Raw genomic sequence first — 144,179 nt, forward strand, 5'->3', positions numbered from 1 at the left:
CCAGATCATTCCCCTCCCCTTTTTTGCTTCACTACTTATTTTGTTAGGATACTTTGTAAAGTTATTTTTGAGAAACAGAGCCTTGTTATATAATTTTTAAGTCATTGCATTCCTGAAAATATACTTGTTTCCTTCAAATAGTTCTTTACCGGACATAGAACTCTAAAATGAAGGTTATTTTCTATCAGGGGACAATAAGATTATCTTCTAACATTCAGTGTTTGGGTTGAAACGTTTGTTTTCATTCCTTTAGTAATTTTTTTCCTCTGGAAACTTCATATATGCTCTTTTCTGTTTTGAAGTTTTTAACGTGTTTAGGAATGACTCTTTTCCCATTCTGTTTCCTTTGAACCACATTTTTCAGTCAGTTCTGGGAGGTTTTCTTGTATTATTTCTTTGACAATTTCCTCTTTTCTATTTTCTTTCTGTGGTAATACTCTTGGTTGGATTTGAATATATTAAATTGATCAAAGGTAATTTCTTTGTGAAAAATTTCTTTTGGGTTTTCTTCCTTTCTTTCTTGGGGGTATTAATTATGCATATGTGGGTTTTTTTGGGGGGTGGTACTGGGGTTCCTGGAAGCCCTTTTACCTCCAGGCAACACTCCCAGACCTATTTTATACTTTTTTATTTTTGGAAACAGGGTCTCTTAAACCAGCGGGGCTGGCTTCGAACCAGCACGATCCTCCTGTCTCCACCTCCCAAGCACGGGGATTACAAGCGTGTGCCACTATGCCCGGCTGCATATGTGTTTTCAGATCTTTGTGTCGGAAAATATTTTGGCACTATTTAAATATTAGAAAGTTCTATTTCCTCTAATTATTGTTTTGTGATTTTCTGAAGGCAAAATCTTTTGAATGTCCCTGAGGATACTCATTATACATTTGCTGAAGCTATTTTTCTTCTCTGATAAATCTGTGTCTCCTGTGATTGTTTTCTTTGTTTTTCTTTCAATAAAGATTTTTAATTTTGTGCTGAAGGATTTCATCATGTTTCTGTTTATGTCTCCATTCACCATGGCTATTAGCTGAAAACAGAAAAAAATACTAATTCTCAGCTTAAAGGCAGTGTTCATCAACTGCTACACTCCACTTAGGCACTTAATCAGGGAACTGCCATTTGTAACGAAGGCCAGTTCTCCTAAATGTCAGTGTGTAAGGACTTTACCGTATTTATGTCAACCCCATATAAGAAACTCAAATCTTCAAATAACTTGTACTTTCCACTCATGTAACATATGACTATACATTTTTATGCTCTTCTGACTATTTGGTATCTTTATGTACTTTGCCTATGTCTAGGGAATTTCTGCTTTATAAAGATCCTTTATTTTCCCAAGCTTCCTGGCTGTCTGCATGTAGAGTATAAATTATGCTATACCGATCAGAGGCATTTGTGACAGATTTTTGGTGAGAAGTATAAGGCATGAAGAACAGATAAGCTCCCAGAAACTCAGGGGTACAATAGTAGGTGGCTTGGAATGAGCGGGGCTATCTTCTCCAGAGCAATTCTACATGGGATTTGGGCTGTGGTTCTTGGCTCTGTGTTTCTCTAGCTGGTTCTCTGACTCACTAAGGTTCTCTGAGCTACCCAATAGTCTTCAATAGATTATTTTGCCACTAAGACTAGTCAGTGTTCATTTCAGCTATTTGTTGGCCATTCTCCTGGCACAGGGAGCTAGATTTGGCTCTTGTGATTTACTTATGATGAAATTAGAGAAGCCAGAGATCACATGCATCAAAATGCCTTTTCTTTTTAGCCCCGCCGTAGCCTCCTGCTCTTCACCATTTAGAACATCTCCAGGGTTGTTTTGTTGATGGTGGCCTCTTTCCCATGTATACCAGGTGGTTACTTCTTTCATTCTACTTCATTCATCTTCACATCTAAAGTAAAAGAATTAGTTTATTTCTTTCTTTTGCTGCTGGTCTTCCTATCATTCTCCTTGTTGTAATGGGTTGATGTAATTTACTACAATTCTAAGGATGTCTCAGGAGGAAGAGAAAATCAATTGGTTCAGTTTACCATCTTCAATCTGATGTTCCATTGCATTTTATTTATATTGGCATTACAGTATTTTGTCATGTAAAAAATTATAAAATAATGTTATTTCTTAATGTAAATTATGATTTAATGTTAGTTTTATTTCTAGTACCTTGCACAGTAACTTACATATATTATATATTTGGTACGTATTTATTTATTTACTTATTTATTGTAATACTAGGATTGAACCCAGGGGCATTCTACCTCCGAGCTATACCCCCAGCCCCACTTTTTATTGTTTATTTTGAAAAATAGGGTCTCACTGAGTTGCAGAGGACTATACTAAGTAGCCGAGGCTGGCCATGAACCTGCAATCCTCCTTTCTCGGCCTCCCAAATGCTGGGATTACAAGCGTGAGCCACCACATCTGGCTATTTGGTACTTATTTAAATGAGTCAGTTGCTGTGTAGGTTGGGATGTCTACTCTGACTCAGCCTGGTTGACTTTATGGCACTGAGGTCTATGAATCACAGCTTATCTTTCTGCATTGATTTAGGAATTAACTTGTCAAGATCACATCATTAGAGTCACGTCAGGAGTTAAAGCACTTGAAATCATGTTTATGAAGGAGGATGGAAAAAGTTTTTAATTTAAAAAATCATTTAAATCTTTAATAGCAAATTGATGGGAATAACATGAGCAGTTACTATCCTAAGTGAAAAAATAAAAGTAAACACAAAATTTCTAGAATAAAATAAGCTACAGTTATTTTGTTAAATTTTTGACACTTGAAGAAATAGTGTTTTTATTTGTGTTTAAGTAAAATGCTTAAATGTTGTTAGTTAAATGAAAGATAGATGTCTTTCCAACAGAGAGTAAATGAAAAATAAACTTCATGGCAGATTGGGCTAATTGCATTTATTCATCAAAGCAACAATATTGTCAGAGTTGCCTTTCTTACTCATAAACTCTTCTACAAGCCCAGAGACTTGAGATCATCAGAACAAGTTGTAAATAATTTTCTTTCTTGTCTAATTACTTGCTCAAAAACTGGTTGAGACTATTCTGTTTTATGTTTAAGTAGATTTGATAAATTAAAAACAATCTAGTAATCCTTCGCAATAGAAATTAGAGTCTGATTCTCCTCTGAAAACCCATAATAGGATCATTTAGTAGAATATGAACTTTTGATTTGTTTTTTAAGGTTCATAATAATAACTGAGGATTTAATGATATTTTTAATAAGCTTTCTGTGTCTGGTGTATTATACCAACTGGATTGCTACTGGCAGTTTCAGAAGTTTTAGATATATAGTTTAGGCTATGGATGAGTCTTTGTATACTTTGTAAAGGTTTCCTCAGATACTTGTATATTTCAATATTGTTTTATTTTCTCTATATAAATTCCAAAATGGCTCATGAAAGTGTTATTTTTTTTAGAAAAAGCATGGGAGTGGGTATTATCTACATTAATTGATTTAACAAATATTTATAAGTACCTGCTTTGTTCCAGAGAATATATTAAAGTATTCTTTTAAAAAATATTCTCTTTTTCTAATATGGGTGGGAAACATTTCATGCATTCCTTTTGGGTTCTTGTTAAATTTATTTATTTGTTTATTTTTATATATTTAGCGCAAGCCAAAAAGATTTATTGCAAAAGTGAAAGAAAAAAACCCAGCAGTTTCTGAAAAAACTGCAGCACCTGAGTGTAACACTCTTCCACTTTTGATCTTAAATAGGGTCTTCTTCATTTAATGTGGCACATTTTAATTTTTTATTTATTTTTATGATTTATTGGTGCATTATAGTCTCACATCTCAATGTAAACCATCTTGACAATGACATACATGCATACAGAACTTGGTACTATCCACCCCCGACTCCCCATTTACCTCCCTCCCAATACAAAGTACCCAGGTTGACAATCGTATATTCACATAGTCGATAGTATTATTTACACTTATGAACCTCAGTCTTCCTCTTACCCTACCCTTCCTCCCTGGCTCCACTGAGATTTCTCCTGCATTATCTGGAGTCCCTCTGGTATCCCAAATACTCCCTAGCTCAAACATACTAGATAAAACATATTCCCCTTCACTTTCTGTGCTTGGCTAATCTCATTGAACATAATGTCCTCCAGGCCCTTCCATCTTCTTGCAAATGAGTAGAATTCCATTGTGTGTTTTCCCATAATTTTGTATTCCATTCATCTGTTGATGGACACCTAAGTTGGTTCCATAGTTTGGCTGTTGTGAATTGTGCTGCCATGAACATAGGTATGCATATATTACTGTAGTTCTCTGGTTTAAACCCCTTTGGAAAGATACCCAGTAGTGGTATAGCCACATCATATGGTGGACCCATTTTCAGTACTACAACGTATAGGCACAACAATCTCCACACTGACCACCATAGGGGCTGAACTACTTTTCACTCCTACCAACAGTGTAGAAGAGTTCCTATTTCTTCACATCCTTGCCAACATTTATTGTAATTTGACGTAATTATGATTGTCATTCTGATTGGGGTTAGATGGCATCTCAGTATAGTTTTGATTTTCATCTCTATAATTGCTAATGATGTTGAACATTTTTTCATGTATTGGTTATTTATATCTCTTGTGAAGATCTGTTCAATTCAGTTGCCCATTTATTGATTGTGTTATTTGTTTTTCTAGTGTAAAGTCTTTTAAGTTTTTGTATATTTTGAATATTAGCTCTCTATCAGAGGAATAGCCAGTTAAGATCTTCTGTAGGCTTTCTCTTTAGTCTCTTGATAATTTCCTTTGATTAGAAGAAACTATACTTTGATGCCATCACACTTGTTCTTATTTTAACTTCCTGAGCTTTGGAGGTCTTATTGAGGAAGTTTCTACCTGTGCCTCTATGTTGTAGTGCTGAACCTATGCCCTCCTCTAACAGCTTCACCATCTTGGGTCTAAGTTCCAAGTCTTTGATCCATCTCGAGTTGATTCCTGTGGAGGGTCCCAGCACCATTTGTTGAAAAAGCTGTTTTTTCCAGGGTATGTATCCGGCCCCTTTGTTGAAGATCAATTGACTATAAGTGAGTGGATTTGTTTCTTTATCTTGTATTCTGTTCCATTAGGTTTGTGTGCCTTTTTTTGTGCCAATACCATACTGTTTTTAATTACTATAGCTCTGTAGTATAAATTGCCTCCTGCATCTAAGTTCTAACTGCTAAAAATTGCTTTGGCTATTCTGGATCTTTTGTTTCTCCATATGAAATTTATGACTGATATTTCTAGGTCTATGAAGAATGACACTGGTATTTTGATAGATATTGCATTGATCTGTAGATCACTTTTGGTAAAATGGCCATTTTGATGATATTTATTCTCCTTGTCCAAGAGCAAGGGAAGTCTTTCCATCTTTCAAGGTCTTCTTCAATTTCTTTAGTGTTTTATAATTTTCATTTTAGAAATCTTTACCTCTTTGGTTAAGTTTATTCTTAGGTATTTTATTGGCTTTGAGGTTATTGTGAATGGAATTGTTTTCTGTATTTCTTTCTCCATGGATTCATGGTTGGCATTTGAAAAACTACTGATTTCTTTAGGTTGATTTTGTATCCCACTACTTTGCTGAATTGGTTAATCAGCTTCAGTATTCTTTTGGTTGAGTTTTTTTTGTCTTCTAGATATAGGATCATGTAATTTACAAACAAAGATAATTTTAATTCTTTTCCCATTTGATTTTTTTTATATCCTTCTCTTGTCTTATTGCTCTGGCAAGAGTCTCAAGGACGATATTGAAAAGGAGTGGTTATAGTGGGCATTCTTGTCTTGTTCCTGATTTTATAGGGAATTCTTGCAGTTTTTCCCTGTTCAATATGATGTTGGCTTTGGGTTTATTTTATATTGCCTTAATGATTTTGAGATATGTTCTTTCTATTCCATATTTCTGTAGTGTTTTGTTTTTAACATGAATGGTTGTTGGGTTTTGTCAAATGACTTTTTAGCATTTGTTAAAAATCATATGATTTTTGTTCTCAGTTCTATTTATGTTGTGAATAATAGGTTTTTGTTTTGCACACATTGAGCCAGCCTTGCTTTTCTGGGATGAAACCAACTTGGTTGTGGTTTACAATTTTCTTGAAGTGGTTTTAATGCTTAATAGCTAGTATTTTGTTTAGAATTTTCGTATCTCTGTTCATCAATGATATTGATCTGGAATTTTCTTTTCTTGAGGTATCTTATTTGGTTTTGGTATTAGTGTGATAGTGGCCTCATAGAAGGAGTTTGGGAAAAATTTATCTCTTTTAATTTCACAGAACAAGTTGTAGAGTATTGGGTTTAGTTCTCTAAAAGTTTTGTAGAATTCAGCTGAAAGCCCAGCTGGACCCAGGATTTTTCTTGATGGCAGAATTTTTTATTGCTGTTTCTATTTCTTTGCTTGCTATTGGTTGGTTTAGATGTTCTGTGTTTTCTTGGTTCAATTTAGGTAGGTTATATGTGCTTAGAAGTCAGTTGATTTATTTCATGTTCTCCAGTTTATTGGAATATAAATTATGAAAATAATTTCTGATGATCCTCTGAATTTCCCTACTGTCTATGGTGATGTCTCCTTTTTCATTTCTGATTTTAATAATTTGGATTGATTCATTCTCTCTCTCTCTCTCTCTCTCTCTCTCTCTCTCTCTTGGTTAGGTTGGCTGGGGGTTTGCCAATAGTGTTAATTTTTTCAAAGAACCAGCTTTTTATTTTGTTAATCTTTTGTATTTTTAAAAATTCTCTATTTCTGCTCTGATTTTAATTATTTCCTGCCTTCTGCTGGCTTTGGTATTAGACTGTTCTTGTTTTTCAAGACCTTGAGGTGTGTGATTAGGTTGGCTATTTGGCGACTTTCCATTCTTATTATGTGGATGATCAGTGCTATAATTTTTTCTCTTAACACTACTTTCAAAGTGTTCCATAGATTTTTGGTATGTCATGTCTTTATTTTTGTTTAATTCTAGGAGTTTTTTTTTTAATTTCTCCCCTTATTTCTGATCTGATCTACTCCTCATTACAGAGTGTATTATTCAGTCTCCATGTATTTATGAATTTTTTTTGGTCTTCCTGTTGCTGATTTATACTTTCATTCCATTGTGATCTGAAAAGATGCAGGGGGTTATATTACATATTTTGAATTTGCTGGTGCTTGTTTTGTGGCCCAGGATGTGGTCTGTTTTGAGGAGGTTCCATGGACAGCTGAAAAGAATGTGTATTCAACTGTTGCTGTTGAAATATTCTGTATATGTTTATTAGGTCCATTTGGTTTATAGTTTCTTTAGGTCTGAAGAGTCTTTACTCATCATTAGCCTTGAACATCGCGTTAGTGGTGTGAGTGGTGTGTTGAACTCTCCCAATATTATTATATTTCAGTCTGTATAAGATCTGATGTTCCAAAGAGTTTGTTTTACAAATGTGGGTGTACCCACATTTGGGGCATAAATGTTTACTATCATTATATTTCTTCTTGCTAGATTATTTATTTTATTAATAAGAAGCACCCTACTTTATCTCTTCTAATGTGTTTTAGTTCAAAGCGTTTTATTAGATATCGGTGTAGAACACCATTAAGAGGTGTGTGATTGTTTTTCATCTCCATTTGCATGATATATCTTTTTCGTCCTTTCACCTCTAGCCTATGGATATCTTTAGCTGTAAAGTTAGTTTCTTGCAAGCAATGTTATAGTTGGATTATATTTTTAAATTCACATTGCTAGTCTATGTCTTTTAATTGAGAAGTGAAGCCCTTTAACATTCAGTGTTATTATTAAAATATAATTTTTGTTTCCTGTAATTTTGATTTCTACATTCTGTTTTTAATTTATTTCTTTAAGTATTTTCTCTAGTACTAGTTTAGTAACCACAATTTTTTTAAGCTTCTGATTATCTTGGAATGTTGTTATTTTCTCCCTCAATATTGAATGATATCTTTGCTGATTATAGCAGTCTTGGTTGGGAAGTTGTTTTCTTTCAGGGTCAGGAGTACTTCATACTAGTTCATCCTGGCTTTCTTGACTTGAGTTGTGAAGTCTGGTGTAATTTTTATTGTTTCGCCCCTGAATGCCACTTTTTCTTTTATTCTAGCTGCTTTTAAGATTCTTTCCTTGACATCTATGTTAGTCATTTTGATTTTTATGTAGATGGGGAGGTCCTTCTTTGATGTTGTCTTAACAGTGTTCTGTAATGTCTCCTGAACCTGGATGTCCAAGTTATATTTTTATGTTTGGTAAATTCTCTGAAATTATTTCTTTGAAGACATTACAGATACCCTTGGTTTGTGCTTCTATCCATTCTTCAGTGTTTTTTATCCATAAGTCAGGACTTTTCTTAATGTTCTTTAATTGTTGGGTGTTTAGGTTCTGATGTTGCAATGTTTTTTTCATTTTAGCTTAATTATCATTTTATTTATTTTATTTTTTTGCTTTTATTGGTACATTATAGTCTCACATCATAATGTTAATCATGTTGACAATGACATACATGCACACAGTAGTAATGTCTTCTGTATTTTGTTGAATGTGCTTTCAGTTTGAATGAACTGTCCTCTAAGAGTGATATTCTGTTTTTCATTTCATCTAGCTTGCCAGAGTTGTTTTCTATTGCTGTCTTCAGCAATAGAAATTTATTTATTGACTACTTCATTTTAATCAATGACTCTGTCTGATGCTTTTTTAAAATCTCAATTTCCACTTACATTTTCTGTACACTTATTATGAGGCCTTTGATAATTTTGAAGATCAGAATTTGGAATTCTCCTTTTTGCATTTTTGTTGATCAGTATTAGTGATCTCCCTTGTTGAGTTGTAGGAATTTATTTTTTCTCACTGTTCCTCATTCTCATATTTTCAGAGTTCTCAGGTTTGTGCTTATGTTTCTTTCACATCTTATTTTTCTTTGTGTATGAGTCATTGTTGATAGGTGTTGCTCTAGATCACTGCAAGAGATGGGTTCAGATGCCAGTCACACTTTGCTCCTATCCTTGAAGACTGTCTACTATCACCCACTGTTGTTCTACCTATAAGTCATCAATACTGGGTTGCTGTTACTCTACTCTGTGATTCCTTCTGCCTGCTGCTATGGTGACATTGATGGGTTTCAGGTATTAAGGTCAGGTATTCTATCATCACCTTTATAGAGAGTCAGCTCAGAGTGGTCAGCAGAAAGTTTGTGACCTATGTTTTCAAACCTCAATGTGTGAATTCTTTGGCATTTCCTTTTTATCAGCTGTGGTTAGTTTATTCTTAGTGTCTGGAAGTCTTTTGTTTCACCTCTCTGGTCCAATCATAGCCATAGGGATTCAGAGGTGTCAGCAGGTATAGACAAGAGGAAGTTATGTTTTATTCATTGGTGAAGTTTGCATGAGTGGGGAGGACCTGGAGTGATGAGTACAGGAATAGGGTAAAAATAGAGGATTATTTTTTCTAAAAAGTAGGGATATAGGTTAAATATTATTAAGCTGTTTTCTTTTAATATAGATACTGGGGATTGAACTCTGCTGCATTCTACCTCTGAGCTAATTCCACCCCTTTTTATTTTAAAATTTCAGACAGGATCTCTCTAAGTTGCTGAGGGTCTTGCTAAGTTGCTTTGAACTATCAACATAGAATGACTTCTACTCTTATCTGAATTTTTGTATCACTACAAATTCATTTGTTGAAGTCTAATAACTAAAGATGTGGGGATTTTTAGAAGATGTTAGGTCATGAGGGTGACTTCATCATTAATGGGATTTGTGTCTTTATGAAAAGCCTAAAGAAGCTTGTCCACCCTTTGTTGTAAGGACAAGAAGAAGAAGGCACCATCTGTGAGGAATGGGCCTTCTCCAGACACCCAGTCTGTAGGTCTTGATCATGAATGTCCCACCTTCATAAATGTGAGAAATACATTTCTGTTGTTTATAAGCCACTCAGTTCATGATATTTCATTATAGCAACTGGAACAAACTAACACAATTACATTGCAGGGCAATGTTAAACAGTATTATCTCAAACTTTTTATAGGTTGGTGTCTGTTTAATGACTCAATTTATGGAGCTATACTTAGGGAAGATTGCCTAAGAAATGTGTATAGCATCTATTTATCTACATGAAAAACTCTCAATATGAGAGCTTTGCATAAATTTCAGAGAGTTTATTAATACCTTTAAATTATAAGCTCTACTTTTGGGTACATGTACTTCTCTTCCTGGCAGTTATTATATCGCTCTCACCAAATTCTGAGTGAAGTCCATGTTCTAAAAATGTACAAGAATCACTATTTATATTGCACCTCTTGGTATCAATATCGATCATCAAAAATCTCTATATGGATGGTATTAGAATGCCTATGATCATCCTGTCTGTCTCCCAAGTACTGGGATTACAAGTGTGTACTATCATACCCAGCTAAGATGCTTCTTTTAAAGATTGGTTTCATTTGGTTTTGTCTTGGTGTGATGCCACCAGCATATAGTTGAGGATATTTCAAGAAGAGCCATTTCCTTTTACTCAATGATTCACTCTTTTATTAATTCACCCAGGTAATACCTATAAGAGACCTTCTAAGTGAGAGTCAGGCATATATTTGTGAAAGATATAGTGATGAAAAAAACAGTAAAAATTTCCCTTGATTTAGTAAAGTTTACATTCTAGTGGGGGAAAACAAATGATAAAGAAGAAAATAATACCTTTTAAGTTAGTGTTAAGAAAAATTTTAAGCAAAATCAGTAAATGTGAGAATTTTGGTGGTGAAGATGATGAAATCTCAGATGGGATGGCCGGGCAAGTCTCCTCTTTCTGTTGTGGGAGTGTTGTGGTTGATGAGGCCAAATAGTCAGTAGAGATCCAAGGCCTCAGAGTTTTATCTGGAACTTTGACTTTTACTCTGAGCGAAAGAAGAACACATTCATGTTTTGAGAAAGAGAGGCATGATCTGATCTCTGTGTTAACATGATACTCTACTGTGTTGAGAATAGACTGAGTGGGAACAAAGGCAAAAGTAGGGAGATCAGGTAAGATCCTATGCTGGTAGTCAAAGATAGAGATAATGGACTTGGAATACTATATTGGTGGTGGAGGGGATGGGAAATTATTGAATTTTGAAATTCCTATGAAACTATGGTACTGTTATCTATTATGTTATAAAGTTAATCAGGAAAAATGGCTTACTGTTTTTAGTATCAGGAATATTTTCATTTTCTCTCTAAGGTATTAGCTTTATTGTAAATATTTTGTAATTTACTTGACCATAAGAATGTTTAGAGCAAATTAGGGTTCATACTTAGCAAGCACATTCAAATTAATGGTGTTTGGCATTAGCTTTACTTTGGTTACCCTACCATTAGTTTTCCATTTGCTTAATTTTTTTTCTCATGGTTTAAATTTTTTTGTCATTTTTATCTGTATTGTTGATGTTTTTGCAAACATCCACAGATTCCTTTTGTATTTAGGGTGCATACACATATTTCTCTCATTGAATTTATATGAGATGCCACCTTTCGTAGTCTTTTCAAGGTTGTGTCTGTGTTACACTTGTGATTTTTCTTTGTTACAAACAATGCAACCTGACTGTAAGAATCAAACCATCAGACTAGTTTCATTTTGTATAGAACATTAAATAAAGGTATAGTTCTTTTATGTAAGGAAAACTGGATCTTTTTGGACACATAATGGATCAGTTGAGTTAAATGTGAGTCAAATCAATTTTTGGACCAAAGTATAGGTTTCAACAAATGCAGCCCAGTATAATGTTGTATTTATGATACATCCTCATTATAAAACTTGCTCTTAGGTTTATTTTATGAGAAGAGTTTTTATTAAAACCAGGTAAGACACAAAAAAGAGGGAGGAATTTTCAGGTATTGATATGATTAGGTCATGAGGACTCTAAGCACTGAATTGACTTCTAGAGATCCTAAAGAAATGTTGTGATGTCAATATATAAAGAACCAAAATTGTGATGAAAAGCTAGTAGTCTCAAAAACATATATACCAGGCTACCAATTGTTATGCTGATCCATTGTCTTCCCAAAAGTACATAGATTGTCAAATAAATAATCAAACACACGTTTTTGTTAATCACATGATGCCATTCCTCAGATATGCATTACAAGACATTTATTTTGTAATATCTATAATGTTTATTATAGTAAAGATGTGATTTCTGTTTAAAATTAAATTTCTAAGAATCATAGGCAGCTCTGCAAGGGATTATAGAGGTTATCCAACAGTCTTATTTGTAGATGAGGAATCAGGGGTCAACAGAGTTGAAATCCCGAGTCCTACAGCTTTTTAGTAGAGGAGCCTAGAGCAGCACACAAGGCTGACACAATATGGTTATTGTTTTTAACTTCAGACTCTATCTGTGTAGTGAACTGAATGTTCAATTTGAGATATTGAAAAAACATTTGAAACATCAATATCACACAGGGTTTCATTGAAAATCCAATATACTAATATACTAACTTTTTACTACGTTTTTTATTCATGATGTAGTAGTACAAATAATCATAGTTGTAATGTATTTCAAATTGGGTAGAATTCATGAGAAAGCTTATTTTCTAATGCATACCCTAACAATTGGATATATTAGGTCATGAGACTTCCCTAAATTAACTGATAATTTTTCAATGTAAATATTAACTTGTTTCCAAATGAATAATAGGTATCCAAAAATTTTTAGAAAGTTTTTCTTCTTTATTGGAAGTAAATATAAATCAGTACTTATACTATAACCATTTGACTTAGTGGTATCTAGTAAATATAAAGGCTTTAGAAAAAAGGGAGACTTAAGTACTTAACATAAAAATCCATAAAAATGATCATTATAATGGTGTTATTTGCTGTTGTATATTTAATTGAATTGCAATACTTTAGTTAAAAATTTATTCTTATTCTGATACTTGTTACATTTTAGCTATGTTAGACAACATGCAAATAGCAATTAATGTATAACATAATAAATGAGGAATACTTCTCTGATATTAATTCAGAGTATCATAGAAGAATTCTATGGACTTATTTATAATCCTTTTCCTATAATATTTTCTATATTATAATATATGTACATGTATTCTATATATAATATTTTCCTATAATATTGTCTACAGATAGCTTGTATATTGTGTTTTATTTTATATGTTTCTTTTAGATTTACTGTTTTTCAGGCATATGTCTCTGAAGTAAGATGACTTGTCAAAAGTTCTGTGTGGTGTTACTACATTTGGGTAAGGAAATTACTTGCTGTGTTTATACCCTTGTATAAAGTAGAGCTTTTGCTCTTAGAGATGCTGTTTATTTTAATGACTAACAAAATTTTCTTTTTCCAGTTAGGAATTCTCATGCATGCTCATGATTAAAAATGCAAACCAAACACAAGTAAAAATGTGAAAATGAAAACCCTCCCCAACCTCCTGAAAACAACTCGATGGTGTATCCTTCCAGATTTTCACACACACACACACACACACACACACACACACACACACACACATGCTCATATCTATAGTTGCAAAAGTAGAATTTATCTCAACAATCTTACTTTCCATGTTTTTTTCCATTTAACAAGTTTTACATTTATCATGACAATTTTTCTTAAGATTATTTACTAATATGTTAATGGTCATGTGATAGTATATTACATGAATGTATCTTAAATTATTAATTTATTTGGCCAATTTTAGATTGGTAAACATTTTTTCTGTAGTAAATAAAACGCTGAGCCAGGTGTGGTGGCATATTCCTATAATTCCAGTACTTGGGAGGCTGACACAAGAAGATCACAGGTTTGAAGTCAACATCAGCAACTTAGGCCGTATTTAAAAATAAATAAATAAAAAAACATTGGGAGTGTATTTTGGAGATAAAATGTCCCTCAATTTAATCCCCAGCCCTCCCCAAATGACCCCAAATAATGCAGCATTGAATATTCATATATACATCTTTGTATACTTGGAAAAATATCTTTATAGATTAATTCCTAAAGAAAAATTTTTGAGTGTTAAATTTTGTGCACATTTTTGAATTTGATAGTATAAAATCTCCACAAAGCTTTGTCTTTTGCTCTCCCAACATGTATTTATAAAAGTACTGTGCCATTGCATATCCATCAAAGATAAATCTTACCATTATTTTACTTTTTGCCTTACCAGATAAGCAAATACTGCTATCCCATCTCAACTTTATTTATTTGATGATTTGTGAGGTTCAGTTTATTGACTATTTATATTTCTTATTTTTCTAGTTTATATACTTGGATCAATTTGTTGAGTTTTATTCATCCTAGTTGAATTTTAAAAATTTCTAAAATGCAAGAGATATTTACCTCTATATTAGGGCTCTTCAGGGAAGCAGAGCCAATCAATTATGTGTGTGTGTTCATGCATGTGCACGTGCAGATCTGTTTTTAAGGACATTTGTTATAAGGAATTGGGGCATGCACTTATGAAGGCTGGAAAGTCCTATGATATAATTACCAAACAGGTGAGCGAGTGTTGCAATTCAAGACCAAAGGCCTGAAAACCAGGAGAGCTGATGGTGGAAGTTCTAGCCTGCATGTCAGCAGGCTTGAGGCCCAAGGACAGCTGATATTTAAGTTCTGGTCCAAAGTCAGGAAAAGATCACTGTTCCAGCTTGAAGTAATCAGGCGGCAGTTCTCTCTCACTGAGACTTTTTGTTCTATTTGGGAATTTAATTGATTGAGGCCCATTCATGTTGGGGACAGCAGTCTGTTTAATGAATTTGCCAATTCAAGTGTTAATCTCATCCAAAATCAACTTCACAGACATACCTAGAATAATATTTGGCCAAATATTTGGGCATCATTGGGCCCAGTCAGGCTCACACATAGAACAAACATATTTGTTATATATTTGCAAATATTTTATTACTTCCCAGCCTTTTCATTTTACTTTCTTTCATAGTACAGACCATATATATATATATATCTCACATATATATACACACATATATACTACACATATACACATTACATAAATATGTGCAATATATATATATTAATACCAATGTATACATTCTTAGAGAAAATATAACACTTAAATATTTTCTTATTTAGCAAATATAATTTATATCAACCATAATGGATATTTTTTCAAGGAAATATATATATATATATATATATATATATATATATATATATATATGTTGGGAAACTGCCACCTTAAGTGCCACTTCAAAAAATTAAATACACACTACCTTTCTTATACTCATTGCAGGATTGTCCTCCAGAGAAAGCATCAGAAAATCTTTTATTGCCTTTTGCTTTTAACTGCTGCAAACCATAGTAGTCTTCTGTGTTAGATTAGTCACACATTACTGATAACTTTAAACATGAAGACCTAGTTTATTTTGTGTTTATTTTTGTTTCCAGTTTATTCAAATTTATATTTTTTAAATTAGCATTAAAAGTTTCTCTTTAAAGATAGTTTTTTTAAACTTTAGGTCTGTTTTATATAAGTATCTAATATAATATTGGCTATTCCTGGTCACTTTGGCTTTCATTTTCATGGAATATCGTTTTCTATTCCTTTACTTTCAGTCACTGTGTGTTCCTACAGGTAAGGTGAGTCTTTGGTAGGGAGCCTATACTTATGTTTCACTGCTTTATCTATTAAGCAACTCTGGCTTTTTGTTTTTATTTTTACCATTTGCATTCAAAGTAATTATTGAAAGGAAAAAGCTTAGTAATGCCACTTCATTTTTTTAGTTGTTTTGTAGATCATTTATTCTTTTTTCTTTGTGATCAAGTCATTTTTATCTAGTAGTGTTTTAGATGCCTTGATTTATTATTTTAGCAAGGTTTTATTCCCTCTAGTTACATGGAGGCTTATAGAAAACAGTTTATTCTGTGATGCTAACAACTGAATTTTGGTAGCCAAAGACACATGTATTTTTACTCTACTCTTGATGCTACATTTTGACTTTTTGCTTTACATATTTTTGGTTGCTTATCTTTTGCCAAATTATTGTGGTTATATTTTAATAATTTTGTCTTTTAATCTTTTCCTTAAAGATATAAGTAATTTACATACCACCATTACAGTATTGAAGTATTTTGAGTTTCACCAGTGAGTTTTACACTAGCATTATATTTTTTAGCTTGAAGAACTCCATTTAGCATTATCTATATGATAGGTCTGGTGATGACAAGCTCCTCCAACTTATGTTTGTATGGGAGAATCTTTATCCTTCATTTCTAAGAACAGCTTTGCTATGTACAAAGTTCTCAATTGGCAATTTTTCTTCCTTCCACATTTTTTTTTTTTTTGGCTGTACTGGGAATGGAACCCAGGGGCATTGCACCTCCAAGCTACACCCCAGCTCTATTTTTTAGTCTCTTTATTTTTGAAACAGGATCTCACTAAGTTGCGAAGGGCCTTGCTAATTAGCTGAGGCTGTCCACGAACTGTGATCCTCTGGTCTCCACCTCCCAAATGCTGGGATTACAAGTGTGTGCCACCATGCCCGGCTTCCTTCCACATTTTGAATAAGTGATTCCACTCCCTTTTGGCCTGTTACTTTTCTATAGAAAGATTGCTACTTGGTGTATTGGAATTATTTTGTAAATTATTTGATTCTTTAGATATTTTAAGGATCTTCTCTTTGTCTTTGAGCTTTGACAGTTTGATTATATCTTGGGTTGTCTTAATTGAGTTGAATCTGATTTATGACCTTTGACCTTTTTGTACTAGTGTGTGTGTGTATACATACATACATATATATATATATATATATATATATATATATATACACATACATACATATAATATCTTTCTCCAGGTGTGGAAAATTTTCCGCTGTTATTTCTTTAAATAAGCTTCCTACTCCTTTTTTGTTTTCTACTTCCTCTTGAACCCCAGTTACTAAAACAATTTGCCCTTTTGATACTGTCCCATACATCCCATAAGCTATTTTATTCTTTTTCATTCTCTTCTCTCTCCTCCGGTTGTTTATTTTCAATTAACCCTAGAGTTCGTAGATTCTTCTGTTTTATTAATTCTGTTATTGATGCTCTTTATTCATTTTTTGTTTTATTTATTCTATATTTAGGCTCCAGGATTTGTTTCATTTTTATTTTCACATGTTTATTGGTACATTGCAATTATACATCATAGTGAGGTTCAAGTGACACAAACATACATGCACACGGCCCTTGGTTTTTTCCCTTTGTATCCCACCTTGCCCCTCTCCCATACATGTCAGTGAGATTGGTAGTGATGCCTTTACTTGTGAACATAATATTATTTATAGTCTTTTCTTCATCATTTTTCTTTTTTCTTTTACTTACCTCTCTCACACAATTTCTTTCCACTAGCCTATTGGTCTCTCTCATTTTTCTAAAACCCATTTTGTTTCTCGTTTTTGGTATAGCTTCCACATATTGGAGAAAACATATAACCCTTGATTTTCTGAGACTGGTCGATCTCAGCATAATATTCTCCAGTTCCATCTATTTTTCTGCAAACAACATCATTTTCTTCTTTCTTATGGCTGACTAAAATTTCACTGTGCATATATATCATGTTTTCTTTATTCATTTATCTGTTGATGGACATCAAGGTTGGTTCCATCATCTTGCTATTGTGAATTGTGCTTCTATAAACATGGATATACAGGTAACACGATAGTATTCTGACTTTAATTCTTTTGGAAAGATACTGAGTAGTATAACTGGGTCATATATAGGAATGGTTCCTAGTTTTTTGAGGAACCTCCACACTGATTTCCATAGTGGTTATACTAGTTTATAATCCCACCAACAATGTATACAGTTTCCTATTTTTCTACATCCTTGGCATCATTTATTATTGCTTGTGTTCTTGATGATTGCCATTCTAAATGGAATTAGATGGAATCTCAATGTAGTTCTGATTTTCAATTGCTAGTGATGTTCAGCATTTTCTTTATATGTATTGGCTGTTTGTAAAAGTATCTATAAAGAACATATTAAAACAGAAAAAAGAAATTGAAGATTGATCTTAGAAGATAGACCTCTCATGTTCTTGATAGGCAGAATAAATATTGTCAAAGTGACCATACTACCAAAAGCAACCAACAGATTCAATGCAATCCCCATCAGAATTCCAGAGTCATTCTTCATAAAGCTAGAAAAACTCCTAAAGTTCATATGGATAAACAAAAGACCCAGAATCGCAAAAGCAATTCTGAGCAATAAGAACCACACTAGAGGTGTCACAATACTTGATTTCAAATTATATTACAGAGTAATAGTATAAAAACAGCATAGTATTGGCACAAAAACAGACACATAGCTGGACATGGTGATACATACCTATAATTACTATACTTAGAAGGCTAAGGCAGGAGAATCAAAGGCTCACAGCCAGCCGTAGCAATTTGGGAGACTATCAGCAACCTAGTGAAACCTTATTTCAAAACAAAAATAAATTCAGCAGGGGGTATAGCTCAGAGGTAGAATGCCCCTGGGTTCAACATCCAGAACCAAAAGAAAAAACAAAAACACACACACAAAAAAATAAACAAAATAGAAGATATTGAAACAAATCCCTACACTTATCGCCAGTTGATTTTCAGTAAATGAGCTAAAACATATGCTACACAAAAGACAAACTTCAAATGATGCTAGGAAAACTGGATATCTATATGTAGAAGAATGATGAAATTAGACCCCAGTCTTTCATACTGTACACGAATCAACTCAAGATCAGAAACTTTGTAATTACTAGAAGAGGGCATAAGACTGGCTCTCTGACATAGGCACTGGGAGATACTTCCTTAGCAACAGCACTAAAGCTCAGGAAATAAAATTGAGTCAAGCTAAATTCTTTCCAAAAGCACTCAGTGAAAGCAGTGTTAACATTTTGGTGTTACTCTCTTTAATAAATATTAAAAGAGCACATTAACGTTTGTTTATATAATTGCCCATTCAACTATTTCTCATTTATGCTGGAAGTTAGAATAATTTTATTATAGAAAAGGAAAATTATACAGTTAGTGTTAGTTTTCCTTTCATTAAATATAAATATAGAACTTATATTAATGATGAAAAAATGTGTTAATATCCAGACAAAGTACCAGATAGTGGGAGTTACTTAAATAAGTGAACCATCTATGTATTAGGTACTGATTGAACACTTTGAAAGCTAAATAATTATTGCTGGGAACTATATGGTTTAATTTCAGATACTTTCTACTTGTCTCTTAATCAAAATGGTTACTTGTTCTCTGTGTTTTTTTTTTTTAACAGAATTTCTTCATGTGATAACTGCATTTAACCTGGCATATGGGATTACTCCCTGGAGATTTACATTGTCTTGCATGCCACACAATGCCACCAACGACCATTTTCTTTTGCCTGCTGGGATGTCAAAGAACACTTCAAGTTTGAACGAACGTCATGAGGCAGCTGTTGAAGCTAGACTTAACTCAAGTGGTACCTACATTTCTAACGTATCTCAACCAACTTTACACTGTTGTTTTTGGCGGGAGCAAGATGACAACTGCTCTGTACATACAGACAGCATTGAAGGAAAGACATTTGTTTCAACAGTAAATTCTTTAGTTTTTCAACAACTAGGTTAGTATTTTAATATTCTAAGCATTGACTGTTATGTTTTATCTGCATTGAACCAAGTGTTTTAATTCCCTCAAACCTGAATGAATCATATCTTATGAGTATGATTTTTATCATATATTATCATTTTGTATAAGAAATAAAATTAGGATTCATCATGTGACCAAACTAATACGTGTGCCCCAAATTATTTTATAAAATATCCTATAAACCGGTGCTGGGGCCAGTGCGGCCGGCATCGGAGTCTGCTGTGAGGCGAGGCCAGCATCGGAGCCTGCCGTGAGACATGGCCAGTGCTGGGGCCTCCTAGGCCGGGAACGGAACCTGCTGAGGGGTTAGGCTGGTGCTGGAGCCAACGAGGCCGGCATTGGAGCCTGCCGTAAGGCTAGGCCGGTGCTGGGGCCTCCGAGGCCAGGATTGGAATCCTGCCAAGGGGTTAGGCCGGTGCAAGGGCCAGTGGCCAGCATCGGAGCCTGGCGTGAGGCAAGTTCACTCCTGCGGCCTCCAACCCGGGACCAAAGCCAGCTTAGGGGTTAGACCGGTGCAGGGGCCAGCGAGACCAGAACTGGGGCCTTCCATGAGGCAAGGCTGCTGCTTGAGCCAGCGAGGTCTGGATCAGTCCACTGAGTAGCCAGGCCACTACTGGGACCATCAAGAGTGGGATCGGTACTTGCAACGCGGCATGCACAGAGAAATATCGCAGAAAATATAAATCAGACGCTTCTCTTAATCAGCAATAACTAGGAGGAAAAGGGCAACAGGAAGAGGTTGAGCTATAGAAAGGGCCCTATAGTGAAGCAACTAATGTGACCAATCAGAGGGTATGTAATACTGGAGGACGGAGCCTCTTTAAAACGCAGGAGGTACATAAACAAATGTATCAAAGTAAATCACCAAAGAAGCGTGGGATGGAGGGAGGGGGAGGGAATGGGATGGGGGCTGGAGGAGGGCTAATTGGATGATGTGTGCTTGTATATTCTCTCAAGTCTTGTACTCCATTGTGGTTGATATATGACTACAATGCACCAATTTAAAAAATAAATTAAAAAAAAATCCTATAAAAATGCAATAAGGGAATTATTTCTTACCTTTAAGTACATTCCTTATAATCCTCTAAATTTTCTTTGAAACACATGATATTAGATGTGCTAAAGAGATAATATATCAAGTTACTAATAATATTATTGAATTAGTTAAATGTTAAAATGTTCAGCTGGGCGTGGTGGGGAATGCTTGTAATCCCAGCATTCGGGAGGCAGAGACCAGAGGATCGTGATTCACAGATAGCCTCAACTCAGTGAGACCCTGTTTCAAAAAATATAAAGACTAAAACAATAGGACTGAGGGTGTAGCTGGGAGGTAGAATGCCCCTGGATTTCATCCCCAGTGTCACACACACAAAAAAATGTTAAAATGTTCATGAATAATAATGATTTTTTCAGGCAAGGAATCTCAAAACAATATGGTTTTTGTTTTTAAGTATAAATAGCTAAGCCGGGCGTGGTGGCACACGCTTGTAATCCCCAAGCTTGGGAAGCAGAGACAGGAGGATTACGCAGGTTCGAAGCCAGCCGCGTGGGCTGGCTTAAGAGACCCTGTTTCCAAATTTTAAAAAAATGTAAAAATAGGTCTGGGAGAGTAGCCCGGAGGTAGAAGGGCTTCCAGGAACCCCAGTACCACCACCCCCACAAAAAAAGTATAAATAGCTATATTTAGTATGTAGTAAATATAGTTGGTGTTGTTAATAATTTTGCATCTGAAAACATAAACAACAGAGTTAAATTATTTCCAAGTTTTCTGAAAAAGCCAAATAGTCAATTGACTCATCCATAGGAAGGAAACTAAAATATTAAAATATAGGTGCACATAAGCAAGATACTCTCATTTAGGGCTAATTAGGTTTTCCCAATTGATACTATTGACATTTTGGTCCAGATAATTCTTGTGTTTTTTGGGGGGTGGAGTGGGGGCTGACCTGCATCTTGTGGAATGCAAAGCAGCAGCCTTGGCTTCTATCCAATAGATGCTAGTGGCATTCCTTCCTCAACTTTACTACTACTACTACTACTACTACTACTACTGCTACTATAGACTCTAGATATTGTAGATATTTCCTGAAGTACAATATTAACTCTAGTTCATTACCATTGATAAAGTAGAAGAAACACTAGTATGCTGAAATCAGTTTAGGAATAAGAATGAATCATAAATATGTAATAAAACCAGATTTAAAAAAAATAAGATAATAGTAATAATTCGCAGTGTCTCCCATTTCGTTTGTAGCTATTAACTTCATTTTATTTTTTAAATTTTATTTAAAAATATTAAAATTGGATTTAACAGTGAATTTACAGTGATATACATTGCACTTAACATTACCTGTCTCTTCCTTTCCCCTTCTATTCCCATTTCTTCTTTCTTCCCTTCCTTGATTCTAATTTCATTAAATGATACACTTTTTAAGATTTATAAGGAACTTAGCCAACCAATAAGTGAACATTCTAAGAATGAACTTAAGCTAGTGTCCTAGTGATGCGTCTTGAAATGATAAAAAGGTTTTGCACTTTCTTCAGTTATGATGGGTAATGATTACAATGCTATATATTTAAATTTTATAAATAAGAGATAATAACTAGTTTTTAAAAATTTGATGCATTGTACTTTTGTATCATCTTGGGGTACAGAGTGTCAGAAAAATACATGCACACAACTCTTGTAGCCCTCCCCACCCGGTCCATCTCCTCTTCTCTCCTCCTCCCCTGCATGCCTTTGAGATTGGAACTGGTCATTTTTTATACATACATAGCATTCTATTGCATTTCTTATGACTTCATCTTCTCTCCTAACTTTCTTTCCTAATCCCCTTCAGCCACTCCCCTGAAATCTCTGCTCATCTATCTGATGTTGCTTTTATTTCTGAATATCTCTCTAGCTTTCACATAGAAGAACGAACATACATCTACTCACCTTTTTTTTTGGGGGGGGGAGGGTCTGGGGATGGAACCCAGGGGCATTTGACCTCCAAGCTGCATCCCTGCCCTTTTTTTATTCTTTATTTTGAAACAGGGTCTCACTAAGTTGCGGAGGGCCTAAGTAGCTGAGGCTGTCCCTGAACCAAGATCCTCAGGTCTCAGCCTCCCAAATGCTGGGATTACAAGCGAGTGCCACCACGCCTGGCTCATCTATTCCCCTTCTGAGACTGGCTATACTCAGTCTCATATTCTCAAGTTTTATTCATTTTCCTTCAAAGGGTGTAATTTTGTTCTTCCTTATGGCTGAGTAAAATTCCATTGTGTGTATATACCAAAGTTTTGTGATCCATTCATCCAGTCATCAAGAACACAAGTAATAACTAGTTACCTTTAAGTAAGATTACATTACATAACTAAAATGATTAGGTTGAGTAGTGTTTACTGAGGATTTCAATTTATTATTGTCCTAAGTAGACTGTTTCCTTTATAAGGCTCAACAATATTACAAAGTCCCTAGTACCTGAAAATCCTAGTTTGGGAGCACTTTTAGTATTGTCTTTAGTTAGTTGTACTTTGTCTTTAGTTAGTCATGATTTTCAATTGTTATTGCCCTTGTCTTCTAAATTACAAGTTTCACATAATTTACCTTCATCAATATCAGGTGATTTTTTTCAATGTGTAGTGAAATATGCTTTTGTCAATTGTATTTGGGGCCCATGATATTATAATAACAAAAATTTAAGACATGGATTATACTTTAGATTGACTCATTGACCTTTATTTGCTAAAGCAGGTTCATAAATATCTTTCTAGATTTGCTTGTAATTTGATTATTTTTTTCTGTTGAAAAGTGAGAATGAATTGAACTAGGTACATTTTGAGATCTTTTATCCTACATTATTTGAGATTAAAAACAAGATTGAAAAGAAATAATTGAGTTGAATTCTCTTCACAAAAAAGAAACTGAGGCTTAAAGATACTAAATGACTTGGGAAAACATTTGATTAGTTAAAGCTTGTTCTTTTTATCTGAGAATGGCCAGTGGCAGTTGTATCAGAACATGGGTAAATTAAATTTATCTCTTCTCTTTCAACGAGTTGTTCAAAATGTTTTTTCAGATTTAATGTAGTTTATTATTAATTCAGGTGCAAACTGGAACATACAGTGCTGGATGAAAGGGGACTTGAAATTATTCATCTGTTATATGGAACCATTATTTAAGAATCCTTCCAAGAATTATGACCTGAAGGTTCATCTTTCCTATGTTCTGTAAGTACCAAAAAGTTAATTTGTCTATTTCTACTACACAATGTGTTTCGAAATACAAAAGCTCCCAAATACAAAAGTGAATTATGAAACTTCCCAATCCCTACATTTACTTTAGTATCTAAACATTCTTCTCCATTATTTCCCTCACTTCTCTTCCTGTTGATGCAGGTAGCAAAAATAATACAGATACAGATGGGCATATAGTCTAAAAGAAGTATGAGCTCAATTCAGAGGTTCTGGATATGTGAGTTAAAAGGGAGGAACTTAATTTGTTTTCCCCTTTATATTTTGTCTTTTTAATAACTTAAAAATACAAATACTTATATTTATTTGAACTACACGGAGAGCCAAAATGGTGAGGTTTTTAATTCTAATGTTTTTATTTTTGTTTTGTTTAATTGATCTCAAGAAAGGAAAGAAATCCAAGTTTATAAAAAAAACTTACATGGATTTTTATTTTATTACATACAAAACCTTACATACAATTGATATAATAGTAAATAAACATGTTGAATATTTGCAGGTCATTCAGATAGTACCCTGTACATATACATAAATAAATAATAAAATATTGGCTACATGAAACTATGTGTATACATGTGAATATAACATTGTTAACTTGGACACTCCTTCCTGGCTTCACTGAGGTTTCTCCTCCATTATCTGGAGTCCCTTTGGTATTTCAAATACTTCCTAGCTGGAACATATTTGAGAAAACATGTCCCTTCTCTTTCTGTGCTTGGCTAATCTCACTTAACATAACGCTCTCCAGGTCTTTCCATCTTATGAATGACCTAATTTTGTTCTTTATTGCTGAGTAGAAGTCCATTGTGTGTATTTCCCATAATTTTGTAATCCATTCATCTGTTGATGGACACCTAGGTTGATTCCAAATTTTGGCTATTGTGAATTGTGCTGCTATGAACACAGGTATGCATATGTTACTGTAATTCTCTGATTTCAGCTCCTTTGGAAAAGATACTCAATAGTGGTATAGCTGGATCATATGGTGGATTCATTCCTAGTTTTCTAAGGAATCTCCACACTGATCTTCTAACTTTTAAAAAACTTAACGCTAATCATTAGGAGTTTTGATCCAGTCCAACAATACTGGTTCAATAAACCATCAACCTGAGGCAAAACAAACAAAAACTAAGCAAAGTCACCTTTTTAGCTTTTAAAATTGAGCTGGGCATGGTGGTGTTTTGATGGAGAAACAAAAGTGTTTCAAGACAAGCAGAATCTCAAAAAATTCATGAATACCACACCAACACTAGAGGAAATACTTAAAGAAATAAACCACAAAGAAGACAAAAGAAGCAAATTTCAGAAGCAGAGAAGAGATGAAATTGACCAGTGGGGCAACTAAGCAAAGAAGAAATAACACTATATCAAGCAGAAGATAGAACACAAAACAAAATGGCAAGAAACAAAAGTCATATTTCAATAATAATCTTTAATGTCAAAGGACTTAACTCACCAATTAAAAGACATAGACTGGCAACATGGATTAAAACACAATCCAAATATATGTTGCTTGCCAGAAACTCACCTTACAGCCAAAGACATCCATAGGCTGAAAGTGAAAGAATGGAAAAAGAAAATATCATGCTAATAGAGACCAAAAATAGGCATAGGTAGCAATGCTGATATCCAACAAAACAGACTTTAAGCTAAAACACATCAGAAGGGTCAAAGCAGGGCACATCCTTTTATTAAAAGAACAATCCACCAAGAAGATATAATGATACTAAATGTTTATGCCCCAAAATGCGGGTGCACCCACATTTGTAAAACAAACCCTTCAGGACATCAGGTCTCAAATAGATCCAAATACAATATTATTTGCAGACTTCAACAAACCACTCAGGCCACTGGATCAATCTTCAAAGCAAAAGATGAGTAAAGAGTCTTCAGAACTAAAGAAAACTATAAACCAAATGGACCTAGTAGACATATATAGAATATTTCAACCAGCAACAGCAGAATATACACTCTTCTCAGCAGCCCATGGAACCTTCTCCAAAATAGATCACATCCTGAGCCACAAAGCTAGCACCAGCAAATTCAAAAGATGTAATATAATTCCCTGCATCTTTTCAGACCACAGTGAATTGAAAGTAGAAATCAACAAGAAGATAAAAAATACTATTTAAATACATGGAGATTGAATGACACACTATTGAATGATGAGTGGGTAAGATCAGAAATAAAGGGGAAAATAAATTCCTGGAATTAAATAAAAATAGAGACAAAACTACCAAAATCTATGGAACACTCTGAAGGCAGTGTTAAGAGGAAGGTTTATAACATTGAATACCCACATAAGCAGAACAGAGAGTCACCAAGTAAACATCCTAATGACACATCTTAAGAACCTAGAAATACTGCAACAGTCTAATCCCAAAGCCATCAGAAGGCAGGAAATAATTAAAATCAGAGTAGAAATACATGAAATAGAAAATAAAAAAACAGTTCAAAGAATCAACAAAACATAAGGCTGGTTCTTTGAAAAGATTAATAAGATTGACAAACTCCTGGCCAACCTAACCAAAAGAAAGAATCCATTAAAATCAGAAATGAAAAGGGGACATCACCACAGACAGAGGGAAATTTAAAGTATTATCAGAAACTATTTTGAAAATTTATACTCCAATAGACTGGAAAACATAGAAGAAATCAATAGATTTTTAAGCACATATAACCTACCTAAATTGAACCAAGAGGACATAGCAATCCTAAACCAACCAATATCAAGCAAAGAAATAGAAACAGCAATAAAAATTCTGCCATCAAAGAACAGCCCCTGACAGATTTCCAGCTGAATTCTACATAACCTTCAGTGAAGAATTAATCCCAATACTTCACAACTTGTTCTGGGAAATTGAAAGAGATGAAATTCTTCCACATTCCTTGTATGAGGCCAGTATCACATTAATACCAACACAAAATAAAGATACCTCAAGGAATGAAAATTATAGGCCAGTATCCTTGATGAATATAGATGCAGAAATTCTAAACAAAATACTAGCTATTCACATTTAAAACCACAACAAGATAATTGCATACCATAGCCAAGTTTGTTTCATCCCAGAAAACCAAGGCTAGTTCAACATACACAAATTGATACACATTATTCACCACATAAATAGAGCTGGGAACAAAAACTGCATGATAATATCAATAGATGCTAAAAAAGCACTTGACAAAATTCAATACCCATTCATGTTAAAAACACTGCAGAAAATTGGAATAGAAGGAACATATTTAAACATCATTAAGGGAACAAATAACAAACCCAAAGTCAACATCATATTTAATGGGGAAAAACTTCAAGAATTTCCTCTAAATTCACGAACAAGACAAGGATGTCCACTATCACTACTTCTTTCCAATATATTCCTCAAGACTCTTGTCACAGCAATAAGACAAGAGAAAAATATCAAAGGAATTCAAATAGGAAAAGAGGAATTAAAATGATCCTTGTTTGCAGATGACTTTATTTTTTATCTAGAAGATCCAAATAACCAAAAGACTACTGGAGCTGATTAACCAATTCAGCAAAGTTGCAGGATATAAAATCAACCTAAAGAAATCAGTTGCATTTCTTTATGCTAACAGTGAATCAAAAATGAAAGAAACAAAACAATTCTATTCACAATAACCTCAAGATCAATAAAATACCTAGGAATAAAACTAACCAAAGATGTAAAAGACCTTTACAAAGAAAACTATAAAACATTAAAGAAAGAAATTGCAAACCTTGGAAGATGGAAAGATCTCCGGTGCTCATTGATAAGCAGAATAAATATAATCAAAATGGCCATTCTGCCAAACGTGATCTACAGATTAAGTGCAATTCCTATCAAAATATTAATGACATTCTTCATTGACTTAGAAAAGTCAGTCATGAATTTTTTTTTTTTTTTTTTTTTTTTTTTGGTGGTACTGGGGTTCCTGGAAGCCCTTCTATATCCGGGCTACACTCCCAGACCTATTTTGCAAACAGGGTCTCCTAAGCCAGTGCGGCTGGCTTCAAACCTACGCGATCCTCCTGTCTCTGCCTCCCAAGCACGGGGATTACAAGCGTGCGCCACCACGCCCAGCGTCAGTCATAAATTTTATATGGAGAAAGAAATGACCCAAAATAGCCAAAGCAATTCTCAGCAATAAGAAACATGCAGGAAACATCACAATCCCTGACTTCAAATTATACTACACAGCAACAGTAGTAAAAACAGCATGGTATTGGCACAGTAACAGGAAGACAGATCAATGGAACAGAATGGAAGATACAGAAACAAACCCACACACCTATGATCTTTGACAAAGGGGCCAAAGTCATTTGCTGGAAACTCATACCTTTTTAACAAATGGTACTGGGAGAACTGGCTATCCATTTTTAGAAAAATGGAACTACTTACCTCTCACTGTGCACAGGAATCAACTCCATATGAATCAAAGACTTGGAAATTAGAACAGAGACTGTGAAGCTATTAGAGGAGGGCATAGGCTCAATACTCCAACATATAGGCACAGGCAGTAACTTTCTCAGCAAGACCTCCAAAGCATAGACAATTAAAGCAAGAATTAACAAGCGGGCTGGCATCAAACTAAAAAGTTTCTGCTCATCAAAACAAACCATCAAGAACCTAAAGAGAAAGCCTACAGAGTGAGAGAAGATCTTTACCAGCCACCAGTCAGATAGAGGGCTAATATCCAGAATATACAAAGAGCTCAAAAGACTCTACACTAGTAAAACAAATAACCTAATCAGGAAATGGGCCACTGAACTGGAGAGACACTTCACAAAAGAAGAAATACAAATGGCCAATAGGTACAGGAAAAGGTGTTCAACATCTTTGGCCATCAGGGAAATGCAAATAAAAAATATGCTGAGATTCTTTCTAACCCCAGAGTGGCGAGCATAAAGAAATCAAATAACAACAAATGCTGGGAAGGATGTGGGGAAAGAGGAACTCTTTTACACTGTTGGTGGGAGTCCAAACTAGTTCAGCTGCTATGGAGATCAGTGTGGAGATTCCTTAGAAAACTGGGAATGGATTCACCATATGATACGGCTATATCACTCTTGGGTATCTTTCCAAAGGGTTTGAAATCAAAGAACTACAGTAACATATGCATACCCATGTTCATAGCAGCATGATTTGTAATAGCCAAAATATGGAACCAACCTATGTCTCCATCAACAGATGAATGGATTGCAAAATTATGGGAAATACACACAATGGGATTCTACCCAGCAATAAAGAAGAACAAAATCATGTCATTTGCAAGAAGATGGAAAGTCCTGGAGAACATTATATTAAGTGAGATTAGCCAAGAACAGAAAGAGAAGGAGCATATTTTTTCTCTAATATGCTGAAACTAGGGAGTATTAGGGATACCAGAGGGACTCTAGATAATGGAGGGGAAACCTCAGCAGAGCTAGGTTATGTTATGTTATGTTTTGTCTTGAGTTCTTAATTTCTGAAAAAGATATACGTGTATATCAAGCATTAAAAGTTTGAATCATAGTGTATGTATAGATCTGTGAATTTTAACCAGTTGTTTCAACTGAGGAGTTATTAATTTATTATCAAAATGGCAGAACCTAGGATAATGAGAAAATTGTGATATAGTATTTTTTAAAAACTTTCTTATGTAATCTTTGCTTAACAGATTTTCCCCTAATATTATTTTGAGCTTGGGTTTCTAAAAATTATTAGTATCATAAACCCAATCACATTGCTGAGTGTTGGAGAAACATTCTCTCACTTTTCTCTGTCATACTTCTGTATACTTTGGTCAATATGTTCATTATACAAATTGCCACATGCTATTTCTGCCTTGAATTCTGTTTTTGTGCACCTCATTAGAATATAATCTCCAAATAATTTAGCCTCTTCAGATCAAATGGAAGAGTGGGACAGTGTAACAGATGAGATTTCCATGGAAGAGTATATCTATCATGGTTATTACGATAGAGGTTTTTAACTAAAATTACTATTTGTTGGGCATCAGAGAATTCATGAGGGTAACCTTTTAGGGCTCTGAGTAAAAAAAAAGTATTTTTTTGAAGGAACTAAAACCTAATGTTTTTAAGGGATTTATTTAGATCCCTGTAAATATGTCTTTTCAGGGAAAGCATTGTTTGAGCTCTGATATTAATGTTTGTCAGAGAATCTGAAGGAGAAATACCCTAGATAATGTGATATTTTGAAAGTGCTTCAGGGATTTTATCTTAAACCTAGAAAGGGAATATTGTTCTTCTTTTATGAGGTGCCTACTATGTGTAGCAGGCACTATCCTGAGTGTAGGGAACAACGCTCAACCCCATAGGCTCTGCACTTGCCCTCAGAGAGCTAACAGTTGGTTGTTAAAGCAGAAAACCTATCAGCCAAGTTTGACTGTGGTGTAATAAATATAGGGACTTGTGGAAACATTGCTAAGAATATCTTGCCCAGATTAAGAAGAGGCAGAAGAGAGTGAGCCTGAGAGAGTGAAGAGCTTTCTCAGAGGGTGCAATCGCTTAGATCAGGTTTGGAGAGTGGGGATGTTGGCTGTGGTTTGGCAGGCAAGCTGGGAAATGAAGCGAGCCCAGGGCAGAGGAATGAGCAAGGGCCAGATCCTGAGGAGCCCTGCAGGTCATGCTGGCAACCACTAGCACTAGGGTACTTGGTCTCTTTGACTTGCTCTGTTAGCATTCTTGGAGATTTCAACATCTTCATGGACAATCTTCAGTTCCTTGAATGCTTCTGGTTTTCTTGTTCATTTCACCTCACCTAGTTTTAGTTTGCCCATTTTATTGGACTTACTGTAGACCTTGATAAGCTTGCTCTTTCTGTGATCTCAATTTCAAGACTCACTCTTTGGTTCGTTCTCTCTCTCTCTCTCTCTCTCTCTCTCTCTCTCTCTCTCTCTGCATCCCATGTTACTGTTTCCTCTTTGCATCCCATGTTATTGTTTCCTTTATTACCTCACTTCAGGAACAGTTCTCCACAGTTCTGAGCTTTACCCTTTGGGTACTATGAAAGGTAGCCTGTTCTGCTGTTGACAAGTTTTCTCAGCAGGCCTCCTACCAGCATAGTTTTTGGGGAACCCAGTGGCCCTCCCATTTTGTTTCTATCTCTTTTTGTGTTCATATTAGCAGTACTTCTGCTAATCCTATTCTCTCCCAGACCCACATGAACCTCCTGTGAAACTGAATGCAATTCACTCCGTTAGATAAAAGCCCACAAATCTCCCAGAAATAAGCCCTTCTTCACTGTCTCCTTTCAGTATTTGCTCAGAAGCCATTTCTTAATTTTAACACATGTGTTATGTGGAGAGGAAGTCCTGGTTCCTTTTATTTAAGGGCCCTTTCCTCAGCGTCTATTTCCTCTTACAGCAAGAAAAATCCAGGTGAAAATTTTGATACTTGCCTGGAAATCTCCTTTGATAGATGGCTGTGATCAGGAGGCACGTTCTGGGCTTTCCACATAATCACAGGGGGAGGCAGTGTTACTCAGCTTTCTGCCTTCACACAAGAAAGACCCCCTTACTTCCCATGTCCTGTCACATGTTCCTTATGTCCTTGGTGCCTTCACTGATGGTGTCCTTGAAGCCTAGATTTCTAATAACAGTCTCTTCAAGGCCATTTGGGCTGTTTTTATTCTGCTTATTCAAATCCTTCTAGCCTCTGTTGCCTGGTTCCAAAGCTCCTCCTATATTTTTAGTTTGTTATGGAAGTGCCCCACTTCTAGGTTTGAATATACACATTAGTGACCTGAGGTTATATAATAAATGTCACCCAAATTTTGTGGCTTAAAGCAACATTTATTAGCTTGCTGGGATAAGATACAGGAACAGCTTAGTTGGTGCATCTGCCTGGAGGTCTCTCGGAAGCCTGCAGTACCAGGTGTTGGTGCTGGGACCATGGGCATTGCAGGGAGCCTTCTCTGGAGGAGAAGTTCTCTTGGATGTTGTGCTGAGGGCATCCTCTCCTTTTTGGCTGGAGACTGTAATTCCTCCTGTAATTCCTTGTCAAGTAGATCTCTCCATAGGGCTGCTTATACATTAGGGCCAACTTCCCCAAGATTGAGTCAGAGAGACTCATTGATGACTTTGCCTTTTATTTTTGCCAAAAACAGAAGTCGGTGGAGGCTAAAATCACTGTTCTCACCCAAGGTTTCCAGGCTGCCCATGTCAGTGCCCATGCCGCTGCCTTCCTTCTGTTATTGTGAGTGAAATCTCTGGGTTCCATCCAAGGGTACCCGCCTTGTGTACATTGCTGAGTGTAGGGAATGGCTAACCTATGCCACTGTGAAAAACAATCTTATCAAATAGAGTACAGTACCATTTATACTCATTTTGTCTTTACTAAGGCTAAAGGTGGCATGATCACAATATTGTGTTCCAGACATAATCAGGATAGGTTTTTCCCTCACCTCCATGTGGTTATATTATTAACCTGACTGACATGATGGTCCATTTGTTTGTGTTTGCATTCCTTTTTCTTTTTTTTTCCTTCCATCTTTTCTTCTTTGTTGGTTTTTCATTTATTTGGTAGTATCTTACATGAAAGAGTACCTTGTATTTTACAAAATGCTCCTTAAGCTTACCTCCTTGCAAAGATTTATCTAGGCCAGTACCTCTCAACTGCTACATATTATGTAGGTCTGGGGTAGAGCTAGATTGTTTGAATTTATTATTATTTATTAAATCCTATACCTGGGATTGCAGGTTCATGGCCAGCCACAGCAACTTTGTGAGGCCCTCTGCAACTTAGTGAGACCCTGTTTTAAAACAAAAAATAAAATAGGGCCAGGGGTGTAGCTCAGGGGTAGAATGCCCCTGGTTTTAATCCCCACTGCCACAAAAGGAAACAAACACCACCACCACCACAACAAAAATCCCTCCGAATCCTTAGCCCCAAACTACTGAATTCCTTAGGGAAGATCTTGGAATCAATTTTAATATGTGTTCCAGCTGATTCTAATAATGAGACTTCTTTGAGACACTAAACTAGCCTATAAATCATTTGGAATTAGCAAAGTAAATTGGGACAAATTTTGATAGATTACCAGTCTGTGGTTTAGAATAAGTGACTTGATTAAATAACTTACAAAGCTAATACTAAATATTTTAGTTCCTCTTTGTTGCTTTTTGCCCATTGCATTTTGCTCTCGGGTATGGAACAATCAGGAACTTGGGCAGCATGCCTTTGGTATTATCCCTATAATAACTTAGCATAGATTATTGTTTATGAACATTTTAACATATTTCTTGAGAAATTTTGTGGGAAAAAAACTAGACTGAAAGAATGGCCTTTCTATAATCCATGTACTAAAAATGAAACTTAAGTACTAAACACTTAGTTTTCTAACTTTGGTGTAGAAAATTTCCTTAAAAGGTAAAATTTCAAAAAAGCCAAACTTAAGATTCATTTGATAAATGTTTTTATACAGTTTTCACTTCCAAGTAAGGCTTCTTCATATGTGAAGGGATAAAATAAATCATGACACTTGTGTGTGGATGTGTGTTGGAAAGGCATAAAATATTTTGCTGTCAGCAAAACTTCCAAGAATTTTAGAAATTCTTAAGATTTTGTGCTTTTAAGCCAAGATGATCTCCTCCTTATTTTAAAAATTTGGTGATTTTTTTGTGCTTGGGTTTTAAAATTACCAAAATTGTTAAATTAGTGTTTAATATTCATGGAGACTTAACAATTTAAAAGTTATGTCTGTATGACTTTGGACCTCAGTATTATATATAATTACAATGTGTCAATAGAAGTATAAGAAAGGTCATTTAGAAGGTACACTTTCTTAAATTCTTATTCTGACTTTAGTATGTAACAAGGGTGGTTCCAGATCTCACACAAAACTACAAGAATTCTCATAAACATGAGAAATATCTAACATTTATCCTCACAGAAAAGTGAAACAATTATATAATTCTATGATATTCTGATAGAAACATTAACATGATTCAGGTTATGATAATTCTTTTTCATGGTGCTCATATCTTATTAATCCCTAAATAAAGTGGCAGGGATAACAGTGAAATTTACTGTGTGATAATAAGATACATTGGATGTAATGAAGCGAACATGAACCACGGAAGTGCAGGACTTGAGTTCCAAGTCGGCTTGCCAAGCCTCAGTTTGTTTCCCTGTAAAGTAGACAATATTACTTATTTCAAAAGGTGGTTTGACCTTGAATTAGATAATGTTCCTAAGAGTGTTTCATGTAAATTGTAATAATGAAATTTGTTGATATATTTTGTATGTTTTCTCTATTTTTGTTTCCTTTGCCCATCAAGTATCTACCAGCTGGGAGTATGAAATGTCTGTGGCCTTCATCAAGGATGGGATATTTTTTTTCTTTTTTATATTCAACATGATATTTAATAGTTTGAAATTTTTTGAACAAAAATATTTTTCTTAAAGGGCCAGGCAGTGAATGTTTTGGTCTTTGCAGACCTTACTGTGTCTGTCACAATTATTTGACTCTTTTCTGGTAGTGTACAAGCAGCCATAGTTAAATTGTAAATGAATGGGCATGCCTACATTTCTGGGTACTAAAATTTCAACTTCATATAATTTTTATACATTACAAAATATTCTTCCTCTTTTTCAATCTATAGAGTAAAGCATTCTTTATTTTTGTTCACAGGCAGTACAAAATTAGGCAGAAGATCATGTTTAGCTTTTGGGCTGTAGTTTGCTGACCCCTACCTGAGAAATTAATTTTATTTTTGTCTTAAGAAAGAAAAATATGACTTAACTCATTTGAAAGTTTGCAGTGATGGGCAAAGTATTGCTTACAAAATTTTTCTCAATTTTCTTTTTGTCTATTATTGTAAGTAGCTTTACTGAGATACAACTAATGTGATAAATGGTACATACGTAAAGTATACGTTTGAAAAGTTTTGACCTGTGTGATCACTCATAAATCTATATTCAACAACTTAAGAAATTGCAAGCTGTTTTTAAAAGTGATATTTTTTTTCCTTATGGCTACATCATTTTATTTATTTTAATACTTTTATTGGTACATTATAATCTTTACATTTCCACCAATGGTGTATGAGAGTTTCAATTTCTCCAGTGTAATAAAGAAAACGAATATATCATCAATTACGTTTCTTCCTGCTCCTTTGCTCCCTCATGGTCTTACCCTACCCATCTCTGATGGCCCCCACCCTGGATCCTCAGGAAATGACTGATGTGATTTCTTTTTTTTTTCTTTCTTTCTTTTTTTTGGTGGTACTGGGGTTCCTGGAAGCCCTTCTACCGCCGGGCTACACCCCCAGACCTATTTTTTTATACTTTTTATTTGGAAACAGGGTCTCTTAAGCCAGCGCTGCTGGCTTAAAGCCTGCGTGATCCCCCTGTCTCTGCCTCTCAAGCATGGGGATTACAAGGGTGCACCACCACGCCCGGCGACTGATGTGATTTCTATTCCAATAGGTTACTTTACATTTTCTAGAATCTTATATAAATGCAAATAAATACTTTACCTTTTTTTTTTTTTTTTTTGGTGGTACTGGGAATGGAACCCAGAGGCTTTCTACCTCCGGGCTATACTCCTAGACCTATTTTATATTTTATTTGGAAACAGGGTCTCACTAAGTTGCTGAGAGCCTCACTAAGTAGCTGAGGCTGGCTTCGAACCCGTGCGATCCTCCTGTCTCAGCCTCCCAAGTGCTGGGATTACAAGCCTGCGCCACCACGCTTGTAATACTTTACCATGTTTTGTATGACATGATTATTCTGAAATTCCTTAATGTTGTATATGAATATTTCATTGCTAAGTAGTTTTCCATTCCATGGATATATACCACAATTGGTTTATCCATTCACTTGCCGATGAACATGTGAATCACTTATAGCTTTTGGCTATTACAAATAAAGCTGCTCTAAGTCTTTTAATTAATATGTGCTTTAAGTTTTCTCGGAAGTATGATCTGGGAGTAGAATGAATATATTGATGTAGCAGGTGTATGTTTAACATCTTAGGAGCTTGCAAACTGTTTTCTAAAGTGGTATCATTTACATTCCCACCAACAATGTATTAGGGTTCCAACTCCTCGACATCTTTGTCAATACTTACTATGGTTAGTCTGTCATTTTAGCCATTCTAATGTGTGAGTAGTGATTCCTCATTGTAGTTTTATCTTGTGTTTCTGAAATGACTGATGGTGAGCATTGACTCATATCCTTGTCATTTCTGTAATTCCCGTGACAAAGTGGCTGTTGAAATCTTTGCCTGTTTTTAATTGGGTTTTATTATTATTATTATTATTATTATTATTATTTTCATCATCATAATCATAATCAATGTTATTATTACTAGGTTTTGAATATTATAAATATTTTATGAATACAGTGAAGCCTTTATCAGATAAATGATTGGCAAATATATTCTCTTGGCAAATATATTCTCTTCATCCATGGCTTGCCTTTTTGTATTCATAGTGCCTTTCAAAGAACAGAATTTTGATGAAGTTTATCTTATCATTTTGTCCTATTGTTGATTAAAAAGGTTTGGTCATATATTTAAAATTTTTTTAACTAATCAAACATCACAAAATTTTCCATGTTTTATTCTAGAAGTTTCATAGCTTTATATTTTTTACATTTAAGTTTATAATTCATTGGGATTATTTTTTTTGTATCTGGTGCCAGGTATCCATTGAAGTTCTTTTTTTCTCTTTTTTTTCTTACATATAGATATTTCTTCATTGTAAAGATTATTCATCCTCCACAGAATTTTTTTCTGATTTGTGATAAAACCATTTTCCATATAGATATAGATATTTGTTTGTTTTTGGTTTTTGTTTCATTAATCTATTTTTATACAAATACCTTATTGGTTTTATTATTATAGCTTTATAATATTTTTTGAAGTAAGCTGTTGCTATTACTCAAATAGATCCTTCATTTTCAAAGTTGTTTTCACTATTCTAGATCCTTTGAGTTTTCATCTGGATTTTAGGTACATCTTGTCAGTTTGTATAAAATAGACTGCCGGGATTTGATTTGCACTGAATTGAATCTTTAGATAAATTTTGATAGAGTTGACATGGTATTGAGTGTTCTAATGAATAAGCACAGTAAGTTTCTTATTTTAGTTAGGTTTTAGTAATTTTCATGAACAATACACCTTTCAAGGATCTTAGCCATCTTTTGGCAGATGTATTACAAGTATTTCTACTTTTGATTGTTTTTGTACTTGGGATTGAATCCAGGATTATTCTAAATCTGATTTCTTCCTGCCCTTTTTATTTATTTTTAAATTTTCAAATAGTGTCTCATTACATTGCTGAAGGTTTTGCTAAGTTGCTGAGGCTGGCCTGTGATTCGATAGTCTCAGCCTTACAAGTATTGGGATTGTAGGCATGTACCATCACTCCTTACTTTTTGACTTCTTGCAGTTTGCATTTTAAGATGATTTGAATTTGCTAGGTGTGGTGGTGCACACATGTAATCTCAGTACTTGAGAGACTGAGACAAGGGGATCGCAGGTTCGAGGGCAATCTCAACAAGTAGTGAGACTTCCTTAACCAAGTGAGACCCTCTTCCCAAATAAAAAATACAATAGGGCTGAGTGTGTAGCTCAGAAGTAGAATGCCCCTGAGTTCAATCCCCAGTGCCACAAAAATGATAATAATTTGAATTTAATTAATCAATTCCCAAATGTATATTCAGTGGCATAAAATTGCTCAATAACTATTCCTTAGAGGTCGTGTTTGTTAGGGACTATTCCCCTATTATTCCTTTAATTAATCTGTAGGATATATAGTAATATTACCTGTCTCATTTTTCATGGTATCAATTTGTATCATCTATAGTATTTTTGTTCAGTGTATCTGACCATTCATCTCTTCTTTTAGACTTGGTTAGCTTTAGTTTTCTTAATCTTGGTCTATTATTTTCTGTTGTCTCTTTTATTCTAATCTGATATTTATTATTTCATAGATTTTGTTTATTTAAATTTAATCTGCCCCCCCTCATTTTTTTAAGGTGAACCTGAGGTCATTGTTTTGAGAACTTTCTTATTTTCTTACATGAGAACTTAGTTCCTATCTTTAGTGTCATAAATTTCACAGAAACTTTTGCTTTTTTGTGTGGTGCTGGGGAAAGAATCTAGTGGCATTCTACCTCCAAGCTATACCCCCAGCCCTATTTTTTTTTTTTTATCCTTTATTTTGAAACAGGGTTGCAAAGAACCTAAGTAGCTGAGGCTGGCTGTGAACCCAGATCCTCCTTTCTCAGCCTCCAAGTACTGGAAGCATGTACCACCATGCCTGGCTGAAACTTTCTTTAAGCATCATCTCACAGCTAAATAATGTCTAGTGTGTTTTTTTATTTAAATGAAAATTTCTTCTTTAACTCATGAGTTATTTAGAAGTGTCAAGTTTTCAAATACTTAAAGCTTTTCCAGATATCTTTCTGTTATTGATTTCTTTCATTAATTATATTTTTGTGTGACTTGAATCTTTTTATATTTATTGAGACTTGTTTTATGACCTAGAATATGGGATGCTTTGATAAATTTGCTTGCTCTTGAAAAATATGTGCATCTGCTATTTTTATAAGGATAGATCTTGAAATGTTTACTGGGTCAGGTTGCTTGATGGTGTTGTTCAAAATTTTATTCTTAATGACTTCTGTCTACTTGTTATATTAGTTATTGAGAGAATTATTGACATTTATATCAGTAATTGTGCAAAAGTTTATTTCTTCCTGTGGTTCTCTCAATCTCTTACTTTGTGTATTTTGGTGGTACTGGGGTTCCTGGAAACCCTCCTACCGCCGGGCTACACTCCCAGACCTATTTTTATATTTTTATTTGGAAACAGGGTCTCTTAAGCCAGAGCAAGCGGCTGGCTTCGAACCTGCATGATCCTCCTGTCTCCACCTCCCAAGGGTGGGGATTACAAGCGTGCACCACCACGCCTGGCTACTTTGTGTATTTTGAAACTCTGTTATTAGTACATTATTGTTTGGATTGTCATGTTCTGTTGGTGATACCTTTATCATTGTTAAAGGATATATTCTTTACCTTGATAATTTTCATTGTTTTGAAATCTACTTTATCTTATCAAACATAGACATTTCAACTTGCTTTTGGCTTATAACAGTGCAGCTTTTTTGTCCAGTTTCTTCTGTTTACTTGTATTTTATAGTTAAATTGATTTCTTGTATGCAGTTTATAAGTAGTTCTTGCTCTTTCATACAATTTGAAAATCATTACATTTTAATTGGAATGTTTAAGGCATTTATATTTAATATGATTAGTGGGGTGTTTAGGATTAAGTCATTTTATTTCTTTTTTCCCTGTTTCCCTTTTTTAAATCCATTCTTTGAGATTGAGTATTTTTATGACTTCATTTAATCTCTTTTGTTTCTTATTAGCCATACCTTCTTGACTTATTATTTTAGTGGTTGCTTTAGGATTTATATGTCTTAATTTATAATATCTAAGTATATATTTTATTATTATATCATAATTTATAGTCAACATCTTTAAATGATATCATACCACTTTATGTGTGATATAAGAACATTGTAGCTGTATACTTGCATCTCTCCCCTCTCAAGCTTGGTACTAATGTCATATATGCTTGCCTCCTACCTATGTTATAAACCCTGCAGTATATAGCTGTTACTTAAAACAGTCAATAAATAATTATTCTTTTAATGAAATTAATTTCTTTGTGTAGAATCATATTTCCATCTGCTATCATTTTCTTCTTGCTGTAATTACCTCTTTTCGTACTTTTACTAAAGCAGATATGATGATGATGAAATTTTTAAGCTTTGGTATGTCTAATAAAGCCTTTATTTTATATTCTAAGAGCTACTTTTTGCTGGGCATAGAATTTTAGTATTGAAGCTTTTCTAATATAATCTATAATTTTTTCCCCAGAAACTATAAACTGGGTATTGGTAATAGCTTACTTCAATTTGAATTTAGTGTCCTTCTTCTAAAATTGTTCTAGTACTTCCAGATCTAAGTTAACATTTAGTTCTTTTTAAACTATAGGCCAGAAAGGATAGAAGATTTGCCTGTGACCCCCCAGAAAGATGGCTTTCAGATTGTCCACTGCAACTGCAATGCCCATGAGTGTTGTGAATGTCATGTGCCTGTGCCAACAGATAAACTCAATGGTACTCTTCTTATGTATTTGAAAATCACATCTGGTGGAGTAATTTTTCAGTCACCTCTAATGTCAGTTCAGCCCATAAATGTCGGTAAGTGTGCATTAAAATGATAATAAACCTAAACATCAGTCTTACGAACCTTAAAAATTGCTTAGACTTTTTCCACTGGCTTATGTCTCTTTACTTAACAGTGTGATAAGTAAATGTAATGTGAATATGTATTACATTTAGAGCAGCTCTATTTATATTAAAGCAACTTCTACAGTAGTGTAGATATCTCTGTAATTGTTACTCAAATTATTTTTATTATTATTATTATTTTTTGTGGTACTGGGGTTCCTGGAAGCCCTTCTACCTCCGGGCTACACTCCCACACCTATTTTGTATACTTTTTTATTTGGAAACAGGGTCTCTTAAGCCAGCACGGCTGGCTTCGAACCTGCGCGATCCTCCTGCCTCCACCTCCCAAGTGTGGTGTGTGTGTGCCACCACTCCCGGCTCACATTATTTTTAAAAACCAGCTTGAGTTTTTAAATTCTGGATCTGTCTAACAGAAATGTATTGTTTGGTTATCACCTTTTCATATCTCAGATAATAATAATAATAAATATAATATTAATATAATAATATTATTATTATATATTATATATAATGATGATGATGATGATGATGATGATAATAATAATAATAATAATAATAATAATAATAATAATAATAATACTGTTGTTGTTTTGCAGTACTGGAGATAGAACCCTACTTCTGAGCGACACTCCCAGCCCTATTTTATTATTTATTTTGAAACAGGCTCTCACTGAGTGGCGGAGAGCATGACTATATAGCTGAGGCTGTTCATGAACCACGATCCTCCTGTCTCAGCCTCCCAAATGCTGGGATTTTTTTTTTTTCTTGGTGGTACTGGGGTTCCTGGAAGCCCTTCTACTTCCGGGCTACACTCCCAGACCTATTTTTTATATATTTTTTTGGAAACAGGGTCTCTTAAGCCAGCAAGGCTGGCTTTGAACCTGCACGATCCTCCTGTCTCCGCCTCCCAAGTGCGGGGATTACAAGCGTGTGCCACCATGCCCGGCCAAATGCTGGGATTATAAGCATGTGCCACCATGCCTGGCTCTAATTTTTTTTTTATTTTAGTTTTCATTATTTTATTTTAAATTTTTTAACAATTTTTATTGAACATAAGTGGTATACATTTACACTATATTTGGTGCCCTCTCCCCCCCCCCGTTTTCTCCCCCCCCCCCCACCAATGGTTGTCCAGGTTAACCATGTCTTATTCATAATTTTACACATGTTCAGGAATATTCTAAATCTGATTTCTTCCTGCCCTTTTTATTTATTTTAAATTTTTCAAATAGTGTCTCATTACATTGCTGAAGGTTTTGCTAAATTGCTGAGGCTGGCCTGTGATTCGATAGTCTCAGCCTTACAAGTATTGGGATTGTAGGCATTGTACCATCACTCAAAACAATGACCTCTGGTTCACCTTAAAAAAATGAGGGGGGCAGATTAAATTTAAATAAACAAAATATATGAAATAATAAATATCAGATTAGAATAAAAGAGACAACAGAAAATAATAGACCAAGATTAAGAAAACTAAAGCTAAACAAGTCTAAAAAAACAGATGAATGGTCAGATACACTGAACAAAAATACTATAGATGATACAAATTGATACATGAAAAATGAGACAGGTAATATTACTATATATCCTTCAGATTAATTAAAGGAATAATAGGGGAATAGTCCCTAACAAACACGACCTCTAAGGAATAGTTATTGAGCAATTTTATGCCACTGAATATACATTTGGGAATTGATTAATTAAATTCAAATTATTATCATTTTTGTGGCACTGGGGATTGAACTCAGGGCATTCTACTTCTGAGCTACACACTCAGCCTTATTGTATTTTTTATTTGGGAAGAGGGTCTCACTTGGTTAAGGAAGTCTCACTACTTGTTGAGATTGCCCTCGAACCTGCGATCCCCTTGTCTCAGTCTCTCAAGTACTGAGATTACATGTGTGTACCACCACACCTAGCAAATTCAAATCATCTTAAAATGCAAACTGCAAGAAGTCAATATTATTTTTCTTCCCCAAACCAGTTCTACCTAGTGTCTACTTTCAAAATAAAGTAGTTAAGGGAAAGTGCTATGATAGAATTTATAAGAACTTGGAAAACTTTCTCAATTTTGTCTTTATGCAGAGATGATTTTATGGAAAAACATATTTTCTTATATTTGGGCACATATGATAATATCCAACAGTTTTTAGTACTATGAAAGAAATGAAACGAATGGTGTGATGGTGCTGGGGTAGACACCATTATTTCTGCTGTGGAGGTTAAAGAAGACCTCTTTTAGGACATAGTATTTAAAACGATAAAGAAGAAACATTTGCATGCAAAATTCAGAGCAAAGGATGCCCCAAGCAGTAAGAACACATTCACAGAAACCCTGGGATGGAATGAATTTGGTAATTTGAGAAACCGAAGAGAAGGCCCTTGTGCTTAGAATGTGTGGGATATAAGCCTATTAGGAAATGAGGTCTGAGTTGTTTGACCAGTCTTAGAAAAGTGGATTTTATTCCAGTAGCAATGATCAACTTTTGAGCTAGGGGCGGAATCGGACCAGATGCACATTGTGTGTTTAAAATTTACAGTAGTTGTGGAGAATGAAGTTTATAAGTTTGGGAATGAAGGATAATTGGAAGCGTGAAGGGAGAACTCAGATAGGAGGTTTCTGGGAAAGGCCAGTTGTTTAGGGTTGTAGCTATGAAGAAATGAAGAGCTGATAAGATTTTAGTCTATTTGAAAGATGGTACTGAATGGAATTTTTAGTGGATTGAGTTGTTGTGTGTAAAAGACAGAGAGGAATCCAGGATCACCCTTAGACTAGGATCTGAGCATCTGGGTAAAAGGTAATACTGGCTACTGAGATAGAGAAACAGGACCAGATGCCTGCACAGAAACTAAGGGCTCTATTTGGAACACATTGTGTTTGAGAGTTTTTTAGAAACTCAAGAGCCCATAAATAGGCAGTTGGGTATCTGCGTGTAAGTTCAGGGGAGTTGGTAGCATGTGGTATTGTATGAGAACACCCCTTTAGCATTCAGAAAGAGAGAATGAAGGGTGATGAATAAGAACCAAGAAGTAAAGGAGTGTGTTGTCCTAGAAGTCAAGTGTTTCAAGTAGGAGGGTGTGGGTAGCTGTGGGGAACCTTGCTGAGAGGCAGACAGAGATGAATTGGTAGTTGGCATTGGAGTTGGTAAAGGGCAGTTGCTGTGATAAGGGCAGATTCAGTGTGTTGATGCGGGGGATCTGAGCAGAGTGGACTGAAAAAAAACACGAGATACAAAGTGGAGGGTTAGTAATACCTGCTCTTCTGAGGAATGTTGCTCTGAACTTTCAGGTTCTTAGGTGGGAGTAAATCTGGAATTTCATACATAGGGAATCCAGAGAAAATTAATTCTCATATTTCTAATATTGATACACATAAATATACAGCTAGGAAATGTACAATATTTTGTAATTTTATTAGTTCATTTCACTTTGGTGTCTTAGTTTTTGGCATAGGAATACAGTAAAATTCACCTATTGCTTCCAAATGTTAGTGTTTAGTAATTCCCACTTTAAAAGAACTTAAAATTGTAATATGGCACATGAAAAAAACCTCAGCAATTTGGCTAAAGAAAAGAGAACTATGTCTAACTTCTCAAAACTGTGAGAAAGAGCTGGGTGTTGTGGCACACACTTATAATTCCAGTGCTTGGGAGGCTGAGACAGGAGGATCGTGCAGGTTTGAAGCCAGCCTCAGCTATTCAGTGAGGCTCTCAGCAACTTAGTGAGACCCTGTTTCCAAATAAAATATAAAAATAGGTCTGGGAGTGTAGCAAAAAAAAAAAAGAAAAAAAACCAACAAAAACAAAAACAAAAAAACCTGGGAAAATATCTTATGACATTTTATTTACTGAAAATAAAAATTAAAGCAAGTTACTGTTACAATGTAGTGATGATTTCTATCTATATGATCAATTCCTATTAATTATAAAAACCTTGCAAATAGAGAATTGTACAAAGAAGAAAATACACCATGTTTTTTTCTATCTTGAGAATTTTCTGATTTTTAACATATATTTGTACATGTTTATTCTTTTTATTTTTAACTAAAACAAATTAAGAATTCAAGTATAAATATACAATGAGCTTTTAAAATTTAACAACTGTAAACATCTTTGATATTATTCTGTGCAATGACTTGGTAGAGGTAGAGATTTCCATTATGATATGAACTATAATTTATTCAAATCATATTTTATTATAAGATTTAAAATTTTTTCCTTAAATATTTTAAAGATTTTCTTGTTTAAAACTATGTACAGACAAGCCAGGCATGGTGGTGTACACTTGTAATCCCAGTACTTGGGAGGCTGAGACAGGAGGATCTGGGTTTGCGGTCAGCTTCAGCTACTTAGTGAGGTCCTCTGCAACTTAGTAAGACCCTATTTCAAAAATAAAGAATAAAAAATTGGGCAGGGGGAGTAGCTCAGAGGTAGAATGCCCCTGGGTTCAATCTCCAGCAACACACACACACACACACTTGCATGCACACACACACACAAACTATATATACACTTGCATAGAAAATATTTATGTCTACATATACATACACACACACACACACACACACACACACACACACACATATATATATATATATATATATATATATATATTTTTTTTTTTTTTTTTTTTTTGGTGGTACTGGGGTTCCTGGAAGCCCTTCTACCTCCAGGCTACACTCCCAGACCTATTTTTACATTTTTATTTGGAAACAGGGTCTCCTAAGCCAGTGTGTGCGCTGGCTTCGAACCTGCGTGATCCTCCTGTCTCTACCTCCCAAGTGCGGGGATTACAAGTGTGCGCTACCATGCCCGGCTATACACATATATTTGAATTCAGAAATCATTTATCTAATAGAACTCTCCATTAAGCTATGAAACTTCATCCCTCTTTCTGGTGACAGCAAGGGCCTGCTGATAGAACATTTTTACATGGGAATATTTATGCTTTGGGATATTTGAGAAGGGTGTTTGGATTGCTGTGATTTAAAAAAACATGCTGAATTTTGTATAGAGCTACACATTTTCCAAATACTGTTATATGTAAAGTGCTTTCTCCCCCCCACTTCCACATTATCAACTAAAACAAGTAATGTGGGTGGGGTTAGGGAGAGACTTCAAATAAGTTTGAGAAATGCTGGGTTAAATAAAGTAAAACAGACCTTTTATAGTAGGAAATCACATTTATCATAATAATCACATTACTGATTTACAGTCTTTACCACTTTGTGGGGAAGGAAATGAAGATGTGTGGACTGCTGTGATAAGGTACAAAGAAAAAACTCAAATTATAGCTTTGTTTTGGTTCTGTAACTAGCCCTTGAACGAAGGTACCTTTTAAGTACTTGAAAGGCAGGATGTGCTGAAAATTTATGTTGACTTCATTTTGTTTGGATAATGGTTGTCATAAAAGTTGTTTGACTTAAAAGTCTTGTCTTTTTTTCCTTAAGTGAAGCCTGATCCACCTTTAGGTTTGCATATGGGAATCACAGATGATGGTAATTTAAGGATTTCATGGTACAGCTCAACCTTGGTACCATTTCCACTTCAATATCAAGTGAAATATTCAGAGAATTCTACGACAGTTATGAGAGAAGTAAGTATATTTTAGTAAACAAAGTGAAAACCTGAGCAGCAACTTAAGGCTTCTCTAAAATCACACAGAAATTTTCCTCTGTGTGCTAAATATTCATGCTCCTTCTAGAACAGAATGAATCAAATACTGTACATTACACACCCACCACTATAGGAAGTCCAGTTATAGAAACTTTATTTCATAATTATAAGAATTTTTCACCTAGGGACTATTGATTTTCTCTTCATCCTTTTTATTGCTTAATATCTTTGTTGACACATAGTGTGTTATAATTTTTACTGTAAGATCTTCCAAAACCTTTCCCGCCATTCATTCCATAAGCATTTATTGAGCACTGCTTGATGCTAGGAGCTGTTCTATGTGCTGCAGGATGTGGTGGAGCAGTAGGACAGGATCAGAGGAGTTAGGCTGTGCCACATTTAGAAGGTGACGTCTGAACAGGGATTTGGAGGAGAGGGCCCTGTAATCATCTGGAGGAGTAGGTTCTGAGTGGGGAAGCTGCGGTACAGTGTGTCCAGGGGTGAGGGAAGGCCATAGGAGGAGTGGATGATGTATGTTCTAGGCAGCTACAGGTGGGGAGGTCGAGGAGCCGTGTTTGTTTTCTTGAATCATGTGAATACTTTGGCCACTACTCTATGAGCAAAGCATTGCATAATTTGGAAGTAAAAATTAGTCTCTTTTTGCCGGGCGTGGTGGCGCACGCTTGTAATCCCCGCGCTTGGAAGGCGGAGACAGGAGGATCTTGCAGGTTTGAAGCCAACCGTGCTGGCTTAAGAGACCCTGTTTCCAAATAAAAATATAAAAAATAGGTCTGGGAGTGTATGCCAGAGGTAGAAGGGCTTCGAGGAACCCCAGTTCCACCAAAAAAAAAAAAAAAAAAAATCAGTCTCTTTTGATCTGAACTACTTTTTGAAGGTTTTATCTTCACAAAGAGTAGGTTGTTAAGTAGAGTATAGGCTTCTTTGGACTTCTGCTTTCTTATGTGTAAACTGGAGACAATAAGATTTTAAATATGATTTTAAATTTTAAATCTGATATTTATATTTAAATTTTATTATTTAAATTATATTTAATTAAATATTTATTTAAATATATTTAAATCTGAATTTTATTTTATTATTATTTTTTTTTGGTGGTACTGGGGTTCCTGGAAGCCCTTCTACCTCCGGGCTATACTCCCAGACCTATTTTTACATTTTTATTTGGAAACAGGGTCTCCTAAACCATCGTGTGCGCTGGCTTTGAACCTGCACGATCCTCCTGTCTCTGCCTCTCAAGCGCGGGGATTACAAGCAGTGTGCCACCACGCCCAGCTAAATCTGAATTTTAAATCTGATAGCGTGTCCTGCATTTCTGATGCATTTCATTACTTTTAGTCTATGACCTCCCCCCAGTCTTAAGGGGCCAGAAAGCTTAATGAGTTTAGAGAACATTATTAGAAAACCGAATTTAGGCATGAAGCAGGTTGTTTTAGGCAGAGTTCGGTGTCAGATGCTTTCCTTGGATTTATAAACTGTGCTTTGATTCTTGCACTACAGTGTCTCTTCTGGCTCAGGTTGCTAAAATTGTTCATGTCCTCCTTCTGCGCAGCTCTCCTCTAGGAAGCCCATAGCTCCCTCTCCACTTCCCCCATTGTTTTCTACCAGGTATATTATAGAAGGCAGCAGTGGCTTGAAGCTCTCCACTGCCTGTAGGTGCCTTTCTCAGAATCTTAAAGGTGATACATTCATTATCATTCAGTAACAATATTTGCCTATTGCCATGAAGATATTTTGGACCCATGGACTATTAAAATATACCAACTAATGTGTAAACATTTGTTATTTGGTCACTGACTTCTGCTTTAATTCCACTGTGGTCAGAAAACTCCTCTGTAAGATGTTAATTCTTTGAAGTGTGTTGAGACTTGCTTGCAATCAATTTTGGTGAAGGATTTCATATCAACTTGAAGCTCTGATGTGCTATAATGATGTTTAACAGGCTGATGAGATCGTCTCAGCTACAGCCCTGCTCATAGACACAGTGCTTCCTGGGTCCTCATATGAGGTTCAGGTGAGGAGCAGAAGACTGGATGGCCCCGGGGTCTGGAGTGAGTGGAGTGGCCCTCATGTCTTTACCACCCAAGGTAGGTGCTGCAGTAACTTCTATGAAGAGGGAAATATTCTTCCAGAATTTGCCTTTAGTGTATTGCAAGCGTCTTAAGTTTTATGGCTCTAAAACAAAAGGGAATGATGATGGGTCCAGCCTGTCAGCGGTGGGGCTGAGAGGGAAGGTTGAGTGCCGACGGCTCCGAACAGCAACACACAGAGCTGGGAGCTGAGTCAAGCAGGAGCTTGTTTAGTCTTCTTCAAGCAACATATATATAGCACAAAACCACAAGGGGAATTTCCAATGAGGAAATAGCCTAGCCTATCGGGATAAAGGTCACCTTTTCACAGACCCAGCATGTAGCTTGCAGCCAATCCCAGGCCAGTACACAAGCCATTCATGTGTGCGGAAGCTCCTTTAAAGGTAAAAAGAAACTACTCAGTCTCCCCACCCATAACAAATGGGGAAATCACGCCTTCGTAACTTCCTCCAGGCACTGTCCTTAGCCCCTTTCCTGCGGAAGTTCTTAAACTTTACCTAAAGCTTAGCCTGCAGGCCGCTCAGGCTGAGGGAGGCTGCATCCCTTTAGGCACTGTATACACACACCCCAACAAGGGAAGATACAATATTAGTTTTAAATTTAAATTTTGAATGGGCTAATTTGTTAATTAAAATTGTGTCAGAGCTTTTGTGTTTAGGTACACCTATAACAAAATCTTATTGACTTTTCTTATTAAAAAGTTAATATAAAAGTCCCAAATTAACAAATTCAGGACATGCCTGTATTAATTTCTCAAGTTACTTTTGAAAACCAAGTGCATGTGAACATAAGTTTAAAATGTTATAATTTTATTTTAATATATTTTACATAATACCTGAAGTTTTTACTGCAAATGCGTTTTAAAGTTTATGATGTAAGTTTTTCTAGTTTTAAAGTTTCATTTATACGCTGGGCGTGGTGGCACATGCTTATAATCCCCATGCTTGGGAGGCGGAGACAGGAGGATCATGCAGGTTTGAAGCCAGCCACGCTGGCTTAAGAGAGACCCTGTTTCCAAATTTAAAAAGTATATAAAATAGGTCTGGGAATGTAACCCTAAGGTAGAAGGGCTTCCAGGAACCCCAATACCACAAAATAAATAATAAATAAATTAAGTTTCATTTATTTTTGTATGCTCTTATTGATGCACTGTAACCTGCATTTAATTGAGGTTCAGTGTGATAGAAACATATATATTTAAAACACTCATTGTATTTGCAGTGCTAGGATTGAACTCAGGGCCTTGTGCGTGCTTGGCAAGTACTCTACCACAGATTTACCCTCAGTGCCTGAGGATAAATGTTTCACATCAGAACAAGTGTAATTTTTACCAATTCTTCATGAAGATGGGATGCAATATTTTACATATGGACATAGATATCCTTGCATAGTCCCTAACACTGCCACCTGCTGAATTATGATTATAGGAAGACACTTAATGGCCCTTTTACTGTCTGTATGATCTGTTGAAAGGGAAAATTTTTCTTTTTAAAATTTATTCAGGTCGATTATGGATATATATAAATAACAAGTGTTATGCAAAATTCTAAGCAAATATTCAACCCATTTTACTCAAATTTATCACTTACTACTTAAAAAGCATTAATTGTCACCAGGTGTGGTGGTGCATGCTTGTAATCCCTGTGCTTGGGAAGTGGAGACAGGAGGATTGCACAGGTTCGAAGCCAGCCTCGCTTGTTTAAGAGGCCCTGTTTTCAAATGAAATATAAAATAAGTCTGGGAGTGTAGCCCGGAGGCAGAAGGGTTCCATCCACAGTACCACCAAAAAAAAAAAAAAATCATTAATTGTCAAAAAGCAAGTAGCAATAGTGATTTTAAAGCAGAGGTCTTGAAGTCTGATAATCTATAGAAGTACCTGCCTCACTACTTATTTGGAAAGTTTCTTAGCCTTTCTGTGTTTCAATTTCCTTGTCTATAAAATAGGGATTTTTTTTCTGATGCTGAGGATTGAACCTAGAGATTGAACCCAGAGATATTTTACCTCTGAGCTATACCTCTAGCCATTTTTATTTTTTAATTTTGAAACAGGTTCTCACTAGGTTGCTGAAGGTCTTGTTAAGTTGCTGAGGTTGGCTGTACACCTACTCTCCTCCTATCTCAGCCTCCCAAGTACTGGGATTACAGGCATACACGACCACACCTGGCAATAGAGATTTTTTTTTGTGTGTGGTACTGGGGTTCCTGGAAGCCCTTCTACCTCCGGGCTACACTCCCAGACCTATTTTATCATTTTTTTAAAATTTGGAAACAGGGTCCCTTAAGCCAGTGCGGCTGGCTTTGAACCTGTATGATCCTCCTGTCTCCGCCTCCCAAGTGCAGGGATTACAAATGTGCACCACCACACCTGGCTAATAGAGATGTTTTTATGTAGATAAAGTATGTAAAGTGGTTAACAAAGCACTTAACACTTAGTAAGTACCAAATGCAAATTAGATGCCATTATAGTTTATGAATCTACAAACTGTGTATTCAAAATCTCAAACTCTACAGAGGGTAAGAGATGGACATTATGTGTAACTAGTTGCTCAGCAACAAGATTATGAGATGAGACGAGCTAAACAAAATGAGCAATGGGAGAGATTCTGGCTGAAGAGTCGAGGGCTTCGGGTGAATGGATTTAGATATAACTGCTTAAAAAATTACTGACTACCACAATGGGCATAATATGATGTTGATAGTTTAGCTTTGGGGATTTTTCAAAGAAGGCTAGATCTTCTATTTTCAAATATATCTATTTGGTTAATAGATCCTAATCACTAGCTATGCTCTACATAGAGGGGAATGGATTAATGCATCAAATGTCAAAGGTTGGCCACGTGGACATTTTTTCCGGTGCCCAGGTTAGGTGGGAAAGAGGGAAGCTGTGCAAAGAAAGTAGCAGCCTATCACTCCTGCCTCCACTGAGCCTGGGGCTGGCCCTCTGCACCTCATCTCCTAGTGAAACAGAATGGCCCCATTCTTAGCTATTTGGCTTCATAATTAGAACTGAAGACCTCCCCTCTCTGAAAGAGACAGAAATTCTGAAATAATCCATTTTGCTTTCAAAGTTTGCTAGGATTGGTGCATTAACTTCTTTCTAGAAGAATTCTTAGCAATATTATTGTTATACTTGTTCCAATATGGCTTAAATGTTTCTGTGTCACATTTTGCTGAAGATTTTGTGCCATGCAACTTAGGATTTTAGTTTTTTGGATAGACAAATTTCTAGTTCTATTTTACTTTATGAAAAAAGCCCTTCTGTAATATGTATCAGTATGTGTAGGATTAAACTGGCTTGGTGTCTTTATAGGTTGGTTCTTACATAATCAGATTTATGAGTTTATACTATAAAGCACACACACACAACTTTACCAATTTATCTTGTACAGTATCTAACGGTGTGACCTTTAACAACTGGGTTTTAATTTTTTGATCACTTGGTTATCTCTTTAGTGACTTCAGGCATCCTAAACAGAAAGATCTGAAAATAAATGAAAAATCCAGATAACAAGGAAAGAGCTGCCCCCCCTCCCAGGACAGAATTTGTTGATTTAGCAATGAGAATAAATTTAAGCTTACTAATTTAACAAACTTACTCAATGGTAGTTTAGCTGCCATTGACTGTTAAGTGAAAGACAGAAACTTAACAAGTACAGAGACTAGAGACATCCACATCAGTAGCTCCCAAGAACTTGTCTAGAATACAGCACCATTTACTGTAATGATGTAATGATATGGTAATGTATTCTAAATCACAAGTAAAAACAGGTTGAGGTTTCCCTACTGATTAACACTAGTTGATAGGTATGAAATGCTTCCTGTATTTCAGACAATGTCCTAATTGTTTTCCATATATGAATAGCTACAGTTATTTCTCTTTTAGTTATAAAGAAATTGAGGCTTAGAAAAGTTAAGCAACTTGTAAAAAATGTTCACCTAGTTATAAAGTAGTAGAACATGCTGTCTAACATGAATGTCCATGTTTGTAAACACGCATGCGGCAGTCCTATATTCTGATGCAGGATTTTAAGTGACAATAAAATTGATCCTCAAAGCTCCTAAGCCTCATTATGTACAACATAATTTCCTTTACCACACCGGGAAGTGAAGTTTGAATGCTGCTTAGGGTTTCTTTGAATTATCTTTGCAGCAGTTCTACACTTCCTCGCACTTAACCACCTTTGAGCCTGTCTTCTGAATGATGCAACAGCAGAGTATGTTTCTCCAAACTTGGGAACATCCTATTCTTTGCAAAAATTACCGTTAAGACCAGGTTAACATTACTATGTTATTTTCTATTGTTCATTGATAGATGCCATAATAAAATTCATCAATCAGAAACATCCTATAATATCAAATCATAAATTTATTTACAAGTGAATTAGCATACCTGCTTTGTTATTTGCCAACACCAGGTTTTATTGGAAATTTTAAAAATCTAGCTTGTCTTTTGTATTCCTGTCATAACAAACAAAATACATATGATCAGTACTTTTATAGCTACTTTTTATTCATTGATATAATTGGACCCACTATGTACACAACTAAATGAAGCACTGACTATTCCTAATCAAGGAAATCAGATGGATTCTTTTAAGGTGGATTGGCTAGGTTCTTTATATTTAGCTCTTGGAAGTCTTGTCTGTTAGAGGAAAACCTAAGTCTTTTGCCAGAACTGCTGAAACCTAGGAATATTGCAGTTAGGTTATGCAACTTATTGAAAACAACCGTAGAAATGCTGAATTCTTGTAATACTTTTATTAAATGCCTTTTTTTGTTATCAAAGAAAAGAAGAAGCAGATATGAGGGAATTTCCATACTTCACAGTCGGCATCTCTCATAACTGGTTAGAGAAAATGTTTTCTCCTTAAAAAGAAATATTCGCATCTACTCTAAGAATAAAAAATGTCTATTTTCTGAAGCTGAAGCTAAAATAAACATATATTATGATTTATATTCTTTTGAGTAATTTATAATACTAATATTTACCAATATAATTTCTTCCTTTAATAAAGTTTTTTCTTTAATAAATTTCACTCCGGTAGATCTCAAGAAAGTCATCATTATTTTTTAGTTCACAAACTGAGAAAATATTATTTTATGCAGACATTATTCTACATAATGTCTCTATGAGAAAATTTTTGTTATTTTGCAAATTAAATATTTAGCATCGTACCTCATAGCAATTTCAGTAAATCTGCTTAGTGTAAATTTTACAAAATGCCAGGTTTTTATTAGCTGTTTTTCTGTTTTTAAGCTTATCTTTATGCATTTGATCGTGCCAAAACACTGCAGCTTTAATCTTATGTTTCAATTAAGCCTACTAGATGCGTTTGATTTTGAAGTGAAATGCTTTGTTTTAAAAATTATCATTAAAACTAAAGGCTTCAATTTAAATTATGAAAGCTCATTTGTACTTTGAAAAAATAAGAATTATCCTGAGACTTTTGAGGCAGTTTAGCGATGAGGTTGTAGAGTATACTGAAGGTAGTTAATGACCTGTGCTAGGTACTTGTTTGAAAAAGTAATGTCCAATTGAATCCATGGCCATACTCACTCATGCACATAGTTGAATGGTCTGGCTTCTGTCTATCAACTTCATGCTACTAAGGTTTTTCCTGTCTCTATTTGACCATAAACATAAAAAACACAAATGTCTTCTGTGAATTGTGAATACAAAGGCATTTGTTTATCATGCTATTACAGATCAGATAAAATGCGAAACCCAAAGAAGTTTTTCCCCTTTTTTTAGGGATAATCCAGAAGATCTGTATGAAAATGGTGTATCTTAAACGGTGCAATTAAAATATACTGGTTCCTTAAATGGTACAATTGAAATACACTGATATTTTTGTGATAACTATGGCAGAAGTAATTTTTCCATGTAACTATTGTCTAATTTTATCTTGTTCCTTATCAAAAATAACGGGTAAAGTATGTTTCCAACAATAGAGGACAGAAAACAGTGTATGGAATAGTGTGTTTGGAGGGTTTTTTTGTTTGTTTTTTTGGTGGTACTGGGGGGTAGAACCCAGAGGCTTTCTACCCCTGGGCTATACTCCAAGACCTATTTTTTACTTTATTTGGAAACAGGGTCTCACTAAGTTGCTGAGAGCCTCACTAAGTAGCTGAGGCTGGCTTTGAACCTGTGCGATCCTCCTGTCTCAGCCTCCCAAGCACTGGGGTTACAAGCGTGCACCACCATTCCGGGCATGTGTTTGGAGTTTTAAAAAAAATGCATTTTAGAAAACTACTGGTACCTTCTTGTATTCAGTCACAAAATACTGGCATTAAATAACTTAAAATGGTATCAAATACCAGCATTTACAGTTTTTCCTGTTTCATATATTGGTGAAATATTTATATTACATTTTCTAATTTTCTTGTTTTTACCCTATTTCTCTCCATCACCTGTTTATTGTTGTTGTTGTTATTATTAGTACTATTACTATTTAGGATTTTGTCTTGTGATTTTTCTAAGAATCACCCTAGGTTTCACTGATGCTTCAGGCAGATTTTAATGGAAAATATGTCATTGTGGGAATCAAACTATATTTAATTTTAGTTTCCTGCCTATCAGTTAGCAAGTGACAATTACTGAATAAGCCATACTTTGCGATGAATAAGCGTCTGTATTTAGAGAAGAGCAAAGACATTCCTGGAAGCTCAGTTCACTTGAGAGAGGAATTTCTTGAATCCTAGACAGCCCTCCATGAACAGGAAATTACAGTCAGATGGCTTTACTTGCTTTATTTTGGGCAGCGTGACCTGGAATCTGTTGTGAAGCTTTCTTACTTGATAAAAGTCGTTTGCACGGTGTTCTCTGTCTTCATCTGATCTGTCTTTCCCTTTGTTACAGATGTCATATACTTTCCACCTAAAGTTCTAACAAGTGTGGGGTCTAATGTTTCTTTTCACTGCATCTATAAAAATGAAAACAAGATTGTTTCCTCCAAAAGGATTGTTTGGTGGATGAATTTAGCTGAGAAAATTCCTCACAGCCAGTATAGCATTGTGAGTGACCACGTTAGTCAAGTTACTTTTCCCAATTTGAAAGCAACCAGACCTCGAGGCAAGTTTACCTATGACGCAGTGTACTGCTGCAATGAACACCAATGCCACCATCGCTACGCGGAGTTATATGTGATTGGTAAGAATCTGGGGGTTTGTTTATTTCATTATGAACCTAAATTAGAATCCTGTTAAAGATGTAGGGAAGCCAGGCATGGTGGTACATGCTTGTAATCCCAGCATTTGGGAGGCTAAGACAAGAGGATTGCGATTTGCAGACAGCCTCAGCTACTTAGTGAGGCTCATTGCAACTCAGTGAGACCCTGTTTCAAAATAAAGCATAAAATATAGGGCTGAGGGTGTGGGTCAGAGGTAGAATGCCCTTGTGTTCCATCCCCAGTACCGCAAAAAAAAAAAAAAAAGTAGGGACATTTCTTTTTTTTTCATTAAAATGTTTTGGTGTTTTTGCTTTATATTAATATTTTAATGTGTTTTAAATAGATGTCAATATCAATATATCATGTGAAACTGATGGGTACTTAACTAAAATGACTTGCAGATGGTCAACCAATACAGTTCAATCACTTGTGGGAAGCACTTGGCACTTGAGGTACCATAGGTATGTATTATTTTGGCTGCTTAATTTTTCTATGGGTATGGTGAGATAAAATTTTTCATAGGAATACCACGACAATTGTATTATAGACTTTCTGATGGAAGATGGCAACATTTATAGGAAAAAATTCAAAGGAGTAAATAAATTTATAAAAATATTCGCACCTAACGTTAAAAAATTGTAATTTGTTTTTACTTTGAATTATCTTCTGACAACCAGTTTACTATAATTGCATTTTAACTTTTGACTGATTTTTTTTATCTTTGAAGGAGCAGCCTTTATTGTTCTGATAGTCCATCTGTCCAATCCATATCTGAACCAAAAGATTGCCATTTGCAGAGGGATGGTTTTTATGAATGTGTTTTCCAGCCAATCTTTCTATTATCTGGCTATACAATGTGGATTAGGATCGATCACTCTTTAGGTTCACTGGACTCTAAACCAACATGTGTCCTTCCTGACTCTGTAGGTATGTCAAACTGTGTTGTGTATTGGTATTTTTTGTTCTTGTAATGCTAGGGAATGAACTCTGGGCCTTGTTTATGCTAAGCAGTGCTGCCTGCATTTTTATTAGAAGATTTAGATGCAGATTGATTCAGAGATAATAGTGTGTTTTGTCATTTTCTGATGACACTAGCTTTAGAAAACAAAATTTCTGTTTACAACAGAATTGAGAAGATGATTTGTCTTAGAAAGATTTATGGTTTCTAGCTGATTTTGAATAATTTATTGTATACTTATTTGGCCATGGAAATATTTCTAGCACACCACTTGATAAATTACATGGATCATGTGAATGAAATTTAGTGATGTTTTTCTAAATAATACACTATTTTATATGCTTTGCTCCCAGTGTAGTTATGAAAACATCTGATTTTGTAATCTAAAAGTTTAACTTGGATGATATTAGTGTCTTTATAATCTAACTTGTCATAATACAAAGCTTTAATTTGTGAGGGTGTGTTGTAGAACAATCAAAATATCTAAAGTGATGACATTCTTCAGGATGGTTAAAACATTCTTTTCCAAAGGCATTTTATTTCAAAGGATTTAGAGAGCCCTTGGAAAATTTTCCTTCAATATTATTGTGAAATCTTTGACAAATGATTTATTTAGGATTATACAACACAAGAAAAATTATCTTTTGATGCTCTATACTACTTTGTTGGGAAGTTATATCAAAAGCCAATGTTGATTCATTATTTTTAAGTTAATCAGTACACATTTGAACGAAAATCCACATTTTATTAGATACAGGATGAACTTGTTTTAATTATTAGATTTCTTTTTTAATGTAAAGCCCCAATCAGTTGATTCTCTCCTCATTATGTAATTCCATTTTAAGGACTTTAATTAATAGTGATATTTTTCTGGTACTAAATATCTCAGGACAGGAAGGCGCCCCACACCATCAGCACACACAGATAACACATTCACATGTAATAATGAGAAATGAAACATGGGTTTAGCATGTTATTTATGTTATCTGAATACCTTTGACATTTTGCTTTTCAAAGTTAAATGTTTAAATCTGACTTATATTACCTTAGTATTGGAAAGCAATGTGGAAATTTAACTTTTGGACCCAAATGCCAGTTTCATTTTATACTATATTTGTAAACTTGGAGTAGGTACATATACCTTCTCTATTTTATCATAAAATGTAGGCAGCTCTTTTTTTCTAGTATGGGCATTATTATGGGCATAATATAAACTTTTCCATTTTAAAGCATACTTCCTGTAAACTGGCTATTCACTGAATATATTTGTATGATTCAATCAATGACAATCTCAAATTTAACTTTTTATGGTCTCTCAAACATTGATACTTTCTTTTCTTAAGATAAATTCTTTAAGAAAGGAAGTATTTATAATTTTATGAGTTGGTGAAGAATATCTTCTTGAGTATGAAGATTTGAATAATCATGAAAAATCTTACTAATGAAAAAGTTGAGGTGTTTGGCACCAACAGTCTAAAAGTATTAGTGTTAATTACTTTAATGTTATTTTAAAATATTGCATGAGCCAGGCGTGGTGGCACATGCTTGTAATCCCAGCACTTGGGAGGACGAGACAGAGGATCACACAAGATTCGAAGCCAGCCTCAGCTACTTAGTGATGCTCTCGGCAGCTTAGTGAGACCCTTTTCCCCAAAAGTATAAAAAAAATTAGGTCTGGGAGTATAACCAGGAGGTAGAAAAGCCCCTGGGTTCCACCCCAGTATCAACACACACACACACACACACACACACACACACACACACACAATATATATATATATATTTTTTTTTTAAAAAATATATACATATATGTATGTTTTTATACATATATATGTTTTTATACATATATATGTTTTTATACATACATACATACACACACACACACATATATATATATATACATATATATATACATATACATATATATATATGTATATGTATATATATATGTGTATATATATATATATATATATATATATATATATATATATATATATGTATGTATATTACACACACACAATGGACCATGATTCTCCCAAGTGGTTGTTTTTAGAAAGTGAGATTTGGAGGAAATGATAGAAAACACACATATTGTACCCACTCAGGTATATATTTGTTCCCTATGAATCATAACCATCTTAAGACTCATAATTCTTGAGGAAAGAAACAAATCAAGAAGGCAGACCCAAGAATCTCTACTGTCACTTCTCTGTTTTTCAACATAGATTGTCTACATTTGGCCTAAGTTTTTGTTTGATTTATTTAGTGTTGTTGGTAGATTGGTTAGCTTCTTTTCATTAGCCTCTTGGCTTTACTCTCTACCACTGAAGTTCTTTCCTTTATACTCCAACCAAGCACCAGCTCTCACTTTGGGATAGTCCATTGTAGAAGGTGACCTTCAAAATTACTACTAAGAAAAGGGCACCGTAGCCACAATTTTGGAGGCCTATGCTATAGCAGGCATTTACCCATTCGATGCTGGGTCCTGGGCAGATGTGGCAGGATCCACTGTGAGCTGAGCTGGTTTGGTAGGGGATGTTTTTGGGAGAACAATGTGGAAGTAGTAGAGTAAGTTTTTACCAACCCGTGTGATTCCTGACTCTCTCAGTCAACATTCTCACTGATAAAATCCAAAATAGCTGACCACACAACTTAGAGGATGATTTATTTGCTCACAGTTTTGAAGACTTGGGGTTCAATTTCTGTGAGGCCAGAGTCTACAGATCTTAGAGCGTGGTGCAGGAAACGCAGAGAGGGAGAGCATAGGCTTTGCTCTCACATCATGGAGGCTGGAAGCAAGAGAGCAAAGGAGCAAGAGCATTCAAAAACAACATCACAGTCCTCAAGGCCACATTCCCAGGAACCCACATTCTCCTGCCACACCCTACCTGCCTAAGTTACCACCCAGTAAATCCATTAAAATGGATTTATTTACTGATGGGATCATAACCCTTGTGACTTAATTGCATCACCTCTGAAAATTAATAAATGAACTCTTCAGGAGACATTACATATCTAACCATAACACCAATTGAACCTATACCTTTTGCATAGAATCCTGTAGTCTCTGGGCAGATAATAAAGATGTGACTATGTAGGTCTAAGTGGCACTGTAAAGTTGATCCTGGAGTTATGACAAGAAGCTCCAAGGCTCTGTGCTATGTCCGGGCTTCCAGGCTTTTAGTTTCAAGTAGGCTGAACTTTCATATTGTCTTTTATTGTTAGAAAGGGTAGCACTCAAAGTAAAAATAATTAAGAATGTAGAGAAAATTTATGTAGTTTGTATAAGCCTATGTTTTGACTTTAGCTCTAACTTTAGCAAAATTAAAAGGTTGTAAGAAAACAAGATAACTTTTTTCATTGCTTTTCTTTTTTTTTCTATTATACCATTAAGCATATTTTTCCTATATATATATTTTAAAGCTGTTTTCAAAAAGTACTTGCCATTCAGGTTATCTTTGCCTCTGTTTTCCCTCAAATTATAGAAAAACCAAGATTTTACTCTGGGAGACTATTTCTTGATCTTAACCTAAAAATAATAATAGACACTAGAGAAGAGTTTGAAATGCATATATGCAGAAATTGGTGATTTTCTGCCTTCAATTAAAGTTTCATATAGAACAAATTTTGCTGTTGATACTTAGCCTGTGTTGAGTATGGTACCTTTTGCACATCGAGCCAATGGCACAATTTCTAATCAGGTATTACTGTTAACTTACAAAATGGCTTGGATAATGTATTGATTTATTTTTAAATCAATATAGTGATTATCAAAACAAAGATAGTTTCTTTATGTGTCACATAAAGTTATAAGGAATCAGATAAAGTAATTGATATGAGAATTTTGAAAGAGATATCGCTTTATAAGTGGGAGGCATGAAAAATAAAAAATGTTTTTAAATACTGTTCTTTTTACATAAATTACTATTACATATTATCATTTTAAAATTTCTAGTGAAACCATTGCCTCCATCTAGTGTGAAGGCAGAGATTACTGTAAACATTGGATTATTGAAAATATCTTGGGAAAAGCCAGTCTTTCCAGAGAATAATCTTCAGTTCCAGATTCGATATGGCTTAAGTGGGAAAGAAATTCAATGGAAGGTACCTTTTACTTAGAAATTTCTTTGGCTTGTTTCACTAAATGCTATTTCTTATAATGTTTAAGAGTTTTATTGGAAAAGATTAATTTTTTTTGGCATGAAAACATATTCTACGGCTATTTTCATTAATTAGACTGATCAAAATTTAACCTTTTGGGGAACAAAATTTCCTGATCCATCATTTCTTAAAGCATGTTTTACAGAACATTGGTCCCATGAAAAATTCCTTGAAAAACAATATACATGACAAATTAAGTTTAGAAAGACCTGCCACACTGTATCTTTATAGAGTGGAATTACACATATTCAAAGTTTGCAGAAGTCCTCCATTAGGAAGTATTTGTGAATGCATTTCATCTTATGTTTCCCAAACCCACGTTTCCAAGGAACTCTTTTTTCTCAGATATCTCTTAATATCCTTCAATATATACATATTCAATCCAATACATTTTTAGATAAGCTGCTTTTATTAAATGGCTAGAATCTTATCAATAGTCACATGCATGCAGGTCAGTTTTGTGAAGGCAGTTTATGAAGACCTAGCAGTATCAGAAGCCCTAATTATGTTCTTAGTGTGTAGTGATTTCAATTAAAATAAATGTAACAGGTTTCTGCTCACTCAGGGAGACTAAACATCACAGATTCTCTATAGACAGCCTATGTAACCACCAAGTTAAAACTCTTAACAGTCTTTGTGGGTAGAGGATTAGAGGACAAGGATTGGTAGTAGGGTAAGAGAGTGTTTGGAAAAAAGATTGTAAGTGAACTGGCCCCAAATCTTGTCATCAGTTAGTGGGATACATAGGGAAATCTTTGACCTGAAGGCATTCACAATCCAAGCTTTACGTGTATATATCTGAATTTAGAAAACCACGAAATCAGTTCCCTTTTAATTTCAGAATAGTGTTAAAGTTTAAAATAAAATTCACTCACGGCCCTTTTGATGCATATGTGTTAGCAGTGATCAGTCTGATGCTTGATTTGTTTTACAGATGCATGAAGTATCTGATGCAAAGTCAAAATCGGCCAGTCTTCCAGTGGCCGACCTGTGTGCAGTCTACGTGGTTCAGGTGCGCTGCAGGAGGTTAGATGGACTGGGATACTGGAGTAACTGGAGCAGTCCGGCCTACACAGTTGTCATGGATGTAAAAGGTCTGCAAAAATTTTGCAAATGTGTCTTGAAAGTGCCTAAGTGCTCGCTTCAAATATGACTAAAAGTATTCCTTCCGAAAACACATGTCTAACTTGAGCTCCTTGTCATGTTGCAGTTCCTGTCAGAGGACCTGAATTTTGGAGAATAATTAGTGGAGATATTAATAAAAGAGAGAGAAATGTCACATTACTTTGGAAGGTATTCCTGCTTTTGATATGGTTCTTACATTTTATTTTTATACCCTTAAAATATATACTCGGTTGCTCATAATCCTGCCATTGTTAGTCTGTAAAATGATGTATGGTTGTTGGAGCATCAACATAAAGTTAGAATTCTTTCATTCTCATCTCAGTTTATCATGTTATTATTATGTCATTATTATTTTGCCAAGACACTTAGACTCTGGGCCTTAAATTTTTCCTCATCTGTAAAAATGTGATATTAAAACACATGATATTTAATGTTCCTTTGAGTCAAAACACTTTATTCACACTTATTTTTGAAGAACATCTGAAATATGAAGTAATGCTATTTATATGATGGCATATAAATAATGAATAGTTTCATAAACAATGGTTACTCTACCTAGACATTTAAAAGCATTCTCTCTTTCAAACAGACTGATTTCTATCCCAAGTGAATAGATTATTTGATCAGTAAATGCCAAATTAAGACTGATTTGGGAATGAAACACATGGAATAAAATAGTGTTTGTGTCACACTACATGCGAGTTTAAGTTCAGTCCCCATGGTTTTTTTTTTTTTTTTTTTTTGGATTTAAAGAAGTTTATTAAAAAGATAGAAATACAGAAGACAGTTAAAGCCCCATGCCATTCAGAAATGGCACAGGGGGGCAATTCGAGCGAATTCACCAAACACATGTTTTAAAAATCATTTTCCAATCTAAGATCAATCCCTATGAAGAAAATGGGTATATAACATTTATATACATTTAATTTATAAATCCAATTACTTTATAAATTTATTTAGTTAATAAGAAATGTAATTTTCAAACTGTTTTTCATTTCATTATTTCTAATTTAAAGTTAGCTTTCAGAACTGACAGTGACATTCATTAAGCATGTACTTAATTTAAATTTAAATAGCTACAAGTGGCTAGTGGCTGTCATATCGTACAGCACAGCTCTGTGGGTTGATTTAAGGGAAGGAGACAGCATCCTTACTAATCTACCATCTTTCAAGAACTTGAATGCTCTCTCCTTTGGTGCGTTGTATTTATACATTTGATGAAGTTCAGGGTGATAGAGGCATACATGCACACTGTACCCCTGTTCCCACCCCACTCCCTTTCCCTTCCCACTTTCCTGTTCTCATCACAGTGTTGGGTTTGATAAGTTTGAGTACGTGCATCATGCCTATTGAAGTATTGCCCTGTTTCATCTTCCTTCCCCTCCCATCTCCCTCACTCCACTAAGGTTTTTCCTTTATTGACTGGAGTCCCTTCTATGTCCCAGTGTCTCTCTAGCTTCTGCCTCTGAGGGACAACACCTGACCTTCCACTCTTTGTGACTGACTAATCTCACTTAGCATAACATTCTCCGGTTTCATTCATTTCCCTGCAAATGACCTAATTTTGTTCTTTATGACTGAATAGAATTCCATCATGTATATATCCTATCATTTTGTAGTCCATTCGTCTGTTGATGGACATCTCAGTCTTTTTTAAGCTTAAATTTTTGTCTCTTATTTACTTCTTTATTTTTTTGCCTTTTTGATATTGTACTTTATCACTGAGCTACATCCCAGCCTTTGATGCCTTTTATGTGATGAATTATCTTTTATTAACTTAGCTTTTGTTTTGCATCATTTTGTTTCGGTTTCCTAAACCGAGGCAATAGTTTAGTGATTATGGTTTTTACATTAGTTACTTTTCTATCAGTGACAAAATATCATGATAAACAACTAATAGGAAGGAAAGTTCAGAGGTTTTAGTCTGTGGGTGGTTGGCTCCATTCTTGTGGGGCTTGTGGGGTAGAACACCATGTTGGGAGCAGTGGAAACTGCTCGCCTCTTGGTGGCAGAAACAAAGGGAGGGAAAGAAGAAAGGGTGGGGTCCCCCAAACTCTTCAAGGTCATATCTCCAATGACCTATCTTCCCTCCACTAAGCTCCAGCTCTTAAAGATTCTACCATCTTCCAAAGATTTTACCACAGGCTGGTGACCAAGCCATTAACACATACACCTTTGAGTGACATTTAATATCTAAACAATAGCAGTTACCCAAACCAGGGGAAGATTTGCCCAAGGGATAATGGATAAGCCACAAGGCCACAGAATAGGAATGGTGCTTTAAACAATTAAGAAGACAAACAAACAAATGAAAAAAATCATTTATCTGGCATTTTTAAAGATAAAGGTCTTGATTTCAGGGCACTTTTGTATTTTTATATTTTTATAAAAATAGAAAAGATAATACAGAGAATTTCCATATGCCTCAAATCAGGTTTTCTCTATTAATAACATCTTACACTCACAGGATGCCCTTGTTATATTTAATTAAGTAGTATTGAGATGTTATTATAGTTTATAATTTATTTAAAACTCAAATTTGCTTAGTTTTTAGCTTTTTCTGGTTTAGGACCCCTTTCAAGATAGCACATCATATTTAGTAGTCAATCCTCTTATACTCTTTCTGGTTGTAAAAGTTTCTTAGACCTGTTCTTTTTTTTTTTTCTTGATGGACTGGATGTATTTAAGAAGTACATGGTATTTTTGAGTCAGGTATTTTGTAAATGCCTTGCAAATGGATTTCGTCTGAAGTTTTCTCATGACTAGATTATGGTTATGGGTATTTGGTAGAAAGATACAGAGGTAAAGCACCATTTTTAGCACATCCTATTACGACTACATCCTATGGACATGACTTAACAGAGTTGATGTTAGCCTTGCTCATCTGCCTCAGGTAGTTATCGGTTTCTTACTGTAGCTACCCACCCCTTTCCACATTGTACTTTCTGGAATGAAGTTATTAAGTGCAGCCTTTGCTTGAAGAATGTTATGTTTCACCTCCTTGAGAGTGGATGATCCAGCTAAATTATTCACAATTCTCCTGCATGGGGGATTCATCTATACTCTATTTACATTATTTTTTATTTATTTATTATTTATTCATTCACTTATTTGATCATTTATACCAGTACGGACTACATATTTATGCTATAGTTTGGGCCTTTGAGACAACATAGGTTGAGTATTCCTTATCCAAAATGTTTGGATGAGACCAGAAATGGTTCAGGTTTTGGAGTTTTCCACAACTTTGGTATATTTGCATATGCTTTACCACTTAAGCACCCCTAATCCCAAAATCTGAAATCCCAAACTTTCTGAGCACTGACACGACACTCAAAAAGTTTCAGATTTTGAAGCATTTTGGTTTCAGGTTTGGGGGTCAGGGATGCTCATCCTTCACAACTTTGTTTCTTGCTCTTGTTTTTCCTGTTTTTGTTATCAGGAGCTCTTTTCTACCAACTCACATTCCTTTAAAATGCTCTCTTCATGGCAAAGTTTTTTTTTTTTTTTTAAATTAAGTACTAAGTTGGACCTAATTAAAATAAAAACTTCTGCTTGGTAAAGACTAAAACAAAAAGATAACGCATGAAGTGATGAAAATATTTGCTCTACCATTATGACCATATTGTGAAATGTAACAATGAAGTGAATGAAGGTCAGAATGGAGGACATGGGGTTTTCACTGTTGCACTGAAAGGCTGTAGGCAAGCAAGGGGAGGGGGCGAGAGGACCCATGTGTTTATGGGTTAGAATTGGAAACATCAATATGGACTCACATTTAGCTTAACAGAGATGGATGCTTATGGAGGGATTTAGAGATGTGTGTATACAGGAGTGAGTACTCATGCACATTTCTTTGATTTGTAAGGCATGAGAGCCTGCAAGTCATGACAAGGCCTGCCCTGATTTAACTCCTGCCTCTTAACAGGAAATGTGGAGTAAGAGCTCCGTAAGCTCAATTAGTACAAAAAGCACTGTCGTTTGGAAACTAATCAATTTTCATGTTTACTATAGCCCCTGATGAAACATGACTCACTGTGCAGTGTGAGGCGATATGTGGTAAAGCATCGGACTTCCCACAATGGGTCATGGTCAGAAGATGTGGGAAATCACACCAGATCCACGTTTCTGTGGACAGAGCAAACGCATACGGTGACTGTGCTGGCCATCAACTCACTTGGCGCTTCCTCTGCCAGTGTCAATCTAACACTCTCCTGGCCCACAAGCAAAGGTGAGGAGAGATGCAGGGAGGTGGCCCATTTCCCCTTCACTAGTAACCTTTGCACAGTGCTCCCTTCCCAAATCATTTTCTGAGTAGCCTGTGGCTCCCTGTCATTCTTTATCTCTTCTTTTTCTGAAAAAAGAAAACAAAAACAAAACAAAACAGCAGAATACAATTATATTTATATGGTAGAATATTATTAAAATAGCATTATAATAAATGAGAATATTCTAGTAAATCTGATGCTTCAGGAGCAACGGAGGTTGCACGTCAATGCCGTCTCACCACATGTTTGTGTGTGTATAAAAGGAAATTGAGGCCGGGCGTGGTGGCGCACGCTTGTCATCCCCGCGCTTGGGAGGCGGAGACAGGAGGATCGCGCAGGTTCGAAGCCAGCCGCGCTGGCTTAAGAGACCCTGTTTCCAAATATATAAAATAGGTCTGGGAGTGTAGCCCGGAATTTAGAAGGGCTTCTAGGAACCCCAGTACCACCAAAAAAAAAAGTAAATTGATATAGTTTTTATTTATAAGTATTTATTATATAGTATAGTATATATATACTGAATATATTTATATAAGTAGGTAGTATATTTATATATAGCATTTATTCATTTATAGTATTTATATATATACTACTATATATATGTAGTAATAGTATAGCATGTTATATGGATGAGGTTTAATTGCTGAGGTTGAGAATTACTGTAGGCTTCATTTAATGTGAGTAATAAGGCTGGTTTTTTATTAATTTTGATACACCTGATTAATCATAGAATTGAAAACTACTGTGGGAATTGGGTAAAGGCTAATTGGGTGATGTGTGCATGTATGTCTCCACAATCTTGTACCCCAATATGATGTAGGACTAAAATGCACCAATAAAAAATTAAAAGAGAGAGCTACTTTAAATAGGAGTTTCTAACTGGGATTATATGTTCAAAGTATAAATTTTTAATGGAAAGTGCAAATTTTGTAAGTTTCTACCAATCTATAAAAGACCTTTTTCCAAGTGTTACTTCTACAAAGTCTTAGCTTATAACTGAGTATAGCTTATCCTGTCTTTAAATCTCAGAGCACTTTCTATGTTTCTCATGACATTTTGTATCAATCTTGTTCTATATAATTTCCTTTTAAATTATAGTGTAAAGTACTTGGAAATTTCACAGCACCCAGGACACTATTTTACATTAAAAAAAAATTTTTTTTTCTTTTGGTGCTACTGGGGTTCCTGGAAGCCCTTCTACCTCTGGGCTACACTCCCAGACCTACTTTATACTTTTTTTATTTGGAAACAGGGTCTCTTAAGCCAGTGCGGCTGGCTTTGAACCTGCGCGATCCTCCTGTCTCTGCCTCCCAAGCGCGGGGATTACAAGCGTGCGCCACCGCGCCCAGCACATTTAATTTTTTAAATAAATGTGCTCCAGAACTATTTGTTGAGTGCTTCATTGTGCTCAGTGGTAGAAATTTCAATATCAGAAAAACTATACTGGGTACATATTCAAAGTCTAATAGATGAAACAGATAGGAATCAATAATTATATAAGAGAATGTCTATTTACAAGCTGAGGTAAATGTCTTCAGAAAGGGAATATAATTTTAGAAAAGGAAAGAGAAAAGAACCTGACTTGGCCTTGAGAATCACAGACAGTATCTTGAAGAAATTGTTTTGAACTAAAATCTAAAGTGTGAATTATAATCAAATTCCCCTAAATGTTTGGGAGCAGGGTGAAGAGCACTGTTTCCCGTAGAGGAGCAGCCTGATTAAAAGCCTTTTGGCACAGTATAGGAAATCCAGGAAGGCCAGGGTGGCTTTAGTGAGGGAAAACTGTAAAAATCAGAGAGGAAGGCTGAGACTTGGCCTCTGAGCCTCAAAGGCATGATAGGAATGTTCTCCTCAGATGTGGAAATCCACCAGAGGCTTTTAAGTGGGACTCTGCAGAGGGTGTTAAAATGAACAGATTCCTGCTTTGGAAGCATCATTGTCAGTGGGAGAGAGGAGTTGGAGGGAATCAGGGAGTACGACTAATAGGCTTGTGCAGGATTCCAGCTGAGAACAATTTGTCTATATGAGGAAATTCCTTTTTTTCTTTAGATTTTCGGCAGAATCTTTTTTTTCTCTTCCGTGCCTTTCATATCTATCACTCTGCTTAAATGACTCCCATGATACAAAAATAATTGCTGCAAATTAAATTTATATAAATTGTTTACCTTCTCTTTCTTCTCCCCTCCATCCAGTAGGTTTTAAGCTCCTCCAGGGGATTAGTAAATTTTCATTAATTTTGAATTTAAAAATGAATTTCCTTCTTTTCCCCTCAGTAAATACCGTGCAGTCACTCAGTGCTTATCCTTTAAACAGCAGTTGTGTGATTCTTTCCTGGATGCTCTTACCCAGTGATTACAGTCTAATGTACTTTATTATTGAATGGAAAAATCTTAACGAAGATGATGAGATTAAATGGCTCAGGATCCCCTCGACTGTTAAGAAGTATTATATCCATGGTAAGTTTACATTAAAGAGTAGTTTTCCTGCTGTGGTGCTGGGGATCTCACCCAGAGCCTTGCACATGCTAGGCAAGCTTTTTGTTTTTATCACTGAGCTACATTCATTTCACTCATAGATTAGTATGTCTCTATAAAAAAATCAATTCAAAGAATGTAGCCAGTTAAGGAAAACTTCAAAAATAGATCAGTAGATAGGATCTCAATACTTGAAATCCCATCACCTTATGAAAACATTTCATCCTATTTCCTTTGGCCCTTTTTAATTTTAATAGTTTACACAGTTGTAATCTTTTATCATATATATTTTCTTCCTAATCTTTTTTGCCATTATTTTTAATGATCATATAATATTTTATTCCAAAAATTTGCTTAAACTATTTATTTATTTGAGATAACAATTTATTTTTTTTTAGAAAACTGTTTTAAATGGCTTCTGATAACTACTACCAGATTATTCTTCCAAACTGTGTACTCACTTATAATGCCACTAGCAATGACTGGGGGTGCTAGGCCCCAAATCTGAGGATCTAACACATGGTGACCTAGGTCAGCGTAATCTCTGAAGGTAGAACCACAAAGTATAAATGGGAATGAGGATTAAGGGAAGCTAAGTAGGTAAGTGAAGGAGGCCCATGCTCTTATTATACAGTATCATCCAAAGAATACACATTTTCATTTCATTCAGATACTTAGAATTTAGCCATCAGGGTAAGTTTTTGATGAGGAATTGAGTTTATTACCACTGTTGTCTAAGTAATAATATTGTTATTCTTTATGCCATAGAATATAGAATTTAGGCTTTAAGGAAATCTACATCTTCTGGAATAATATTTATATATTATTAGCATCTTAAAAATCCTTGATCGCTCAATTATGAGCTTTGTCATGGGGATGGTCATTCTCCATGTGTCTAGACCCCAAGATACTGTGAATTTGCCTGCTCTTAATTCCATTCTCTTTTCATAGGACTTAATAAAACATAGGATTTAATAAAACTTTACTTTCCCAGCTATTTTGAATTGGAAAACTAAGTAAACTCAATTCCTATAGAAAGGAAATATTGCCTACTTTAAGGATAAGGGAGAGAAGGGAGGACATACTGTCTTTGAAAAGGAAATGAGGGAAAGAAAGAGCTCATATACTCTGAATTGAATAAATTGGCTGTAACTGGAATATGCCTCTAAAAATAGCAGTTTTCTAGGTCTGGATAATATTTTTGAAAAACTATTTGAAAATTATTATTACTAGAGAATGTGTAGTGCTTATTTTTGAAAGCCCCCTAATCATCAATTCAATCCATAAGTAACTACTTATTACTATGTTTAGAAATATAGCATATTTTTATGTAGTTCCCACTCAGTAGCAGTGGGGTATAAATGAACTTTTACTGTATTTTTCTCCTCAGATCATTTTATCCCCATCGAGAAGTATCAGTTCAGTCTTTACCCAGTATTTACAGAAGGAGTGGGAAAACCCAAGATAATTAATAGTTTTACCCCAGGTAAAATTTTTACCTTTTATTTCTTTTTATAGCAATATGCAGTTGCTAATCTATTATAAGAAATGTTGCCTTTGAATTATTCTTTTTGATGAAACCATGGAAGAGTTCAAATTCTTATATAAATATGCCATAGAGTGATTCAAAAGGAAATGTTACTTTTTCTCCAAAAATAAAACTGGATAAGTAGTTATAGAGTTAGCTTCACTAGACCTTTTACATTTCTGATTCATCTTATTACCCTTGCATTACTAATGTTTTGATTTTATTGTTACTTTTTTTTGTGGGTGGTACTGGGGATGGAACCCTTCTACCGGGCTATACTCTCAGACTTATTTTATATATTTTTAAAATTTGGTAACAGGGTCTCTTAAGCCAGCGAGGCTGGCTTTGAACCTGTGTGATCCTCCTGTCTCCGCCTCCCAAGTGCAGGGATTACAAGTGTGTGCCACCACACCTGGCTTTTATTGTTACTTTTTTAAGTTGTCTTCAATTTAAGCAACCCAATAATGTGATTTTAAGGGGGAAAACACGTTACCTGATTTTAGAATAAAAATATTTCAAACAATTTCTTAGGGGTTATTCAAAAAACTTTTTTTTTTAATATCTAAGAACTGGACTGGAGATTGAATGATGAACATAAGTCTCTGCCCTTATGAAGTTTAAACTCTAATGCTCTAATGGGAGTGGTGAACAATAAATAATTATGTAAAATAGAATGTCAGATAGAAACACATGCATGAAGGTAAATACAATGAAATGAAGGAATAGAGTTAAACTGTGTTACCTTAGTTAGTATGGCCAGAAATTTGAGCAGAGTCCTGCAATGGCAGGGAGGAGCACACCAGCATGTGCAAAGGTGCTGAAGAGCAAGCATGGGGATTCAAGAAGCAGCAAGGAGGTCAGTGTGTCTGGAGTGAACGAGATGGAGATAGGCAGGGTGTGTAGGTTGGGCTCTCCAGAAGCCGATGCTGTGAGTTCTCGTAGCAACTTTGACTCATATGGTCTAAAAATATTCAGATGGAGAGGCTTGGCAAATATTTGTGACTTTTTGGCTAAATTTTAAGTATACTAATGAACAAAATAATTTTATTAATGTGAACATAGCATGCTTCTTGACTTCTTTTGTGTTTATATTTTTAAAGATAATACAGATTTATTATAAAATCTGAAAAATATGGCCTACTATAATTTTTATTTTATATTTTTGATACGAGAGGTTGAACTCAGAGGCATTCTATCTCTCAGCTATAAACCCTGCCCTACTTTATTTTGTTTGAAATGGGGTCTCAGTAACTTGCTAAGGAATCTCACTAAGTTTCTGAGCCTGGTCTTGAACCTGAGTTCCTCTGGTCTCAATCTCCAAAGTGCTGGGATTGCAAGCATGTACCATTATGGCTGGCTCTACTATAATTTTTGATACAGAAAGAAATGAATATTGCTTTAAGCTTCTGAGTTCTGTAAATTGTATTTCTTTTTCAGATGACATTGAAAAACATCAGAACGATGCAGGTTTATATGTAATTGTGCCGATAATTATTTCTTCTTCTGTCTTATTGCTGGGAACATTGTTAATATCACACCAAAGGTATTGTCCTTGATGTTAAGAATCTTTATATCAAAATCAGTAATTATATTTAAGCTTTGATTTAAAACCCACATCATGTATATGAAAGTATTTTAAGTGCTTTTCTATGTAGTTTTTCTATAATTAAGATGGCATAAAGAGAAAAGGCCCGTTTTTTGGAACTGACTTTCCATTTTGATAGGATAGCATAAACCACAAGGAAGAAGTTAGGCCCCCAACCCCTGTTGGGAAATTTTCCCCTGTGGGGAAATTTTGGGCACCCTGTACTTGGAAATGAGGAAAATGGCTTCAGAGCTCTTCAATCGGGGTTGAGGATTTCAGTGGTGAACACAAGACTTTGTGAGTGTATATATGTTGGGAATTGAACCTAGGAAATTCTACTTCGGAGTTATACCCTCGGCCCTATTTTATTTTTTATTTAGAAACAGGGTCTTACTAAGATGCTGAGAGCCTCACCAAATTGCGGAAGCTGGCTGTGAACCTGAGGTCCTCCTGCCTCGGCCTCTCGTGTACTGGGATTGCAGGTGTGTGCCACCATGCCTGGCTATAAGACTTTACAAGTGAACTTTCCAGTGTGCCCTGGAGCAGTCAGTTCCTTTGTGATCAGGAGGCCCTCTGCTCTTTTTAGAATAGCACTGCATGGCTCCAGTCTGTTCAGCTTGTCAAACCAATGACCTTTATTCCCAGGATGGGTCTGTGGGTACCACATCCTTGGAGGCTGAGAATGCCAGACCATTTGCTATACATCTAGCAAAACAGGGAGAGAAGATTTCAGAATCTGTTTTTTTTTTTTTTTTTTTTTTTTTTTTTTGTCAGTTGAGTTGCTGGACTTGTATCAGGTGGCCTTGTTTCTGACACCCATATGATGACCACTTTCCCCCCCCCCCAAGGGGCTTTCTACCTCTGAGCTATACCACCAGCCCTTTCTTTCTTTCTTAATTTGAAACAGGGTCTCACTGAGTAGTAAAGGGCCTCACTAGGTAGCTGAGGCTGTCTGTGAACCGTGATCCTCCTGTCTCAGCCTTCTAAATGCTGGGATTACAAGTGTATGCCACCAGGCCCGGCTGTGATGACTACTTTTGATAATTTATTTTTCTGAGGAAAATCTGCAGAGTTTAGCACAATGCCTGGCATAAGCTTTCAATAAGAACAGGCTGCTTTTATTGTGATATTGTTTATGAACTTGGGTCTTAGTTGAAGTTTGGTAGAAGTCTTTGTAGGAAAGAATGAAAAAACGAATGGACTCTACTGGGGCTAAGATGGGCCAATTTCTATTTTATATATTCATTAACTACTAACATTTTCAACATGCATATTTTTCTAAAATTCTGATATGTATTCTTTGTAGAATGAAAAAGCTGTTTTGGGAAGATGTTCCAAACCCCAAGAATTGTTCCTGGGCACAAGGACTTAATTTTCAAAAGGTCATATTTCTATATTTCTAACCCTGAATATATAATATTACATTTTAGATGCCATATGACTTTTAGATTTATAAACATTTTTTAAGTTTGAAAGTTTTTATTTTATTTAATTTATTTTAATATGAGCCTATTTAACATATATCTTTAAGAAAAACAGGATACAGGTGTTTGAAACTAGTAGGAATCAAAACTTGTACATAGTTTATCATATATAAGTTGATGATATATCTATTTTTTGGTTATAGAAGAAAAATGAATATTAGTGTATAATGAGTTAGATCTAATGGAAAGTATGATACTTTTTTGGTATCTATACTTTTTTGGTATAAACTGATTATCTTTATGTAAAAGACTTGGAATCAGTTCTTTTAATTTCTGTTACTACTGTCCACAATTATTTAAATTAAAATTATGTAAAAAAAACCTTATCTTTAAGTCTGAAATGTAATTATCATTAAAAACCTTATGTTTATGTAGATATTCCCCTTCAAGCTAAAGTACTTTGAGAAATAGTCAACTATCATACAAAAATTTGAACTTACTTCTGTAATAGAACTTTTCAGAAAATTCTAGTTTAATGAGCATTTTTATTTTCATAATTTTCCTTAAAACAAGGTTGACATTCCCATAAAATTGGAAAAAAACAACAACATTCAGTCTTTGTGTCAAAATACACAATTTTTAAGACAGTTATTTTTTGCAGGTTATTGTGCAATGATTGCATATTTATAATATGCTGTCTCAATGATTACATATTTATCATCACTCCTCTGATAAAACTTTCATGGTTTCCTCAGCTACAAGATAGAGCCTTCTTAAACTAGTGCCCAATATCCTTTCTATGCTATCTGTTTTCAGTCTCAATGCTCGATCATTTCTGCTCCTTGGCTTTCATATCTTTATTTACTATCTGTTTCCTTCCAGTTGTGCAGAGCCTTCTTCCCCAAAGAAGATCTTGCTCTAGGCCCTTCTTTCCCCAAGCCTCCCTTTAATAAATAAAGTTCAGAAGAATTTCTACCCCATTCAGTTTCCTAGAGCTTATTATGGATAATGCTCTAAATTTAAGGGCTGTATTTTTACTCATCACAAATATTTGTGGGACTTCTCCTGCTATGTGTAAGGTAGTAAAGTAGGATTTTTAAACTAATTTTGATAATTCATAATAAGTGTCCATTTTCTTATATGCAAACTACTGAGATACATATACTTACATGCATATAGATTTTCACCTCAATTCTTAGAGTCTGTTTCCTCTCCAGTACAATGAGACTCAGGTGAGCCATAGATTTATTTGGTTGTTTAACAAATTAAAAAAGGTGGTATGTGTGCCACAGAAATGTATCAAGAGGTATTAGTTACTATTTATATTATTACTTTACATAGTTAATATTTACATTATTATTATTATTATTATCTTTTAGTTATTCTTGAGATAAATATTATCTCCAATTTGTAGAAAAGAAAAATGAAACTTATAGTAGTTAGGTACCTTCTTTTAGAGGCAGAATTACCTTCCTTTTCGTCTGCCTTTGGAGCCTTTTCTAATTGTAGCAGTTCTATTTAGCAGTGACTTTTCATGTTTTTTTATTATGATGAACAGTGAAAAATACATTTCACCTTCTAACCCTGCTCACATAATAGACAGATATGCAGAAATGAACCAAAAGATGCACAAACCAGTTGTACTACTTGCTTGAAACAGAGTAAATAGAATGTTTTTAAAATTCAGTTTTCCATGTTAAAAAAGCTGTCTATAAGCCACTACGTTGATTTCACCACATTCACGTGGCGTCTGAGTTGTAGTTAGAAAAACACTCTTTTGCAATCTGCCTGTGAATGAATGAACAAGTAATACTGTAGACATAATAAACAACATGAAAGATTGAATTGGTAGGGCCTTTACTATCTATTTCCTTCAGTAGAAGAAAACAATGCCCTGTTTTAGAAGAGGCAGGAGGGTAATTTTTACACATAATCTTCATATTGAAACTTTCTAGTAAAGCTTTACTTTGCCTGACTCTTAACTAAGCCATTGACCATTTTTCGCCTCTGTGCTATTTCTCACTATAACTGTTGAATCTTCTATTATTATAGCAGAGTTGCTGATTCTTTTAATTAACAAAATATTTCTCTTCTCTTACATTAGGAATTTATACAGTAACATTTCTTGTAGTCATGATATTTCATCATGATATTTTTTTATAGGTTTAGATTGTTGCTAGACTCTAGAAACATATTTTTAAAAAATTAAAAAATTATTCTTATCATCTAGAAATAAGACAGTGGGGTCAGAGATGAGTTATGGGGATGAAAGAATAGAAAGAACTTGTTTCGTTTTGCTTCTCTGAAGTATTTTATTTTTTCATTCACCTATATATTCATTTCACTTATTTAGAATATTATAGAATACCTTTTCTATGCTAGTCATTTTGCTTACATTAGGAAATAATGGTAACTGTACACTGTTGTAGTGTACAGTTTGTGGGGAAGATAAGCACTGATAAGTTTATCATAGAAATAACCTTATAATCATATGGGGTCTGGCATAGTATGTGGGGTAGGAATGAGTGGGAGCTGTTAAAAAAGTGTTATTCGAGCCAGGTGTTGTGGCACATGCTTGTAATCCCAGAAGATCACAAGTTTGTGGCCAGCCTCAGCTACTTAGTGAGGCCCTCTGCAATTTAGTAAGACCCTGTTTCAAAATAAAGAATAAAAAATAGGGCTGGGAGTATAGCTTAAAGGCAAAATGCCCCTGGGTTCAATCCCCAGTAACACACACACACACACACACACACACACACACACACACACACGTCATTTAAGCCAGTTATGGCAAATGAATAGTCATTAACCAGGCTTTGTGGTGGAGGTGCAGAGTCTTGGCAAGATCACTTACAAATACAAAGCCAAAGGAAGACCCAAGGCACATTTACTAATAAGAAATAGGCTGGAAGGGGACAAACTGAGGATTTTACCCTTAAATATAAAGTTTTTTGTCAAAATCAATATCTAAATACAAATAAACTTCAGTATATAAGTATGTATTTAATTCATGGAATGACTATCTTATTGTCTCTTAAAAAGACATTAAAACCCCCTCTCTTCAGCATGTTAATCCAACTTCTCACCTGTGACCCACCATGAAATGACTTCTAAGAATTTCCCAGACAAGGGAAGGATCGGGCCCACCTCAGGAAGATGTAATATGATCCTGCACCAAGTGATCTCTCCCCTTTTCCTGAAAAAGTTCAGCACAAAGGATCTACTGTGTGCTCCTGGGGTGGTTGGGTTAGTAAATGTTTTTAGACTATGTCCTGCCCCCTCTCTCCCCCCACACTTCCTGAAGATAAATAATCATGGTGCCTTAGAAGCTCATCTACAGATCATATATACAAGGAAACTGAAATAGCACCAACATTTCCCAGATTAAAGAAATGTGGACTTATAGTGGGTAGGAATATTTTTACTTGTCAGACTGATTGTTTTTTACATTGGCGAATATTGACTTTTTACTATTATACTTTTTAAGTGTAATTAGGTCACAAATGCTTAACTTATTGCCAGGGCTAAACAGGTGTATTGGAAATAAATCAGTTTGTAATATGAAGGAGATACTTAAAGAGTGAAGAATATAACTTCAAATATTTTATTAATGATAATTCTAAAAAATGTAAGAAGATTTTATATCTAGTCTTCTGCTTTAGCCTCCTAAATAACTAAAATTTACTTTTGGAAGAAAAATAATACTTTGTATTACTAAAGAAGAAAAATTTACAATCAGTTTTATGCTTTCATATTTATGTTATTTTTAATTTTTTTTCATAGGTCTAAGAGCCCAATGTTTTTTGATGACAGAGCTCAGAGTAGTTCCGGAGCTTGCCCGGACCACTCAGCCAATACCTGTGAAAAACTGGATTCAAACCCAGGCTTACCCGATGCAAAAATGACCTTTGCCATCAATGCCATAGTAACAGTGTATTCCGTTAATGTACTTAATACCACTAAATTATACACTTTAAAAATGAAAATGGTAATTTTATTATGCATATCTTAACACAATAAAAATGGTCAAAAGATTTTACTAGGCATTGATCCAAAGAAAATGCACAAATAACCATTTGTGCTTACAAAGGAAAATACTCAGCATCACTGGCCAGTAGGAAAATGCAAGTCAAAGACATTACATTTTCACCTCACAATCTGCTTGGATGGCTATAGTAAAAAAGACAAGAGAAATGTTGGCAAGAATGTGGAGAAGTTGGAACCTCCTAAACCTCCAGGGGATTGTAAAATAGTGCAGATCTTTTGGAATATAGATCTTAAAAGGTTAAATATGTGATTCATTCTATTCATACCAGTAGAAATGAAACCATTTATCCATTTGGAAATTTGTACATAAATATTCATTTTAGAATTATTCATGATAGTCATATCATTACTCAAATGGCCTTCAAATAATGAATGAATAAATAAAATGAGTTCTATCCAATTCTAAAACAAGCAAACAAAAGCCTTACATTACATTTTAAAGAAAACAGACGAAGAAAAATTTTGTTTTTCTTATTCTTTTTTTTTTTTTTTTTTGTACTGAGGATTGAACTCAGGGGCATTCTACCCATGAAAGCTATAACATTAACCACCTTTCTCCTCTTTTTTTTTTCTTTGAAACAGGTTCTCACTAAATTGTTGAGAATCTCACTCAGCTGCTGAGGCTGGCCTCAAACCTGCAATCCTCTTGTCTCAGCATCCTAAGTACTGGGATTATAGGCATGCACCATCACACCTGGTAAAGTCCATTATTTTTTAAAACAATTTAAATACAGTGGGGTTTTTTTTAAAAGAAAGTAATAATTCATATAAAGTATTTATTTTAATTTTTTCCCAAATTCAGATTTTTTAAGGAACACCAATAAGTGTTCTTTCCCTTTAATTGCTAGGCATCCAACCTGATCACTAAATTGTTGTCTAAAATGAATGTCTTCCACTTCTTAAACTGTCAATCATTCTCCTTCCCTTTTGGTTGGGGGACTAAGTCAGGGTCCTCACTCTGCTTTCATTGCTATGTAACTTTAATCAAATAATCTCGCAGGCCTGAACTCTTTATCTAAAAGAATGAAGAGAGAGACTTGGACCAGATTATTTCTTAGATCGTTTTTTCTAAATTAAGAAAATATCCATGATAATGGTTCTAAGATTCTATCCTTCAACATATTGGCACAATATATTTATACATAGTAGTGAGATTCAAAGTGATACCTTAATATATGCTCACAGCCATATATGAAGGTATAATACATGAATATAGATATATGATACCTTCATATATGCACATATATGCACACAGAATCTGTTGGCATGGCGCCCACCCTGCTGCCGCCCTCCTCCCTCCATATGCATGCTAGTAGGGTTGTTAGCCATGACCTACTCTTACTTTTTCTTGTTCCAAACTCTCCAGTGTTGCTTTGATTCTATCCCCTTTTATTTTTTCTAGCTCTTTGCTCTTTTCTCTTTTATCTATTCTGTTATTCCTCTATAGTTTTTCTTTTCTGTGTTAATCAAAGCTATCTTTAGAGAGTATGAGTTAAAGCATCCACTAAGAAAATGAGAAAAGCCACCTTAGTTAAAAAAATTTTCCCTTTTCTAAAAGGATATATAGCTGCAATAAATACATGAACTTACAGTTCAAAACCACACCTGACATAAAATGTTTTGAAATCTTTTATTTTTTGCTTTTTGAGTGGATTTTTATTTTGTTTTCTTATTTTGTTTTATTTTATCTAAACAGAGAACGGACATTCTTTGAAGTCTATTCATGATCACTACAGATGAATCCATTGTACCAACTTCCCAACAGCCCATAGAGTATTAGAAGATTTTTATATTTTTGAAGAAGGGGAACAAATCTAAAAATTTGCTTGAACTATTGAGAACTAACATGATGGAATATGCTTATTTAGAACTTAAAACATGTAAATTTGGATCTGAAATAGGTTTGACTTCAGTTTGGATGGGTGTATGCCTAATTTTCAGGTCATCTAAAGTTTAAAACTAATATTCATGATTTATGGCTTTTATCATTGTCCTGGTCATAAAACATTTTGACTCTTGCCATCATAAAATTTATTAGATATCATCAAATGTCTAGGAAGGAATACTGTAACAAGTGGAACTCTAAAATTGTAGCTACTGGCACACAGCTTTGCAAACAGGATGACTAACTATAGAATGTAGTAAAAATATTTAGTTTTTATTTTACATCAGAAGTATTCCATCTTAGATTTCTTAATAGATAGTTGGGACTAGACACCGATCTGTTAAGGTGTTCTTTTGAATGCCTTGCAGTTTGCCCTAACTAACTTTGGTCTCTCTGGGAATTTCAGTTTTCAATAGCCTCAAAAATTCCATTTAGGTTCAAAGAAAGTTTGCACTAGTCACAGACCAGTGAAAGTCACAGTTCATATTAGGATAATCCTACATACTCAAGTCAGATTGCCTAGATCAGAAGAGAACATCACTCCCTAGGCCAGCCTTCTTGTGCAATTCTTGCTTAAATCTAATTTATTTCCATGGATCCATCCAAGACTTCTGGCAGGCAAAGAGGTGTGCAGTGATGCAAGGAAGGGAAACTCTTTGGAGCTTTTACAGAGAGTTCATGACAAGGACAGGATTTTTCTACCTGAAAAAGAAGCGCTTGCCATTCTATGACTTTAGTACACTAAGTGTGCTCTGTTGCTCACATTCAGACTATACCAGAGAGACTGGTGATGAACCTAAATACTATTCAAATTTGGAATATCTACAAATAACTTACACTTAGATTTTACTCATAGTTTTATTTGGATGTCTTTTAAAAACTTTAAAAAACAAGAGGAATGTGCCCTTTCTCCTCCTTTGTTGATTATTAACAGATGTCATTGGAATGTAAAAGCTAAATGTGAAACTATGAAAGGGTATTCTTTAATTCTTACCATCCGAATACTTACTTAGTGTATGCGTAGGAGTCCTAAAATCTCAAAAGTTTGATACATGTAGTGAAATAATTCTTAAGCAAATATACTTTGGATAAAGCTTTACAACTCATTGATAAAACATATTTCAATACTATGGAGTTATAGTTTCTTAGTTATATCTCCCACCTTTATGTATTTGAAGACACTCGTGACATTTGGTTTCAACAATTAGTTACTTATGAGGTTCTGGGAAGTATGAGATATATAAAACAGTTCATTTGAAGAACAAATGTGAGTTTGAATATTATTTGTATTTCTTATTTTCATGTTCATAGCATTTAATTTTTATATTTGGTGATTTTAATTTCTAAGTTCATCTAAATTTTAAGACAATTCAATGTTTCTATGTAGTAGAAACCCTAAGGAAAAAAACAAAATGACCAAGCAAATATTTGAAGGAAACCATAAATCTATAGATTTCTGTCAGAAAGAAAATAGGCGTAGGAACAGTTTTCATGTATTATGTTGGTAGCATAATAAAAAAGTTGCATTGACACAGTACTTGGCATTATGCAGTATTTCAATACTTACATAATTATATTCTATATTATATTTAGTGTTTGATATATTTATTCCTTTATAGTTTTAATTACTAATATATTTTACTTTAAAGTTTAAACTATGCTAAAAAGTTACATTTTTATATGAAGTACACTTGCCATTATGAAGAACAACATTCAGGATGCCGTTATCTCAGGCAATAACTGAATTCATTCTATTAGTTTAAGAATTGTGAAAAGATAAAGTACATGTATGATATATAAACTGAACACATGTTCTATAACAATTTAGTTGTGTTAATGTTTCAATATGATGTATCCACAGTATTTTTATTTTACATTTACTTTTTCATTGTGTTTACGTTGTATGAATTGAGCTTTTGGCATACAGATTCTTGATTTGTAGCTGCTTGGCAAGATTTTTGTTGTGATGTAACCATCATTTCTATAAAAATATGATCTACATCTGTCTTGTGTGTGTCTTCATTCCATACTTCCCATATGTAGTTTTATATGAAGTTATCTACAAAGAATAGAATTTTATGAGACTATTATCTCTTTATTTCATTGTTTTAAAAATAGATATTACTAGTTCTTATTTATATATACCCTCAAGGAGATTCTTCCTATGATATAAGGCAGATACATTCTTAATAGTCAGAATTATTTTACCTTTGTACCATATCTTATGTCATAGGATAATTGTTTTTAGTTTCTTTAAATAAGTTGTTTTGCCCATTTGATTTTATTTCTATTTTTTTCTATTTGGGATTTAAATTTTAATGTGTACAAAAGTAATTTACAACAAAATACAAGAAATTCTTCAGCAGATAGCGCTTTCTAATTCTACTAGACCTTTTTAGATTACAAGATAACACGTGAAGACACTCTCATTCATTTCTAGTTTTCATATATTATGTTGGTAGTATAATAGAAAAGTTGTATTGACACAGCACTTATAATTCTGCAGAATTTTAGTACCTACATAAAGTCTTATGTAGGCATTGAAACAAGTGTTAAACATTTTTTTTACAAGTAAAAAACTGAAAGACAGAGAGGTTGATAAACTTGTTCACATTCACAAAATTAAATGAACTTGAGTCCATCCCTCTTGTCCCACATTTAAAGACTTAAACTACTTCTCCTTTAAGATTTGTGATATATTTGTTTTAGTCCAAAACAAGTTAGTTTGTGGCTGACTTATTACCCTAACATTTCTACAAGTGTCACATAATGAAGCCAACATTTATCTATAATCAAGCACTAAAATGTGTCTTTTCTTTTAGCCTGAAACATTTGAGCATCTTTTTACCAAGCAGTCAGAATCAGTGACATTTGTCCCTCTTCTTTTGGAGCCGGAAACCATCTCAGAAGACATCAGTGTCGATACATCAAGGAAAAGGAAAGATGAGACAGTGCCAGCAACCACAGTCTCGCTCTGTGTGACAGCTCCAGATCTTGAAAGGGGTTCCATCTGTATTAGTGACCAGTTCAACAGTCCTAACTTCTTGGAGGCTGAGAGCACTGAGGTTATCTGTGAAGATGAAAGCCGGAGGCAGCCCTCGGTGAAGTATGCCACGCTGGTCAGCAACTCGAAATCAAGTGAAACCGAGGAAGAACAAGGAGCGGTGCATAGCTCAGTCAACAAGTGCATCTCTAGCAAGGATTCTCCACAGCAAGATTCTTCCTCTAACAGCTCCTGGGAGGTAGAGGCCCAGGCATTTTTTATATTGTCAGATCAACATGCCAACGTGATGTCACCTCACCTTTCATTCTCAGAAGGATTGGATGAGCTTTTGGAACTAGAGGGAAATTTCCCTGAAGAAAACGATAGTGAAAAGTCTGTCTATTACTTGGGGGTCACCTCAATCAAGAAAAGAGAGAGTGATGTGTTTTTGACGGATGAGTCAGGATTGTGCCCTTTTCCAGCACACTGTTTATTCACTGATATCAGAATCCTCCAAGACAGTTGCTCCCACTTTGTAGAAAGCAATTTTAACCTAGGAACTTCAGGCAAGAAGACTTTCGTGTCTTACATGCCTCAATTTCAGAGCTGTTCCACTCAGACTCAGAAGATAGTGGAGAATAAGATGTGTGACCTAACTGTGTAAGTCTATCCAAGAAACCTTCAGGATTGTGTTAGAATGGATCATATGACATGTAGTATATTGCTTTATAGTTATGGATGGGGAGGGAAAAGAAAGCCAAAGTCAATTTTGGAAAAGTTTAATTCTAAAATTAATGATACCTGTCCTCTCTCAGTAATACAGACAAAAAGTAAGAATAAAATGCGAGAAAGCTTTCATAAACCTAGCAGTGTTGATAGGAGTGATTCTATTCTCAGACTACCATGGAAAGGTCTATTGTTTCTAGCCAGAAACAAGTCCAGCTGATACCATCTTTTGTGAAATTAGACCTGTATAGAAAGAACTAATCTTCAGTATTACACCAACATCTGAAAGAAGGCTTTAAACTAATATTTGTAAGGTATAATTGTTGTTTCAAGTGTGTGCTTGTTCACTCTTAGTTGTCTTTGTTTTGTACTAATTCACACACACACTCTCAGATACATACACAAATTTATACTTAACTAGGTATACTTATGAACTTTGAAAGTATGTGATGTAAACTGGGCGTGGTGGCGCACGCTTGTAATCCCAGTACTTGGAAGGCCAGTACTTGGGAGGCTGAGACAGGAGGATTGCAGATTCACAGCCAGCCTTAGCTACTTAGTGAGACACTTCACAACTTAGTAAGACCCTGTTTCAAAATAAAGAATAAAAACTAGGGCTGGGGGTATAGCTTAGAGGTAGAATGCCCCTGTGTTCAATCCCCAGTACTTCAAAAAAGAAAGAAAGAGAGATAGAAAGAAAGGTATTTATATTTTGTGCTACCAAAATGTGAGACTTGAAGTTTACACTTCATTAGATGTTGAATACAGAGACTTTAGCTTTGGTGTAAGGGGTTTTACTTGTGAAGATTGACAAGTCATGGAATTATCATGTATCAAATCTAAGGTATAGTCCTTAGAATTAAACCATGTGTTAGAATGACAGTCCCCACAACCAGTATTTTGATGACAAAATAGTACTTTTGAAGACATGATATTTATAATTCTTCTCTGTAATATATATTGAAATAGTCATCTTCTGATATAAATTTTCAGTTGTCATTATACATCATTCTGGAATTGGCCTTTCCCATTCCTACTTGCATGGACATGATTTTTCCCTCAATTACTAAACATTCTCTCTCTATGTAAGCCAACTGCTGTGCTAATGAATATTTCATATACTTTACTGTAATAATTATATTAGTCATGTGTTACTCTTATACTCCTTTTAAAAATTAGGAGATTAAGTAATTGGCCCAAGGTCACAGAATTAGTAGATAATAGAACCAGAATTCAAATTTAAACTCATATCTTTTTAATGCTAGTAATTATGTTTTTAACCTATACTTTACATTGTTATCCATTTAAAAAATACTGACTTGCAATCAAATAGAATCTATTATGAGGAAATACATTGCTAGATCAAAAGAATTAAGTGAGATGTTTGCAGGTCTCATCCTTGACTTTAAGGCTAATGTAAAAGGTTATTATTTCAATTTTTACCATGGCAAGAAAATTTAAAAATAGCATATTGCGTGGTAAACTAGATTGAGAAGCATTCACATTTAGATATTTAATGGCAAGAAAACAGAAGTTCAAGATTATCCACATCACCAGGCATGGTGATGCATGCCTGTAATCCCATTACTTGGGAGGCTGAGAGAGAAGGATTGCAGGTTCAAGGCCAATCTCAGAAACTTAGTGGTACCTTCAGCAACTTAGATCCTGTTTCACAATAAAAAATAAAACATAGGGCTAGAGGTGTAGCTTGGAGGTAGAATGCCTCTGGGTTCAATCTACAGCACTCCCCCAAATCCATATAATCAAAAATAAGTACTTTGTTGCATTAAAATATGTCCCTGGGTTGATAAACACCACCAGGGTTTTGTACTTTAGCTGAGATAGGATTCTGTTGATTTTACTATTACACTAAGTAAATTCCTACATTCCATTTCTTGTCCAAAACTTTATGAAGTAAGTGGGCCTAAACAAAGTTCGCGGACCCCCAAAGAAAAGACAATTTTTCACATTTCCTGACCATTTGCCACTCAGAACTAAAGTTGTTTTGTGTTGTAAGTATTGTTATGGATTCAACTGATGACCCTCTTATAAGAAAAAGAGAGAGCACCCATACAAACTCACTAACTGGTGTGGCACAAAATCCTTAGTTCTATGCGAAGACAAATGAAGATATTTTTACTGGCTTTAGATATTCAGAAACAAATTGTTTTATGTATGGAGATTTTGTAAAAATTGGAATTATTTTAATACATTCTTATAGAATACTGACATTTAATCGAAGGTATGCTAAAGAAGAGAGAAAAAAATAAATTTTGCCCCACTCTGCATATAACAAGATGAGCCACTGAGCGTGACCACTAAGACATTCTTCTATGGCCTGGGACCCAGAACACCAGGAAAGAGGAGCTGATGAATGGTCCCATCAGTTTACGGGTACACCAAGCATTTTGTACACCGGAGTGAGTCCAGAAACCCTAAGATTGTTTTGTAGCACTGATAAGGAATTTGCTGACAGCTTATTAACCTGTAGTCACCAGTCCCATCATGGTGGAGCTTTGGGTCCCAAAACAAGTAAACAAAAAGGCATTTCAGAAATACTGAGATTCAGCTGGGCGTGGTGGCGCATGCTTGTAATCCCCGTGCTTGGGAGGCGGAGACAGGAGGATTGCACAGGTTCAAACCCAGCCTCGCTGGCTTAAGAGACCCTGTTTCCAAATAAAAATGTAAAACATAGGTCTGGGAGTATAGCCTGGAGGTAAAAGGGTTTCCAGGAACCCCAGTACCACCAAAAAAAAAAAAAAAAAAAAAGAGAGAGAGAGAGAGAGATTCTGAGGCCTACTCTTTTACAGGGCTAAATTGGCACTGTTTGTCATTTTTGCATATTTAGTCTTAGGCCATATTTTTTTGTCAGTGTGCTTGAGTTCTAATTTTTCAGTTTACTGATGTTATGTTTATTTGATTCTTGTGAAAATTATCCACTGTAAATAGTGGATTTGGGGAAAATTTAAAGTGTTTGTACTTCATTGTGGCCAGATACTCTCCTTTTCTTTCTGGAGCCTTCATAAAATTTTTTTTAAGGGAGCAAGGAACTGAAATATGGGCTTTGAATATTTTTTATTTCCTTTCCTTTCTTTCATTCCCCTTCCCTCCATTTCTCCTTCTTTCCTTTTTTTTTTTTCAATTCCAGAGATTGAATCCAGGGTTTCACACATGCTCTACTACCTAGCTATATCCCAACCCTGGAATTTTAAATTGTAATAAATCTTGAGCTTTGCATATTTTATTTCATTTATTTATTTATTTGTTATTTATTTATTTATTTATTTGTGGTACTGATGATTGAACCCAGGGGCATTCTACTTCTCAGCTACATCCCCAGCTCTACTTTTTACTTATTATTAAACAAGGTTTCGCTAAGTTGCAGAGGGCCTCATCAAGTAGCTGAGGCTGGCCATGAACCTGCAATCCTCTTGTTTCAGCCTCCCAAGTACTGGGATTACAAGTCTACACTAGCATACCTGGCTGCATATCTCATTTTAAAGGCCTTAAATATTATCACAAGTTACTAATCACTCTCTTTAAATCTGAACTTCACGAAAATAAATTCAAATTATTTGAACTATGGCTTCAAATTTAAACAGCTTGTTTGAAGATAAATAATAGATCTGGGTTAGTGGAACTATCTGTTCCTTTATCTGGAAAATCCCTATGGACAAAGATGTGAGGGATGGCTGCATACCTCACCAAGACCAGGGCCCTCCTGTGGGAGCCCTGTGTTCCATTTCAAGACCAAGTACACATTGGAAAGAGGAGTAGGACTAGACATTCTTCTATTTTTAAATGTAGTCTTCAAGTAAGAGGACTTAAAGTTCCCAAACCAGTGGAAAATCCCAGGCTTAGGATTTGCAACCCAAGTCATGACATTCTTTTTCTTTTCCCAATAAAACCAACTCTCTCCTTCTGAATATTAAACATAGAATCAAATTTATACAGTAATATTGATGGTTAGTAACTGGTTAAAAACTGAACAAATATGAGTTGTAGGCTATAAGAATTGTTGAGAACTGGTCATACAGGGCTCTCATGAAGAGTTGGACCACCTGTTGATGGATCAAGACATATTGTAACCATAAAGTTTTAGGTTACCTGCATATGGATCCAAAAAAGAAGACTCCTCTCTAAACTATTTCCTTTAGCCTTCAAAAGAAATTTTTACTTTTCATCTTCTAGGGGTCATCTTGATAGTTACATTAACAAACTCTCTTGAAGAATTAATTATTGAGAAAATCCATTCTCAAACTTTAAAACACAAAATTGTCTACTTTAGTTTGCATTTGGGAAAGCATGTAAATATAGTTTCTAAAAAAATGTGGAGAACTTGTCATAAAAGGAAGCTAGCCAAGTCCATAACTTACTCTTTATAACAGTGAACTTTACTCTTTATTGAATAACTAGTTTAAAATGGTAGATCCCTTCCATATCTAGTCACAGTCTTGGGACGGCAACTTTAAATAGTGTGTACTAGAACCAAGGTACCGTTAAATGTATTTGTATGGGCATTCAAGAGTGGTTTCCATGAGGTTTTATATTGAACGAATTATTTTTATATGAAGTTTATATTTATTTTGGAAAGCTGCTGAAAATGTCTATTTTTCAAAAGGAATTGTGTTTAAGAAGATGGCGTAAATTTTATTTTGTGAGAGTATCTGGTTATTTTAAATTATGTGTTTATTAAAAAAAAAACCTGGAACTAAGAGTGAACTTGGAAGATATTTAATTTTGTAGTAAAATACCTATATTCTAAACATTGTATTTTGAACTCTGTCACTGAGTGTTTGACATCCAGCTAACACTTTCTGTGTAGTCACAATTGTTATGGTAATAAATATTATAAACCTAAGTGTTGATATATGTACCACTAACTGTTCTATAAAATATAATTATTCTACTTTTGCTTTGTGTACTCTAAATCATAAAGTAGTATAAATTATGACCAGATATTTTCATCTTCCTATCATTATTAAAATTCAAATAGAATTATTATGAATTTAGGTTATTTTAGGATATTTTATTCACCATTAAATCATTTAATGATATTATTTTAGCAAACATTTAAAAACATGATGTAATACTTGTAGTTTGTATAATATAAAATTTTTATCCATTGCTAACCTTTGTGTCTTCAAAATTCCTGCAAACATATGCCTTGCTTTTAAAAAAGGTTTGAAAACATTTTAGCTCATTTTTTTTTCTTCCTTCGTATGAGATATACAACTTTATTTAATAATTTGTAAAAGGCCATATTCTGCCGGGCGTGGTTGCGCACACTTGTAATCCCCACGCTTGGGAGGTGGAGACAGGAGGATCGTGCAGGTTCGAAGCCAGCCGTGCTGGCTTAAGAGACCCTGTTTCCAACTATAAAAGTATAAAATAGGTCTGGGAGTGTAGCCCAGAAATAGAAGGGTTTCCAGGAACCCCAGTGCCACCAAAAAAATAAAAAAGCCATATTCTGACAGAGTGACACATTTCTTCTTACAGCAGAAAGAAAATTATGTGTCTTGAAAAGCCCCTTCTGAAGAATGGTGTAACCTTGATGTCTCAAGAATGGCTTTGCTGTGTGGCAGGTGGTCTCTTTGGCTTTTACTCTCTTCCTATCCAGCCTCTCTGGCTGGCTGTGACCCCTGGCTGTATTTTACCTGGACAGGATTGGCCCCTTCCCTTCTACAAAAGGGAGTTCAGAGGATTAAGCATCTTTCTCAAAAATGAGTTATCTATCAGTTTAATTTAGCTTCCAATAAGTTGGCTGGAATCAAGGACATACTTAAACACAATAGTGGGTTAATGGCTATTTCTCTCTTCTCACCAATTTCCTTACCATATACATGATTTTTGTTTTTTCAACTGACACTTCTATGCTTTAATATTTTTAATTTTCTCAAATATATCACATTTCTTTTTTAAAATAGATTTTTATTGGTGCATTGTAGTCATACATCTTTTTTTTTTTTTTTGGTGGTACTGGGGTTCCTGGAAGCCCTTCTACCTCCGGGCTACGCTCCCAGACCTATTTTATATTTTTGAAACAGGGTCTCTTACGCCAGCGCGGCTGGCTTCGAACCTGCGCGATCCTCCTGTCTCCGCCTCCCAAGCGCGGGGATTACAAGCGTGCGCCACCACGCCCGGCGTAGTCATACATCTTAATGGGATAAAAAAAAAACTTGTGGAGATTATACATGCACACATCATCCAATCAGCCCTTACCCAACTCCTGACCCCTTCCCTCCCCCTCCCTCCTTCCCATGCTTGGTTTCTCTGATTTACTTTAATATGTTTGTTAAAGTACATCATGTGCTTTAAAGAGTTTCCCTCTTCCTCCCTCCCATCCCCTCAGATAGGTCATCTTAATTGCTCCTCTATAGAATCCCTTCTTCATCTAGAGTTTCTCCTGTTACCCATTTCTCTCTAGTTTTTACAATTAGGGAAAGCATCTGATTTCTTATTTTTTGTGACATTTCACTGTAAATGCCATAATTTTGTTCTTATTTATGGCTGGGCAAAATTCCATTGTGTACACATCCCATAGTTTTGTAATCCACTCATCTGTTGAAGGACATCTTGGCTGGTTCCATAGTTTGGTAATGGTGAACTGTGCAGCTATGAACATGGTTGCTCATGCATTATTTTGGTGTTTTGGTTTTCATTCTTTCTGGTAGATAGAGGAGGTATAGCTGGATCATATGGTAAGTTCGTTTTCCTTCTTCTAAGGATCTTCCATACTGTTTTCCAAAGTGGTTGCATTAATTTGCAATCCCACCAAAAATGTATTAGAGCTTCTAGTCTCCACATCCAATCAATTACAGTTTCTTTCTTCCTTGGAAGTCCTTTTAATTTCCACACTAATTCCCACTTACTGAAATCTTAAAAGCCAGAAGGTGAGTAACTTTGACAAGATGATCCACTCACAACCAATTTTTTTTTTTAATAGAGGTCACTTGGATCTGGGAATCTTCTGAGAAATGAGGTGAGGCAGTGGAAGCTTCTAGTGCTTCCTAACCACACAGTCGCAGGGACCCGCTGGCCCTTTGTTGTGAAGCAGGGTCAGGTCCCAGCCCTGCCTCGTGACAGGCTCTGGGCCTGGCCTCCCAGGCTCCAGACCTGTCCTTGCTTTGTGGCAGGCTCTGGTCCCCGTTACCATGGGCAGGACGTCTACAGAGGTTCACATTTTTCCTTCTATATATATATATATATATATATATATATATATATATATATATATTTTTTTTTTTTTTTTTTTTTTTTTTTTTTTTAGTAGGAGAAAACAGTACATGTCATTTGCAGATGCTGGGAGCCCGAATCTCTAGCAACAATGAATTTTATCTCCCCATGAAAGCAGAGGCCCACAGCTTCACCACGGAGAGTGGGATCTGCTGCTCCAAGCACACTTCTGCCCCCAGCACAGTGCAGAGGAGCCAGGAGGCTATGAATGCCAAGGTCTCTTGGGATGCCTGGTGCAGCAAGTCAGCCTGGCCATACGGGTGGGGCTCCCTTCAACTGGCCCCGGACATTTTTCTTACATAGTATGTTGTCCAGTATTCCTAAGCATGTGTGGCAAGAACAGTCTACATTCAGGGAGATTTATTCAAAAATTCAAGGTGGATTAAGCCCGGCATGGTGGCGCACGCTTGTAATCCCCGTGCTTGGGAGGTGGAGACAGGAGGATCACGCAGGTTTGAAGCCAGCCTTGGTGGCTTAAGAGACCCTGTTTCCAAATAAAATATGAAATAGTTCTTGGAGTGTAGCCCAGAGGTAAAAGGGTTCCATCCCCAGTACCACCAAAAACAAAAACAAAAACAAAAAATTTAAGGTGGATTGGATTGGATCTATCTGCCTCTCAGAATACTGGCTGCTGCCGCTGCCTTCTTGATCTCTCCTAGAGCATGTTGTTTTTTAAGAATTCCTGTGCATGTGCAGCAGGAGCAGTCTACTTTCTGATCTCTTCTGGGATGTCCCTCTCAAAATCACTTTTCTTGCAGTGGCAGGCGCCACGCTGTTGTCTTGCTTCTAATTCCATCATTTTCCACTCTCTCTCCTATATTTCAGGTAGGAAGTCATGACTGGAAATATCTACATATGTTGTCCCAATCAGCTGTTAAACCAAAATCTGTTGTCCAGAGTTTCTCAGAGGGATGCATGTCCTATTCGGCCACGGCCAACTTCCTCCCTCCTCAATATTTTTTAATAAAAGAAAACAGTATGTGTCTTTTGAAGAAGTTGGGGGCCCAAGTATTTAGCAGCCATGGATTTTATCTCCCCACCAAGAGCAGAGGCCCACAGCTTCACCACGGAGAGCAGGATTTGCTACTCTGAGCGCACCAAGCCCCAGCGCTAGGCAGAGGAGCGTGGCGGCCAGGAGCGCCATTCTCTCCCAGGATGCATGGCGCACTGGCCAAACCGGTTATGTGGGGCTCCCTTTGTCGTGCCCCAAACCTTTTTCTTGCATAGTATGTTGTCCAGAGTTCCTGAGCAAGTGGGGCAGGTGCAGTCTGCTTTCAGGGAGATTTCTTCAAAAGTTCAGGGTAGATTGGATTGGATCTGTCTGCCTCTCCTGAATACTGGCCGCTGCCACCGCCATCCTGGTTCTCTCAAATATTTTTCTTACATAGGATGTTGTGCAAAATTGCTGAGCATATGCGGCAGGAGCAGTCTACTTTTGGGGAGATTTCTCCAATAGTTCAAGGCGGATTGGATTGGATCTGTCTGCTTCTTCCAAATACTGGCTGCTGCCACCTCCATCTTGATCCATCTCTTCTCTCTTATATTTTACATAGGAAGTCATGGCTGGAAATGTCTCTGTATGTTGTCCCAATCAGATATTAAACCAAAATCTGTTGCCCAGGGTTTCTCAGAGGAATACATGTCCTATTCGGCCACTGCCAGCCATTGCTGCTGTGGCCATGGTCACTGCTGCAGCTGTGGCCGCTGCCATCTTCCACCCACACATCACATGTCTAATAAACCCAACTTAATAACTCATATATATATGATTTTTAGACTAAACCTCTCTCTCTTTGAGGATTGAGAAATGAAAATCTACTCTCTATAACAGAGATGGGAGGCACTTTTTGCAATATGTGAATGTCTAGCAAGTGGCACCAGACACTGCAGAAACAATAGTTTGCTCCTGCAGAGCAAAGACCTGTCTTTTGTTTCTGTCTTTCTGTGCTAAGAGAGTCCAATAATTAAGCCACACTCAGTCCTTAAAGAAAACTCCATGTAATATCAGAACCTTATTGTTCATGGACTTCTAACAGAATATATTCCTTCTTTGTATTAATAAAATTGTAAATGAGACTTTATTTGGATAGAAGAAGGTATCTGGCCCTCCTGCCTTCCTCTTTGTTTAACAGGCCACCCTTCTACTATTGATCACAATCAAGCAAAGGTCTAAACAGTAATTATGATTTTCCACATTCCTCAGAGCTGTTGTCTCCTGAAATCACTCTAAAAATATTGCTTACCTATTTGGAGACAGAAGAGAATGCAGTGGCTTTATTTAACCTAGAAGTCTGTTCTTTATATTTTCTTGAAAAACATTAAGAATTCAAAATAAAAATATTGGACCCTTTTAATGCAGAAGTTCTATAATGTCTAAAGCCACAGAACTATGAACACACACTTAGACCTGTGTGTGTTTATGTGCACACACAGAGTTGGAGTCAAAGAATCTTATTTGACATACAGTTGGGGTTGCACATAAAAAAGCTAGCGAGAGAACATAGAGAGTTCCGAGCAGCTAAAGTTGCTGGGATATTACATTCATGGCATGGATGTGGTTCTTGGTACATACAAAAAAAAAAAAAAAAAGGGAGAATGATAAATACAGGCTACTTGGAGAAAGCTCCATGGTCATCCCTGAGTTAAAGATAATGGGCGCCTGTGTACTGGATGAGATGCATTATGGAGTGGTCACTTAAGGATGGGCTTGTATGGTGTAAGGGAGGAGTGTTTGTTAGCAGGACACCACATGGTCTGGTGTCTGAGCTTCATTCCCCCTTTTTATCTTTTATTTTGAAACGGAGTCTCCCCAAGTCGCTGAAAGTCTTACTAAGTTGCTCAGGCTGGCCTCTACTTCATAATCCTCCCGTCTCTACTTCCCAAATACTGGGATTACAGATGTACACCACCATGCCTAGATACATATTTCACAATGTTTGTTTAATATGCTGTATATTATAAATAATATAGAGACTCTGGATTAAGTTGTTTTTTCACAAAGCATGTTGAACTTTATTCTTCCAGACAGTTTAATTACTGATGGGTCTCTTTGGTCTTTCAGGGGCTGAGTTTTAGGATGCTTGAGGGAGGGTCTCTTTCAGTTTTGTCCCACTCTAAGGCATAGTCTTTATTTACTATTACCCCTAGGCATCTTTCGGGTCAGTGATATCTTCTGGTTGTTCCTTAAGGTCTTTCTATTCTGGATGAGATGAAATTGTAAACTTCCCTTGACACTACACTTGTTACCATTAATAAGGTTTTAAGTCAGAGGCATCTTTTCTCCTTGGGATCTTAGCATTTCGCTTCATGAATACATGGCTGAGGAGTAGGTCAAGGACCCAAGGCAAAACTCAGGTGTATTTCGAGAGATTCTTTTCTGCGGTTCACTCCTACTCAGTATCTCTCTCTAACCCCCAGTTGCCTTGCCACTAACAACTCTTGACATGCCCAGCGATGTTGTTGCTGTCTTTTAGCGCTCCACTGTGCTGTGTAATTTCAGGGAGAAATCCATGGTAAGAAGGGGATGACTTTGTGTTCTTGCTGTCCTTATCTCTCTGTGCTGTCCTCACATACCAAAAGCATCTGTGTTATATATTTTGTCAAGTTTTATGGCTGTTTATGGCACAGTAAACCTGACATAACTACTCTATCAAGGTCACTACTGGAAGTGTGCAAGGATTCCTCATATATTAAAATTTGCTGGACAGCCTCAGCTACTTAGTGAGGTCCTTTGCAACGCAGTGAGATCCTGTTTCAAAATAAAGAATAAAAAAGAGGGCTGAGAGTATAGCTTGGAGGTAGAATGCCCCTGGGTTCCATCCCCAGTACAAAAAAGAATTGCTCCTTATCTGCCATACAGATAAACATTTGTAAAAATTTTTCATTTTTTGACTTTGTAGTATTATTGTTACTCATTTGTTTTACATTCTGATATTACATTTATCAACTTTTCCTTTATTCCTTCTGGGTTTGGCATCATGTTTATAAAAGTATTACAAAATTTAATACTTTATCAATTACCAATTTTCTGGTATTTTATGCTACAATTTTTGAATTTGTACTTTAATTCATTTGGAATTTATGTTGGCGTTAAGAAATGCAATAGTGATTTTTTTATTATTATTGTTTTTCCCAAGTGTCTAATCAGTTGTCCCAACCAAATTTGATTCTGGGAAAATATAATCTTTTATTTTACTCACATAAGATGTCACATTTAGCAAATACTTTCCTTTGGGACTTTCTTTTCTTTTCCACTAATTGTTCACTTCATTTTTTTAAGTACTATATTTACTAATTACTGTGGCTACTGAATAAACTTTAATATTCTCTATCCCAATTAACATCCTTATTAGAGTAATTTTAGTTTATTATTATTATTTTTTAAATTAATTTATTTTTTGTGGTACTGGGGATGGAACTCAGGGACATTCAACCTCTGAGCTACACCCCCAGCCCTATTTTTTAGTCCTTTTTTTACTTTTTTAAATGGTCTCACTGAGTTGCGAAGGGCCTCACTAAGTAGCTGAGGCTGTCGGGAACCGCGATCCTCAGGTCTCCACCTCCTGAATGCTGGGATTACAAGCGTACACCACCACACCTGGCCCCAGCCCTATTTTTTTATTCTTTATTTTGAAACAGGGCCTCATGAAGTAGCTGAGGCTGTTTGTGAACCACGATCCTCCTGTCTCAGCCTCCCAAAGGCTGGGATTACAAGTGTGCACCACCACACCCAGCTGTTTAATTAGGTTTGTATAAAACAAAAATTCTCTTGCTGTCCTACTTTGGACAACAAAATATATGGTGATCCTAAGTATAAAGGACTATCCTTGCTGACAATACTTGTTACTGTTGCCTTTGTTGCTTTAGTATATCAGGGTGCTCAATTTTTTTCAGCTGTAGAACACCTGCAAATCATGGAACTCTTTAAAGAACATCAAGAAACTGATTTGCTTCCAATGTGTGACTTGTAAACAACTGCCTTGTAGCAAATAGCATGAGCAAAACATGCTAGAGTGAAATCTTTTAATGTATGGATAAAGGAAAAGCAAAGGCATTCCAGGGACTACACTAACACGGGTTGACTAATCTCCGTGAGGGCTGTGGTTTGCATATGGTTTGAAGGTGTCTCCCAAGTGTTCATGTGTTGGCAGCTTGACCCTCAGTGTGGTAATTCTATGAGGTAATGGGACCTTAAGAGGTGGGGTTTAGTAGGAGGCCCGTAGGTCATTGCCCGGTGCTGCCCATTGAAGGGATTAAAGTAGTTCTTCTGGAACCCTGAGGTGGTTCTGGTGAGAGTGAATTCTTATAAAAAACGCCCTGTCTACTCTCTGTCCTCTTATCTGGCTGTGTTACCTCCCCCTTTCATCTGTGTACCATTCATGATGTCACCCACCATGCTGAGATGTGGCCAGATAGCCCTCCCCAGAGCCAAATCAATGTTGGTGCCACATCCTTGAGCACGCAGAAATGTGAGTTAAATAAACCTTTTTTCTTTAAAAAAAAATACCTAGATTCAGGTGTTCACTATACTATTCCATTTCACAATGGAAAACTGACTAATACTATTACCTATAATAGTTTTGAGAGAGTAACACAGAAGGGGAAAATTGACTGGAGAGGCCTTACCACACATAAATTGAGGGCCTTAGAAGTGTACAGGATAAAAGTGCATCCAGGAGGGGAAAATGGCAGGGCTTATGTGTCGATTTCAGTCACTGCTCTGGACTGAGTTTTCAAAAATTAAAGGAAAAATAAAAAGCAAACAAAACTTGCCCTAGGTTTGTATTCACACTGATTTATATCCTCAGAGTTTCATTCCTGTAGACTCCAGGCTGGAAATCATCTACCCCTGTTGTCGGGAAAAGCATGAAAACTATTTAGTTTTAAGAGTCCAGACCGGTTGTGCCTCTGAGGCACATCACTGACAAAAAGGCAAGTGAATTCTATGAAGGCTTGTCTTCAACCCAGACCCCAAAGACTGCAGGGACCCAAAGATCATACGGTCACTACCCGAATGCTTTACACACAAAGACATGGCCCCTCAGTCAGTCATCAGAAACAACAGATGACAAAAGCAGACCGGAAGACCAAGTCAATAGGCTGAGGAAGGCAGAGGGGGAGAAGGGGACAGGCTTTGTCCTGGAAGACTGCATTGAACTGTAGATCCAATCCTGTAGCTTCTGAACTCCTCAAAGAGCAAGTACCTTTTCCCTGTGGTTTAAGCCATTTTAATTGGCTGGTCTACTGACAGCTGAAAGCATTCAACTAATAGGAAAAAAAAAAAAAAAGACACTGACTTGGAAGTAGGCTGACTGTGATCACAAAATAGCAGCAACACAGTGTGACTGATTCCCAGCTCGACAGACTGCTAAGTCTGTTTTTGGATTTGGAGAATCAGCCCTACTAAATTAGGGAGAAAAGAAAAGACATTCTCAGTTTGAATGAATCTCACAGTCAAACATTGACACAAATCCTGAGCCCAGTGAAACTGAAGAATCTTTAGTATATGTTTCTTCTTTTAGAAATAATGAATGCAGTTCACACAGAAATTCCCAACAGCTCACCGGGCCTTAAGCAGAAATATGAAGAGAAATGAGCAGCTATTGGCCCAGAGACAAATGACATATAAAGAAACCGAGTGACAGAAAAGGTCCCAGGAAGGCTGGTTTAACTCAGATTGTCCCTGAAAGTTTCAGGATATTCCTATTTCTTCCCACAAAATAGGACTCAATTCAAAGGATAGCTGTGTTGGATGCTATTGGAATTTTTTTTTTTTTTCTGAAATACCCACTAATACTTTTCCTACAGTCTTCTCCTTAGTATGGTGACAGTGTGATCTGTTTTGAGGGTTCCAAGTTAGATTAGATTAACGATCAATTTTTTTTGTCCCTTATTTGTATTGTGACTTTTGCAAATCGTTCTTCTCTCTGGGCCTTAGTTTCTTTAAGGGGCCACATGAGAAGCTTGCTTTATTTAGTTTCTGAGATGTCATTCAACTCCATATTTCTAAAGTCCATGTTTCTTTACCAATATTCCTCTTTATTGAGAGTACCAGTATCAACAGTATGGAAAAATTGGTGCTGAGGTAGGGGGCATTTTTCACTCCAAATTCACTTTTCTTTTTGACTCAGCACTCTGGGTTCTTCTGCTGTGTTGATTTTAATTTCAAGCTCTCTCCTGCAGTTGCATTTATCAGGATTTGAGGAATGCCCGCATGCAACAAATAGACCACAGCCACAGTAAGTAGTTAAATCTCAGAGAAAGGTGTTTCATGTGGATAAAATGATGGGAACTGTCAACAGCTCCAGGTAGGTGTTGGTAAAGCTACTGATGGGTAAAATTGCTTGCAGTTTCACATAGCAATTTCACATAGACTATGTTGACAGCACACTGGGATATATGATGAGGACACACGCACAAACACGCATCCATTTAAAGCAAGACATAACTATACAAAGGCACAGACTACATCAAAGAATGCTCATGGCCTTTTTTTTTCATAAAAATCTCTAGTTCTTTTTTTTTTTTTTGCCTACAGTCTCAAAGTGTGGTTATTTCAAGGCACTGGGATTTCAGGGAAAGCTGTCAGAGAAAATTTTGACTGTTAAGGATAAATACTTTGGTGAAGTTATACCCTGGATCCCAAAAGTGCTCAGATATACAACTTCCTGACACAGGGCTTTTAAGCCATTTGAATGGAAGGTATCACACTTGGCGAGGGACTTGACTTCACTGTTTCTCTTACTTATTGGACTCAATGCATTACCACATCCGACTGCTGTCTCCTGAGCATCCACAATTTCAATCTCCAATCTAGTTGAGGCTTCTATGATATCTTACTAGAAGATAGCAATTGTTCATTTCTGGCATTTGGTGAGTGTCAAATTGTGTGTTATAGCATTGTATTGTCATTTCCTGATGAGAAATGAGATTGTACATCTTTTCATATATTTTATGAAAATGATAATTTTATTTACCATTCAATTATTAAACTATTTATTTACTTCTCTTGCCTTAATTTACTGGCCAGTTCTTCTATTATAATATTGAATAGGAATGATAAGAGGAAGCATATTTATCTCATTACATATTCTGGAAAAAACTTTTAATGATTTACCATTAGGTATAATACTTTTTGTACAGTTTTTGTATGCTTGTTTGTAGTTTTTTTTTTTTATCAGAATGAATTTATGAGATCAATCTCAGAAATTTAGTGAGGCCCTCTGCAACTTAGTAAGACTCTGTTTAAAAACTAAAAGGGCTCAGGGTATAGGTTGGAGGTAAAATGTTCTTGGGTTCAATCCTCAGTTACAAATAACAACAAAAAAAGTAGATTAAATTACATGAAGAAATAGACAAATCCATATCCATAATTATATTTAGAACTCTAAATAATTGATAGAATACATAAGCAGAAAATCAGTAAGAATATAAAAAACTTCACCAAAACCACCAAGCAACTTTTCATAAATTAACATTTTTAAATCACTCAGCTCAGCCAGGTTTGGTGGCACACTCTTTTAATCCCAGCATTTTGGAGGCTGAGACAGGAGGATCATGGTTCGAGGACAACCTCAGCTACTTAGGCCCTCTGCACCTCAGTGAGACCCTGTTTCAAAATAAAGAATAAAAAATAGGGCTAGCCGGGCGTGGTGGCACACGCTTGTAATCCCCGCACTTGGAAGGCAGAGACAGGAGGATCGCACAGGTTCGAAGCCAGCCTCACTGGCTTAAGAGACCCTGTTTTCAAATAAAAATATAAAAGAGGTCTGGGAGTGTATCCCGGAGATTGAAGGATTTCCAGGAACCCCAGTACCACCAAAAAACCCCAAACAAACAACAAAACAAAACAAAACAAACAAAACAAACAGGGCTAGAGGTATAGCTCAGAGGTAGAATGCTTCTGGGTTCCATCCTCATTACTGAAAGAAAATCACTCAGCTCCCAAAACGCAGACTCTAATTTTAATTTTTCATATTAATATCACTTTGTTTTATTTTTTATTCTTTTATGGCATATCCACATTATAATGTAAATCATGTTGACAATGACATACCTGCACACACCACTTGGTCCTCCTCCCCCCAACCTCTATCTCTCCATTTCTCTCTCTCTCCCAATACATAGTCCCCAGATTGACATTGTTCTATTCACATGTATTCACATAGTTTATGGTAGTATTTCCATTAATGAACCTCAGTTCTCCTCTTACCCTATCCTTAGATCTCCTCCCTGGCTCCACTGCGGTTTCTACTTCATTATCTGGAGTCCTTTTGGTATATCCCAATTACTCCCTAACTTGTACATATTAGAGAAAACATATGATGCTTCACTTTCTGTGCTTGGCTAATCTCACTTAACATAATGTTCTCCAGGTCTTTCCATCTTCTTGCAAATGATGTATATTTGTTCTTGTTCATTGCTGAGTAGAATCCTATTGTGTATATTTCCCATAATTTTATTTTATCTATTTATTTATTTTGCGGGTCTGGAGATAGAACCCAGGAGCATTTGACCTCCCAGCTATACCCCTTACCCTATTTTTTATTCTTTATTTTGAAACAGGGTCTCACTAAGTTTTGGAGGGCCTCACTAAGTAGCTGAAGCTGTCCATGAACTGTAATCCTTTGGTATTACAAATGCTGGGATTACAAGTGTGTGCCACCACACCCAGCTTTCCCATAATTTTATAATCCACTCATATGTTGATGGACACCTAGGTTGGTTCCTTAATTTGGCTATTGGGAATTGTGTTGCTGTGAACATGGATATGCATATATTATTGTAGTTCTCTGGTTTCAATCCCTTTGGAATGATACCTAGAAGTGGTATAGACACATCATATGGTGGATCCATTTTCAGTTTTCTATGGAATCTCCACAGTGATCTTCATAGTGGCTTAACTAGTCTGAAATCCCACCAAAAGTGTAGAAGAGTTCCTATTTCCCCACATGCTCACCAATATTTATTGTTATTTGACTTTTTATGATTGTCATTCTGATTGAGGTTAGATGCAATCTCAGTGTAGTTTTGATTTGCATCTCCCTGATTGCTACTGATGTTGAATATTTTTTCATGTGTCTATTGGCCATTTGTATCTTTTTTGTGAAGTGCTCATGTCTTGATTGGTTATTTGTTTTTCTTTTCTTTTTTTTTTTTGGTGGTACTGGGGTTCCTGGAAGCCCTTCTACCTCCGGGCTACACTCCCAGACCTATTTTATATTTTTGAAACAGGGTCTCTTACGCCAGCGCGGCTGGCTTCGAACCTGCGCGATCCTCCTGTCTCCGCCTCCCAAGCGCGGGGATTACAAGCGTGCGCCACCACGCCCGGCGGGTTATTTGTTTTTCTGATATAAAAAATATTTCTTAAAACTATTTTAAGTTATTTGTATATTCTAGATATAGTCCTCTGTTAGAGAGATAGCTGTAAAAGATCTCTCACTCTATAGGCTTTCTCTTTAGACTTTTGATGATTTTCTTTGATGAGCAGAAACTTTTTAGTTTGATGCCATACCAATTATTATTGTTTTAATTTCCTGAGCTTGAGAGGTCTTGTTGAGGAAGTTTCTCCTTTTGCCTATATGTTGGGTTGTTGAACATATGCCTTCCTCTAATAGCTTCACAGTCTCTGGTCTAAATTCCAGGTCTTTGATCTATCTTGAGTGGATAGTAAGAATAAATATAATCAAAATAGCCATTCTACCAAAAGTTATATATAAAATCAATGCAATACCTATCAAAATATCAATTTTATTTTTCATGGACTAGAAAAATCAGTCATAAATTTCATATGGAGAAACAAAGACCCAGAATAGCCAAAGCAGCAATAATAACTATGTTGGAGGCATCACAATTCCTGACTTCAAATGTACTACAGAGCTATAGCAATTAAAACAGCATGATATTGAAACACAAACAGGCACACAGACCAATGGAACAGAAAGGAAAACACAAAAACAAATCAAATCAATTGATCTTTGACAAAGGGGCCAAATACATATGTTGGAGAAAAGACAGCCTTTTCAACAAATGACAAATGGTGCTGAGAAAACTGGCTATTCATTTGAAGAAAAAATGGAAATAAATCCTTACCTCTCACCCTGCACAGGAATCAACTAGAGATGAATCAAAGACCTGAAGTTAGACCAGAGACTGTGAAGTTATTAGAGGAGGGCATAAGTTCAACAAAGACATGGAAGTAGAGATGGTACTTTCCTTTAAAATACACATAAAACTTTCTCCAATAAGGGCCATAATCTGGGTCCTAAAACAAATCAAAAAATTTTAAAGGATTAATTTCTTATCAAATATGTTCTCTCTTTTTTTGGTGCTGGGGATGAAACCCAGGGGCTTTCTGCACTCCCAGCCCCATTTTATATTTTATTTGGAAACAGGGTCTCACTAAGTTGCTGAGAGCCTCACTAAGTAGCTGAGGCTGGCTTGGAACCTGCGTGATCCTCCTGCCTCCGCCTCCCAAGCGCTGGGATTATAAGCGTGTGCCACCACGCCTGGCATATGTTCTCTTTTTACAATATTATTTAACTAGAATCTAATCACTAAAGAATCAGGATATTTTCCAAATACATAAATATTACATAATATATTATAAGTAACTTAGGGACAAAGATTATATCAGTAATAAAAATATTTAACTGACTTAAAATATATTAAAATCTGTGAGATACAGGTAAGGTATAACTGAGCAGGAAGTTGATGGCACTAAATTTCTAGATTAAAAAAGGACAAAGAAGTAGGGTATAGCAGTACATGTCTGCAATACTTGGAAGTACCAAGACAGAAGGCTCATAGTTTCAAGGTCAGCCCCAGCAATCTAGAAAGGCTCTCAGCAACTTAGCAAGACTCTGTTTTCAAATTAAAAATAATGTTGATTTGGGGTTATGGCTAAGAGGTAGAGTGCCTTTGGGTTCAAACTCCATCAACACACACACACACACACACACACACATCAAATTAATTACTATACCTTCAATATTTAGAATCTAGAAAAGAGCAGTGTGTAAAATAAGAAGTTTCATAAAGATAAGAAATAATATGTTAGAATAAAACAATAACAGAAATTCTAAGAAAAGAGAGAAAATCAATGAAACTGAAAGGTGATTCTTTAAGAAGACCAATAAAATTGATAAAATCTAGCCAGTCTGAGCATTAAAAATAAAGAGTGGGTACATTTACCAAAATAAAAAATGAGGGAGGTGGTATCCCAAGAGTTTCAATAGACATCCAAAGGAAAAATGTGGAATAAATTTGACAGATGATATGGATAATCTTTCTTGACTCTAACAAATCTCACCATAGTAGAAACAGATAATGGGAACATTGCAATATTTATTATAGAAATCGATAGAATTAATTCTCACACCAAAAATCTTCAGCCAAATTGACTTCACTATTAAATTTTACTCAACATATAAGGAAGAAATAATAACAATGTCACAGAAATTCTTCTAGGAAAAAATGAAGTAAAATAAAGATTATGTTTCAGTGTTTTTATGAGGCTAACCTTTCGCTGATGCCAACCTCAGAAAAAAGACATTGTAAGTAAAGAAAGCTACAGACCAATCCCTCCTGAATACAAACTTGAAATTATAAATAAAACTTGAGAAAAAGTATTCTAACAACCTGATACAATCATTTCCCCCACATAAATGAAAGTACATGTTCATGCAAAGATTGGTATACCAATGTTATTTGTCTAAAAGTCTAGGAAAAAACAAATATTCATCAACAGGGGAATTTGGTAGAAATGAAGACTATTTATTTAGGCATAAAAAACATGATGAGCCCCAACATGATTTTATTAACAGAAGCCAGATTAAGAAAGAAAAATATGTACCAAATGGTTCTGTGTATCTGAAACTCAAGAAAATTCAGCCATCTGTGGTTACAGAAAGCAGGTCAGTGTTTTCCTGAGGTCAGTGGGGTGGGAGGATTGGGAATGACTACAAAGGAGAAACTTAGGTCTGAATTCTTGGTGATGAAACATGAACAGAAAGGATGTATACCACTTACAGAGTAGAAATGTAAGGCCTAGCCATGTCTCCTCCATTCTCTCTTTTTTCTTCTAGTTAGTGGGAACCCATGGCAACCCATGGCTTCAAATGTAGAGGAAAGAGAGGCCCCGAGACATGACAGAGCAGCACACAGTAGGGCCAAGTGAAGCAGAGCTTTATGTCAGTCTTGAACATTCTTTCAGGATCTTATGTGAAAAGGAAATGAACTTCCATCTCCTCTGAGCCATTGAATTATGATTGAGTCTTTGTTAAATCAGCCTACCCTTATCAAATACGTTTTAAATTAAAAATTTCATCGTTACTAACTTTTATTTTGAGAAATTCCTTTTCAAACCTTCATGATCATTTTTATGATTGACTTTTCATGGTTTTAAAACTCCAACATTTTTTCATGTGGTTTGTCAGTGATCATTTGTATTCTGTCGTTGATAATGCCCATGATATAAATCTTACGTCATCTCAATCTACTGGAAATTTCTACTAACCCTAACTCACAGTGGATTGTTTAACCTTATGTTCTTTTTTCAGATTGTGGATTTGTTTGATGTTTGGACCTAATTTTTAGAAATTGTAAATGGTCTAAGTTAAGGATGCTGTCCCCGAGTATAGATTTCTGTAGTCTGGTATACAGGGACACCATTCATCTTAACCTTAACTTCTCAACTTACAGTTGTACCCACTACACTGTAAATATAAATGTGCATTCTGGTCACGTATACTCATGGCGAGACTTATTAGAATAACTTTTTTTCCTACTTACAGATGTTGGAGAAATATATATTTCTATACTGATTCCTTTTGACAGAAAGATGTTCTTGGCTTTATTTGAATCTCTGAGGTTTAGATCTATGTTTGTGAGTACAAAACCTAGTCTCCTTGTGCTATATAAGCATTAACTGGCTTATAGGTAGGGTTACTAGGTAAAATACAGGTCACCTACATATACCATATTTGAATTTCAGATAAATATTTTTTGGTGCAAATATGTTCCTACAATATTACCTAAAATTCAAGTTTAAATGGGTGTTCTCTATTTTTTTATTTCCTAAATGTAGTATCTGATTTTCAGGTTTCTAATCTTTCTGGTTTTACTCTCCGCTCAGTTTTTCTGAACTTTCATTCACTTTTCCTGGTCATTGCCATAATTTATCCAGCATTATATATGCTGCAATGGGATATTTGCTTGAGAATTTCTAGACCACCCTCCTGCTTAAGACGGAATCCCTATATTCTGTTTCATGTTGGAGATATATTTAGTTGAATCTGTGTGTGTGTTGTTTTGGATATCTCCAAGCCCATCACCTTAAAATACTGCATGTATTTTTGTGAGATAAGCTCTTTTGATTTCAAGAAATTTTTATGACAATTTAAGAAAGGAAGTGTTTATTTAAAAAATAACTTTAGCTATATAGATGTTCTGTGGTATGTTTTCTAATTTTCTGGGAATATTGGAGATGCAAAAGGGCCACTTTATCAGTCTTAAGATTTGAAACTTAATATAAATCCCCAAACTCAATAGATTTTTATGTGCTTTCCCACTTACTGCTTATTTGTTCCCAACTGAGTATAAATTATTTAATCTTTGTGGAACTGGTGTTATTTCAAGCATGAATGGGTATACTTTCCATTTAATTAAAAAACTGAAATTGCATTCTGTATTTAGGAGTGGGGATCTGCGCTCTGAGTCTGTTCCCTCTCCATTTCTCAGCAGCAATCCCTGAGCATCCACCTGCCTGCTTGACTACTAGGTTGGAACGAGAACTGGAAATATATCAGACAGAAGAAGCTCCACGCTTCAAGGGAAGATCAATTCATCATTTCTCTTTCACCACTATACCGACTATCTATCTCTCATGGCAATTTCATTTCGAAATAAGTGTAGATTCAAGCCCTTTTTGGTATTCCAAAGTCCAAATGTGTGTGTGTGTGTGTGTGTGTGTGTGTGTGTGTGTGTGAGAGAGAGAGAGAGAGAGAGAGAGAGAGAGAGAGAGAGAGAGAGACAGAAGGAGAAAGTGGAGGAGGAGAAAGTGGAGGAGGAGGAGGAGAAAGTGGAAGAGGAGGAGGAGGAGAGAAGGGGAGAAGACCCAGCACTTCTTTATATCATCTTTTCTACTTGGTCTTAGGTGACCCTTGGTCATGAGCCCACTATTGATACAATAATTGTCTGTCACCATGGAATCAACTGTTACCTCTTATCTGAGGTGGAAGTAGAAGAATCTGAAGGGAAAAGGGCATAATAAGAACTGTGTGCTCAAGTTCTACAGGTTTCAGTAAGGTGCCTTTTACCACCTACGTGTATTTTTACTGCACTTCTTGTGCTTCCTAGTGTCCTTGTCAATCATCAGAGGAGGGAATGATTCATAACAGCAAACAAGGCCTTTGAGATAGGAGGATGCTAGAAGGAAAGGAATCTTAGTGGAGTGGATGAGAGTTGTGGGGGAGGCAGTTATTCTCTCAGAGCTGATACATGGTTGACCTACTGTGGAGGACACTTAATGTCAGAAATGCTAATTATCTTCTCCAGGCAACTGACCCATTAGAGTCCTTGTGACTAAATTAACTGCTTCAATCCCCCCAATTCCCCTTTCAGCAGCCTCAGCAATATGTGCCCAGTGTTGTCTATCTGCCATCCATACTCTGCTCATGAAGACGGAGCAGAAAAATGACTCTCAGCTGAGATTTATGGCTGAACTCAATAGCTCAGCCAGATACGTAGTCAAGAGTGCTGGAGAGTCAGAGAATCAATGGAGGCGTTGAAGCTGTGGGACGCATAGCATGGGAGAAGATAGGACATTTTCAGAGAGGACATAAGTCTTGGAGAAAGAGATTCATGCTGAGCAGTATCTGGAGATACAGCGGAGATGTGCAGGTCAGCCCATGTCATCAGAAACACATATGCCTACAACCAGAAAAATAATGGCTTTAAAACATTGCCTAAGAGGAAATTAATTTTCTTAAATAAAGCTCCCTCACAGACAGATCATTTTGAAAAATGACAAATGGGAATGATTGGTTCTGAAGTCTAATCTAGTTGAGGACTAGCATCTTAACCATTAGGAGGCATGTGCCAAAGACTCCACAGGCTGAAAAATGTAGTTTTGGGCTTTTTTTTTTTTTTTTTTTTTGTACTGGCAAAATGTCATCTGATGCTAAAATTTAGCTCTGGATGAACTGATTTGAATCTGGAAGGAAAAGTTAATTCAGGCCAAGGTGCTGGTATGTGTTTATGTTGTTTGGTTCATTATGGCTAGGGCTTCCATCAGTATCCTAGAACAACTCACTTGTTTCAGAGTGTGGCTTGCTTAGCAGATGGCTAGTTAGGTGAGTGTTAATGGATCATTGCTGGGAAGAGCCCAGGCCCTTGGTTCTGGTACTGGTTACTATCAAAGGTAATTTTTGAAAGCTAATAGTAAATTTTGAAAGCCTTAGTGGAAAGTATAACTATTTATTTAGTGTAATAACACAGATTCTGCAAAATTAAAAGGACATGCAGTTGGAATCAACTGAAATTGTAAGCAGGAAAGAGTCTATAGTAAAAAAAAAAAAAGTTGCTTGATTTGGGGAGATATATGTTAAAGCTGAAAAATCAAGGTTGATAAAGTGATTCTTACAATTCCAAAATTCCCAGAATACTAAGAAACGTATTACAGAAGATGTATCTAACTATATATATCCTTCTGTTTGAAAGGATTTTTAAAATCAAATATGGAACAGTCATTTCTTTCTTCCAAAACTTTGCTGTACTGAAGACTTCCAGTAGCAATAACATATTCTCTTTATTTAAAACTCCATAAAGAGTGGGGAAGCTATGAAACATACTTTGAGACATTTGCAAAAGGATGGGTATGTTATGACATTTTGGAATTATTGCCAACTTTCTATGTGATAACATATAACATATGGCTATACAGAAAAATGTTCTTATTTTTAGGCGATGTATGTTGAAGTTTTAGAGAAGAAATGTCAAAATATCTATAACTTACTTTGAAATAGTTTAGCCTATGTATATATATTATTTAAAATATAGAAAAATATAAAGTCATTGAACATAGATAATAGATTTGTAGGCATTCATCATATCATTCTTTTAACTTTCATGATGTTGGAAAATTTTCACAATAAAACATTGAAAGAAAGATAAAATTTTAAGTGAAAATACAGAAAAATAAGCCTCATTAGCCAGTATATTCTGAAATATTACAGATGTATGTTCTCTTTCCAGTCATTTTCTCCTTGTTCCACAGACATTTTCCCACTAAGATTAAGGCATGGACTGTGACTGAGGAAGGGGACGTGTGTGTGTGTGTGTGTGTGTGTGTGTGTGTGTGTGTGTGTGTAAATGAACACAAGGAGGTCAAAGATGTCACTGTTCAACCCTGACTTTGGAAATAAGAGTGAAGCACTAGGTCCAGAGCAGTGGTCTGGAAAATAAGGGGTTCACTTGAAATAACCATGCTCTGTTAGTGATTATAAAGTATAATATTCAAACAGACATACATAGAGTTATATTCTAAGTAATAGAAAAGAAAGTCTCCTTTTCTAGTATTATGATGGATCAAGTTGAAAATGTTCACTCTAAAAAGAAAACAAACTAGGAGGGCTCACTAAATACTCTGTCATTTTAAATGTTTAGATAATACTACAGAAATTAAGACATAATTAAGACTCATGGGCTTAAAATAAGAAGGAGCCGGGTGTGGTGGTGCACACTTGTAATCCTGTGCTTGGGAGGCTGAGACAGGAGGATCACGGAGGTTCGAAGCCAGCCTCAGCTACTTAGTGAGACCGTGTTTCCAAATAAAATATAAAATAGGTCTGGGAGTATAGCCCGGAGATAGAAAGCCCCTGGGTTCCACTCCCAGTACCACCAAAAAATAAAAAATAAAATAAAATAAAATAACAAAACAAAAAACAAGAAGGAATTGAAACTAGGACTCTGAGCACCTAATGGGCTGTTGCTGATACATTGCAGTATTGGATGGTCGAAGCAACAAAGGGGCTTTTGTTTTAGTAGCACCTTAAGGATAGATAGGAACTTGGGCCTTCAGGAGACATATGTATAGAACTCAGATCAGGTTATTTGAACAGCTCCATCTTCAGTAAAAATATTAAGAAATATCTAGCTTTTATCAAGGAAGTAGAGCAGTAAGTTGTTTTCTTTTGAGATCCCAGTGGGTTAAATCTTTCATGAGAATTTATAACCAGACCCTATCTTGACACAAGTTTGAGAAATGAATTTATACCATTTGCAAAGCCTAGAACCAACAAGTAGATTGTTAACCTATGGATGGTCCTATGATATAAATCCTTTAGGCTCTTGCCAAAAGCAATTTAAAAACCACACATTGTCAACACAGGACTCACTGGATTAATCCCAAACCAGCCAAACATGAACTCACAGTCCAAAATTATAAAACACATGAGGATACAGCCTTCCATGAACAGGAAAGAGAAGAAAAACACTAATATTAGATGACCTAGAGTTTAAGAAAATAGAATCATCAGATAGAGACTCCAAAATGAATAACAGTATCATAACTTAGGAAACCAAGAAATGAAATGTACAAGAAAAGAAAGATATAAACCAAGATTAGAGAGATTTGAAAAAGACAAAAATACACTTCTAGAAATTATACACACACACACACACACACACACACACACACACACAGAGTTTCTGAGATTAAAAGGTAGTGACTGCCATTGATAAATCTGAGTGCATAACAGGAGCAATTGTTAGATTCCTCTACTGGCCATGCCTTCCATCTGAGCCACCCTTGGTCCCCACAGACAACTTTCACAAAGAGAAGCTGACAGTCAACATTATGAAACAAAAGAATAAATCATATACTATAATAAATCATCAGACCCAATAGAAATGAGATTAGACCAATTAGAATTTCTTTTTGTACTGGCAATTAAAAACTCAGTCTACCTCTGAGTTATACTCTCAGTTCTTTTTCATTTTTTAAATTTATTTTTTATTTTATTTTTCATGATACTGGGCTTCCTGGAAACGCTTCTACTTCTGGGCTACACTCCCAGACCTATTTTTATACTTTTTATTTGGAAACAGGATCTCTTAAACCAGCGCAGGTGGCTTCGAACCTGTGCCATCCTCCTGTCTCTGCCTCCCAAGCACGGGGATTACAAGTGTGCGCCACCATGCCCGGCTAATTTTTTTTATTTTGAAACAAGTCCTTGATAAATTGCTGAGTATCTTGCTAAAGTTTTGATGATGGCCTTGAACCTGCAATTCTGCTGTCCCAGCTTCTCAAGTACTAGGATTCCAGGCATGTACCACCACGTTCCGCCCCATAAGAAAATTTAAATTAGCGGGCTGATAATAACTAAAGACACAAAAGAGAATTAAAATTAAATGGGAACTCATTATTATTAATACAACATAGCTACTTAAAAAAAACCCAATACAAAACTTCTAGGAAAAAAAAAAAAAAAACTAGATGCACTGGCTCATGCCGGTAAGCCTAATACTTGAGGGGTTGAGACAGGAGGATCATAGGTTTGAGGCCAACCTGAATAATTTACTGAGACCCTCAGCAAATTAACACCCTGTTTCAAAATAAAAAAAAAATAACGTTGGAGATTTGGCTCAAAGGTAGAACCTCCTGGGTTCAACCCCCAGGATCCTCTTGCACAAAAAAATAGTCCTTGTAATCTAAAATATAATGGGCAGTTAAACAGCAGACTAAGCACAGCCAAAGGGATATTTGGGAAACTAGAAGACAAAGCTCATGAACTTACTCAGAATGTTGTCCACAGCCCTGAAGATGGAGGAGAGAGGAAAAGACATGGAGGAGGAGAAAGAACATTTAAAAGACATGAACTGACATCTCACCAAAGATGGGCAATAAGTATCTGAGAGAGAATTAAATCACTAAAAGGGAGTAAAATGTGGTATGACCATTATAAATCTAAGAGTGTGTAAAGACAAAAACACCTGTTACTTCCATGTGTTGGAAAGGATTTGGTTCTACTGGAACTCTCTGATGTTGCTGCTCACAGTAGAAAAGGATTTGACCACTCTGAACAATTACTTGGTAGTTTCTAATAAATTTGAACATATATCATCAAATGATCTGGCAATATCACTCTTAGGTACTTATCCAAGGAAGATGAAAATCTATGGTCACATTTTAAAAAGTCATGTACTAATATACAAAAAAATCTTATGTACACAGATCCTCATAGCTGCTTTATCATTGGAAATTATAATCTGGGCATGGTAGTGCAGGCTTGTAATCTCAGTATTTGAGAGGCTAAAACAGGAGGATTCCAGGTTTATGGCCAGCCTCAGTAACTTAGTGAGGCTCTCTGCAACTTAGTGAGATCCTGTTTCAAAATAAAAACATTAATAAAATAGGGCTGGTGGTATAGCTCAGAGATAGAATGCCCCTTGGTTCAATCCTCAGTAACACACACACACACACACACACACACACACACACACACACACAATTATAATTGTTAAAACTTGGAAGCATCACCATGTCTTTCACTGGTGAATGAATAAAAATACAGTGGTCCATTGATGCAGTAGAATATATACATATATATATTTATGAAGGAAAACAGATCAGAGGGTACAGGGTTTGGGGTAAAAGGAGGGATTTTGTGTAAAGGGGAAGCATGAGGAGTTGGCAGCAGATAGAACTTTTCCATATACAGCTGTGGCATCAGATACCTGATTCCACACATTTGTCAAAACCTGTGAAACCACACCACACGCAAGTGAGTTTTACTGTGTGTGGTTAAAAATCTTAACCAGAAAAGGCAACCATGACAAATGGCTAAGAATATAGAAGCAATGAATGATATAACCAAGACTGAAGAAGATGAAGTAGTAGGAGCTGATCAGTACTGGAAGACTGAAACAAATAGAACTGGATGCAGACACTGGACTCTTGTTGGTAAATTTGTTTCTCACTGAAATATGGGTTAGGGGTTCTGAAACTAATTCATTCAGATACTTGGGCTGAACAAATAACGATATTGTGCTGGGTATTATGGTGTACTCCTGTCATCTTAGGACTTGGGAGGCTGAGACAGGAAGATAGGAGATTCAAGGCTAGCCTCAGCAACTTAGAGAATCCAGTTTCAAAATAAAAAGAAAAAGGGCTGGAAGTGTGGCTTAGGGGTAGAATGCCTCTGGGTTTAACTCCCCCTGTAAAAACAACAACAACAACAACAACAACAACAACAACAACAACTACACCACGAACAAAAGTATATTATAAATTATAAAAGCTACATATCTCAAAGTAGAAGAATAAAGCTACAGGAATGGGAGATGGGGAAGCCTGACTGGTTCTTTGTGATGCATCGCCTTGGGTTTATGGTGGGGCCTGACAGCCAGCAGGCTTTTCTGTGTTTGGGCTCCATCCTTGACATTTAGCATCCTTAGAGACCTGTGCCTCTGAGGGCTCTGTCTCCCCCTGCCTGCCTTTATCACGGAGGTAGCCTTCCCTGGTTTGTTTCTGCACTCTAGGCTCATGGTGGCGTTGTACAACCTGCCAAGGCTGGGAAGTTGCAGGTTCAATACGGTCAGTCTAGCGGGGTGTGGTGGCGCATGCTTGTAATCCCCGCGCTTGGGAGGCAGAGACAGGAGGATCGCGCAGGTTTGAAGCCAGCTGTACACGCTGGCTTAGGAGACCCTGTTTCCAAATAAAAATGTAAAAATAGGTCTGGGAGTGTAGCCTGGAGTAGAAGGGCTTCCAGGAACCCCAGTACCACCACCAAAAAAAAAAAAAAAAAAAGTCAGTCTGAAGAAGGAGTGAGCTGAGAGGGGGTGAGCTATTCCTTGATTCCAGGTATAGCAGGATAAATTAGAGGCTTAGACCTCCTGGGCCCTGGGGCAGCTGGCTGGGTACATGTGAGATTTGCATGAGTCTTCTGCACAGCACATCTGCTTGTCTGTGCATTTGCTTATCCGTGGGTCTGCACGAGGACATGTCCTCATGTCCATGCACAGGACTGTCTCCAGTTTAAAATCCAGACCAGTTAGCCAGGGCACAGAGTTACATAAGACGATATGGCATCTTCACGGGCGTGCTTAGCTGCTTTTCATACAACAGTGGCCTTCACCAGGAGGAGAGGAAGCTTACACACGCCATGTTCTGACTGTCCCCATAGTGGGAACCGAGGATATCCTCTCTTGTTTTGGTTCTGCCTCCTTATAGTCACTGTGTGTGTGTGGATGTTGAGAGTGGACTCCCTTGGAAGCATATGTTTATTACTTCTTTTGCTTTCCTGCTATCCTGTCTAAGAGAGCTGCACAAAGCTATGTCTTACTTAGATTTGTACCTCCGCTAGGGTCTATGATAGTGCCTGGTCAATTTGAGTGAAATGCTTAGGAGAATGATATGTTGACATGGCTTGCATTCCACAGGGCAGTCAACACTGAATTAACAAAGAAAATTCTGATTTGAAAAGTAGGACAGTCGAAGGCATGTATCAAAACCATCTTATCAAATGGCCTGCTTCTCATAGAAAGAGCTCTTCTCAACTTGGAGATAAGGGCTTTTCCCTGCTGCGAAAACTGGAGTGGATTGTGGGTGAGGACAGAAGTTGACCAGGCTCCAAATCTCCAAGGAGTTAGGAAAGAATTGTGGGCTGCCTTTCAAAGCGGGACTCACAGTGAATAAGATAAATCAGACAGCACAAGGAGTCCACCTGCTTCTCAACTTACAATGAGGTTGCATCCCAATAAACGTATCATTCGTTGTGACCATGTCTTAAATCAAAATGCTTGTAATACAGCTGCCCTGCTGGACGTCATAGCTTAACTGCAGGGTGCTGGCTCTTTCCCTTCCTGATTTCCTGGCTGACTAGGAAGGAGCTGCAGCTTGCCGTCACAGGCTGGCATTGTGAGGCACATCACCCTGCCCATTGCTAGCCTGGGAAAATATCAACATTCAAAAGGTGAAGTGCCTTCCATTGAATGGTATCGCGCTCACACCGTCATAAAGTTAAAAACGGTAAGCCAAGGTAACAAGAGCTGCAAACTGGTATTTTCAGTTCAGCGCCTTCTGATGTGCGTTATGCTCTGCTGCCACCTGCTGGTCATCTAAGAGAAGACAGAGTATTGCCACGTGGTCAGTTCTCTTGAAATGGAGGGGAAACCTCACAAGGCCACCGACTCTAACTTCCTGAAGAAACCCGCTAGACTTCACCTGTTCTTTTTTTTTTTAATTTTTTTATTGGTGCATTATATTCATACAACTTATTGGGGTAAAAAAAAACTTGTGTATACAAACATGTACTCATCGCTGATTTTTCACCTGTTCTTAATTCTTGCTTTTATAGACTTAGCTCACTTCACCTGATCTCTGTTCCTAAATTAAGCCTTTTAGACTTAACACGTGTCACCGGCTCTTTCGCCCTGAATCAACTCTCTGAACTTAACCCACTTCAGCTGCTCTTATTTAAGCTCCAACCCCCATCATCTTATAAATATTCCCCAGCCCCACCCGGCGAGGATTGGTGTGAGAATCGGGTCTCCCTCGTCTCAGGCTTGGCTGCCTAGTGAATGAACTCTCATAGAACCTGTCTCAGTGATTGACATACAATGCTGTGGGCGGAACAGACCTGGTTTAGTAACAGTTTGGCAGCCACGCAGAAGCCAAGTCCAGAGGGAGCTTCCAGCAACTGCTCGTGGAGGAGTTCCAGCAACTGCTTGGGCTGTTTGTCCCAGGGAGCATCATTAAACCTTCACTAACTGGATGTTACTGCACCCATGCCTTCACATTGGTAATGAAGAAATGATTTCTGGGTTTGGGAGACGTCTTCTCTGGTGAGTAACCAGTACAAGTGATCCTATTTTTTTTTTTTTTTCCTTCCCTTTGGTTTGGCCTTCCAAGAAGGGGTGATGATGTGGCTTTCACTGAGATGAACTTGGATTAAGGTGCCTAGGATAATGAAAAAAATAGGGGATGTCTACTCATGGAAGTTCTCTTTGCTTTTGTTTGGTTTCTGAGATCTGGTTCCAGCTGCAGTATACGTAGTGTTAAGTATGAACTTCTGACCCACCACGTCTACGTTCAAAAGCAATGGGAAATGTTAATTCAGTCTTCACATGTAGTCCATTGGGTTGCCCTCCCTCAAATTGGGCGACTTTCAGCTATGGTCTAGCGTTAGTATTCTTTGGAATCAGGAGAACAATGGCCTGTTGATGGGTCATGGAGGCAGCATTAGGCAGAATTTAATTCAAATGCATCAAGATAAACCATCCCCCAAATTCCTGGGCATAGCTTTGGTGTGGATTCCCATGATGCTCCTTTGGCAATTATTTCTCCTGCACTCAAGGGAATCTTATGGCCTTTCCTGGAAAATTCAGTTTGCTTTTGCTTTTGCAGTTAGCTTAGTATTTTCTTTGATCATCATGGCTAATTGAAAAAAAAATTGAACATCTTTAGATATTTCTTTCTTTTTTTGCAGTACTGGGGATAGAACCCAGGAGCATTCTACCTCCAAGCTACACCTTCAGCCCTATTTCCCCCCCCCCCCCTCGGGTCTGGAGATGGAACCCAGGGGCATTCAACCTCCGAGCTACACCCCCTGTCCTATTATTTTAATTCTTTATTTTGAAACAGGGTCTCACTAAGTTGTGGAGGGCCTCACTAAGTAGCTGAGGCTGTCCGTGAACCACAATCCTCAGGTCTCAGCCTCCCAAATGCTGGGATTACAAGCATGAGCCACCATGCCCAGCTCCCATCCCTATTTTTTATTCTTTATTTTGAAACAGGGTCTCACTGGATTGCAAAGGGCCTCACTAAGTAGCTGAGGCTGTCCATGAACCACAATCTTCCTGTCTCAGCCTCCTAAATGCTGTGATTACAAACATGTGCCACCATGCCCAGCAATATATTTCTTAAATTGCAATTATAGAGTTAGCATGTAAAGAGCTTTTAGCTTCTTTTATTTTAAATTTGTTGCTGCTTAGCTGGGCACATGGCACATGCTTGTAATCCCAGTATTTGAGAGGCTGAGATAGGAGGATCACAGGTTCAGGCCAGGGTGCAGTGACTTAGTGAGACCCTGTTTTAAAATAAAAAATAAATTTAAAAATGGACGGGGGTGAGGGTAGCTCAGCTCACCTGGGTTCAATCACCAGTAAAATAAATACACAAATGAATAAATGCATTGGTTATTGCTTTTTGCTTGAAAGCTTATTTCAGGAAGTTTCCAGCTAAAATGTAAACACCTGAGAGTTAACTCCTAACTAATTTCAAACTGAAAAAAGAGGATTTTTTTTTTTTTTGAGAGAGAGAGAGAGAGAGAGAGAGAGAGAGAGAGAGAAAGAGAAGAGAACCCAGCTATTATGGGACCCACTTTATATAAAAATTTGTTTCACAGCCTACAATAAAAATTAACCACATGAACAGGTGATCTTCTTATAAATTGATAAAATAAAAATTAGGACTTTCAGAATTGTGAGCATCTTTCTCCTGCTGCTGCAGTGGTGGGAATCTGCTTTCACTCTACAATCTGGCTTCTGATCTTAGTTGGGAGCCAAGGAAATTTTTGGTAGTCCAGATGAGAAGCTGTGACTCCAAGTGGCTACTATTGGAGGTACTCATGCTCATTCCTCTTTGTGGTCGCATCTCTGTTGGTATATCTTGTATGTAAGGCAAAAGGGGGAATTGTTTTGACTATTGAGGCAAACAGGGCAATTGGGACAACTGTTGGGCCACAGACTCCAGCATCCTTTTCCTGTAAGCATCTCTAAAATGTCGGAAACCTGTTGTAATTAAAACAGTAAGGGAAAGCTTTAGAAAGCCCTAAGGAGGTGTTTCCAGGTGCTCTCTCCCATTAGGTTCGCCTAGCAAGTGTTCTTTGCTCTATTCATTGAAAAGATATGCCCTAAATTCTGTGATTTGATTAGAAAGCAGGCTAAAAGGACTTAATACATTTAGAATTAAGGATTGCTTAGGGCAATGTAGGACATAATCAGAGGATTGACAGTCTAAAGGAAGGGAAAATCTTTTCTGGAAGCAAGTAAATAAATGAAAAATCTGAAAAGCTATACGATTTTTCCTGCCTGTATTTTTGTGTATGTTTATGTATGCATATGTATTGCGTGTTATATCTACATGGTACAAAATTGACTTAGAAATAAATGAATGCTCATAAATTAAATCCTACATGCTTTGAAATAACATGAACATAAATGCATTTAAATAAGACTTGGTTAACATTGCAGCTATGTCTTCTAATAACAAAATTGTCATGTAGTTAATGTCAGAGTTATTTTTTTTTATTGGTACACTGTATTCATACATCATAGTGGGATACAAACTTTTGTAGACATACATGCACACATCGCCCAGTCAGCCCCCACCCGATCCCCACCCCATTCTCTCCCCATCCCTCCCTCCCATGCTTGGCTTAGTGGTTGACATCTAGTATTATAGCAATTTATCCAAAATTAAAAATGATAATCTCACATAACAGTTTCATTTGTCTGATACCAAGCTTTTGATGACTTAAAGATAACATTTCAATATTTCTTTTTACTTTCTTTCTTACCAGAGAATATTTTTTTTTCTATTTTTTAGGTGAAACTATCATATATTTATATATTTATTTTTCAGAAAAAAACTCTATCCTAATATGGAATATGGACTCTAGATACCCAAAACGATCTTGAAAAAGAACAAAGCTAGAAGATATATATTTTCTGATTTCAAACCATATAAAGCTACAATAATTGAAACAGTGTAGTACTGTTCTAAAGGCAGATATATAAACCATTGGAGTTAAATAAAAGCCTAGAGCTAAATTATTCCCTATATTGTCAAGTTATTTTTGACAAGGTTTCCGCGAACATTTGGTGGTAGAAATAATAATATTTTAACTAAATATTGTTGAAACATAATAATTACATGGAAAAGAATAAAGTTGCACCCTTACCTCATCCCATATACAAATATTAACTCAAAATAGATAAAAGACCTAAATATAAATCTTAAGACTATAAACTTTTAGGAGAAAATCTGGGTCATAAAACCTCACAACACTGAACTTGGCAGTGATTTCTTGGATATGATTTCAATGGCACAGGCAACAGAAGAGTATACAAACTCCCTAAAAAAAAAATATTGTATATCCAAAGACAATGTAAACAGAGTTAACAGTTACTATAGAATGGGAGAAAATATTTCTAAATGCTATATCTGAAGGTATATTAATATTCCAACTAGAAATCCTAGAAATTAACAACAATAAAGGCAAACAATACCATTTAGAGATAGGTAAAAGACTAACATAAATAATGAATCTCCACAGATAACCAATCTTAGTTGACTGTTAGATGGAAACTCTTGTTTCTCTGGTTCTGGTGTGTGTTACCTATTTCTTCTTTGTAGTTAATCTCTTTGAGTATTTTCTCTAGTGCTGGTTTTGAAGACAAAAATTCCTTCAGTTTCTGTTTGTCATGGAAGCTTCTTATTTCTCCATCTAATTTGATAGAAAGTTTTGCTGGGTAGGAAATTTTTGGCTGGAAGTTGTTTTCTTTCAGAGTTTGGAATATGTTACTCCAAGCCCTTCTGGCTCTCATGACTTGGTTTGGGAAGTCTGGAGTGATTCTAATTGGCTTGCCTCTGAATGTCACTTGGCCCTTTGTTTTTGTTGCCTTTAAGATTCTCTGCTTGGCTTCCACATTGGTCATTTTGACAATTATGTGGCGTGGGGATCCTCTTCTCTGATCCTGTCTAAAGGGAGTTCTATAAGTTTCCTGGACCTGTGTATCAACCTCTTGCTCTATGTTTGGAAAATTTTCTGCTATTACTTCCTTGAAGAGATTGTTGATCCCTTTGGTTTCACCTTCTTTTCCCTCCTCTATTCCAATTATTCTTAGGTTAGCTCTCTTAAAATGGGCCCATATTTCTTCAATATCAGATTCCTGCTGTTGGATATTTTTTCCTAGATTAAAAACTATGCGTTCATTTTTGGATTGATCATCTTCTAAGAGCGAGATTCTGTTCTCCATGTGGTCTAATCGGTTGTTTGTGCTTTGAATTGAGGCCTTTCATTAATTGCATCCTTTATCTCTTTTTGGCTCTCTCTGAGTTCTTTTTGAAGCACCTCTATTATTTCTACAGTTATTTTCCTGATTTGATCTTCTAGAAATCTCTGATTTTCTGTTTTATCGGGTTCTGATGTTGTGGGGTTGTGGGCATTCATTGCTCCAGTATTATTCCTCTTTCCCATGATTTCGGAAGTTTGTACCTTCTCTGGGTTCTTCCCTTGGGTCACTATGACTTCACTTAAGGTGTTCTGGATCTCGAGTCAGTAGTATCTCAGACCCCACTACTCCTTTACTGGGTTGTATCACAGAGTCTCCGACCCAGAGAGTCGATAGAGGCTGCTTTAGACTGTGGGGGGTGCCAGGTTGCACGTTCTCCTATGGTGTGATATCTCTGTCACCGCCCCTCCCTCACTGGGTCAAGTCCCAGGGAGTACAGTACTGGGATTTCTCCTCTGTGGCCCGCAATTTGACTCACTGTTCTTGAGTACGCAGATGTAGCTGTACTGGATTCGGTGAATTCTCTGCTGCTGCCCATTATTTTGCTCAGGTGAAGCCTGCCGGCATTCACGTGTGTGACAAGGATATAGCTTGAGGTGATGTTTATTTACATTTGTTTATCTCCTTAAAGCTTCCATGAGCAAATCAGACCATTGTTGTAAGGAAAATGAGACATGTGTTTTATGAACGAAGTTATAGACTGAACATGTTGTGGAGTAAATGTAAACAAAACTCAGAATATAGACAAGTGAAAGGTTAAAAAGGACCAGGCATGGTGGCGCATGCTTGTCATCCCAGCATTTGGGAGGCTGAGGCAGGAGGATTGTGGTTCACCGACAGTCTCAGCTACTTAGTGAGACCGTTTGTAACTCAGTGCAACCCTGTTTCAAAAAATAAAGAATAAAAATAGGGCTGGGAGTGTAGCTCAGAGGTAGAATGCTCCTGGGTTCCATCCACAGTACCACACACAATAAAAGGTCATAAAAGGTTTTGAAAAAGACTAGATTTTGAGGATAATTTAATGCATAGTTAAGTTGGCAAAAGTTACTTATGTTTTTCTAGAACCTGAGCGTCTATATTCCATGATTTGTAATAACAAATGCTACTGGAAAACTAGCCTTTGATCCCATGAGTTTAAATAAGAGAATTTTTGTAGATCAGTAATCTTCTCTTGATAGAACATTATGAGATTTTTCTTCACTTTTTAAGTAGCTGGTAACTGGCCTAGTAAACAAAGATTCTACCATTATTATGCTTATGCTTTGTTTTTGTACCTTTAAATTTTGCTTTAACACCTTGTGTTCTCACACACACACACACACACACACACACACACACACACGATTACACTGAGGGTCATTCTACCACTGAGCCACACTCCAACTATATTTTTAAAATATATTTTTTATTAGTACATTGTAGTCTCACATCATAATGTAGCTCAGATTGATAGGGACACACATGCACATAGCACTTGGTGAGCTTCCCTCCAAGTCCTTTCCCTCCCCTTCTCCACACATGATATCGAGAACTTTACATATGTACATAAAATCAATGAAAGTTGGAAACAAAGCCTTGCTAAATTGCTTAGTCTCACTAAGTTGCTGAGGCTGACTTTGAACCTGCAATTTTTCTGTCTCAGTGTTCTAAGTACAGGGATTATAGGCATGTGCCACCATGCCTGGGTACCTTGTTATTTAGCTACATGTTTTAATTATTTGATATGTTTGACAAATTCTAAAATTAAGTTTTTTTTTTATTTAGAACTTACATTGGGATTTCCAGAGGGGCCCTGGAAGTCCAAAAGACACATAGATTAGGCTTATACTTGTATGAATGCCAAAACCATGAGATTCCTAGAAATTTGAAGCATCTTGATTTATGCTCTTATTCTTTGTCAGTTATGCGTAGTCATCAGATCTTTAACGAGGGCCATCGTCATGCACAGTTTTGATTCTTCTCTAGGACATTTATAGCCTGGCTCATGAAATCAGATTCAGGTTCTCTTGAATATGGTTTTCTGATTTTTGGTAAAAATTGGTAGGATGGTAAAGACAAAGAAATGTTTCTTTTTCATACAAACTGTCTTTGTTTCATTCTCATCAGTTCTATTTTATATTTAAATCTTTGTATCTGTCTCCTAGGAAAATTCTGCAGAAGAATAACTCCTAACTAAATAGTGCTGGCCCAGGACATTGAGACCAAAGAGACAGAGTTGGACTTAGTAATAGACCCTGGGGAAGCTAAGTCTGAGAAATGCTCCTTCTAGATCTCCTTGGTACTCAACTTTGACTAAAAGGGTTTTGACACTGACACCCCTGTTATCAATCCCTTCCCCTCTAGTTTGGGACTAGATGAGAGGAATGACTGGGGCAGGTTTATATCAACAACAATGAATATTCAAAACCTAGAATGGTTAATCAGTGATTGTTTGTTTGTTTGTTTGTTTGGCAGTATTGGAGATGGAACCTAGGGGCATTGTACCTCTGAGCTACACCCCCAGCCTATTTTTTAGTCCTTTTTAAATTTTTGAAACAGAGTCTCAGTGAATTGCGAAGGGCCTAGCTAAGTAGCTGAGGCTGTCTGCAGACCGCAGTCCTCCAGTCTCTGCCTCCCGAATGCTGGGATTACAAGCATGTACCACCACGCCCGGCTAATCAATGATGTTTAAAAGAGGAAATATAAAATAAATGAGTGAAAATGGAGTCACTGATGTCTGTCCTACCATAAAAGTAAATAATGCTGGGAGGTTATGAAAAAGGGCTCTGGCCCAGGAATGCCTGATGGTAACTGTCACAAAAGACTCTATCTCAGGCTTGCACAGAGGCCATTGTACAGCCTTATCTAAAACCTGCTTCTACAAGGACATCTGCCCAGCAACTGTCTGTTTAACCTTGACTGATGCCATTCATGTTCTTTCGTTTATATTTTTATCATGGAAAATGTTCCCTTTCTCATGTAGTTCGCATACCAGGGTTGTTCTTGATCACCTGCTCACAAAGAGTATGTGCTGACACATCACTTGTGCTTATATTAACACCTCAGTAGCAGATACCTTACTAAACAGGGTCACCCCAAAGGCTACATGACTACAGGATATAAACAAGGATGCCCCCAACACAGAATTTATTTCATTAGATACTTATGGCTTTGACTTTCTCTTGTGTACAGTCTTCTTAAGCATCTGGCTCTCTTTTAAAGGTAATATTTGTATGCTTCTTGGTTCTTGTTTTAATTGTTGGACTCTGCCTCTTTTGTCTTAATCTTCTATTTGGGTCTCAGTCAACATTTTCACTGATATAATCCAAAACAACTTGAAATAAGATTTATTGCTCATAGTTCGGGAAGCTTTTGGGTTTAGACCATGTGAGGCCAGGGTCTGCAGATCTCAGGTCACAGTGGCAGGAAGCATAGAACTAACAAGCAAGAGGATTCAAGGACCAAAGTACAGTCCCTAAAGCCACAGTTCTAGGGACCCACGTTCTCCAGTCACACCCCACCACCCTAGGTTACCACCCAGTAAATTCATCACAATGGATTTATACACTGATAAGATTATAACCCTCATGGCTCATCACATCAACTCTGAACAAATACATGAGCTCTTCAGGGGACATCTTATATCTAATCATAACAATTTGTAATCTATTGTAGAAAATGTGACCATTAAGTTTTACAACCATGAACCTTTACGGTTAATAAAATCAACCATGGCAGCAGCCATACAGATTTCAAGTATACAGCAATCAAAGGGGATGCAGAAGGTATAACTGTATGGCCCATGTCTTCCTGGGGCCTGGCATTCTGCTCCATGCTTTTCATAGGTTTTCCTAGTTACTTATCACCAAACACTGTATTATTGGTATTATTTGTTTTGCTTCCATATGTGTTTCTGTGATACTATTGAACTCATACGTGATTGGAAAACAGGGGAGTGATTTTATTTCAGTGAAGCTGGGTTGGTTCAAACAAATGAAAAGCAGAGGAACTGGAAGAACAAGAATCATATTACAACTTTCGGCAGGAAATGAAAAGGCCCTCAGCTTTCAGCTCACCTGTGGCTTAGGCCAGGGTCCTTGCTAGTCTGCCATTCTATTTTCAGAAAATTAAAAAAATGAGAGTCTGCCCTGAGGCTCCCTCTCTGGAGAGCCCAGCCTTCACCAGCTCCCGCCTCGTGGCAGGTACACATGCCTCTCTTTCTACATTTATTGCAGCCCCTCTGGCTCAGAGTTCCACTTCTAGCGGTAGTTGCCTAGCTTATCTCTGACACTCAATAATTTTGATTTTTTTTATATCACCAGAAGCAGCCTTTAACCTGGCTGAATGGCCTGCCTGGATCCCCTGAGTGATCTCCTGAGATACCAACTATTGTTTTTGTTAGTGCTTTGGCTGCAAAGCTTCACAGCTTTTGAGAGATCTGCCTAGTTTTATTTTTCCCTTAAGTCCATTATTTTTAGTGTGATTTTGTAGAATATAAGCTGTTGTTTTTTCATATATATATGTTGTGCAATAGGGAACATATACAATTTTATTTCTCATTCAGAGGGAGAAACAGAAGCTTAGATGCATGTACCTTGCTAATGTTTGTATAGCAGGTAAATGGTAAAGCTGGATCTCATAGCTACATCGTTTTGTGGGGGAGACTTTGCAGGGTCTTACATGCCATGTATTCTGGCATTTAAAAAAATCTGTTATTTCTCAGCAACAACTTTATTTCTTTCCCCTCCCTCCCTCCCTCCTCCCTTCTTTTCTTCCTTCCTTCCTTCTTTCTTTCCTTTCTTTCCTTTCTTTCCTTTCTTACAGGAGATTGAACCCCGGGGCATTCTACCTCCCAGCTATACCCCTATCCCTATTTTTTATTCTTTGTTTTGAAACAGGTCTCCCTAAATTTCAGAGGGCCTCACTAAGTAGCTGAGGCTGGCCATGGATCTGTGATCCTCCTGTCTCAGCCTCCCAAGTACTGAGATTACAACTGTGCACCACCACACCTGGCCTCCCACATTTTTATATATGATCTGTGAGTCTGGGCCTTTGCAAATTGCATTTCCCAGACTCCTTTCCCAGTTGGTTTACTAGTAGATTTTGCCAATGGAAGATAATAAAAGGAGGCTAAAAAGTGAGAGAAAGAAATGGGCTTCCTGCCTGTCTTCCTATTCCTGTCCATGTTTCTCTAGGGTCACAGAAAGTTGCCTCTATGCCCCATAACTGTCATTTGGTATGGCCTTGTTTACCTCTTGGGCAGTCAATGAATAGGCCATGTCATGGCCCTAGATGGGCCTTAACATCCCCTAATAATCCAGGTCTTGGCTGTATTCCATCCATCTGCAGTGGTCTGAGCACCAGCTTTCCAGAGCTTCCACCAAGAAGCCTGAATTCCAGGCTCTTAGAAACTTCTCCAGCTCTTCAGTTATGGAAACTCCATCTCTTGCTTTTAAATCTTGCCTTCCCAGCCGGGCGTGGTGGTGCATGCTTGTAATCCCAGTCCATGGGAGGCTGAGACAGGAGGATCGCACAGCTTCGAAGCCAGTCCCAGCTACTTAGGCTCTCAGCAACTTAGTGAGACCCTGTTTCCAAATCAACTATAAAATAGGTCTGGGAGTGTAGCTCAGAGGTAAAAAGCCCCTGAGATCTACCCACAGTACCCCCCCCCCCAAAAAAAAAGTAAGTAAATAATTAAATCTTGCCTTCCTAGAAGCTGTGGTTGTTTCCTTCAGTGTTATTCTCTAGGTTACTGCAGTCATCTTCTTTAGTTCTTAAAGACTTTTAAGTTACCTGCCACTACCCACCATGCCCAGCTCATGTGTAACCAATTCTGAGCATAGTTTCATGGTTTGCCCTACCTCTCTGGCTATTTTTTCTTAGTAACCTATGGAGACGCTTCTTCTTTACTTTTATGTTTTTTAGGGCCTTGTATTTATTCAATATGCATGCTTTTCATGGAGTAGCTCATTCAGTCTGAATTTGTTATTAACCATTTTCTGTTTTATTTTTTAATTGGTACATTTTAATTATACATCACAATAAGGTTCAAAGTGATAGAAACGCACATAAGCACTTCACTTGTTGTGTTCCTCTCCGGGTCCCATGCTTCTCCCCCGTTAGAATAAAATGTTTAGTACATAATATTAAAATTGGTATTTATAGCTTCATATATGAATATAGGATTATTTGAGCTGTCGCCTTCATGGAATCTCTTCTTTCATCTCCTCACCTTCCTCCCTAAGTACCCTTTCATTATTCTATTAGTATCTATTCTTATTTATCTGAAGTTATTTTTGTTTTCCAATTTCTCTCCAGCTTCCACATAAGAGTGAAAACATATGGCCCTTCACTTTTTGGGACTGGCTAATCTTGCTTAGCATACTATTCTGTAGTTCTACCCATTTTCCTGCAAATGACATACTTTTATTCTTTATAGCTGATTAAAATTCCATTGTGTGTATATATCATAGTTTCATAATCTATTCATCCATTGATGGGCATCTAGGCTGTTTTCATGATCTGGCTATTGTGAATTGCACTACTATAAAGTGGATATGCATGTATCCCTATAATCTGATTTCAAGTAGTTTGGGAAGATCCACAAGAGTAGTTATTAGCCATTTTCTCTTTTTGTTATTAGAAATTTTCTGATGAAGCCTGGGTTCACATCTTCAGCCAGACTTTTTATTATTTTTAACTTTTATTGGTGATTGTAATTATACATTATAGTGAGAGTAAAAGTGATACATTCATACATGCACACATCACTTAGTGTATTTCCCTCTACATCCCACCCCACTCCCACCTCTTTCCTTTCTTCCATGTTAGTGAGATTGGTAGTGGTACCTTCATACTGGGGCAAAGGATTATTTGAATTGTGTTTTTCCTCAATCCTCCTTTTCCCTCTCCCCACTTTCCTCTCTCAATCCCCGTCTACTGTTCTACTGGTCTCTCATCATTTATCCGAAGTCTCTCTTATTTCCAATTTCCTCTTTAGCTTTCATATATGAGAGAAGGCATATGACCCTTGACCTTTTGATCCTCAGATACTCAGCCAGACATTTCTGCCCAGTTCCAGATCCATTTATCCAGTGGCCCCTGGTCATCTCCATTTGAATGCTACTCTGTCTTATTAGAAGACCAATACAGTGATACAGGGAGACCTCGTTTCAATCCAGAGTGTGCCTAGAAAGCCCCTTATCTGCATCTAACCATAGACATCCCAAACTGAGTTGGACAAGATCCCTTTCTCTTTGCAGCCCTTTTGTCTCTGTGATCCTAGACTGAGGGGCTAAACACTAGCATTCACCCAGGTGTGGAAATACAAAACCCTGGTGTCTACTTATACTCCTGCTTCTACCTCATGTTTCATATATAGATAAATCCTGTGGGTTACGTCTTTTCACTCAATTTCCTTATTTCTGTCATCACTGTCACAACTCCCACCTTAACTTCAACAACCTCCTTATAGTCATCTCAGCTTCCAATCATGCTATTCTAAAAATCAGCGTCTGCACAGGAGTTAGAATATTTTTCCCCTAAGAAAATCAATCTAATAAGTTTTCTCTACCTAAAATTATTCAGTTCTAATTCTACCTTTATAATAAAGCACACTATCCTCCGCATGGCCTATCATTCCCTTTATGCTCTCGAAGTGGGTTCCACTAGGAGAAGGCTCTTTTATATAAAAAAGCTACTATTTAAAGGTTTTCATTCTAATTGGTCTTGAAGGGTGTAAACAGAAGGCATCTCAGGAGCAGATATTGCTCTGGAGAGGGTCACGTGGGTCATCTCTTTTCCATCTCTTAAATGGTAGGAGGGCTTGTAACCATTGTCTGGTGGGAAGGTACAATAGGATGTTTTGAAATGTGGCGTTGGCTACCTCCTGGAAGCCACATGAATGGTCTCTAGGGATGAAGGTGATAGGGCTCATTGAGTTTCCTGGGAGCAAAGGACACACACTTGACTTCTTTCCTTCTGAGTTTTGAAGTTAGAAATTCTTTAATAATTAATAGTCCCAGTTGACGTATCCTTGGGCAGCAGAAGTAGTCATGGGAAGAAGGTGATGTTGGATGCCGTTTATACTGATGTAGAGGCAATGGTATCAATACCTACCAGAGAAGGCTTTGAACTAGCTGGTGAATGGAATGACTTTTCCTGTGGCTATCAAGTCAGCTTTTATCTTTAGCCACATGAGGGTTCATGCAATGGGCCCACATGGGCCATTTTGAGCAGAATTAGATGCTATTGTTAGAATCAACTGCATGCGTTTCTCCTCTTAAAAGCAGACCTAAGTCAGGCGTGGTGGCACATGCCTGTAATCCCAGCATTTGGGAGGCTGAGACAGGAGGATCACGGTTCAAGGACAGCCTCAGCTACTACTTAGTGAGGCCCTTTGGAATTCAGTGAGACCCTGTTTCAACATAAAGAATAAAAAATAGGGCTGGGGCTGTAGCTAGGAGGTAGAATGCTCCTGAGTTCCATCCCCAGTACCTCAAAAAAATAAAATAAAAAGGTTGACCTATTTCTATTACTGAGGAAGGCCAACCACATGATTAGCTACATGGATCAAGAGGCCCTTCGCAAAATGAAAATGTGAGGTCCTGTTAGAAATTATCAAAAATTTCAAGATAGCAACAGCAAAGACCTAAGGCAAGGGGCATTGTGTGACTGTATACATCTTGTATTCATGAAACCATCTCTGACCACCAAACTCTACCAGGTGGAGTGTTCACATTTCAACCTGGAATAGTGAGCAATTCATTTTTACAGGATTTGATAGTGCCTGCAGTATCTTTGCCAGCACTACATTCTGAAGACTTGTGGAAAATTTGACCTATTAAAATGATATCTGACGCCGTGTTTCTTTAGACTAATGGGCCCAATTACTGGAGAAGAAGTACAATAGTGGGCATATGATTGCTCCACTCATTAACTGAACCATTACTTTAGTTCCCAGAGTTCCTTAATAGCACTGGACTGGGCATTTGAAGGCTTACCTAAAGTGCCAGATTTGGGATAACATCACTCATTGATGTCTAGGATGTGCTAAAGAAACTAGTGGCTAATATATGGTGCTTTTCCCTCCATAGCTAGAATAGATGGATCCAGAAAGCAGGAGATGGAAGTGAGTTTGGCCTTATAACTTCTAAGGACTCTTGTGCGTTCTGTTTTCAGAACCATAAGTTTTGCTGGGTAGAAGTACTAGGTACTTGTTCTTATAGGGATGAAAATGTCTGTTCCAGTTTACATTTCTCTACAGCTTTCTGAATTGGAAGATATTACTTTCACTTGAATTTTCCAAGCATATGATCCATGAAAGAAACAAAGGAGTTACTGTACTTGTTGACATATTGGATCCTGGTTACTATGAGGTGCTAGTATTGCTGTTACATGACGGGCTGTTTGAAACCCAAGGACTTATCCAAACCTCTGGATGAGGAGTTGGCGAGCTTTTGATTTTCTTGGTGCATTGTAATCATACATCATGATCAAATTCAGAGTGATAGAGACCTACATGTACTTGGTGGGCCTGCCCTCTACCACTCCTGGCTCTCACTCTGCTCCTCCTCCCCCCACGGCATTCATCTTGGCACTGGTGAATTTGTGTGTGTACATCATGCCCGTTGGAGTGTTTCTTTCATTGAATCTCCTCCCCCCCCCCCCAGCTGCCTCCCTCCCTTAGGCTTCCTCCATTACTTCACTAGAGTTTCTCCTGCTTTGTCTAGAGCCTTCCCTGTATCCCAGCTTAACCCTAGCTTCCACATCTGAGGGAAAAAACATCTACCTTTTACTTTTTGTGACTGACTAATCTCACTTAGCATAATCTCTAGTTTCATCCATTTTTCTGAAAATGGCATAAACTTGTTCTTTATGGCTGAGTAGAATTCCATTTTGTGAATTTCCCATAGTCTTATAATCCACTCATCTGTTGATGGACCACCTAGGCTGGTTCTATAATTTGGCTGTTATGATTGTGCTGCTGTAAGCAGATATGCATGTGTTCCTATGTTGGTCTGATTTCAGTTCCTTTGGCTAGATACCCAGGAGTGGTAAAACTGGGTTATGTGATTGGGTCATTTTCATTCTTTATCATTTTTTAATGATTGCCATCTAATTTGGTTTAGGTAAAATCTCAGTGTAGTTTTGATTTGATTCTCTCTGATTGCTAATTTTGAACATTTCTTTCATATATTTATTGGCCATTTGTGTTTCTTCTTTTTGAATTGTCTATTTAGTTCACTTACCCATTTTTTTTGGTGTTACTGGGGTTCCTGGAAACCCTTCTACCTCAGGGCTACACTCCCAGACCTATTTTTATACTTTTTTTAAATTTGGAAACAGGGTCTCTTAAGCCAGCACGGCTGGCTTCAAACCTGCGGGATCTTCCTGTCTCTGCCTCCCAAGCATGGGGATTACAAGCGTGTGCCACCACGCCAGGCTCACTTGCCCATTTTTGATTGGGCTAATCAAACAAAAATAGTGATACAACATACCAAAATCTTTGGGACACTTTCAAGACAGTATTAAGAGGAAAATTTATAGCACAGAGTTCTCATGTAAGGAGAACAGAAAATCACCAAATAACCTAATGATATACCTCAAAGCTCTTGAAAAGCAGGAACAATCTAGTCTCAAAGCCAGTAGAAGGCAGGAAATCATTAAAAATAGAGAAGAAATGAATAAAGTAGAGAAGAAAAAAATACCTAATACCAAATATCAGCAAAGCAAAAGGCTGGGTTTATTTTTTTCCAAAAAATAAATAAGATAGATAAAACTTTAGCCAACCTAACTAAAAGAAAGAATCAACCCAAATTACTAAAATAAGAGAAGAAAAAGGTGATATCACCACAGACAGTGTGGAAATCCAGAATACCTTCAGAAGCTCATTTGAAAAGCTATACTTCAACTGGGCGTGGTGGTGCACGCTTGTAATTCCAGTACTTGGGAGCCTAAGACAAGAGGATCACATGCAGTTCAAAGACAGCCTCAACTACCTAGTGAGGCCCTCCACAAATTAGTGAGACCCTGTTTCAAAATAAAGAACAAAATTCGGTCTGGGGGTGTAGCTCGAAAGTAGAATGCTCCTGGGTTTAATCCCCAGCACCACACACACACACACACACACACACACACACACACACGCTATACTTCAGTAAAATGGAAAACTCAGATGAAATTGACAAATTTCTAGACACATAGAAGCTTTTTCTTAAAAGAACAGAAAGTAAATATTTTCAATCTTAGAGGCAATATGATCTCTGTTGTGACTCTTCAATTCTGTGCTTGTAGCAGCAATATGAAAGCAGATACAGATAATAAATAAATGAACCTGATTATGTTCTAAAAGATGTCATATATAAAATAGGCAGGCTCACAGGCTACAGGTTTCTGACCTCTGTTCCAGATTTAGCCTCAAGTAACCAAGAATTAGAAAGCGTAGAGGAAGATGTGAAATGTCACCATATGATGCAAACAGCCAAATCCCGAATGTGTGGAATCCAGCAAAACAAATGACTTGTTTCCTTTAAAAGATAAATGATGTAAGAACAAAAAACTGCTATATGTTATAAAAGAGACATGAGAAACATTGAAAAATTCAACTTGTGTTGACGCGACTAAAATTCAATATATAGGCCTTTGATTATTGAAAAAATTAGGTTATTAAAACCAATTAAAGGTAGTTTGGGAATTATGTTAAGGAATTTAAAAATATTGTTGCTGGGTGTGTTGGCGTACACTTGTAATTCCCGCGCTTGGGAGGCGGAGACAGGAGGATCGCGCAGGTTCGAAGCCAGGTTTGAAGCCATATATATATATAGTGGCAGTGGTGTGAGGGGAGCTATATATGATGAAATAAAAAAAGGCAAACATTGACATTAGTTGGAACTGGTTAAGTACTGGACCTTTTGTTATATTATTTTCTCTCCTTTTGAATTTGAAAAAAAAAATCCACAATGTAGAGTTTAAGAAGTAGCAAAACCAATTTAATTAAATGAAAAAGTTAGAGATGTTGCCAGGCCAAATTCTGTCTCTTTAGTATTTAGTTACTTTTCGCCCCTTTGGTATTTAGCTACTCACCACATGGAAAAAAATAGATGTTTAACTGCAAAACTGTACGACTTTCTCACCCTGCTGCTACTGTTCAGTTTCTAATCTAAACCATTGGGTAAATAATTCATTCTACTAAGTTGTATTCTCCACCAGGAATTCTTTAACCTTTTTATTAATCTCAAATATCTGAATATTTATAAAAATACACAAGAGTCCTCCCTCTCCACCTTCTGACGTGTGTGTGTTTGTGTGTGTGTGTGTGTGTGTGTGTGTGTGTGTGTGTGTGTGTGTATTAAACCCAGCAGCATTCTACCTCTGAGCTATACCCCCAAATCTATTTTATTTTAATTTTGAAATAGGTTCTCACTAGGCTGAAGGTCTCACTACTTGCTAAGGCTGTCCTTAAATCTGTAACCCTTTTTTCTCAGCCTCCCAAGTACTGGGACTACAGCATGCACTACCAGGCCTGGCTTGTCACTTTCTTTCTTAGTGAAAAATTGAGGGGCAGCTAAGTTCATTTCCTTTTTGCCATTTGAACATTAAGCATATATGCTCATGCGCCATACACAATACACAGCCAGCTGTTTCATAACTTCCAGTGTTACTCTTGAGGGTCTCTGATCCCTAAAGGGTTATGAGCTTACAACTGTCAGAGGTGACAACTTCAGTATGCACAATGTATCTGTTAGTGCCCACATTGCACCTACTCCAAAGTCCTGTCTCCTGGTTGTCATGTTATTTTAGGATAGGGAGAGCCTACATCTGTACTATGCTTCCCTCATCCTTTCAGTGAGTTTTACTGGTTCCTGAGTTTTCAACACCCATGATAGTGAAAGAGTTGCCTTTGATCCCAGGCTTGTTTTTTTTTTTTTCCAAGTTTAAAATATGTTAAAGGTTTAGCCGTAGAGGTTTCAACCATAATTTTGTATAAAGCCAGAGAGTGGAAGTGAGGATTGGTCTGAGTTTAACATCGCTGGCTGTCCCCTTGGGAGTGACTCTGCCTGAGCTTCCTCACCTTGAGCCTGTAGCTTTGCCCCATTCCTAGGCTCAGTCCCACATCAGCCCCTTACCCACTGGCAGGCAGCTTCTCACTTCAGCAGTTCCACCACTTCTACCACCTGCTTGAGTAGAGCTGAAAATAATGGCCCTGAATTTCATCTAAGGAGGGTGCACACTATTCATTTGCCTAGAAGAGATGACTCCCCTCCCACCAATTTGCCCAGACACCAAATGTTCTAAGTCCTAGAGCTGAAGGCTCACCAGCTTGCCCAGAGCTTATGAAAATGCTACGGCCTATAGAACAAAAAAATATTAGTTTCACAGAAAGAACTGCAAAATTGAAGTGAATACATGGTTAAGTGTCTACCAAAGAAAAGACTTTTAACTGCCACTCAACTTAAACAAATTCCGTACACATCAATTATAATATGGTAGATGGGTGCATTTTAATGTGTTTGATTTTATATAAGGCAAACCTTCAAAAGTAAGAGATCCCGAAGGCTAGAAAATGGTCCCAAAGGACCTAGTGTGTCTGGAGCTCCACTTCTTTGAGTTAGCGTAGATTGTGTTGGCAACCCATCAGGAATCAGAACACTAATTGCCTCCATACCAGGATCAAAATGAATATTTAACTTGGTCCTGTGTTTTCTCGCTGTCTCTCCTCATTGTGATGCTTCCTATGCATTTTATCCTTTCTGGGATTCCATTTCCTTTTCAAGGAAATAGGCTAGGTTTCAAAGGAAGTCAAGGTTCTGGGAACAGGAAGAAAAAAAAATTTTTTTTTAGGCCAGCATTCTGTGTAGCCCTCCCGCTCCTGGAGGCAATCTAGAGCAGTTGGAGTCAGGAGGTAAATCTCCTTCTCATATCTCCTACTCCTAACACCCACCTCTCCTCCAGCACCCACACTGAGGGATCTATGGAGCTCTGAGTTTCAAATGCAAACAATTTGCCTTGGCCAAGGTTGACCTAACGTTTTTTTTCTGTACAGAGCTCTAGCCAGACTCTTGAAATCAGGACCTGAAATTGAGTCCCAAGGTGACATTCTGGTGTCCTTGTGCCATCCCAGTGAGTAGCTGGTGTCTGGTATGATGGAGGAAAAAAAAGAGGAAAGAGGAAAGCAGCAATCTGAACACATCCCATGTCTTGAAATGCCTTCTTTAACAAATACATAGAAACTGGACACATACTTTGTGATGGTTCTCATTGCTTCTGTTACCTAGGTTTTGCCAGAGCATCACATTTCTTCACCATGGGTCACTTTTTGTTTCCAAACAGAATGTTTTAATGCACCAGCCAGGGATGCCTGGTTACCCAAAAGAACAATAGAAAAAGCTGAAGTTCCTTGAGATAACTTGCATGATAATCACCTGGAAATCACATTGTGGGGGGATCTCCATTTTTCAGATGCCATGAAACAGGATGGGCGTTGGAATCTAGCAGAGTGATCTTGGAATCCCTGCTCTGCCAGTTATTGGCAGCATGAACATTTAAGTCACTTAATCTTTTTGGTTTAGAGTTGCATCTTTTGTAAAACGGCCACGGTTATAATATCGACTACTTTGACAGTTATTGGAGGATCCAATCCTATACGTATGCTAATTGATGGCCATAGTAGATGCCCCCCAAATTCGGTTCTCCTTATCTCTCATACTTCCAATGTTGCCCTCATTAAATATTTACCTTCTTCTGCGAAAGCAGAACAATAAAGGGATTTTTATTTAAAAAGTCAAAATGATTTTGTTCCAATACCAAAGGTGGAAATTCATTTTCTTACACATTCTTCATGGGAGTAAGAAGGAGCAGTACGAGGCAGATGGTACTGAAGTCACTGATGGGAATGGACTAGAGGTTGATGAAAATTCATTTACCAATTACAAAGATTCTCTTCTTTGGAGAGAAATACATGATCAGGAATGCAGCAAGACTATGTATCTGGGGACAGAAACTTTGTTTTACTCACATCCCAGCAGAATGTGGAAGAAAAACCCCACGGCAATCTTCACCTCCCCAACCTCATGCTTGTTAGCCTTCTCTGTAGATGGGAGCAATGGTTGTGTCCCTGCAATTAAATGCTGTGTTAAGTAGGCACCCACTTCTCACCCATAAATTTCTTTATTCTTAACAGATGCATATTGTCTTGCAAGTGCCTGTATTATTGTGACCATAAAGGACCATCAGAACATTCCCTATTTATAACTGGCTCTTTCTGAAAGCCATTTCGACGGTACATATATATCAACAGACTTAAAATCAGCATCCTCTTTAACTTAGCAATTCCAATTCTAGGAAATTATTCAAAGCAAATAATTAAAACTTGATGAAAATGTATGAATTAGCATGCTATTCATAAGTTTAAATGCCCTTGAGTTCTAAACATATTATGGAAAGCTGTGTGGCAGTTATGTTTTCTTTGTAATAGAAGAATAATAGCATAGATAAATATTGATAATTATCTGGTTGCCAGAAAAACAAGTAGGATTTGAGGCATTAAAAAAACCCCACTGACTTAAAATCTAGTATTTACAAAGAGTCTAGAAGTATATAGGTAAATTATATAGTGATTATCACTGGATGACAAAATTAAAGAAAAAAATCTTAGTTTTACTTTATGTTTGTGGGTCTCAGATTTCTGAGTCTTTCTTTCCCCTTAGGGTATTTAGAATGCTGGTCCCACTTTCTGAAATACCAATTTTTTTTTCTTGGTGTGTTGAAGACAATTGTCTGCTCATTCTTCGTAATTCTGCTTAAATATTATGATTTTCAGAGTTCTTTACTATGTCCAGGCCCTTCCTCATCTAGAAACTCTTACATTTAAAGCATATAAATGACACACTCATCAAATGTGTGTATTTACTCTCTTTCTTTCTTTCTTTCTTTCTTTCTTTCCTTCCTTCCTTCCTTCCTTCTTTCTTTCTTTCTTTTTTGCAGGACTAGGGATGGAACCCAGGGGCATTCTACTTCTACCTCTGAGCTACACCCCCAGTTCTATTTTTTAGTCTTTTTAATTTTTTTGAAACAGGGTCTCACTGAGTTGCAAAGGGCCTCCTTAAGTAGCTAGGCTGTCTGGGAACCCCTATACTCTGGTCTTGCCTCCCGAATGTTGGGATTACAAGTGTGCGCCACCATGTCCAGCCGCATTTACTTTCTACAACAGTCAAATGAAGTAGAGAATGATACATCTTCACTAAATAGATAATGTATAGGTAAATGCAACTGGGGCTCAGAAGTCAAGCTACTTGCCCAAGATCACAAGCTAGTAAATAAGCAGAGCGGGAACACTGTAAATCCATGCCGCTCAGCCTGACTCCAGCACACAGGCTCTCACAGTCTCTGACGTCCCGCTATGTGCTGAGGCCTGTCACTCAGCGCCACCTGTTCAAATGCTGGCTTGCTTCTGTGCATGTCGCCCCCTCTGGCACCTTTCTCTTCTCGAGCATGATGACATTTATTTATCAAATTTATAAAATCACTTAATAAGCTATTAAGTAATGAACAAGTGCTTTACTGTGATACAGAAGAAGGAAGGGTAAAAGACAAAAGAAGAGAGAAGGGAGGAAGAAGGATGAAGAGGAATAGCAGTAGAAAGAGCGGGAAATGGCCATAGAGAACAAAATAATCCCAGGTTTTGGGGCATACAACTGGGAGCCCATTCCCTCTGTTTTGCAGGAATTTTAATTCAGTGATTCTTAAATTTAAAACAATCAGCAGACTTTTTCATCAAGTAAAATTTTGTATCAAAGGCTAGGTAATATGGGAGCAGGGTTTGATGTATTCCCCTGGGGAACTCCTCCCCCTCCCCCAGCCCATTAGCAGCCCCGAGACTCCCCTAAATACTTCCTAGGATTCTTTGAACAGTTTGGAAGCTACTGACTTAATTGGCTTGTGGGTAGTAATCATAAGTGTGGCCTTGTGAGTAGAAATTTTATTTATTTCTTAGAGGTTCTGTGTTAAGATCTGCAATGTTTTTGAGTTCTAATTTCAAAACCCACTAACTTCTAAACCAAGCTAAAAAAAAAGATAAATACAATGAAACACTATCATATAACTACGGAATTTAAATCATAAATATTTCTTTTGGAAGGTTTTTTTTTTTTTTTTTTTTTTTTTTTTTTTTTTGCGGGTCTGGGGATGGAACTCAGGGGCATTCAACTTCCGAGCTACACCCCCTGCCCTGTTTTTTATTCTTTTAGAAACAGGGTCTCACTAAGTTATGGAAGGCCTCACTATATAGCTGATGCTGTCCACAAACTGCAGTCCTCTGGTCTCAGCCTCCCAAATGCTGTCTTTTGGAAGTTTTTTTTCTGCATGGAATTTGTTGGCTGGAAAGCTTAACTTTGGACTTCAGATGACTTCTTTTCCTGCTAGACATTCTTACAGCAAGCAGAGGTAATCTGGTCACTCCAAGGGTTTTTAAACTGCTTTAGGCACTACTATTATTTACCCTGACATATTTTACAGTCATTTCGACATACACGAATGTGTTTGCAAACCTTTAAACGGCTTAGGAGTAGGTGGAGGAGAATTTTCCAAAGTAACTTATTTTTTCTTCAATGTTTTTTTTCTTCAGTGTTTCTTTCAGTGTTATGGTTCTTTGTTCAAAACACTGAGTGGGTTTGATTTTGAGTGGATTTGCTAATTTATTTATTGCTGCATCAGCAACTATGGTAGAATTTCTCCACATCATTAGCAGTCATATGGAAGGTATTGATCATTGCTACAATGTTTTATTTATGAGAAATTATAATAAAAATTTCCAGGCAAAACTGGTATACTGGCTTTAGGCTATATATTAGTCCATGTTTATCTTTGAATGATCAAGTAATAATATTGTTTATGGCCATAACAGACCTGGATGGGCCTTGAGAATAGTGTTTACAGGGGAAATGAAGTTGCACATGTCTCTATTACTTCACACATAAATACATCATCTAGGATGAGTGGTTAGCTTACAGAAACTTCTTGTCACCCAACTAAAAAGGGCTCTCCAAGTAACTCTTTGATTCATTCATACTTTTAATAAATCATTACATTTGCAAATATACCAATGTTGATACCAACATTGGTATATTTATTTGCAAATACACCAACATCAATACTTCAGTTGCTTGACAAGCCAGGAAAATAGCTACCATTGATTAAAAATGCTCTAAGTGCAATCATCTTATCATTAATTTAACATTCAAGAGAATGTTAAATTCTCATCTTCAAGAGAATCCTATGAGGTGGTATCATTTATATCCATTTAAGAAAGTAGCTGAGGCCAGGCATGGTGGCACACACTTGTAATCCCAGCATTCTGAAGGCTGACACAGGAGGATCGCAGTTTGCAAACAGCCTCAGCTACTTAGGTTCTTAGGGCTGAGTGTGTCACTTGAAGGTAGAATGCCCCTGGGTTCCATCCATAGTACAGAAAAGAAAGAAAGAAAGAAAGAAAGAAAGAAAGAAAGAAAGAAAGAAAGAAAGAAAGAAAGAAACTCAGGCTTTGATTTGTATGAGTTGACATAACTGGTAAGAGGCATGATCAGAATTTAAATCAGTACACCTAACATTAAATTCTGTGCTCTTGACTGTTCTGCCAAATGGGACTTTGCAGTGTTTTCCAATTAGGACAGTGTCTTTATTTATTCTAATTACTCTTCCACAGTCTAGCACCTAGAAGGCATTTTTAAAATGCTTGTTTAATGAGTTCATAAATGAATGAGTAAAAAGTGATCTCAGTTATGAATATCCAAATACAGTACCAACTACTTAAAAACTTCCGGGCTCTATTTACTTTTCTCCATCTCTACTGTCACCACTAGGCCAAGCCACCATCTATTTGGTCTGCACGCCTTCTCTGTTTTCTTGGTTGCCTCCGATCCCTTATCACAGCAACAACTGGGGCTCTCTCTTTCTTCCTTCACCTTCATAAATCAATCGTGAATGATTCTCCACTGCTTCTAGGATTGAGTACCAAATCCTCAACATGGGGACACCAAACCCACATCACACCATACCCTGTTCCCCGTGACCCTCAGTGGTCCAGCCTCTCTGCTTACCTTCAGTCCTCAACATGCCTTTTGCACGTGCTGTTTCCCCTGCTGGAAATACGTTTCTCTCCACCCCCAGTAGTTTCTCTGCATCCTTGCTATCTCAGGTCAATTTTGCTTGCCCAAAAGAGTCCTCTGAGATACCTCAGTCTAGGTCAGATATTCCTCACTTTCTCCATTTTGGCACCTGGGATTTTTTCTTAGCACTGATCATTGCTGCCATATTCAACTCATTTGAGTTGTTAACCGTCTGTCTTTCCCATTCAAATGGAAACACCATAGGGCAAGGTCTATGAACACTTTTGTGAATACCACTAGTGTCTCTCTCACGTAATCAGTTAAAAAATACTTAATGTTTAAATATGTCTTTAAATGTATGAATAGGATTGGAAGGTTGGAAGCCTGATTTTTTTAAATATTCCCATTCTCCAACTTCATGATCATCAAACATTTTTGGGGCAAATATTTTGCTCAGGACACTCTACTGTTTAGAACAGATTTTTAATATTTCAGCACATCTGTTGCCAGAGTCTAACTCTAAGGAAGTTCAGTGGGTCAAGATTTGAAAAGGCAAAGCACATATGTGCTGGACAGATAATAAAGGGAAGAGACAGTCCCAAGTGATTGGGTCACTGACCACCTGTGAGAGGCCTTCTTTCTCTTCTCATTACCAACTCTTATTTTCCTTCAAGTGGGGTAAAAGTCAGGCACAGAATTCAGACTGCCTGCCAGCCTGGGTGCTGCAGAGAACCACTGATTAAAGGTATAGAGATGAAACTCCTTTTCTTAGTTTCATCTTCTTAAACCTGATAACCAGCTGTGTTACAAGCTGAGCTACTGCATGCCTGCTAGGAAGCCATTGAGCACCCGATGCTATGAATGATGCCATTTGCTCCTTCAAATGAGAGGATTAGCTCATTAGAAACCCAAGGGAAGAAACCATTTTCCCCCCAATTTGAGGTATGTCTTTCATCCTCTGACAAACTGAAGGGTTAAGAATAAAAATACAAAGGTATTGTACATGCATGTGTATATAAGTGTGTGTTGATCAGTGCTGACCTGGGGTCCTCAATTTCCAAAGCATCTATCACTACGGGCAAACTCAATTTCACGAAATTGAAATGGTGGGTACTGAGCTGGCTTTTGAAGTTACCTCTGGCCAGAAGCTCTGGACTCCTTTATTTGCTTTGTCTCTGACCACGTCAGCTCCATTTGTAAAAGTAGAACACAGAGAGGCAGAGTATTTGCTCCCCCCTAGACCACATTATTAAAAAGCACGATTTCTCATTGAAAAAGGAGAGAGAACAAGGATTTCTTTACCAGTGCACAGCATGTTTATTTTCTAAGACCTTTTTACTCACCCTATAGAAAACAAAGATTCAATAAATAGTTGCCATTCTAAGGGAAAAATAAAATGTTCTAAGATGGATATTTCTAGTCAAAGTTTGATCACCATATCTGCCCTACATTACTAAGGTTCTCAAAATTTTCCTTTTTTTTCCTGGAATTCTTTTATGATTTGAGTTTAAAAATGTTAGAATGTTAGGTGCTACCTAAGGTTGAGAGCTTTGGAATCAAATTGCCAAATTTATTATCTGCTTATCATCCTAATATCAAGGATGCCAGTGAAACAAGTTTGTGGAAAGATCTAGATTGTGAATTAAGTTTTTAAGGATGATAAATTACTAATGTGGCATAAATTTTTTTGTATTTATTATTTTTTAATTTTAATTTTTTAATTTTAATTTTTAATTTTAATTTTTTAATTTTTTGGTGGTACTGGGGTTCCTGGAAGCCCTTCTACCTCCGGTCTACACTCCCAGACCTATTTTATGCCTTTTTTATTTTTGGAAACAGGGTCTCTTAAGCCAGTGGGGCTGGTTTCGAACCAGCGTGATCCTCCTGTCTCCACCTCCCAAGCGCGGGGATTACAAGCGTGCGCCACCACGCCTGGTTTTTGTACTCATTAGACCATTGCCTTGCTCTTTACTGAGTATCACAGTGTTCAAGCCATGGTATGCCTTAAAAATTGTTTTAGTGGGATGAGTAACTACGCGTTTCTTCTTACATTATCATCAGCACTATCTGTCAGAGTGCTTGGATTTTGCAGAGAACTCTGGAAAATCCCCGTTTCTCTAGGTCTGCTTAACTGTGGATGCTAATAACCACCCTCCTGTAGACTGATGCCTATCCAGTCCCCACACTTGTATTAGACTATGTCACATCTCCTTCCTCACTACAGGGTGCATTCTGCAGTAAATCTTATTAAAGCTCAGCACCTGCTCTGTCTGGCTGAAACTTGTAGATGACTTTGTGCCTTCCCCTGCCAGCCTATCCTTGTGACTGGAGTATGTTTTTCCACTGTCACATAGAGGTTTTTCTTCAACAATGGTCAACCAGTGAGTAGCCACTGACAATCTAACTGTAAGTCTCACTTCAGTCTGGTGCTTTGACCTCTACACACAGAGACTAGAGCCTGTAGATCAGAGAAATTAATAGTAATAACCAGTACTTATGTGCTTAAGCATTTATATGCTTGGCATAATTTCAAGCACTTTGCCTAGTCTAACTTATTTAATCATCATAACAACCCTGTGAAGAAAGTACTATTATTATCATTTTTTTTAACAGAAGGAGATTGAATACAGAGAGAGGAAGAAAATTGCCCTAAGGTTAAACAGTACTGTGATTTAATTAAAATCATCCAATTTCAGAGTTCATACTCCTAAGTAAAATACCATAATTAGTATCACTTTTGGCAGGGAGAATATTCAGCTGCACTGCTAAGTTCTAGTAGCTGGTGTCTGTTCAGATTGAGGTAGAGTCCATTCTCCCAACTAGTAACCAGGCCCAACCCTGCTTAGCTCTGGAGATCAGATGAGATTGGTTGAGTCCAGGATTGAGAGTCCATTCTGACTGTTAAATATTTTAAATATCAGCTCCCCTCTATGTGCATTATGAGGGAGATTCTTGGCTGTCTCTTGGAATCTGCTCTGTAGCTGAGTCCGAAATCTCATTCTACTTGGTTCTAGCTTCCATTCATTCTCAACTAGTTTCACAAATGAGTATACAGGGCTGCAGCAGATATAAAAAGGAACAAGGCCAGTCCATCCCTCAATTAAAATCTAGAATTATAACACAGTGGGTAATCTTTGACTCAAGGTGGCTTACACAGGACACCAACTAGTTGATATAGCAAAGTCATACAGAAATTCAGAGTAGGAAAAATGACTAAACCAGGCATGGTGGCACAGGCTTGTAATTCCAGTACTTAGGAGGCTGAGAGAAGAAGTTTGCTCAGCTACTTAGTGAGGCTCTCAGCAACTTAGTGAGACCCTGTTTCCACATAAAATATAAAATAGGTCTGGGAGTGTAGCCCAGAGGTAGAAAGCCCCTGGGTTCCATCCCCGGTAAAACACACACAAAACACACACACACACACACACACACACACACACACACACACACACGGTGAAACTTGAGCTGAGCTTTGATAGAAATATTTGGCCTATAATATGATAGAGATGGGAATATCATGTTTCTAACAACCAAGGCAATCTACAGTGGTGATCAGCAGAAACAATTGCTCATCAACAGAAGGTGTCAAAGTTCAAGCTGTAAAAATCTGCTAGGTAGGAGTTGATTAAAATGGAAGCAAAATTCTGCCCCTGAATATCATTTTCCAGACTGCTGACAAGTGAGCTTCCTTTTGTATTTAAAACTGGGAACAGCAGGAGGATTTTTTTTTTAAATTAAAGTCTGCTAGTATCTCTAACTCATCCATGTACAAGAAGAAGATGGCCAAAAATGTTCTTGCAATGGCCAAGAAATGGAAGTCCCAAATGGGAAACCCTGGGATAAAGCTGTCTGTAATTTGGAGAAGGGTGGGGTAGACTGACTGTTAGATCGTGACTAGATTTTAAATCCAATCTGCATCCTTTCCTAGGACCCTTACATATATTACATAAATACCCAGAATCCTGGCTACTTCCTCTGCAAAACAGCATAATCATTGAACATGTGGGTTTTGTTCCTGGGTTCACACACCTACCTTGTCATGTCTTAGGTGTAAATATTGGGGAAGTTTTTTAAAACTCTTAAGTGCTTAGATTTCCCAAGCCATAAATGAGATAGATAATGATCCATACAATGATTGTAGGGGCCAATGAATATTTAAAAAATTAAAATAGTTCTGGCATAGGAGAAGTGCTCAATAAATATTAGTTATTAAAATCTGCCAAATGAATCTAATGGCAATCATCTTTTATCATCTGTCTTGTGAGAATTCTACAAGGTAATATTTTACAATGGAATTATTTGGTATAGAATAGATAATCCACGCTGGGCGTGGTGGTGCATGCTTGTAATCCCCGCGCTTGGGAGGCGGAGACAGGAGGATTGTGTAGGTTCTAAGCCAGCCTCGCAGGCTTAAGAGACCCAGTTTCCAAATAAAAAATAGGTCTGGGAGTGTAGCGTGGAGGTAGAAGGGTTCCATCCCCAGTACCACCAAAAATAAAAATAAAAATAAAAATAGACAATCCAATTATGCAAAAGAGGTGTCATTGTCTCTACTCTCAAGAAGCTTATAACTACTTGGGAGACATGATCCTTGCCCCTACCCCAAATTAATATGAATGGAAAGTAAAGCCCCCCACCCTGAAATTGGTGATTTTATCTTGCTATGTTTTAGGGGAGGACAATAAATTCCTCATGATTCTTAAATCTAGAAAAATTTTCTTCTAAAGTGTGAGAGTTTTAGATATAATCACTATATGATTTTCAATGATTGCATCTAACTTTGGCATGTAAGAGACTCTGGAATCAGACTGCTAAACATCTAATTTTAGCTCTGTGTGGTCTTTGTCAAATTAGTTAAGCTCTTTGCACCTGAGTGTCCTCATGTATAGGGTGGGGACAGAAAATACTTCATTCCCTGGGGTGTGATGTGTGATGAAGAAAAGAATTAAAGTTGGTGGGACATTTAGAATTAGAATAGTGCCTGGCACATGATCACTATACACACACACACACACACACACACACACACACACACACACACACACACTAGCTATTAAGTCCATCATTATTCTCTTAAACATGTTTTTTTTTTTCATTTTCAGGGAAGAAATACTTTTTCTTTAGGTAAAACTTTCTCTTTGTCAGGCTACAGTAGATAATTTGGTCTTAGAATTTTCCAAGTAAGTCTGGATTCCAAAGTCAAAATCATCTACTCCCAGATGCCAGTTTTCCTTTGCATATGGATAGAAAGGCAGGACTTGCCCAGTTGGTGAGCCACCAGCTTGCAGGGAAGGAGGTGTGTTTCTACTCCCTGTCCGCCTCCTCCCCAGCAGGCCAGCTGCTGCCTCTTGCCTTTAGCAGATGGCCTCATGGTCTTAGTGCTTCAAGTGGACTCGCTGTCCTGGTGCCTTGGTGGCCTCTCAGTACAGTTCCTTTGGTCTAGGCAATGCTGGCCTTTATCTCCACATCCCAGGCCACCTGACCATGCCTATCTCTTAGTTTCTAATTCTTTCCCCTTCAGGTTCTTTTATTGAAGCTCTTTACTGTCCCAGAAAATCTGTCTGTCTGTTTCTGTCTCTTCTTTATGGATAAAGAAATGCCAAACTATTTTAATTTTTTATGGTGCATTGTAATCATGCATCCTGTTTAAGTCTGGCACGAAAGAGACAAACATGCACATAGCATTTGGTGAGTTTCCCTCTGTCTTCCACTTGTTTCTTCCCCTTCCCTACAACCGATAGTGAGATTGGCATTAATAATTTTGTATATGTGTGTTGTGTCAAATGAAATGTTTTATTCATCAAGTCTCCTTTCCTCTGCCTACCTCCCTCCCCTCCATCACTTCACTGGGGTTTCTTCTCCTTTGTTTGGAGTCCCTCTTGTATTCCATTTTCTAGCTTCTACATGTGAGGGAAAACATATGACCTTTCATTTTGACTGTTTGACCCCCAATGCCAATCAGAATGACAATCATCAAAAATGCAAACAATAATAAATGCTGGCAAGGATGTGGAGAAATAGGAACTCTTCTTATACAATGTTGGTGGGATTGCGGATTATCGCAGCTGCTTTGGAAATCAGTGTCGAGGTTCCTCAAAACTCAGGGAATGAAACTACCATATGATCCAGCTGTACTACTCCTGATTATCTTTGCAAAGAAATTGAAGCCAGAATATTATATGGATATAAGCATATCTATGTTTATAGCAGCTTAATTCACAATGGCCAAATTATGAAACCAACCTAGGTGTCCACCAACAGAGGAATGGATTGGGAAATTACAGTGTATATACACACACAATAGAATTCTACTCAGCCATAAAGAAGAGAAAAATTATGTTCTTTTCAGGAAAATGGATAGAACTAGAAAATATTATGCTAAGTAAGATCAGCCAGATAGTCTCTTGACAGGAAGTAGTGTGATGGCTCTCTCTTGTGTGGCTCCTGTCAGAACCACAGATGACAGACATTTTTCACTTGCTTTGACAAATTTTGGAAGTGCTGGTCCACGGATAGGGCAGCTTTTATTCCCCACCTGAAGTCTACTTCAGTGTTCTCACTTGAGTGTCAGGGTAGCATTCCAAGTGTCTGCCCTGTCAGTAAGACTTGGGTGACAGAGATGAATCCTCCCCTCTTCTTGGGTGGAATAGAATGAGGTCTCAGCCTGGTCATGCTCTCTCCAAAGAAATCTCTTTATGAATCCTTCCAACTGTATACTTACTCCCTCACCCTTTCTGTAGACTTTACCTGTAGTTTGATACCTGCTATGTACCATATTAGTCAAAGATCTTCTTCATGTCCTTTTTTTAAAAAATGTAACTGGGAACAGGAAAGTCCACAGATTTTTATCTCTTTCTCGCTCACTATATTAGCTGAAGAAAAAATATCAGGTCAAATCTCAGAAGATGGCAGAAGTCCTGGCTCAATGTAAATCGATTTTCTTTGTGGATTATTTCATTTAACCACCGGGAGAGGATGCCTATGTTCAGCCGCAGGGACTTGGCTAAAAGCTTTTTAAATTGATGGTTGCAGGATTTTGAAATGAATAACATTTTGAGGATTAATAGTGGCTTTGTTGAAAACAAGCAATTCTTAATAGATTTAATTTAACTTACATAAATGATTGGGAATATAGATTTATATTAATAAGAGTTAGAGTTTTGATGCAGGGCTCTGTGATGGTTTATTAAATGGGGGACAACCAGTAATCTTTAGAGCTTCACTAAAATAACATTGGCTCTCTTTCTTTTATTCTTTTAAAAACCCAAGACAACCACCTGTTAATAAAAAGATGCTATTTAGAAGAATATTAGCATAAGTGTGTGGATACTTCATATTGATGAGGTGTGGGAAAGCAGGTACATCTACACAATTGAGGTGGAAATGTAATCAATACAACCTTTCTAAACAATAACTTAACAAAATGCATCAACAGTCTTGAAATTTATATAGTCTGCAACCTAGCAATTCTATCCCAGAAAGCGATCTTAAGCAATAAGAAAAAAATCTGCGAAGGTTATTATTTTTTTGCCAGTAAGTCAATCTAAAAGTTTGACAATAAAAGCTTTACTAAATTATCATTTATACATCTGGTGGAATTTTATGAAATTCTTTACAATTAGGACATGAATCTGTATTTCCAATACTTATT

General features: G+C 36.6%; 1 protein-coding gene across 1 annotated transcript; it reads left to right on the forward strand.

The window, feature by feature from the left end:
- Nucleotides 1-13,155: 13,155 nt before the first annotated feature.
- On the forward strand, nt 13,156-82,071 carry LEPR (leptin receptor; the record flags this gene model as incomplete). The annotated part of the gene is made up of 18 exons (XM_080692478.1): nt 13,156-13,195; nt 19,216-19,545; nt 23,660-23,783; nt 39,821-40,029; nt 45,530-45,675; nt 47,656-47,800; nt 54,663-54,953; nt 55,316-55,433; nt 55,700-55,899; nt 59,886-60,034; nt 61,026-61,185; nt 61,302-61,384; nt 65,231-65,447; nt 67,755-67,937; nt 69,346-69,441; nt 70,921-71,026; nt 72,375-72,450; nt 81,247-82,071. 18 exons carry the CDS (start codon nt 13,156-13,158, stop codon nt 82,069-82,071), a joined length of 3,498 nt encoding a protein of 1,165 aa, XP_080548604.1.
- Between the last annotated feature and the right edge of the window lie 62,108 nt (nt 82,072-144,179).

The sequence above is a fragment of the Muscardinus avellanarius genome (assembly GCF_963383645.1).
Source record: "Muscardinus avellanarius genome assembly, chromosome: 3".
Taxonomy (NCBI): domain Eukaryota; kingdom Metazoa; phylum Chordata; class Mammalia; order Rodentia; family Gliridae; genus Muscardinus; species Muscardinus avellanarius.